The following is a 142,340-nucleotide window of genomic DNA, read 5'->3' on the forward strand; positions in this document are numbered from 1 at the left end:
TTCTCGAGGCCCCCCGCCCCCCCGGGGACTTTTTCTTAACCCTTACCTTGTCTTAGAATCGCCTCTTAGGAGAAGAGTTGGGGTTAAGAGACTTGCCCAGGGTCACACAGTGAGGAAGTATCTAAGGCCAGATTTGAACCCAGGACCTCCTGACTCCAGGTTCTATCCATTGTGCTCCTGAGCTGCTTCCCTGGCCCTCCTTAAGCTTTTAGGTCTTAGAGGAGACCAAAGCGAGCCCAGAATACAGCAGGGAGGGCTGACCAGAGGCCCCAGAGAGCTGAGGCTGCCAGGCAAAGCCAAAGGGGACTTTAGAGCAGTGGGTCAAAGGAGAGAGACTCAGGAATGAATCAACAAGACAGAACTGCACCCGACTTATTTTGCTCTGCTAAGGAAAATGCTCTTTGGACGATGAAGGACAAAGCAAATATGACTAATAGGAGTTAATGCCTAACACAAGGAAGGAGAGAGGAGGAGGTTGTGGGAGGGCACCCGGCTGGCGAACTACGACCTCCAGCACAAGGCTGTGGGGGTGAAATGCTGTGAGGACAGGACTAAAGAAGGGCAAATACCCCCATTTTCCAAAAAGGAAGAAAAGAACGTCTGCAAAAGAATAGACGAGGCCAGTGAGCGCTTGACCATTCTTGGGGAGATCTGAGAATGGATGACATGAAAGACACGGTCATCCTCTAGAGGAAGAACCAAGGATCGCAGCCACCCTAAGCAGGTTTCCTCTTTGGGTGGGTTCCCTAAGCTGGTAGATGAGAAGGCTGTAGATAGATAGCTTACTTAGATTTTCATAATCTTTATTTTAATACCATTAAGGTTTTCAAATCCCTTTACAAAGATCTCACCCGATCCTCACAACTCTGGGAAATAGGTGCAATGATCATCCCCATTTTACAGATGAGGAAACTGAGGCTCAGGGTGGCTAAATGATTGGCCAAGGCCAGATAGCTGGTAAGTCCCTGAGACAGGACTTGAACTCGCATCTTCTGAACTCCAAGACCAGAGCTCTCTGAGGTGCCACTGAGCTGCCTTTGGGATGGAGACATGTGGACTGGAAGATCACACAGCTCATTCCCCCTTTGTCCTATATTTATCCTGGATAACTTGTAATCGAGGCATTGACCCACCGTCGCTCTTATTTGAATAGAAGCTTCTTGAGGGCAGGGACTATGGCTTTGCCCTCGATGTCCAATGCACATAATAAATGCTTGGCTACCGCTGATAATTAGATGGATTCCCAGACCCAAAGAGCTATGATCCTTTCCATGCTAATCAGATTAAAACTGTGCATCCCTTTGAACCAGCAATATCTTCATTCAGTCTGTATCCCACAGAGATGAAAATTTTTTTAAAGGAAAAGGACCTACTTGTACAAAAACATTTAGAGCAGCTTTGTGTGTGTGTGTGTGTGTGTGTGTGTGTGTGTGTGTGGCAGCAAAGAATCTAAAAGTGAGGGGGATACCCATGGGTTGGGGAATGAATGAACAGGCTGCCGCTTACGACTGTCATGGAATCCGATTGTGCTGTAAGAAATGGCAGGATGATTTCGGAAAAACCTGGAAGGACCTACGTGAACTGATGCAAAGGGAAGTGAGCAGAAGCAGAACAGCAGGCAGTGGCAGCGAACAACTGTCAATGGCTCAGCTATTCTCAGCAATACAGTGATCTAAGACAGTCCCCAAGGACTCATTATGAAAAATGCCATCTGCCTCCGGAGAACGAATTGATGGAAGCTGAATACAGACGAAAATATACTATATTTCACTTTCTTTTTTGTTCAAGTTTTCTTCCACAAAATGACTAATATGGAAAACGGTTATACATGATTACACATGTAAAATCTCTATCAGATTGCTTACTGTCTCAGGGAGTGGGGACAGGAAGGAGAGAGGGAGGGCGTTTGAACCTTAAAATTAAAAAAAAAAGTTTAAAGTGGCCTTTACATGGAATTGAGGGGAAAATAAAATACTTTTGAAAAAGAAAGAAGTTAACTAGGAAAATCATTCTCCAGTAGAGGACTTCCATGGGCCTCTGCTTGCCCCGAGGCTGGATGGCCTTGTCTATGACTTTGATAAAGATATGTAGGGAGGTGGCTCCATGGATAGAGTGCTAGGCGTGGAGATGGGAGTCCTGGGTTCAAATTTGGCCTCAGACACTTCGTAGCTGTGACCCTGGGCAAGTCACTAAACCCCCGTTGCCTAGCCCTTACTGCTCTCCTGCCTTGGACCCAACACCTAAAATTATACTAGACTCCTGGAAAACTCTAACGGTGGTTTTCTGCATGAGCAATATGGAAATAGATATTGCATGAAAGTACTGGCATATATATATATACACACAAATATTATATATATACAAATCCTGGTATAACCCTTATCAGACTATTTACTGCCTTGGTGGGGGAGGGCTAAGGGAGGGAGAGAGAAAACCAGCATCCTAAAATGTCAGAAAACAGTTTTCAAAATTTTTTCTATATGGAACTGAAGAAAGAAAGCTCCAACAGCGGGTCTTGATGCAGACTGCGACGAGATGGATGTGTGCAGCTGTGAGGAAGGGACAGCTTTGGAGATGGCATGGAGGACAAATTCTGCCCTGGGCGGGGAAGTTCTTTCGTGGATGGCACCACTGGCTGGACTAGAGGAGAAGCTCCTCCCTGCCATGACAGCCATCTAGAAATCTGGCCTCTTTGTCTAGGGCATCCTGTGCAGACGGCAGGAGAGCCCCAGGAGCTGAGCCAGGAGGCTTCAGAGGAAAGAGCACAGAGACAGGGAGGCAGCCTAGGGGATCGCTCCTCTCCTGCCACTTACTCCGTGTTCTCGCAGGCGAGGCGCTGACCCTCTTGGGACAGGGTTCTTCAATCCTAAAATGAGGAAGTGAGACTGGATGGGGCGCGGGGCACTTTGTGCCTCTAGAGATAGAACCCTATGCTCCATCAGTGGGGCACTGGAAGGTGGTCAGAGAACCAGGCCAGATTGGAAAGGAGGCAGTGAGAGGGCAGGCTGGCCTTGAGGAAATGGTCCAGAGCTTTGCCTGACCCCTAGCTTCTTCTTCTGGGGTGGGGTGGGAGGCAGCTGGGTGGCTCAGTGGATAGAGAACCAGCCCTTGGAGATGGAAGGTCCTGGGTTCAAATGTGACCTCAGACAAATCCTAGCTGGGTGACCCTGGGCAAATCACTTGACCCCCCATTGCTTAGTCTAGTGTTTGCAAACCTTTTAGAAACTGTGTGCCCAAATTGCCCCTTCAAGCCCCCACATTATCCCAGAGAGCAGAGGAAGTGCTCACATTGGACAGCTGGGTGGAGGGGTGGGGTATGCAAAAAAATGTCCTCAGGTGTGGTGGATAGGGGGAACAGAGCAGACCCCTCCAGCATGCTGGGGCACACGTGCCATGTCTTTATCAACACAAGCCTTGTTCTTACTGTTTTTCTGCCTTGAATCAATACAAAGGCAGAAAGTAAGGGCTTAAAAATAATACATAATAAATACCTAAAACCTTCTGTCTAGTAATATATTATGTATTGGTTCCAATGAAAGAGTGGTAAAGGCTTGGTGATTGGAGTTAAAGGTCTTGCCCAGGGGTATAGTTGGAAAGTGTCTGAATCCAGATTTGAAACTGGGTTATCTTAACTCCAGGGCCTGGCTCTCCAACCAGAGCCACTTAACTGCCCCAAAGGTCCATGCTAGTATTCTTCCACTGATGCTATCTCCTCTATCACCTTGTCTCCCATGAAGAAGTGGCCCTTCTCCTTGCCAAAGCCAACCCCTCTGCAGGTCAAGTGACTTGTTCTACCCCATGTTCTCTAGCGGACTGTCCCATCATCCCCCATCAGGTTCCACCATGGAGCTCTACCAGTTACTGCCTCACCACTTCCAGGGTCCAATAGAAAGTCCTGATTGGCCTTCAAAGCCATTCCTAACTTGGGCCCCCCCTACCTTTCCACTCCACACACTCTGGGGTCCACTGACTGTTTGCAGAGCCTGGCCGTTTTCAGCATCCATCCCCCATGCCCAGAAGGTTCTCTTTCTTATCTCAGCCTCCCTGCTTCCTTCCAGGTTCAGATAAGATCCCCTCTTTGACAGGAAGCCTTTTCTATTCTCTCCTCCCAGCAAGCTGATCTTATCTCGATTATCTCCTATATCACCCTACAGAGAGCTTGTTTGCCCCTGGAAGACTTTTCCCTTTCTTTGCATCTTCAGCACTTAGCATGGGAGAAAGACTGTACCTTGGCACGTAATAGGATGCCCATTAAAGCCACGCAGAGGCCCACAGCAGGCATGAGCAGGCTCTGACATATGCCAGATACAGTCAAGAGGGCTTCCTCAATAATCAAGAAAGATAACAGGCTGGTCCCAGGGTTAAAGGAGGTATGTTTCCTCACTGAACCTGCACTGCCTGGAGCCTTGGAGACTACCAGAATAGGATATGGCCCAGTCACCCAGGCTAGACAGGCAGGATGAGACACGAGCAACCTTGGTGGATCATGGCTGGAGAACCAGCCTGGAGGGCTCCAGGGCCCAACACAGAGGGCAATTAGCTTGGAAGTATCACCAAAGTCAAGATTGATCCTCTGAGGCAACCTCTGATCTGGTTCAACCTCAATTTGTCAGTGAGAAAACAGGCCCAAGAGAAGCGACTTCTTCTTGGTCACAGTATTTTATTGGGAGTGTCCAGGCTGAACTTATCAAGGCAGAAAAGAAAGAGGAAGAGGACAGAGAGGACAGTGGGAAGGTTGAGAAGTGAGCTGGGAGTCTAGCAGGGACATGCTGCCTGGACTCCTGGGATAAGCTACCACACAGAGTAGAGGGTTGCGATTGCCTGTCCCCAAATCTCAGGACACTCATTTCTTCTGGGATCACAGCAGGGCACCTTTCCCTAAGGGGTGTCACATGCCTGCCCTGACTAGAAGGTTAGGCCTAGGTCAGTTCTGTGCCTCAGCCCTAGAGGCCACATGGGAGTCAGGAAATGTCACAAAAAAGTCAAAAGTTTGGCTGTGACCTCCCCCTCCCCCCAGTTCCCATTCCCCCCCACAGAAGCGGCTCTCCCCCTAGAGGCAGAGGCCTGGCCATCATCACTGATTCTCGCCTAGGCCTGCTCCCTTCTTCTACCCCATGGTTGGACATGGGGGCTCTCTATCCCTGCCACTGCTACTATTGGCAAGAACTTCAGGAAACCTCTTGAAGTCGGAAAGGAAGGGCCTGCAGGGAGAATGGACAGGCCAGGGCTGGAGACCTCATCTGGGGCAAGCTACAGGATCAGTGTGAACAGCTCAAAGGCTGCATGGGGAGGCAGAGAGGCCTTGGGCCCCATGAGGATAGCAGCAGGTACACCCTGTATTCCCAGGGCTCTGGGCAATCTTCTTTCTTCTCTTCTCCCTCCCATGGTGCCCAGTCGAGTTAGGGAGGGGCATCACATGGTGGCTGGTGGGCCCAGTCCCTCCCCCCTCCTGCCAGCATGGGCTGGTACAGGGGTCAGCAGGTCCAGCCCCTGCCTACAAGTGGAAGCCTGGGAGCGTCAGAGCACCACACCTTAGTTCTTAGCCCTGGCCCCTCCAGGGGTTGGCTCTCAGTGGTCACTAGGTGTAGGGGCCCTGAGTCAAGTAGGTCTGAGAGCCATAGGGAAGGACTCCCAGTGGTCAGCAGCAACAGGGCCCTCCAGAGAGAGGCCCAGGCTGGTCAGCTCCAGGAGAACTCCTAAAGGAGGACTCATGGTAGTCAGCAGGTCTGGGGAACAAAGCCCCCTGTTCAGAGGAGGCGAGTCCACAGGGTGAAGCAGGCTGTGTTGATCACAGACTCCAGGTGGTGGTAGGTAGAGACCAGCTGGGCAGGGGGGCTTTCACTGTTCTGGGGCTGGACAGGGAATGGCTCTCGGAAAACCACCGTGAGTGACTGGGGAAAATGAGAGAGGATGGAAATGAAACAGGGCAGATGCTGGAAGCCTCTACCCCAACCATGGGTATATCCTTGAGCCATTGCACCCACTCACCGTCTTTCCTGAGTGAGAATCCAGAAACACTAACACGAAGCAGTCTGTGAACTTCTGGTTTAGCACCACCTGGGAAGGGGGGGGGGGCAAAGGTCATGGCTGGCACCAGCGGGGCAGTTCTCTGGCGAGAGCGAGGCCCAGGGCCAGGTCATCCTCCCCCAAGCCCTCTGCTTGGGTCTTGGTCCACTTGCCGCCACCCTACCTGCCCTTTGTCTCTGGGTTCTAAAACCCTGCCCTCTTCCAGCTTCTCCCTCTCTTTCCTCTCCCCTTGGTCCTCAGGGCAGCTCAGAATGGGAAGGGGCAGCCAGAGGAAGCAGAAATCCATCCCACTCAGGTAGTGGCTAGCTAGGCATTGTGTACAGAGCCCAAGGCAGGTGTGGGCACAGCCCCAGATGGAGCCCAGGGCATGAGGTGCCTAGCTCCCTGCCAGGCCTGGCTAGCTGATGTCTTGGGAATGGCTACAAGCCCCCCTCTGGGGACCCCTTCAAATGTGAAGCACAGAGTGCAGGATCCTCCAGCTGCGGCCTGACTCGGGCATCTCCCTCGATTTGGCCACCAGGCTTCTCTCTCCCTCAGTACGGCCAAGCTCACACAGCTGTCTGGGCTGCCCAGTCACTCTAAAGCCTTGTCTACTGAGTCTGCACTCCACCAGGACCTCCAGATCTTTTTCAAACGTTTTTCCTAGTCACATCTCCCTCATCTCGAACTTGGCAAGCTGCTTTATGTTTGTCTCAATCGAGCATCATCTGACTGGATCCATCCTGCCTTCCAGCCAATGCTCAGAGAGCTCTAAGGGCAGCTTGGCAGTCCTGGACTTCTGGAGCAAGGAGGCAGCACTGCCTTCCTGTCTTCTCCATTACTGGAGCTTTGGCTCTTCCCTCCGTCCAGGGCCCTGAAAGCCACAGCAGCTGGGATAACCGCCTGACTCTGCTGTGTCAGACTCTCTGCAGCCTTCTCCCTCATCACTTGCCACATCCTGCCCTCTGCCACGTCCCCACATCTCTCGTGTCACTGGTCCTCTTCTCCCCCCTGGGCACCCCTCTGCTTACCTGAACGACAGCAATTCATTCTCCGCAGAGGTGCTCAATGGCCTTCCTACAGCACATCTCTGCCCTTCGAGGCCTTTCCAGTCTTGGCCACATCCCATCTATCCCACATTCTGAGGGGACTAGAGCAGGCTACTTGCTGCTCCTCCTCTCAGAAGCACAAGCTTTGCCCAGGGTTTGGCTCAGAGCCCCATCTGAATCACCTGAATTGTGGGTACTTTCTACATCCTCACAGAGGACATGTGGGGCCCAGAGGCAGTGTTCTGCCTTCAGTCCTGGGTCTGGCTTTCCCCATCTGTCCCCCATTAGTCTGATTCCCCTTCACACCCTGGGCCTGGCCCATGCCACCCTAGTCTAGGATCAGGAGATGCCAGGCATGCCACATCCACTGAATCCTTTAGAGCTGTCCTTACTGGGGGAGAGTACGGAAGAGGCTGCTTGAAGCCATCCCAAGCCCCCAGCCCATTTCCCCTCTGGCCACCCTTGCGCTCTTCGGACCCTCTGCTTCCTCCCATTAGGCTTCCTGGACCCAGCACAAGGTCTCACTGGCCCTAGGGCTGGAGTGTGGAAGGGGACCATGAGCCTCCATCAGGTGAGGGAAGCCTCTGAGGCTGGGGGCCCCTCACCAAGTACTGAGTCCCCGAATCTGGGCTCTGGAAGTGGCGGCAGCTCTGGGGGAAGCGGCTCAGGAGGACTTTGACGAGGCTCTGGTACCAGGACACCGTCATGGACAGGAAACAGTCCTAAGGGAGTCACCTGTCAGTCCAGGCCAGATGGGTTGGGGCAAACCTGGCCCCCTTGCCCCCTTGTGTCCCTCCTGTCTGGCCCTCACCAGCTGGGGGTCAATGTCTCCGATGGACTTGGCGTGCACGGCTCCCAGCAGCTCCTCCAGCTCCCCCAGGGCCAGACGCCCGCCCAGCCGCAGCCGGTCAGCCCCAGGTGGCTCCAGCAGGAAGAGGCGCTTCCAGAGCGTGTCTCGGCGACAGTGACTGCCTGCCTGCTGCACCAGCTGTGCCAACAGCGCCCGTGCTACGGCCACCTCAGCAGCGAGGGGTGGGAACAGGGGGGCTGCGGAGCCCAGCTCAGGGGTGGGGCCAGACCCTTGTGAGGCTCCTCCCACCTCACTGGGGCCCCCTCTGGACCCGCTGGCACCTTCTGGTTCAGAGGCCAGGCGAGGAGACTTCCGGAAACGGCGCATGTCAGCCGTGAGCCGTGGGAAAAGCTCCCGCTGGCTGGTAAGCACCACAAAGAACTGCAGGCTGGAGACACAGACACGGGCAGATGAGGAGGCCTGGCCCGAGGGCTTGATGCCTCCCTCCCTGGCTGGCCCCCAGCCCCACAGCCAGGCTCACCGGAGCATGTGTCTCTCCGCCTCCCCTTGCTCCTCAAAGGGGGCGGCACAATGGCACACCAGCAGGGACACGTCGAAGTCATCCTGGTGGCGCAGGCCCTCTGAATCCTGGTAGATGCCCGGACTGCAAGGACAGGGCCATTAGACTCCTGCCCTCCTGGCCAGGGGTCTGCTACCCCCCATGGGCTTGGAGCTGGTCACAAGCCCGGCATGGGCTGGGCAAGACTCAGGAAGTGGGATGTGCCAGGGCCCCAGGGTAGCAGGAGGAGGCAGGCTGGCCTCACCTGTTCCACACGGACACCAGGGCATACTCATTGTGCTCAGGGCCCCCGCCGGGACGGGCCATGCGCAATGGCTTTAGGTTGTAGGTGCTGGCGTGGTCAGCCACGTAGTTGTAGAGCTGGTGAGCAGCAATGAGCTGGGTGGGGAGCTCCATGGTTCCTGTGGGGCAGACGAGACTGAGGGGAAGGGGCAGCATGGGCCCTGATGGAGGGCAGCCCAGGCCCCTGCCCCTTTTCTTCTTTTCTACCTTCTGTCTTGGAATCTAAGTATCGGTTCTAAGGCAGAAGAACGGTAAGGACTTGGGAATGGGGGTTAAGGGACTTGCCCAGGGTCACCCAGTTAGGAAGTGTCTGAGGTCAGACTGGAACCCAGGACTTCCTGTCTCTAGGCCTGGTGGTCTATGTCGAGCCGCCTAGCTGCCCCTTGTGCCCTGCTCTTACCTTGGTAAATGTGGTTGCGGCCAAAGTTGGGGCCATCAGGGTGGTGAGAAAGGAAGCAGCGCAGGAAGCTGGTGAGGTGATAGCCCTGGCGCAAGGCCATGTGGGAGCCCAGCACGTGCTGGTGTGCCAGCCGCAGGTGGAAGTCGTAGCTGAAGGAGTGCACGTGCATGAGGTCCCGGACCTTGTCACACTCTTCAGTGAATAGCATGGAGAGCTGAGGGGAGACACAGCAGACGGGGCACAGGGCAGTGACTCTGCTGTCCATGCCAGGGGCCTGACCGGGGCTGAGGAGAGAGCTGGGCTCAGCTGCCCACTGGAGACTTGCAGCCCTGGTTAGGCCTCAGCTTCCCCATCTGTCAAGTGAGGGGAAGGGGCTAGATGATTGTTAAGGTCCCTTCCTGCTCCTAATTGGATTTTTGGCTTCTGCGGAAGGAAGAATAGCAGAAGAGAGGACCGTAGCTGAAGGCAATGAAGGGGGCAGGGAGTAGGGAAAAACACTGGGGACATCTTGAAGAAATGGGGAAGGCATGGAAGGCTCTATGTGAGTCAAGGAAGACGAGGCCTCAAGAAGAAAGTGGCTGGTGAGTTGCAGGGGTGTGTGAAAAAAGAACTCCAAGAGGAGGTGAGAAAGTCAGGCCTCTAAAAGGCTACAGAAGGCTCAGAGGGGAGGCCCCAAACCTTAAAGAACTCAGGCAGGTGATGCCTGAATTCTTAACCCAGCCAACTGCCTACATTCCCTCTCCAGCCTTCTTCAGGCACAGGGGTTTCAGGGGGGAGGGTGGGAAGAGGCTGGAACGAGGAGGACAAGCCTGACTTTTGTTAGGGATTTAGAAAGGAAAAGGCTATGAGGTGAAGGTGAGGGCATAGAAAAGAGGAAGGCTGAGTGTGGTGCTCTGAGGATCAAGCAGTTGCTCAGGCAACAGAACAGCCCAAGAACCAGAGGAGAGCTCATCTGGGAAAGGTCAAGGGAGAAGGGCAGGGTGACAGGCATCCCTGCTCAGGGGTACTTAGGCCATTTCTGCCAATCTAGAAACAACCACACAGAGGATTGTGGTCCTTTCAGAGCAGAACATAGCAGGGAACCTACTACTTGTCCCAACGAAGCCCCAGGACCTACTTCTGGTGAATCTTAAGGGCACAAATGATCCTGGGGAGAAAACTCAGAAAGTACTGCCTGGGATTGAAGCCTTGGGCACTGTCGAGGTACAAGGGGCTCCCCTCTGCTGCATATGTGAGGGAAGGGATTCAGGAGATAAAACAGTGACTCGAGCTGTGAACAGCTAAGAAACGTTTCCTAGTCTACCTCTGCTTGTATTAGAATGGAAGCTCTGGAGGGACATTTCTTTGTCTTGTTTCCCGAATGCCTAGCTTGTTGGCATTTTGTTGGTTCTGGGGCCCCACTCCATCTTTGGGGGGTCGGGGTTTAAGGGGAATGATAGTGAGTCAGGGAGGGAAGCTCTACTTGCTCTCTGTCTTCCAGGACCAGGCAGACATGAGAACCTCCTCCATCCCTCTAAGCCCACCCTTGGCATTCACCATACCTGGGAATTGACAGCCTGCCCCATGGGGATCCGGGAACACTCCAATGCGTACTGCTTCACACAGAAGTAACAGCCCTGGGAGGAGCCAAGCAGGCAGGACTGAGGACCAGAGGTCTGTGCCCTCCCCATCTCCCTGCCTCCCAGGCACATGACTCTCCTCTCACCCACACCTGATTGGTCTGAGCCTGGTGGACTCGTCATCTCCATCCACCCCTATGGCCTCATTTCAGGCCCTCTCCACCTCCCGTCTGACTTAGCCCAACTACATCCCTCTTTCTGGACATCTTGATCACAGCTGCTGAGATGATGTTCTAAGGCTCAGGTTGTTGGCCTAAATTACTCCATTGCCTATGAAGCTAAAGCCCTCCACAGTGACTTCAGTGAAGTAACCCTCTTGGTTTTATTTCAGACGACTCCACATCATTTGAGCTACCCCCAGCCAAAGTGCTCTACTTCTATCCCATCCCATCTGCCATCATGTAGTCACACAAGCTGCCCCCCATACCTGGGGCACAGCCCCTCCTCATTCACCTCAACTCTGCCCTGCCCAAGTCTCTCAGGGGAGCTCACCCCATGGAAGCCCTGCTCTGTCTTCAACAAACTTCCCTTAATTTCTTCCTCTCTTGATCTTTCCAAATGCTGGTACCCAGGAAGACTTGGCTCCTTGTAGAAGAGAAGGCAGTCCTGGGCACTGTCCCCAGCTCTGATTCTATCTAGACCATATCGTGCCTCTAACCCAGTGACTTAGGGCAGGGGCTTGGAATCCTCCTGGATCACCATGGCCACTTGCACTCCCCAGACTACATCCTGTCATCACTCATCACTGCTACCTCCTGTGGGAATGTGAGCCCAACCTATTGATCACCCAGCAGAGACCATGGAGACCATCCCCTGGGAGCCCAAGGAGTTCAGAGCCCAGGTCCCAGGTGCTCTCCAGCCCAACCTTTGCTTTATATGTCTCCTGCCCCATTGCTGACCTTGTCATCCACAGGAAATGATGGCTTCCTTTGGGCCAGTGCCAGTCTTTGATCCCTTCATCTCTCTGAGCACCTCATTCTTCCTAATCCTGTACTTTGTCTTGGCTGACCTTCAATTCCTCCACTCTGAGGCTCTTTCCTGACCCTCACTCTCCAACAATCAGAGTGCCTTGAGGCATTCTTTACACAAGCTATGTCTATGGATCCCCCAAAGGTTGGTGCTAAGATCACCCCCATTTTACAGAAAGAGAAACTGAGGCAAAGAGCAGTGAAATTAATTGTCCAGGATCTAGTGTATAAGTGGAAATTTTCTACCTTTCCCTGCATCCTCCTGTTTGCATTACTTTACTGATTATAACTTTCTGGGGCTCTGCCCTTATACTCTTACTTTTTCTCAAGATCACAGTTGAGTTAGGCAGGTTTTTACTCTAGCTTTTTATTTCAAGTTTTTATTAATAAATTATATAAATATAATACTTGAGTTATAGTATATTAATTTTAATTCTCATATCATCTAGTAAATGTCTATGGCTAGATTTGAACTCTCTGATTCTAGACCAGGTATTATATTTGTTTCATTGACCAGCTAGCTCTTGTCCCTCCCAGAGTCCTCTTGTTAAATCCCATGTCACCCCTCTCCATCCCTTTCAGCTCACACCTCCAAGCCCCCATGCTGACATCATCTCATCCTCACCCTGCTCTATGGTCAGGTGGTCCCCACCATCATCCCTGTTATCTCACTCATCTCCTTTCTTCCCCTCCCTACTGGCTGCTTCCATGTTGTCTCCAATCCCCCCACTCCCACTCCCACTTCCCATATCCTCAGAGCCCTAACATTCCTGCCAGCTTCCTCACCCCTCAGCAGCCCCAGACACTATGGCTCGCTCTCCCACCTCTCTGGCTCCTCCTTGGACCCCTTGGCTGCACCGTCATCCAGGTCATATCTACTAACTACAGGTGGCCCCTGGGGCTCTGTCTGGGTCTGCCTTCTCTTCTTCCTCCCTCTGGTGACCTCATCAGCCCTTGGATTCAATGATCATCTCTCCTGAGGATGTCCCACCACAACCTCTCCCAATCTGCAGTTTATAAGCTCTGCCTGTCTGTTGGACATCTCAAACCAAATGTTCCATAGACATCTTGAATGAAACACATCTAAAACTGAACTTGTCATCTTTCCCCCAACTTTTCTTCTTTCTAACTTCTCTATTCTCTCCAGGGTCACCCCCTTTTCTCAGGCACCCAGGTCTGCAACCTAGCAGTCACACTGGATTCCTCACCATCTCTCACCCCTCATGTCCAGTCTTACCAAGGCCTGTCGATTTTACCTTTGCAATGCCCCCTTCTCTCCTCTGATGCTGCTCCACCCTGAGGCAGGCCCTCATTGCCTCAAACCTGGACCAGTGCACTCACTAGCTGCTGGTGGGGGAGTGGGGCTACCAGCTTCGAGACTCTCCTCACTCTAATCCATTCTCCATTCAGCCACTAAGGTATACATCCAACCAGGTCACTTCGCTATTCAGTAAACTCTGGTGACTCCCACTTACTTCCAGGAACAAACAGAAAGTGCTATTTGGCTTTTAAAGCTCTCCCTAACCTTCCAGACTTCTTATACTTTATTGTCTTCCAAGTAACCTATAGTCCAGTGACACTGGCATCTTTGCAGTTCCTTGAATAAGATGTCCCACCTCCCATCTTGGTACTTTTGCACTGGCTGTGCCCTACTCCTAGAACTCTGTACTTCCCATCTGCAGCTCCTGGTTTTCTTCTTGTTCCAGCTAAAATTCCACCTCCTTTAAGAAGCCTCTCACAGGCCTTAGTTGCCAACGCTTCTTGGCTTTAACATCACTACTTCCCATTTACTCTTTCCTGATCTTGTTTGTAGTGTTTGTCTTTTGGTTGCCCTATTAGACTGAGAGCTCCTGGAGAGCAGGAAATGCTACTTCTGTCTTTCTTTGTAGTCCCAGGCTTAGTGCAGGACTTAACACACAGTAAGCACTTAAAAGCTTGCTGAGGGGCAGCTAGATAGCATCGTGGATAGGGCCTAGAGTTGAGAGGTCCTGGGTTTAAATCTGGCCTCAGCCACCCCTAGCTGTGTGACCCTGAGCAAGTCACTTAACCTTAACTAGCCTGTACTGCTCTTTTGTCTTGGAACCAATACTTAGTATTGATTCTAAGACAGAAGGGAAGGAGTTGAAAAAAATACAAATAAGAACTTATTGACTAATACTTTCTGTTTGCTTATAGGTGCACATACAGACTGTGAGGTCCTTATGAACAGGGAAAGGCTAATTTTTGTCTCATTATTTCCTCTGCTTAGCACAGTGCCTGGCACAGAGTGGGTGTTCAATAAATGGCTGTTGTCTGACTGATCCCTGCTTCTCAGATGCTTTATCTTCTGCAGCTTAGTTCAGATGCCACCTCTTCCAAGAAACCTCCCCAAATTGCTCTCTCCTCTAGGCTCTCACACATTTCACTGGGAGCTAATCTGTGCTCCTTCAATCAACAAACACTCAGGAAGCACTTTCTCTGTACCAGTCCTGAGCTAAGGGGGACAAAGACAAAAAGAAGCCAATCCTTGCCTTCAAGGAGTTTATGTTCTATGATGGGCTACAAATAAACCCTGGGTATTATCTACCATCTGTCCACCTTAGAGGGAAATGCCTCAGTATTTGGGGTTGGCTCAGGCTATGTGTTGAGTTCTCCCTTTAGTAAACTGCAGTCTACTTGAGGACAGGTACTAAGAGACCTCTTGTGTGGGCCAAAGCAGACTGGGGATTGGGACAAGAAGCCACACCCATCACTCACCTGAAAAGTCAGCTCCATGAGCACAATGCCTCCAGGCAGAGCCCGCTGCAAGTGGTAGGTGGTGATGGGTGAGCTGGCACTCTGAGAGAGAAGGAAGAAAGACCAAGGTTCTAGGCTGGGTGGCCCGAGGCCTGTAGAGGACGGAAGAGGGGATGGAAGGGGTGACACGCTTACCTTTGGGCTCCCATCTATTTTGGTCTTGGGACAGGAAAAAGAGCCTCGACCCTCAGTACCCAGGATGGCCATGGCCCGGGGCCGACTGGTGCTAGAACAGAGCAGAGGGAGGAGTGTCAGAGGTTGGAGAGAGGCTTGACATCTAGTGACCTCATCTTTGAATGGAAGGCTCTTAGAGTACACGATAGTGTGGAGAAGGTCAGTGTGCATGGTCCAGTGGGTGGACTTGAGTCATAAGGCCAGCTGAAAGTAATGTGGTCCAAAAGTTACATTTTAGAAGTCTTAGGTGTGCCTGGAAAGGGATCCTGGTCCCCCTGAAAAGGGGCAACAGCCTTCAGGTTTAAGAAGTGAGTATAACAGAAGAGTAAATGCCTTCAGGCATCTGTAGCAGGGGAGTTGATCAGGAGCCTCCCCTCTACTCACTTGAAGCAATAGTAAGAGACCAGAAGCTGCTGAGCTTTCAGACTCTGAGAGGCCACATTCCCAGCTTATAAAGGGTACCCCACATTGGGAGTGAGGCCCTCTGAGCACTGCTGTGCAAGTGGTAAAGGATGGGAAATTGGTAGTGGCTCATTCTTCTCACCTGAGGTGAAAGAGGGTTAAGAGAGGCATAGACACTCTCATTATTCCTTTGATGGGAAGAAGTTTCTCAATCAGCTTGATAGAATGGAAGTAGCATATCAGAGTGAAGGGAGCACTAGATTTGGGGTCAGCACACTCATGCTCAAACCCAGCTCTGTGCTGAATCACTCTGACCCAGGAAAAGGCAACTGATCTCTTGGGCTCTTGGGTTTTTTCTTCCCTAGTAAACCAGGGTTTGGATTAGATGGCCTCTAGATGTCCTCAGAGCCCCAATCCAGTCTAATTCAATGATCTCATGAATTACAGGATGGCTAGCAATTGGCTGGTGGCCTTAAAAAGCTTGAGCAAGTTCTGAGTCACCTCTGGCAGTAGAGAAGAGAGCCAAGACTCAGCTTTTGTGCCTTGTGCCTAATGCAATCTTTTCCACCTCTGGCAAAGCTGTCCTGCAGCAGAATTATTCTTCAGTAAGAGACCTTTTGCTAATGGTCTGACAATGGTGCCCAAAGGGAACGAAGCAGAGACATAGGGCTTTGCTTGCAGTGCTGGGAATCACTGAGTTGGCCATATGTCTCTTACATATCTGCCTCTCCATTTGTGAATTCTATTCTTCCACTGATGCTGTATGTATCTATGGGAGAGGGCACCCTAGGGTTATGGGAAAGATACTGTGTAGTCACTACTGTTTTTTTCACTAGGCCATTTCCAGAAATATCTTTCTTGAACTCTGTCCTCTGGATGACTACTGAAGGTAAAATATACCAGTGGGGGCCCATAAACTATAGTTTTAGGGACCCAGAGAACCTTGTTGTCTCCCTGGGAGACCCAGAGAAACTGAACAACTTGCTAAAGGTAGTCAGTAGCAGAGCTAAGATTCAAACTCATATCAACTAACTATAGAACTAGGTCTCTTCCCCCTTATTACCTTCATGAAGAAAAGCTTACTAGACTAACATTATGCCCTTTATTTTGACAGGGTAACCAAACTACATTTGAGGAATGCTACTAACAGTTTTCTTAAATTTGGGTAAAACATTTGATAAATTATCTCATACTGTTGTTGTGGAAGAGATGAAGAGAAAAGAACTAGAAGATAATATAATTAGATATATCTGGAGCTGCCTGAATAGCCAGAGGGTTCAATGTCAACTTGGCAGGAAGTCTCCAGTAGAGGGTCCCAGGGACCTGTGCTTGGCCCTAGGTTTATCTAATGAGTTGCACAAAGTTACAGACGGTAGAGTCATTAAATGTGCTGATGACACAGCAGTGGGTGGGACAGCGAACACTACAGATGACAAAGTTGGATATAAGAAGAATGCGACAGGCAGTACATTAGGCTGGACCTGAAATGATGCTATTTATACAACAGAAAGAAATATCTTTCACTTGGGGTAAAAAAAAATCAACTTCATAAGTGTAAGATGGTGGAGACATGGCTGGACAGATTGTAGTGTCTGAAAAGGATCCAAGGACGTGGGTGGGTTGCCAGCTCAATGAGTCACCAGGGTGGTGGTGTTTGAAAACCAGAAATAAGTCATTGGTTCACTTGTTCAAATAAATCATTGAAAAAAAATAGTGGAAAAAAAAGAGAAATGTATTTCTGTCTCAAAATAAACAAATGTTGTCTGACTGGTTCTCCCACCCTGCTCCAGGGGTTAAGGCATGAGTGGGACGCAAGATTTGAGAAGAGAAGCAACATGAGCTTTGCTAGGAGGTCTCTCCTGGAAGAGTTAGGGCCTCTGGGCTGAAGGAACTACCATGAAGAGAAGGAGCAAGCTCTGGGCTTGAATGTCAATTCAGCTCTGCTATAAACTCCCCGAGTGACTCTGGAGATATCACTTCCCTTTTTGAGCCTCAGTTTCCTTATTTGTTCATCAAGTGAGTTGGGCTAAGGGAGTCCAGGGTAATTAGATCTAAGACACAAATAGGTTTAAACCCTAAATGTGCCTTGCCCTATCAGCAGTAGGCCAAGCTGAGGGGGAGATAGTCCTGGTATGACCTGCAGAGAGGATTCGAGAGCCATGGGTATGAATGAGGAGGGTTGGTTCCCCACTTAGAAATGAACTGGGAAACCCAGACAGCACTCAGGGACTGGGGGAACCCACTGTCTTCTCCTTAGGTGAGAAAATTGAGAAAGCCCATCTTGACCTTTTGCACTGGTATTAGACATCTCAGAATGACCAGGATAGGAGACCAAGGAGAAAAAACATCAAGAATGGAAACAGTAACCTTCCATGGCTGGGAGCCAGAGAGAAAGTCCCTGAGGAAACAGGAGGTGAGTGACAAATCAAGACCTGAGTGGCCTGAGGCCCAGGAAGATGGGAAACATGCAGGTATGGAGTGAAGGGAACACTGACCGATGCTAGGGGAGCAAGTGCTGAACAAGCAGAGGCAGCATTTATAGGATCCTTCAAACTCAATTTGTGTTATGAGCATTAGCTCCTCTAAGGCTCAAGCCAGAGACTATTATTCCCATCTTACAGATGAAGAAATGGAAGCCCAGAGACATAAGAAGACTTACTCAGCATCACTCAGTTAAACAAAAGTCTCCCTGAGTCCTAGGCTCTGGGAGTCTGGGTAGACAATCCAGACAATGGGGGCAGGCTCACCTGCGGGTGGGTGAGGGGGGCCGCAGCTGCACCAGAATAAAGCCTGTGCTTTGGAGATATTGTACATACTGCAGCAGGAAGGTCGAACTCAGCTCCCGGAGCCATGGCTCCTCTCGGGCCCCAGGAGTGGGCAGTTCCCCAACCTCACAGCTTGGGGCAGGCTCCCGGCCTCCACCCCCTGACTCATTAGAGCGATGGCGGCGCTGTGGATGGAGGAAGGAGGTTATGTCTCCTGCTGTGCCTCAATGGGAGCCCCACCCCACCCTACTCCATACACTGCAGCCCATTTGAGGACTTGGCCCATCCCCTGCCAGAGGAATCACCTTCCCCTCAGGGAGCACTGTGGATTCAGGGGAGCCATGTTGCCAGGAAGCCGGATCAAAGAGCAGGGCAGTAGCACAGTAGTGGACCAGACGTGAGGATTGCTTCAGGGTCTCCAGTTCCCCAGCCTGGGGAGCAACACAAAGGTCACTTAGGGCCCCCCAACAGGTGCCAGCCCTGGGGTTAGGAGAAACTGTCAGGAAAGTCAGACAGATGTCCCCTCCTATCCCAGTGACAGAGGACTCAGACCAGGAGGTCTGGACACTCCCAGCAGCATCCACAACTGTCTATCTTTGGATTCCCCTCCTCTTCCCCCTGGAGGAGGGAGGTGGGAGAGTCATCCCTGGGGCTACAAGATGGGAGCAAGGGTACCTGTCCCCAGAAGTATATAGAAAATAGGGAAGGAGAAGGAGCTGTCCCTTGGGTCCATGAGAGGGAAGAGCCAGGTTGGGGCTTGGATGCACCTTGGGGATTTACAAGTGGTCAGAGCCTCAAGCTGCAGCAACCACAAGTCCCTCTCAGATAGGGCCTCACCCCCATTCCCTGAGGTGCTCACACTGATGGGCATGTTGGACTGGGCAGACCTCTGCTGCCAGGTCACAAAGAGATTTTCCATCTTCATCTGACGTTCCAGCTCTGGGGAAAGAAGGAGAATTATCAGCTCCTTCCTCTTTCAAAGAATCACTATATCCTGGAGGTGAAAGTTGCATCAGGGACATCTGGCTCAAACTTATTCCCTTCTACCATACTCCTACTAGTGGCCATCCAACCTCTGCTTGAAGGTTTCTAGGGCTGGAGAGCCCACAATACCTAATGCCAGCCCAAACCACTCAGGTTATCAGCCACTCTTCAGTTTATTGGTCCTGTGCTCTGAGGTCACACAGAACAAGTCTGATCCTTCCTCTACATAAAAGTCCATCAGATACCCCTCCAATCTAACCTCTATACAGCTGCCAAACTGGTAGTGCTAGACCACAAGTCTGACTGACCACATCACTCCCTGCTCAAGAAGCTTTAGTGAAACATAATACCTGTAAACCTCCAAAGGGACTCTGACCAGAGAAATAAAATAATGACAAAGCTCATCTGGGTGAACAAAAGGTCTAGGATCTCAAGAGAAATCAAGAAAAAGCAGGAATAAAGAGGAATGGCACATACAGACCTGAATTTGAATTTCTTTACAAAGCAATATTCATTTGACTTGTTTGGTATTGCCCTACATCCCCCATGGAAAAGAAGATCGATGAAACATACTAGGTAAGTTAAGAATCAGAGATAAATTTGAAAATATAAACTACTTAGAGAAGGAATCCTTTTTTAATATGAATGGCTTGGAAAACTGGAAAGCAATCTGGCAGAAATTGGGTTCAGACAAACATCTTATACCATATACTCTAATGAGCTCATAATGGATAGAAACCTCAACTAGACAAGGTCACATCATATTTAAAAAAAAAAACAAATAGAAAATAACAAGATGAGGCACCTTTCACAATGATAATTAAGGGGAGAATTCTTAACAAACGAGGGATTGTTGTTGTTTATCCTTCATTTTCTTTAAAAAAAAAAATCCTTCCCTTCCACTGTAGAATCAATACTGTGTATTAGTTCTAAGGTAGAAGGGAGGTAAGGGCTATGCGATGGGGGTTAAATGACTTGCCTATGGTCACACAGCTAGGAAGTGTCTGAGGCCAGATTTGGAACCAGGACCACTGGTCTCCAGACCTGGTCCTCTATCCATTGAATCATTTAGCTGCCCCTTGTCCTTCATTTTCAAAGAGAACCAATGACATCATGGGAGATGTCTTGACTTGCTTGTAGATTGGATTTAAGTGAGAGAGTTGGACAAAGTCATCAGCTTCATTCTCTGTTCCAGAGTCATTGAAATCCAGTGGCAGGACAAAATGATGTCAGAACTGGTGATGGTCCAGGATGTAGTGGATAAACTCGGTGTCTTTGATTACTGACCAAGCTCTAAGTGTTCAACAATATCTACTTCAGCCACACCTCCATGGCTGTTGGAACAAACTGTTCTTAATTGCCCATTCTGCCAGGGAAAGTTTTCAAGTGTTTGGAGTAGATATCCCCCTAACTTACCAACAGGTTTGAAGCCTATTGGTTACTCGTAACCAGGTTTAGCCTGTCTGCCAAGACAGTTTTATTGAGACGTGGCTGCTGCACATGCCACCACTTCTTGGAGCTACAGGTGAAAGTTGGGGAAAAGGTGGACACCAAACGTTGATAAGCAACTCTGGAAAGGGATAGGACAATCCTCACACCAAAGGTACTAGTTCTTTCTGAACATCTTACACACCCCAACAAACAAGGAATAGAGGAGATCATAAAAGATTAAATGGGTTATTCTGATGACATGAAGTTACTTAATATTTACCTTACGCATACTTATTTATCTGTATGCAGGATGTTTTCTTTCTTTTTTTAAAAACCCTTACCTTCCATCTTGGAGTCAATACTGTGTATTGGCTCCAAGGCAGAAGAGTGGTAAGGGCTAGGCAATGGGGGTTAAGTGACTTGCCCAGGGTCACACAGCTGGGAAGTGTCTGAGGCCATATTTGAACCTAGGACCTCCCGTCTCTAGGCCTGGCTCTCGATCCACTGAGCTACCCAGCTGCCCCCTTGCAGGATGTTTTCTAACTAATAGCATATAAGTTCTTTGAGGGCAGGGACTATATTGTATTGTCATTATATCCCCAGAACCTAGCAAAGAGTTTTGTTATAGTAGATTCTTAATAAGTGTTCGTTAAATTAAATGAACTCAGTCTCTTGAATTGAATTCATTATCCATGTCCTTTTCTGCTGACACAAGTTGAGCAGTGTACTCCTTAAAATGTAAGCACCTAGGACTGAATACAATACTCCAAATGGGGCCTCATGAGAGCAGAGGACAATGAAATTACCATTGTCCAGCCTGGGAAGACCAAAGGCCCTTCTTCAAGCAGCCTAGGAACTAAACAGTGACTAATCTCACAATCCACAAATATATCCACATCTCTTTCAGACAAAGTGTGAGCCATGTTTCTTCCATCTTGAGACTCATGAAGTTGCCTTTTTGAAACAAGCAAATAATTTTATATAGATTCCTATTAAATTTCATCTGCTAAGATTCAGTCTCCTATTTTAGTATATCACAACCCTTTGATCCTGACTGTCCTGTGGGGTTAGTTCCACCCAATGTGGCACTATCTGCCAACAGGCCTTTCTTTATTCAAGTCACTGAAAAATACATGCAAAAGCCTGAGGCCACCCCATTAGAGACCTACCAAGTAGCCAGCAAACCATTAATGACCACTTGATGCATCTGGCCCTTCAACTAGTTAGGAATCTATCACGCCCAGCCCACATGCCTCTTTCTCGTCCACAAAGGCAGCACAAAAGGCTGCAAATTGCTGAAATCTAAATTTACAGTATTTCCCACTCAATAACCTGTCAATAAAAGGAATTGATGTTAGAAGTGACCTGGTAACTCTCAGGCTTCTATAGAATCTAAGTTTGCAGAGCACTTTATATACATTGCCTGACTTGCTCTGGATGAAGTGGCATTATGACATAGTGGAGAAGTTACTAGACCCAGGAATCCAGGAAGGCACGGGTTCAAAGCCCACCTATGGTTGTATGACCTCGGGAAAGTTAATTTCCTCATCAGTAAAATCAAGGGATTGGATTCAATGATCTCTAAGTTCTGGATCTAGGATAATATGAATCTAAGCTTTTGACTTTTCCTTTCTAGATGCTCATCCCTTTAACAAAACCCTCTAGAATTTTACCAGAAATTAAGGTCAAGGTCAATAGCCTATAACTTCTAATTACTGCTCTCTCTCTCTCTTGTTTCTTGAATACTGGGGTAAATTAGACCTGCAGCATCTCACTAATTCTCAATGATATTGTAGAGACCACTGATGGAGGCTCAATAACCACATCTGCTACTTTTCAGAACTGAGGATGACATTCATCTGGCATAGGGGGCTTAAATGTGCCTGAGGACAACTAAGTGCTTTCTTTTGTTTTTGATTTATGCAGTCATATGTGATTCTTCATAACTCCATGGACACCAGGCCCTTCTCTCTGCCACTATCTTTCAAAGTCTGTCCAATCTCATATTCATTACTTCCATGACCCTATCTATACATCTCATCCTCTGCTGTTCCCTTCTCCTTTTGCTTCAATTTTCCCCTACATTAGGGCATTTTCCAATGAGTCCTGTCCTCTCATTAGGTGGCCAAAGTAGTTACACATCAGCTTCACAATTTGCCCTTCCAATGAAGAGTCTGAATTAATTCTTCAAATATTGACTCATTTTATTTACTTGACATCCAAAGGACTCTCAAGTCTTCTTCAGCACCACAACTGAAAGTGTTGATTCTGCCATGCTTGGCTTTCCTCAGAATCCAACTCTCAGAGACACACATTGCTACTAGAAAAACCAGTTTTGCTACAACAGACCTTTGTCAGCAAAGTGATGTTTACTTTTTTAGTATCCTGTTCAAATTGGTCATTTTTTTCCTTCCTAGGAGCAAGCATCTTTTAATTTCGTAGCTACAGTTGCCATCTGCAGTGATATTTAAGTTCAAGAATATAAAAACTGACACTGCTTCCATTTCTTCTCCCTCTATTTGCCAGCAAGTTTTGAAGTCAATTGCAATGATCATAGGTTTTTTTTTTAAATGTTAAGCTTCAAATTGGCTTTTACACTCTCCTCTTTCACCCTCATCAAAAGGATTCTGACTTCTTCACTTTCTACCACCAGGATGTGTCATCTGCATATTTGAGATTGCTGATATTTCTCCTAGCAACCTTAATTTCAGCTTTTGATTCATCCAGCCTGGATTTCACATGATGTACTCTACATAGAAGTTAAATAAAGTGACAATATACAGCTTGTTATACTCCTTTCTCAATTTTAAGCCAACCACTTGTTCCATGTTGGGTTTTAAATGTTGCCTCTTGATCTGTAAACAGGTTCCTAAGGAGACAAGATGATCTGGTACTTCTGTCTCTTTGAAAACTTGCCATGTTGTGTTGTGATCCACACAATCAAAGGTTTTAGTGTAGACAAGGAAGCAGAAGTAGATGTTTTTCTGGAACTCCCTGGCTTTCTCTAGAATGCAGAGAAATTGGCAATTTGGTCTTTAGTTCTTCTGCCTTTTCAAGAAACCAGTCACATATTTGGTGATTCTTGGTTCACATATAGCTGTAGTCTAGTTTGCAGAATCTTAAGCATCACTTTGATGGACTGTGAAACAAGCACAGTGGTCTGAACCTTCTTTGGTACTACCCTTGCCAATCCAGTAGCCACTAGTGAGTTTTCCAAATCTGCTGGCATATCAAGTGCAGCATTTTAACAGCATCCTCCTTTTAAATAGTTCAGTTGGAATTCCATCCCCTACACTAGCTTTCTTATTAGTAAGGTTTCCTAAAGCTCATTTGACATCATTAATCAGGATTTCTGACTTGAGATCATTAGTCACACTATGGTGGTTATTGGTGAAGTTAAGATCTTTCTTATATAGTTTTTGAGGTTCAGAGAAGTCATGATTTGACCAGGGGTCACATGGCCTAAGTATCTGTAGCAGGATTTGAACTCATCTTCTTTCTGTCTCCCAGTCTATATAGTTATCATCACTATTACAAATAATAAAGCAGAATTGCTCACATGCCTCCAGGGTTCCCATCATTCCCACCCTGAAGCTAATTCCTCCTGGTTGCTAAGAATCTGATCCAGAACAGAATTTCCATTATCTGTTCTTTATCATCATCAAGGCAAGAAAGCCTGGATGAATTTGGATGCTTTTGGAATGAAGGCAGTGAGTGTGGTGTAATGGGAGAAAGCATGATTAAAATTCTGCTTCTAATACTTAAGATAAACCACTGGGATGTCACTTTGCCTGTTAAGAGAGGTCTTCCTTCCTGGCAGTATCCCCTCTTGCCCTCTCATCTCTTCTGTTTCCATCGAAGATGACAGGTGTCAACACTTCCCAGAGCCATATACTGACTATCCCAGAGTCCCAGTCTCCAGGAGGCTCCCAAGGAGGTCACCTGGCCTAGTTTTCCCTGTTCATCTTGCAGTTCTATACAGATATCAGGGGTCATGGCTCCAGACCCCCAGCTCATTTTCTGGATTGCATGGCTGCTGTGGTCTCTCTTTCTAAAGCATCATTGATGTCTTTTGACATATGACATCACTACCTCATCAGAAGGAAAAAGGGCCAAGCATTTGTGGTAGACCTGAGGAGACCTGCCTGGGCCTTTTGGGCTCATCTCCCTTCATCCTTTAAAGTGGCTTCGGCCATTGGACTTTCCCCATCCCTTTCTGTTGCTGTTCCCTTGGGGAGTCCCATATTTGTTCTGTCAAACCCATTGCCACAGGGTTGCTTTGATATATACATCATAGCTTACTGGCTATGAATGCTACTTCTCCCAAAAATGTTCTTCCTCTTCAACTCTAATCCCCTCTCATCAGAGAGCAAATGCATTTGACTAGTCCTGATTGGGGGCATTCCATTCCTGGTACCTAAAATCATAGTCCAGAAACACTAATCCCATTCTCAGGCACTATCTACTCAGCCAATTGATTGCTCATCCCCTTGGCCCCTCCCTTCTGAAGGAAGGCCTGGCCACAGGGGCAAGTTAGCCTTGACATTCTACATGGAGAGGGCTTTCTCAGTGCCAGGCTCTGTGCCAGGCCACTGGTTTTGAGAAGAAAAACTTCAATACCTTAGGCACTGCTCTCCAGATTCCTATGGCAGCATTGTCTCTGCCCACATAAACTGGCAGAAGTAGCTGAGTGGTTTACGCTTAGACTTGGCCCTACCCCAGCCCAAACCCTAGTCCTTGGCGTTGATATTCTCAGGTTCTTTCAGCTCCTATTCTGAGTCCTGACCCTCCCAGCACCCTTGATTTCCAGCCCTGGCCTCTGTCTAGTTCTATCAACTCCTTGCCTCCCTCTACCCCAGCTCCTAGACACACAGCCTCTACCTCTTCGTTCTGCAGTCTTGATCTCCAGGAACTGTTGTCCATGGTAAGTTACAGGATCAGGGGGGCGGGGGGCTGGACCAGGGCGAGCAGCAGCAATATCCCTCAAGGCCTCATCAAAGGGCATCGTTTCAGGGGTCAGGCCTGCCCCTCCCCGGGAGGAGCCACTCAGTCGTCCCTGTTCCCGGCTTGGTGGAGGACCAGGGCTGCGGATGAGGGTTTCAGCCTCCAGAGATGGGGTCAGGAATGGATTTGGTTCCTGGAAGAAGCTGGACTCAGATACTAGACACATCCCTCCTAGTTCCCCACCCTCCAACTGTCCAGGGTTCAAGAATATATATGGAAGGAGTAGAGGGGATCACCTTGTCATCATGCCCGGGGCAGTCTAGGTGACCGTAGTGGTGGAAAAGGCCAAGTTTCTGGCTGAGCAGGCAATGGACAAGGTGGGCCCGAGCATTTTGCCACTGTAAGAGGCGGCCCAGGGCACGACTGAGGGCCCCTCCAAGGTCTGGGGCCCAGTTATAGGTCAGCAGTTGTAGCTGGAAGCACAGGACAAGGGGAAGATCCAGGTGAGTGGGAGCAAAGCTCATCTTGCCCCTCCACCCCCACTTAGGCCCTCTTTGCCGTCCTTTACCTTTGTGTCCATAACGTGGAGGAGGAGGAGCCGCTGCCGGGGGGCATCCCTCCCAGAACCTTCAACTCCTGGCTCAAATCGCTGCATAGCCTTGGGAGCTAAGAGAAGAAGAAGTATTGGAGAAGGCCTGAAGCACCCTGGCCCTAGGAGCAAAGCATCCTGCTCTGCTGACTCTGTCCTTCATCCCACATAGGCACCCCTGGCACCCCTTCCTCTGCTAGTTCTGTCTCTCCACCAAGTCAGCATCCATCCCCTCCTTTCCTTTCCACCCCTCACCTCTCCTAATTGGGCCTTCTCCCATTGCTTGTGACCAGAGTTTAGCCAGCCCCTTACCCTGTTGGGTTGGTCTCCGCCATTGTGAAAAGTTCCGTCCCAGGAGCAGCAGATGGCGCTCAGCTCCAGGGCGGGGTGGGGGATGCAGCTGTGCAGTGGAACAAGGGGTGAAGCTTACAGGGTCTGGACCTCTAGAGAGACACAAACAAGGCTAGAAGGCAGCTCAGTTTCACCTCTCAAGAAGAAGGCTGAGCAACATGATAAGAGGTCCCAGGGCAAGGCCCCAGGACATCCCTTTTGTTGGACAGAGGCATCATAGTGGCACATTAATAGAACCATGGACCTGGAGTCAGGAAGACCCGAGTTCAAGTCTAGTCTCACATACTTGGTGGCTCTGTCACTTAATTGCTGGATGCTTCAATTTGCTCACCTGCAAAATGGGGAAACGAATTGCATCTATCTCCCAGAGCTATTTTGAGGATCAGGTAAAGTAACATTTGTAAAAAGCCCTTAGCATAGTGGCTACCAGTTGTGGGTGCTTAATGAAATGCTCATTTGTCTCCTTCTTGCCCCTTCCCCCACCAATTCCCATGGATGGGATGGACCTCAGGGCCCCCACTCACGGCTGTTGCTCAAACATGCGGATGCTGGTGTCTCCTGCCAGTGAGGCCACAAGTGAAATGGTCTCAGTAAGAACAGAGGGAAGAAGGAACCGGGAAACCATGTGGGTAGAGCTTCCAGAAACAGAAGGACAACCTGGAAGAGGGAGATAGGGGAAGGAAGCAAAGCCAGAAGATGGATCAGGGGACAGTGGAGAATGAGCTGGGTTCTTTAGGGATAGGGACAGGGGAAAATGTGGGGAGGAGCCCTCAATTGGGGAGGAATCAGGGTCAGAGCCAACTTCAGCATCCTTACCAATCTGAGCCATAAACTCCATCCAGCGCTGAGCCACACGTGTTAACCCTGGATGGAGGAGACCAGCTTCTCCTTCTTCTAGCTGTGTAGCTCTGCGCCTGGAGAGAAGAAATAGATGTGAGCCCAGCAGCAGCAGGGACTGAGCCTCCCTGTTGAGGCAGAATGATGGTCTGAGGGTCCCCAAAAGGACATGGCCTCAGACCTGTGGACTGATCATCTGCCTCACTCACCATGTTTCCCAAGCCCCATACCTAGGGAAAGATCATTTACTGCACACAAAAAAGGACAATTGGAGCCATCCACACCTAATATACCCAGTGTACTGGGAGCTTTCCTCATACCTATCTATTCCCCTGGGGAGCCAAGAACTTTGGTCTTTGAAAATCACGGTTTCTCAGGTCTCATAGCCATAGAACATTTCTGGGGGATTATCTATAGTAAAACTGCATACATTCCCAAAGTTTGTCCAGCTGGCACCCAGTCTCACCATCTGTTCACTTATGGACCTACCCACAGTATCCATTCCAGATATACTTAGGGACTGATGGGTAACTTCTAGGGTTGTCTACCAAATTACATAGCAGGGCCTACACCAGAGAAACCAAATTTGTGCACTGCACACTACATGTGGCCCAAGCCAGATTAAAATGTAATTGGGAAATAGTTAACAAAATAAATGAGAATGCACGAAAATATAGGTACCATTTGATATTTAAAAACTAGGGCAACATGCAGACCTCAGGGATCCTTCTGTAGAGATCCATGGCTCCCATTTCTACCTGCTGGATTTTTTCCATGAGTTCATGGCTCATGAACTGTAGAGGGCCAGGCTATATAGGGGACTTGATACAAAGCTGTCTATGCTACATCCTCTTGGATGGTGGTAATCACCATTTGTTAGTCCCAGGCATCTGTCCTGGTCTTCGTGATGGCCACAATTTTATCCCTGACCCTTGAGGTCCTGAGGGGAAGCAGCTGCTTGAGAATGCCTAGCATTTTACTGAGTCCATGAGGTCTAAGTGCTAATCTAGTTGGGATAGGGGCTAGTGTTTTCAAACTGAACTCTCAAGGTATATGAATTAGCCCTAAGCCAAGGCTGATAAAGGCCAAGGGGGATCCAAGCACAACCACACCCTATGGCCAATCTTGAAGCACTGAACTCAGGAAGGTAAGTCATTGGAAACCTATTTGCAGAGAAGTTTTTGGAAGGAGAAGGGTTCTGTGTCCATGGCATACGTTAGGGAACGTGGAGGACTCCTGGCCTTAGAAGTTCTGCCCGTATGGTTGAAAACTGACATTGTCAGGGAGGAAACAGCAGGAGTGGGGGATCTGCAACATGGAAGACACCATGGAGACACGAACCCTGGTATCCCAGGTAGACTGCTATGGCCACTGACTGACAAAGAGAAAGGAAGTCCCTGGTAGAATGGTGCTGAAGGCCAACCAAAAAGCAGTCCAATGAGCTGACCTCTTCTCACTAGGGAAGGTGAGAGACAGTTCCACAAGGACAAGTATATCCCAGCACCTCACCAAAGGAGGTGGCCAACAGGAGAGACAGGAGTCTATGGGATAAAGAGTTCTCTTCTAGCACAAAGAAAGGAAGAGAGGTTCTGTAGAAACCTTGACAGGGCAGCATCTGCCTTCCTGAGACAGTGGGCTATTCTCCCATTGTGGAGGTAACAAGTGCCAAGCCTTCTCCAAGACAATGAAGGCTTCCCTGAAGAAAGGGGTAAAGGACCCCAGGGAAGGACATGAAAGAAAAGGTATTAAAGAGGCAGGCCCAAATGTAGACTTGTGTCAAGGGGCTGAAGTGGTGATTCCTAAGGGGCCACACCATAGTCATCTCTTTGTCCAGGACCTCCTTTGACCATTGATTGCCATGTGTCCTCTTACGATGAACCAGCTATCCCTAAATCTTCCTAACATCCTGGCCACTCCCCTATCCAAGAATCTTCTATAACTCCCTACTTCCTCTGGGATAAAATACTTCTCAGTTCAGTAGTTCAAGCCTTCTACAAACTGGACCCAGCTGGTCTTGTCTTGACTCTTCTTAGGTCACTCAAGGGGCTAGTCACCCCAGTCTCTGTTTCCTCCAATGCTCAGTATTCTATCTCCTGCTTTGTTCTTTTGCCCTGGCTGTCCTCTAGGTCTGGAATGCCCTCCCTCTTACCTCTGGTCTCCTCCCTAGAGATCCTTTGTGCTTCCCATAGCATGAATCCCACTACCTCCTCAGACTATATTATATTTACTTTTATGCTGGATGTGCATTGCTAGTCAAATGTTAGGTGCTGGAGTAGGAACACTTTTTGCTTGGCACAAAATCTGTGATTAAATGATGCTCATGGTACTGTGTCACTATAGCTCTAGGGACAAGGGGGGGCAATTTCCAGGAAAAGAGCACTAACTTTTTGGGACTCACTATCAGGGGCCAGACCCCTTTCTCACCTGGAAATGTGCCAACCCTATCTCCTTTACCACATACCTGTGTCCCTGGGCACTCATTTCTGGGGCTGGAGTCCGTTCTGGTCCTCCTGGTGGCCGGATGCTCTCAGTCTTGTGCCGCCTCCGTCCTCTGGTCTCTTCTGACCTTTCCAGTACAATGTCATCTGTTGTTTTTGGGGAACCAAGGTCTCCACATTCAGCTTTACTCTGAGGGGAATAAAAATTATAAGGGTAGTAGGATAGGAGGGGAAAGAGATGGCAGGGGAAAGAAGCAAGGAGATTCTTTCCCTCCTTGCCCATGATGCTGTGTGAGCCCTTTTACAGAGAGGAACCATAGCCTCAAGAGAGACTTATGTAAGGTGAGAGGGAGGATATTAAAGGGATGAAGTAGAGATGCCAATTTCTCCATCCCTCTTCCCCTGTCCTTACCAGCATATCCCAGAAGCTGCGCCGGCCCATTTTGCTTGGGGGAGTGACAGGTTCTCCTGAGCTTGGGACTGGCGGGAAGGGGAGAGGGGAAGTGCTGGATGGGTCCCCTCGACTCTTGGCCTCTAGTGAAGCACTCCCTGGGCTCCCTGGGAACAGCAGACACAACAGTCTTCAGTTACTGCCCCTTCCCAGAGCCAGGGCAGGTCCCAGGGCAACAACATACCTGGAAGGGCCTCCTCTACACACAGAGGAGCTGGCAGCAGCTGGAGCTCCATGACAGCATCAGCCAATGCATGTCGGGTGGCTCCACGCAATTTCTCTTCTAGCTGTAAGCGGCTGATATTCCCCTTCTCCCATATGTCCAGCCTTAGCTGCAAGACCTGGCCCTGACCTGGGTGGGGGAGAAAGTGGGGGTAGTCAGTTGAAGCCAAGCTTACCTCCTTCCCTCCAGCCATCTTTGGGCCTACCTGCAGCAGTACTGTGTGCTGGGGTGGGGCAGCAGGTGACCCTGGTGAGGCTCTCAAACTCAGTATCCTGTAGCAGGTCCAGGGATCCCAGGGAAACAGGGGGCCAGAGCCCCAATGAGATGGGGGTGCCCCCTTCATCCATGAAGGACAGTGCAATGCAGGCAACCCCTAAGGCAAAAGACTTAAGTAGGTAGAGTCTCCAGGGAATGCCCTGTCTGACTTTCCCTCTCAACTTGAGGGACCCTCCCCAGCCCCATTACACCCCTCCAGCTCCCAGGGACCTCCCCCTCTCCCCAAGGCTGCCAAGAGTGAGTACCTTTTCCTCCAGTGCCTTGACCTCCAGGCTTGTTGTAGAGGTAAATATCAGAGTCAGGGAGGCCACTAGGAGGGTGGAAAGGGTGCTGGGGAAGAACAAAGCTCATGATGAGGTCAACCTGACTCCTGGGAAGGCAGGTTCTAGGTTCCCTCCAAGGGTATTTACTCAAGGAAAAGGTAGCAGCTCTCAAGCTTAAGGGGAGATGGGGGACATGTTAGAGAGGAAGTTAAGCAAAGGTTAAGTTGGGTTGAGCCTTTGTCACCCCTTTCTCAGAGACCCTGGCCTCTCTGTCAAACCATCCTATCCCTCCAATTCCCTCGGAAGAGTGGCATCCCCATTAGAATGGCAACTCCCCGAGCGTGGAGAATGTTTGGTTCCCTTGTTTTTTATACTGGGTGCTCAGTATACTGCTTGGTTCATGGTAATTGCCTAATTTATAGCAAAGAAACTGTTGGAAGCATACTGGGAAGATGGGAAAAGGAAACATAAACCCCTGGCCAGAAAGAGGAAAGAGACGAGTAGTTGGGAAAAGAGATCCCCAGCCTGGCAAAGAGTGTGACAGAGTAGTAAAGCCGTAGAGAACTGTTGGAACACTTTCCCTGACAAACGCAGGGCAGCAGATAATTTCCTAACTTGCCTTAGTGATGACTTACCCTTCCAAAGGTGAAGCAAAAAACAAGGGGCAATTCTATCCTGATAGGATTCTCACAAACTGAGAAAGATTAGTAGAAGTAATGGGAGCCCTGAGGAGAAGCGACCACTTTATCCTAGAGTGTGACAGAGGAGAGGAAATCTGGCTATAGTCTGATGTGTACCCCAAATTTGGGGAAAGCAGGTTTCAAAGGGTCGACAGGAAAGATAAAATAAAATGTTTTAGGAGAGGTCAGCCCAAGGAAAGGAGATGCTTAAGAAAGTCAGAAGACATAAAGAAAAGCAGATCCCAAAAGGAGGAAAAATGGGAATTGTTTGAAAAGACTGGTGTAGATGGAGAGGGAACTCACCAGACAATTTAAAAGAATTGTAGGGGAGATGGAAGCAAGGCCAGATACAGAAAATGCATACAGGAGCCTACTACAGTACTCTAAAAACAATGGGAGGAGAAAGGCTAAATCTGGAATGAACTGAAAAAGGGATCTTTGTTTAAGCCCCTTTCAGGGGAAAGAGGAGAATCTGAGAAGGGATAAGATCTTTAATTGGGATGGATGGGACCGTGATGGCTGAAACCAAAGAAGTACCTGTATGCTACCAAAGAGAGTGAAAAAAGCTATGAGGGAGTTGATACCCAAGGTAAGTGAGGAGATGGTAGAAGAGTGCCTGGCTGTCCTGAGTGAATTCAGGTCAGCTAGCCAGCTGACTGCCATCCTGAGTCCTGAAAGAACTCACAGGTGTGATTGTGGCACCACTGCCAGGAATAAGACAGCCCATCGCCTAAGTAGGAGTGCAGCACTCCAAAGCACCAGTCAGGCTTCATCCAGGAGAAGATGAGGGAAGTCAGTGGCTATGGCTTTCACCTGTGGTTATTCACTTCAATGTCAGCCAAGCATCTGCTGAAGTGCCACAGATAGTTCTTTATGGAGAAGGGAGAGAGAGGGGGGTTTGACAAGCCCCATGGGGGCTTCAGATGGATCTGAAACGGCTGGTTGTTTCACACTTTTATCAGTGACCTGAATAAAGGCAGATGGTAGGTGCATTGAATTTGCAGGTGACACAAAGTAGGGAGGGCTAATATAGGAAAAGAATGCTGGACTGAATCTCAAAAGATAAAATCCTTTGGGGATATGCGTTGTCTTATACTTGGTTGGAGAACAGTAGTTTGGAAAATAATTTAAAGGTCTGAGTGGATGCAAGCTCAGTTTAAGTCTGTAGAGTGACAGGGTAGCCAAAAACCCCTCATGAGATCTCAGCTGAACTGAGAGGGGCTGCCCTTGGCCTGGTCAGACCCCAGCTGGAGCCTGGGGTCAGTTTGGGAACCAGAGACTCAGAAGGGCACTGATAAACTTGAGAAGGGAAGGGTCTGAAGTCCAATGCAGGGAGAATCAGGCATGCTAACCCTGGAGAAGAGAAGACCCTGGGGGAGGTGAGCGGTGCAGTCGAGGAGAAGGGAGGCCATGAAGGAGGGAGGAGGTGAAGGAGGCCAATGTAGGCAGGATGTCAGGAACAACACGGTAACCATGAGAGCTGTTCTGGGAGGGCAGCAGAGGCTGGACCCTCCATGGTTAGGGTCAGAGAGAGAGAGAGAGAGAGAGAGAGAGAGAGAGAGAGAGAGAGAGAGAGAGAGAGAGAGAGAGAGAGAGAGAGAGTGTGTGTGTGTGTGTGTGTGTGTGTCTTGTTTAATACTGTCTGGATTAGCAGCTGGCCAGGGCCAGCTGTTCCCTCACCTGGAAGTGGTGGCGACTGTTGCTGTCTGTATACTTTGGCGAGTGCAGGAAGATGAGCAGGTTCTGCCGCAGATACCAGGCCAACGCCGGGAGCCAGGGTCGACAGGCAGGTGGCAGCATCAGGTGCAGCACCTCTGAGGGGGGGCTTCCAGGTGGCTGAATGAACTGAAACAACAGAGTCCTGGGGTAAGAACAAGGCTCAACACAAAACAGCCCAGGACCAGGGCAGGGTGCCCCACTGGGGGCACCAGAGGGGCCACAGTCCATTACCTCAACGTCAGCAGGGGTGAGTTTGCAGTTCCGCACAAGCATGACAGTAATGATATCCAAGGTGGCCTCGTCCAGGCGCCGGTGCAGGGCTCGCACTAGCTCCTCTGTGATCTCAGGGCCTGTGGGTGAGGTGGAGGTGTAACCCCACAAACACCCGAGAGTCAGTACAAATGATGCACACCCACCCCAAGGGACCTAGATGAGCGGGGCAAATTAAAACATTTTTAAAGCCCAGCCTAGGGGGCAGGTTCAGTAGATAGAGAGCCAGATCCTGGGTTCAAATCTGACCTTCAACACTTCCTAGCTGTGTGACCCTGGGCAAGCCACTTAACCCCCAATGCCTAGACCTTACCACTCTTCTGCCTTGGAACTAATATTCAGTATTGATTCTAAGATAGAAGATAAGGGTTTTTGGGGGGGAGGCGCCTAGAAAGGTAGGTAAAGACTGGCTCTTCCAGGGCCTCCTCCTCAAATGGATTTAAACCTTTCATCCTACCATCTCCCCTTAAATCAGGACAGAGTGAAACCAGATAGATGGTGCTTCCTCTCTCCCACTTCTACCTCTGGAAATTGAGGTGGTTTCCTCTGGGTTTCTGTCTGGCCTCTACACCTCTACTGCCAAGCTCACTGCTTTCCACATAGGGGAGCTTCATAAATGCCCACTGGGCTGCCAGGATAAGGAAGTTATATTTTATCTTAGAGGCAAGAGGAAGCCAGTGCTGATTCTTGAAAAGGTGGGGCCACACAGTCAGGCCTGTGTCCTAGAGAGGATATTTTGGTAGATTTGTAAGACAGACTGGAGAGTGGCTGACAAGGAAGCCCCAGCCAAAGGCCAGGAGAGGGGCCTTGAAGGCCCAGGTTGTGAGAGGGCTTGGTGGAAAGAGGCTCCATGAGCACACTTCCACTCAAGGTCACAAAGCCTTGCTAACAATGAGAGCTGGCCCAAAGGACAAGGCCTGGTGGGTGGGAGCCCAAGTATGAGACCTGGTGATGGGAAGGAGTCTCCTGGGGCTCTTCCTGACTGGGTGATCTTGGGAAAATCATTTCCTCTTTTTGAGTTTCTGTTCCTTCACTGCAGTGTGGGAGGTAATAATGTTAGCACCTCCTCAGGGATGTGAGGCTCAAGTAAACTATAGCATGCTCTGCAAACTGGAAAGCTCTTGAGGCCTCGACAGAACCAGCTCGGTGCTGGTAGAGGCAGAGGGGAGGTAAGGGGGCTGCTGGCAGGCCCTCAGTGAGCATATGGGAGTGAACAAGGGAGAGGCCAGGAGGTAAGGTAGAGAGAAGACCTGGGAACTCCTTGAGGGAGGAGGGAGAACAGGCTTAGGGCCACCCCGGATCTCAAAATGGTAAGAAGAGGTGAGCAAGGGCTGAGGCTGGGGCCGAGCCTGGGATCGGCTCTCCATGCCCAGCTCTGCTCTCAGAACCACAAATTCAAGCCTGGACAAGGTTCAGCCTGACCAGGAATTCCTGACAAGGGGACATCAGCCTCTACTTCAACACTCCTGTGGAAAGGAACCTCCTAGCCTTCCTAAGGGCCCCAAAACAACGCAGACAGAGCCTGATGACAGTCTTCTTTGCACAGAGCCAGGGATGCCTTCCTGCCCCTTCACCGCCCCCTGCCCAGCTCTGACACCAGCCCTGAGTTGGCCCTCAGTCCCTAGGACAGTCCTAGAGCTGCTGTAGCCCCTGAGCTCTCTTTGCTTGAGGCCAAACACACAGCTGCTCTCCCCTGGCCAGCTGTCAGGAGCCTCTTTCCCAACAAGGTTCCCAGCCCTGACCAATAAGTAGGCTTTACCTGCCTGTCCCACACCATGTACCAGGAGCTGAATATGTCGGTCCACCTGGCCCACAGGGCGGGCTGTCTCAGAGCTCCGGCTGGAGGCTACATCAAGTGGGGATCGAGGGCCCTGTGCCAGGAGGGGACGGGATCAGAGGAAAGAGGGAAGAAAGGATGAAAGGATGAAGGGAGGGTGGCACACAGTGGGCACAGAGTCCAGATTCAATTATGGAGCTGACAGAGAGGGGATGCTGGGAGCAAGCAGCGATGGCACTTCTCCAGTGTTTAAACATCCTGCTAAGCAGCCTTAGTGCCACAGGCAAGGGTTGACAGGACTCTAGGACCCTGGAGTCCAAGTCTGAGTCAACCTCCTTAGGGGCCACAAAGTGTCTTGTCATTAGGTTACAGGATTTGAACACAGGTCCTCTTATTCCAAATTCAACCCTCTTTCCATAGCACCATTATAATCCCCACTTTATAGATGACTAAACTGAGACTCAAAGTGCTTGAGTGACTCATTCAGGGTCACAGAAATGGGGAGATTTAAGACCAGATTTCAAAGGCTTCTGGGCTCTGAGCCCAAGCTCTCTGTAAGGCCATCCTGACCCATAATGCTGGGAAGTAGGGGGAAGGTAGTGACTTGCCGAGGCTTCCTCAGGGCAGATGGGCTCCTGGCTTCTGGAGAGGGCCAGGGAGGGGGGCAGAGCATCCCCATCCAGGAGCTTCTCACTGCACGATGTCTCTACAAGTCTACAAGGGGTAGGGAACCAAGGGTTAGTGGGGCTGGGTGTGTAGACACCGGCCAAGGCCTTTCCCTGCCCACTCCCGCTACTGTTACCACATGGGTTCCCCTACTATTCCTCCTACCTCAGGTAGTAGACAGCTCGAGTTGCTCGCTCCTGGTATACAAACATGTTCTTCCTGTTCACCACTGAGAAGGCGTTGAGCACAGAACGAAGGGCCTGGATGGCTGTGGGATGGCCAGAGACCCCGCAAAGGGAGGTTGGGAAAGGCTGAAACACCAGAACCCCAACCTGCCTACTGATAGCCCCCCAAACATCCCTGGGTCAGGCCCATCCACTTGGTGACCCACCCCTCCTCCCAGCCCAGTCCATCTGCCCAGAGACGTCCCTGGCCCCAGGCTCTCCTACCCCGGGATACCCCCATGCTAGGCCCCATCTTGAGTCGGGAATGGACACGGATCACGGTTCCCCAAACAACATTGCAGGAAAAGTGTCCTGGCACGAACTGCATTGTGGCTGCCAGGTAGCCTCGAGGGGGACAGCTCTCATCAGCAGCATAATCTGTAACAGGGAGCACTTGGATCAGAGATCTCTCCTCCAACCCCAACACACACACAACCTGGCCCCATCCACTGATCAGGCTTAGAGAGTGGAAGCCTGACACTTCCTGGGATGGATGGGAAGGCACCATGCCCTATGCTCTAGGCTCAGATTCACAGCATTACTTTGGCAGCAGGATCCATTGGTAAGGGGAACAGGGAGCTCAGACTTCTAATGTCACTGGGCAGCCAGGAACCCCAGGCTCTTACCATCACTGGGCAGCAGGGCCCGCTGTCGGGGATGGAAAGGGGTCTCACTCCGCCATAGATCCTCCTCACTTTCAGCCACAAGCAGGGAGTTACAGACATGGCTGTCATGGAGATCCTGAAGAAGTAGTCGCTGGAGAAGAGAAGGGGAGCGGTCAGCAAGCTAGAAGAACCTGTGGTTCAATAAATCAGAAGGAGGTCCAAAGCTCACTCAGCCAAAGAGGGGTTCTGGGGTCACCAAGCAGTCAGGAATCTTCCCTAGAACTTGGCAGTGTCCCAGCCCAACCAGATCCCAACAGAAATTCTCTTTACAATACTCTGGATGAGCTGCTATCTAGGCCTTGCTTGAAGGCCTCCAAGGGCAGCCCTTTGCTCTGGGACAGTTCTCACTGACATCCAGGCACCAATGGTTCCTCTGCACCTCCCTTACTTACTCTTGCTCCTACCTTTTGGGCTAAGCAAACCAAGGTTGATCTCCCTTCCTGAGACTTCCTAGGCTAAGAATAGTGTCATTTTGAGCTGGAAGGTCTATCTTTTTTTCTCACAAGTGAGGAACTGAGGTCCAAACAGGGCTGTAATCCTTGCTCTAGATCACACAGCAAGTAGGTGGCAAAGTCAGGCCAGAAATCCAGCTCCGACATCTGCCTCGCATGCACCCCACCCCACCCCAAGCTCCTTCACACACAAGAGCCTTTCTGAGGCTCTTCCCCAAGAGCTGCAGACCCTTGAAAAGAGGCCTGACCAGAGGGGAGGGGAGACCAGCAGAGCTATCCCCCCTGCCTAGGCTGCCAGAAGATCCTCAGAGAAGGCAGGCTTCCCCAAGTCTGAACTTGAAGAACTTGACTTTTCTGACCCCAAGTTAATGGATAGTGTATTTCACCTTATTGCATTTGGTTCAACTAGCCTGTCCAGATTTCTGGGTCCTGCTACTAGTGGCTAGGTGCTGGCTATTCCCTCCTGCCAGGCTGATGTCATGGACAGGTCTGCCCCCAGCAGAGCCCTGGAACCCCTCACTGTAGGAGGCCTTCCAAGCAGACATGGAACCTTCAGTCAGTCTCAAATCTACTGACTGGGGTCTCTCTTCATCCCATCTCTGAATGGAGCCTCTTATCCAACACTCAGCTAAAGGCCTGGGAAACAGGACTTACATAGAGCATTCCCCGAGGAACCAGTTGAGTGATGCTCCAAAACCAGAGATCTGGTCAGTCTGGCACAGCCTGTTCTGGGGAAGCTAGCCAGGCTGGCTGGAATCATTGGCTTTTCTGATCTCAGTAATCCTTTCTAGAACCTGAATAGCCTCTTCTGTTTTAAAAAATTTAGGACACCTGCCCTTCTCCAACCCTCCCCAAACCCAGGGATCCTGCTGGACTAAGCCCTGACTTTCCTGACTTCTCAGTCATAAACTTGGCAGAGAAATGGAAGAATTTCTCTTCCTTTCATTTCCATCTCTATAACCAGTTCTTCCTGGGAGGAAGAAGCAGACATGGAACTGAATGTTCTAAGGAGTGGAAGTTCTTGCCATCTTTGAAGGATGAAAGGATCTTTCCAACAAACCAAGGCATTCTTGGCCTGCTTTTTGACATTGAGGGTATGCCTGCTCCCCAGATGTGCATGCAATCCTGACCCTCATCTTATTTCTTTTTCTGCCCAGGTGGTCTGTGGCCTACATCAGTGACAATAATCTCCTGTTCCTCTCCCTTTGTTCCCCACTTGGCCTCCTGACATGAGTACAATTTTCTAACCTTCAGGGCTACTCCTCTCCTCTGCCCATCCACTCAGGCTCTCATCCCCCCCAAGCCTCAGTTCTCTATGCCTCCTCGTGGTCAGTCTTTGCTCACTGCTCACACTCTCTGCCTCTTGGCCTAAGGATTATATCATTGGATTGTGGCCATTTTGTTTCTTTCTAGCTTAAAACCCTTTAGAGTGACCTCACAAGGTCCCCTAACAGCCACCAACCAAGAAAGTAAGAAAGCCCATTCACTGAGGGAATTGTGGCCAGATGGCCTCTGAGGTCTGTGACCACTGTCCCTGGGGGCTCGGAGCCTGCAGAAAGGAAAGCACACCCAACTTTTCAGCATGTGTTAAGTGCATGCTCTGACTGAGGGGCTTAGGGTTGAGCAGGCAGCACTAGCCCCGGTCACTCTAAAGGCTTGTGCCAGGTCTCTTCCTTCCCCAAAGCCACTGGTTGGATCACTCACCTGGTTGACCTCCCGGCAGATCTCTCCAACCTTCTTTGCCAAGAGCTGCTGTAGATGCCGGCACTCAGCGCCTGGTCCACCCTCATCCCGACCAAGGCTCCTGGAAGGGGCAGGCAGACACAAGGGCACTCAGGTTGCAGTAAGGCCAACATGGAGGAGGAGACATCAGTTCAGGGACGGGCTTTATGAGCAGGAGTTTAAGGGGAAAGCAGGAAGGGCTCAGAAAAACTGCTCTCAAAGAACAACCAGTTAGTTCTGAGATGGGTCAGAAGCAAGGCCCATAGGCCATATCTGGGTTGTAAAGAGCAGAAGGGACAAGAGGCCTCAACTACTGTCTCAAGCTGATCCCATCATTGAGACATGGCTGTCACTGAGACAATCTGTATTTAAATTGGGCTCTTCTTTCCATTGGAGCCTATTCTCTGAAACTACCAAGGATTGTTCCTTTTCCCAGAGAGCTCTTATTTCATTCATTCATTCCACAGAAGCAAGACTGTCTTCCCAACACAAGGGAGGGGAACAGTTCTGGCCTGAAAATTGAAGCAACAGCTGAAGCACCCATCCACAATGGAATGATAGAGGGACTCCCTGCAGTAATGGGCATTTGTTGAGGAGGGGAAGGATCCTCCTTAGGATCATATGAGGGCACATGGGGGGCAGTATGGGAGAACATCAAAGGGGAACAAACACTCTCTAGGGTGATATAAGGGGTACATTGAGGGTTAGGGACCCTTGTCAAGGGCTATGGGTGCTGGCCTGGGCTTAGGGGCCCCTACCAGGGGGTAAATGGCAATAGTCAGAGATCACTAAATTCTCACTTGGGGATAAAGGGCAACTGGAAATTGGGATCCCCCAGGTCTGCCCTCACCGTGCATGGGCATAAACTTCTACTCGATCCTGCATCACACGCACAAGGAGCCAGAAGTCAGGCAGACGAAGTTCTGGGAGGGTGGGGGTGTGCTGCTGACGCAGGGCCAGCCTTGAGGATGTCTCCTGGCCCAGAGGGTTTGTTGGCAGGAGGCCTGAAGGTTCCTTCAGTGTGGGGACAACCTTTTCCCCTGGGGTCACCGTTGGTCCCTCATTTTCTGAGCCACTACTGCTGCCCCCATCATAGCCTGGAAAAACAATAGCTTGGCTCACTGAGCACATGTCTCCCCCAGGACCCTCCCTCTCCATCCCTGTTTGCTGCCCAGCTCTGCCCCCCTCCCCTCCAGACTCTACCCCTAGTTCTCATCCCCAGCTCACCCAGCTGGTCAGAGTCCACACTGCCCTGGCTAGACACAACACTCTGCCCTCGACTGGGCCCAGGATGATTCCCTAGATGAGGGAGGGAGAGCAGTGAGGCCTTCATGGACCCCCCATTATCCTCTTCTACCCAATCCTTACTCTAACAAAGATGTCTCCCATAAAGTTAGGGTAGGTGACAAATCTAAGCTGTAAAGAAACAGGAGGCCAGTTCAATCTGGGAGGAGCCTGTGGGAGGCCGATGCCCCTCTTTCTTACCTTGGACTCCATGAGACCCCAGTGGCATCGCACTGGACAAGGCACTCAGAGTGGAGCCACCCAGAGTGGAGCCTTCAGTGTCATCAGGGGACCCAGGGACTTGGGGACTGGTTGGCAGAGCCTGTGGGAAGAGACTAAGCTCAGAGAGGAAGGCGTTTGGTGGCTCCAAGCCTTGAGCACTGACCCTAGCCACTCACCTCTGTGGGGCCAGAGTGTGCTACCTGGTCTTCACGACTGAGCCAGGCCCAGGGGGTTGGGGACTCCTCACAGGAGCTGGGGCTAACAGACACAAAGAAGCAGCCACTGGCAGAGTCCTGGCAGAGGGAGTGGCCTGGGAGATGAAGTCGGCAGAACTCCTGGGTGGAAGAGAGATGAGATAGGAGGGAAGAAGCCAGGAAAACCTAGGAAAGGTAGGATTAAGGGGTATGTCGCCCAGATGTCTTGGGGAAGGACTTGGTGTACAGACCCAGAGCGGCAGTCTCATGGAAAGCCAACCAAAGAAAGAGGAGGGAAGGCAGGATCTCTAAAGAGGAGAACAACTCTAGGCCAATGATGGGGACCAAGAAGATGAGAGGAGGTTGGTTCAGTCCATGGACTGGGGGCAGGGGGGGGGGGTGTCCCCCATGGAGCATGAAGATCATCAAGGTCAAGATCAAAGGCATCAGAAGGATGAGGGGTCTTGGGAAGACCTGGGCTTCTGGAGCTTGTATCACTAACCTTTTCATCCCTCTTCAAATTTCCCATGGCTCCCTCCCTCCTCCCCGCAATCTCTTAGTCAGTAAGTTTGTCTCATATTTTATAGAGCTCCTTCCTCCTTATCTTCCATTACTCGGATGCCTTCTGTCACCATCTCCTCCTTCACCTGTTTGTCTCACATTGAAGACATGGTCCTCCTCCTTATCAAAGTAAACCCCTCTGGGGTTGATATGATTTTTTAAATTTTATTTAATTAATTTAGAATATTTTTCCATGGTTACATGATTCATGTTCTTTCTCTCCCCTCCTCCTACCCCCTCCCGTAGTCAACGAGCAATTCCATTGGGTTTTGCATATGTCATTGATCAAGACTTATTTCCATATTATTAATATTTGCATTAGGGTGATTAGAGTCTGCATTCCCAATTATATCCCCATTGAATCATGTGATCAAGCACTTGTTTTTCTTCTGTGTTTCTACTCCCACAGTTCTTTCTCTGGATTCGGATAGCGTTTTTTTTTATAAATCCCTCAGGATTGTCCTGAATCATTGCATTGTTGCTAGTAGCATTCGATTGTGCCACAATTTATCAATTTCTGTGAATAAGGTTCTCCTGGTTCTGCTCCTTTCACTCTGCATCAATGGGTTTTGATTTTAAAGGATTACTCCTTTACAAAACTGAATAAGATGGAAATGGGTTCAAGTGAAAAAATATATATGTATAACCCAGTGGAATTGCTTGTCAACTCCGGGAGTGGGGGAGGGATGAGGAGAGGGAGAAAACATGAATCATGTTAGCATAAAAAAAATTAAAAAATTAAAAAAACAAAAGAACAAAGTGAACTTCTCTGCCTGCACAAGGGATCCCATGCCATCTCATCTCCTTCAGAAGATGGTTCCTCTGTCATTCCCACTCTCTTACTTGGAATCTCTCTCTGTTTCTCCCTCTTCCTGGCTCCTTCCTGACTCCCTATAAGTACATCCCAACCCTCAAAAAACTCTGATTCATCCCCATGGCTCTCCTCTCTTTTGAGGCTAAATAAACTCCTTGACTATCTAAAATTGATGCCTCCACTTTCTTCCCTCTCACTCTTCTTAACTCTCTGTTGTCTGGCTTCCAACCTCAGCATCCCACTGAAACAGCTCTCTCTAAGGCTACCAGTGTTCTCTTAACCCAACTGCCTGCCTTTTCTCGATCCTCATCCTTAGGATCAATTGATTCTGACCATGACTCTTTTCTTGATCCTCTCTTCTCTCTGGGTTTTCAGGACACCCCTCTCTCTCTTGGCTCTCCTGCCTCTGGAGGGCAAAACTGAACTTAGAGTCTTTTCTCCCAAACCCTTCCTTTTTCTAACTTCTCTATGACAGCCAGGGTCTCACCATTGTCCCAGTAGCCCTGGGTCATTCTTGACTCCTCACTCTCTCATCTTTCTGTAGCCAAGGACCATGAACTTCAGCTCTGTGGCATCTCTTGAATATGCCCCTTTCTCTCCTCTGACATGGCCACCTCATTGGCACACACCCTTATCTCTCAGCTGGACTATCAATGGCCTGGTGGTGGGCCTCACTGCTTCAAGTCTCTCTACCAATTAGCTGTTCTCTAGTGAGCTGTCAAAGTGATCGTCCCAAAGTTCATAACCAGGCCACCTCCATAGTCATGAAACTCCAGTGGCTCCCTCTGACCTTAGCTTCTATGTTGTGTTTTAAGCCTGGCCCCTTCCTACTTCCCTTACCTTTTTATACCTTCCTTACCCTACACCCTCTGTGATCTAGGTATACTAGGGACCCTTTACTTTTGGATGCTAAGTGTTTGCATTGGCTGTGCCTCCTGCTTGGAATTCTCTCCCTCCTCATCTCTGCTTCCTGGCTTCCCTCAGGTTCTAGCTAGTCACAATCCCAATTCCCCTTAATGCTGGCACCTTCTCTCTTCTGAGGATTGCTGGGTACAGGATTGTTTGTACGCCGTCTATCCCATCAGATTGGGAACTTCATGAGGAAAAGACCTGTTTTGCCTCTCTTTGCATCCCTAGCTTTTGTACATTGCTTGGCACATAGTATGTGCTTAAAAAGTGCTCATTAGGATTATCTGTGAAAACTTGGCTACTCTCAGCAATGCAATGATCTAGGACTATCCTGTAAAACTTATGACGGGGGATGCTATCCAACTCCATAGAAAGAACTTTTGGAGTCATCTTTCTTTTTTTTTTTTAAAACCCTTACCTTCTGTCTTGGAGTCAATATTGTGTATTAGCTCCAAGGCAGAAGAGTGATAAGGTCTAGGCAATGGGGGTTTTAAGTGACTTGCCCAGGGTCACACAGCTGGGAAGTGTCTGAGGCAGATTTGAACCCAGGACCACCCATCTCTAGGCCTGGCTCTCAATCCATTGAGCTACCCAGCTGCCCCCTTGGAGTCATCTTTCACATCAATATAATTTTGGTTTTATTTTGGGGTTTTGGTTATGTATGAGTGTGCTCTTACAACAATGACCAATATGGAAACGTGTTTTGCATGACAACAAAAAAAATGCGGGGGGAAAATGTTCATTAGCTGACTGACCTCTTTAAACCGAGCCAAGGAGCGTTCCGGTCCAAAGACAAAGCTGAGAGGCAGTGTCTGTCGAAGGCAGGTCGAGCGTCCAGGGGAAGCATGGATGTGGGCTGCTACTCGCTGGAGAGAGGAGCTGCTGGGAGCACCCCCCTGACGCAGGGCCCCCACCATCTCATCTTCAAGCAGCCAGCGAATCTGGGAGCAGAAGTGAGGCGTGAGAGCAGCAGTCAATAGGGCACGGCCCTGGAGAAGTCCCTAAATTTCAGGTCCTCCTCCAGTTTACCTTTATCAAACTACAATGGGTACCATATCTCACCAACCCCACAGGAGTCATGAGGTCTCAGACCCAGGGCCAGGACAAAGGGTCTTACCTCACTCATGGTGGTCTCGATTGCCTGCCTGTGGGGTAAGGGGAGGCTGGACAGACCTGGTTGCCTGGATAGGGAAGGAGGTCAGGGTCAGTGTGGATCAGATCAGACAAGGGTTGAGGGCCCTGGCCTCTTGGAATCTTACCTCTCTATCTCTGGTGGGGGCAGAGAGGGCCCCAGGCTGTCATCAGAGCGGAAGGAAGAGGGTCGCCCAGGAGACCGAGGGAAAGAGGTACTGCTCTCAGAGACAGATCTGAGGAAGAAGAAGAGAGCTAGTGAGCTCTGACGGAGACCCTGGGAGCTCCAGAAGCCACTTGTAGACTCAAGCATGCCTGACCTGTGATGCTGGGGGTCAGAGGGTGGAGGCAGCTCTACCTCCAGAGGCAGTGTGAGGATGAAGACGTCCAATGTCACACTGAGGTCCAGCAAAGCCAGGCGACCTCCCGAGGGTGGGCTCTCCAGAAATGACAAAACCTGACCTGGATAGGGAAGGAGCAGAAGGGTTGAAGCCTCAAGGTTTGGGTGGACAGGTACCCCTACAGGTCCCAGGGCTGGCAGAGAAGCTCACCCAGGCAGGTGGGCAGTGTATGCACAGGCACAGAGTTGTGCTGTCCTCGGAGGCGCACAGAGCACGTGAGGTGCAAGAAGAGGGGAGGCAGGTCATGGGCAGTGCCCTCAGGGTTAGCATCATCTCCCAGAACACTAAAGGAGTCCTCATCAGGGTTCATGGTGTCCTCATCAGACAGGGATGTGGAGTCTGGAGGCTCCCCCTCTGGGTCCCGGCTATCTCGATATTCCACCTCCAGCTCTGGGTCACTCTCTGTGGCAATGCAGCCCCCTGACACCTCTCCTGGAGACATAGAACAGTTGGCCTATGACTTGAGGGATAACGGGACAGGAGAACACAGGGTCTCTGCCCAGTCACCCTCCACTAAGTGCCCACCTTCATCGCCTATTGGCTCAGCCTCTGAGAGCTCCAAGTCACTGACTTTCCTGTCCAGGGTATCTCGAGAGCTCTCATCCTGCTGGAAGAAGGCACAGAAGGTGGTTGGTGGGCACAGGATGAAGGGAGAAGTGAGGACAAAATGTGAATGTTATTGAGGACATTGGGGGCAGGCCTCACCTCACGTTTACTGGAGGGTGGGCAGTAGAAAAAATAGTGGGGGTTGGAGGGCACTGTTCGGAAATGCAGGCGACTGATCTCCAAGAACTTTTCCTGTCAGGGAGGAGACACACAGTGAGGGCCACAGGCTAGGCCTCAGAGGTATCCCTTGCTCCCACTGCCAGCCCAGGTCCCACCTGAATGATGCTGTGCAGCCGGCTGTGGACCCCATCTGAGAGCTGGCAGACCTCTGAGAGAAGGAGCTCAGGCCCAGGAATGCCTGGGCCTTGCGTGCGCTGGGCTTCAGGCTCACTGTAATCCTCTGCCTCTGCACTGGGGTCAAGGAGGAGAGCTTAGAGCAGGCAGTTCCTGGAGGCTAGGGTCAGCCCTGTCTATCCTGGCCAAGGGCCTAGAGGCCTGTGTGCCAGCCACACCTGGCTCTCTGCTCCCACAGAAAGCCTTAGCCTTTGATGTGACTCTATTCTCCTATTCTCCTTAGGGTTTTAGGGACATCCCTCTCTTCTAGTTCTCCTCCTGCCTATGTGACCTTTCCATCTAGGTCATATTTTTCCTTCAGTCCTCCACCATAAGATCTTTAACCATGGCGGCTCTCTTCTCTTGTTTTCTCCCTTGATACAGTGCTCCTTGGTGATCTCTTCAGCTCCCATCATTCTGATGATCATATCTAAGCAATGATTCTCACATCTAATTATCTAACCCTAACCCCTCCCCCAGTCTCCAGGCTGGAATCTCCAACATAACATCCTATAAACACCTCCAGCTCAACATGTCCCAAATGGGCCTCATTCTCTTTCCTCTCTAAGCTCTCCCCTCTTCCCAACTCCTCTCCAACTATGGAAGACACTACCATTCTCCCAGGCTCCCAGCTCAGGGGTCCAAATTGTGGTCTCTTGTTTCTACCACTGTAAAATCACTTGTGTGGGCCCCTTCTTTCTTCTGACACATCGTGCCACCTGGGGTAGGCCCTGACACCCTACACTTGGACCGCTGCACTAGCTACTGGGAGTTGGGGTGGGGGTGGGAGTATCTGCCTGCCTCGAGTCTCTCCCCATCCTAGACCATTCTCCCCTAGCTACCAAAGTGATTTTCCCAAAGTGGAGGGATGACCATGCCACTTCCCTACATGGTGAACTTGGGGAGCTCCCAATTATGTCCAGGATCAAATCTAAAAGCTTCATGTGTTCAAAGCCCTGCTAAGATGGTCTTTGGGCTCCACTCACATCCTCTGCGATCCAGGGCCACTGGCTGTTCTTCACACAGGCCCTCTACCACCTCCCAGTTCCCTTGACTTCCTTATGGTCCAGCTAAAACCCCAACCTTTGCTAACTCTCCAGTTAATCCCCTGTCCATCATGTCTGTCCATAATTGTTTGCAGGCCATCTCCTCCACTGGATGGGGAGCTCCTTGGGAGCAGGGACTGTCTTTTGCCTTTCTTTATATTCCCAGGACTTGGCCCAGGGCCTGACACACAGTAGGGGCTTCACCATTGCTTGTGGACTGCCTCAGCCAGAAGGAGCTCCTTCCCACTCAGGTCTCCCCAAGCAGCTGGTGAGTTCTGTCAGATTCCAACCAGCATAACTGTCTGTGTCATTCAATGAGCAATTACTCATATTCCTCTCACAAGGAAGGGGGGCCCTCCTCTTAGCCTTTCTAAGGCCAGGAACTGGATCAAATCTAATGACAGCTAGCATTCTATGGCACTTTAAGATTTGTTAAGTACTGTATATATTCTCTCACATCAACCCTGGGAAGTAAATGTTATCATCATCTCCATTTTACAGATGATGAAACTGTAGCTCAGGGAGGTTATATGACTTGCCCAGGGTCATACAGTTATGTTTCTGAGGCAGGATTTGACCCTTCCTGATGACAGATTCAACACTATGCACCGTGCCACCAGGCTGCCTTTGGCTTTTTAATCTAAACTGATTTTCCGAGTTCCCAGCCCAGACTGGACTTGGCTCCTACTGACTCATTCTCCACCTAGGCCATGAGCTTCTACTCTTCCCTGGCTGATGGCCAAAGTGTCCTTTTGCCTCACTAGCCCCACATCCTGGAGCTACTCTGGTCCAGGGGGTCAGCGTATCCTACACCCCCTAATCCTCCCCCCTAACCCTGGTCCTAGCTTACCTCATCATCCTTGGCAGCCAAAATAAGTTCCAAGGGCAAGGACTCCATCTCAGTCCCCTCCCTGATGCCCAAAGTCCTGAATGCCAAAGAGGTTACTGGCTCATGAGGGTCAAGCACTTAGGGCTAGCTAGAATGGACTGGGAAATCACTGAGTCTAGTTCCTTCATTGTACGAGAGGAAATAGGTGGAGAGGAAGCAGCTGAGTTAGGATTCATTCTAAGCCTTTTTCTACTACAAGACATGCTTAGGGAAATAACCTGAGATGGGGCTAGGGGCTGACCTCACCTCAACTCTGAAGCCAGGGCTGCCTTGTCACGAGGCTCAGAGCTCTCTTCGAGGCTATAGCTCCCAGGCCCCTGGGGCAGGCCATGAGCATGACCACAAAGCGCCAACAGGAATGATGTGATGTCAATCTCCTGAAGCAGCTCCTCACAGGCATCCACAGCTACCAGGAGGTCCTGGGAGCTCACGGCATGGGCCTGCTGGAGGCTGCGAAACAGGCCTGGGTGGGGAGAATGGGATGTCAACTGGCCAAAGCCCCTCCTCCAGGGTGCACAATTATCAGGCTACCACAATCTACCCAAACCCTGCTGTTCACCTCGGACATAGCAACGTTGGGCATGTTCCTGAAGCAGGGCACAGTGATCTGCCACTTCCTTAAACTTGGGGTCCAGCCAGGCAGATGTAGGGGAAGGGTGCTCAAGGAACTGAGACCTGGATAGAGGAATGTGGGTCTCAAGATATCTATGCTACCTGGCCAGCTCCCCTAATCCCTAACCCCAGATTCCCATTTGAAAACACTTCCAGACCACTTGTCCATCCATCAATTCCATCTGTCTATCCATTCAACCCATCCATCTGTCCATTCCCCCTCACCCCCATATCACTTGTCCATCTAACAGCATGCAGACCCCCTAGCCTATGTGCTGCACAAATGTCATGGAAAAATGAAGGGCTGGGAGGCACTCACGTGAGGGTAAGCTCCTGAGGAGACCTGCAGGGTTGTGTGCTGACCACCTGCTCTCTCAATGCATCTAATGAGCAGCTGTAGACATAGACTGGACATCGAGTGCGTGGCCCTTCCCCACACTCAGTTTGGGAGGACTGACGCCCAGGCCAGGCCTGAGGGTCCTTTCCAGAAGGCGGAGTGAGCTCCCTCTGATCCTTGGCTTGGTCTACAGGGAATGAGAGGAAAGGCAGCATCACTATGGTTCCCCCTTACTACCTTGCCCTCTCTAATCCCCTTAGTTCATCTCTGGACCTGTTAAGATTGTTTGTAACAATCTTTGGAAATATATCCCCTAGCACAGAGCCCAGAACATTGTAGGTGCTCAATGAATGACGATGGCCCAAAGCTTGAGCCACACTGGGCCTACAGTACCCTTTCCCCTGACCCACAGGAGAGACTTTACCATTGGCAGGGGTCACACTGAGGGCAGGGATGATGGCTTTAGTATCCTTCTGGCCCACTCCTCCTAAATCCTCAGGGCTAGAGATGGCATTCCACTCCCCCAATGCAGGCCTCATCTCTTCCTGAAGGGGCCGGCCAAGACCACAAGCAACTAGTCGCTGGACGTCTGGGAGTGTGAGGAGAGAAAGAAGAACTGAATTGGACAAGAATGTAGGGGAACCAAAGAACTTTAAAATTGTGCATACCTTTTGAGACAGCAATACCACTATTAGGTCTGTATCTCAAAGAAATTTTAAAAGAGGGGAAAGACCCATTGGTGCAAAAATATCTCTAGCAGCTGTTTTTATGGTGGCAAAGAATTGGAAACTGAGGGAATGTCCATCAAGTGGGGAATGGCTGAACAAGTTGTGGTATCTGATTTCAGAAAAGCCTGGAAAGATCTACATGAACTGATGCAAAGTGAAGTGAGCAGAACCAGGAAAACACTATTCACAGGGTCAGCAATATGATGTGATGAACATTTAGGACTGGTTTAGCAGTTCCTAGCAATACAGGGATCCAAGAGAATCCTCAAGGACTCATAATGAAAAATGTCATCCACCTCCAGAGAAAGATCTGATGGAGTCTCAAGCCTGAATGCAGAATGAGGCATACTATATTTCATTTTATTTCTTCCCCTTTCCTTCGTTTGAGACACTCTCTAAAATGAATTAAGTTTTGATCCCTCCCTCAATTACAAATGATTTTAAGGATAAGGCCCTGAGGCTTCTGCCTTGAGGTGGAGTGGTGCTCACAACCCTAACCACACCCCTCTGGAAGAACCCTCAGAGGCTTCCAGCTTGCCCTGGAGTGAACCAGAGGCCTCTCTAGAGCCATTCTGCTCCATGACCCATGGCAGCCTGGTAAGCCTTCATGTCCACAAGTGAGGGCAGTGATCTCTGTCCCAGGTCCCTTGCCTGAAGGGAAGCCTATTCCAAAGTGCGTGCTAGTATAGAGAGCAGGGAATAGCATTTCCCCTCAGTGGATGACAGAAAGGCCATTACCTGTGAGGGTGCTTGGGAGGAAGGTGAGCAGCACATGCTGTGGCGTCACAAGCCGGCCATAGCACCGCCATTGAGGGGGTGAGGTCTCCAGAGGAAGCTGTGTAGAGGTCAACAGAGCAGATCCTTAAGAGAAGGCAGATGCCAGCCTGCTCACCTGCAATATCCTCCTCCCTCCTGCCATACAGAAATGCCCCCCACTCTGCCTTGGTCAGCCTCAGAAGGGGACCCAGGGAAGAGAATCCAGACTGACTGGAGCTGTGACCACAGAATTACTCACATCCTGAGAACTGCCTGTGCGACCTTGGGGCTCCAGGGAGGGACGTGCCTCTGGAAGCAAGAGAAGGACTGTTGGTGGGCAACTAGGCCAGGGCCTTAGACAGAAGGGCGGCAAGGGGGATGGGGACCTAAGGGTTAAGGCCTCTCACCTGGGCCTGGGGCTCCCCACTGCAACACCTGGCTCAGAAAGGTCTTTTGTTCAGCAGCAGAAAGAGGGAGTTCACGGTCACTCAGCTCCTGCCCCAAGCATCGGTGCAGTAGGCCCAGCAGGGTATCATTGGCAGGACAGTGGGCCTCAGAGCTAGGGCCTTCAGTCTCTGAACAGCACAAAATCAGCTCAAAATCTGAGCCTCTGCCCCTTTCTGCCACTGGCCTTGGGGGGGGTTCCAGTCAAGCTCCCCACATTCCATAGGTTCCCCTGAGGCCTTGACTCTCCCATGGATCCCCTGAGGCCCTATCCTCACCCATAGGACCCTCTGAGGCCTTGTCCCCACCCACAGGACCCTCTGAAATCCTGACCCTCCCATTAGATCCCCTGAGGCCCTGCTTTATATCCCATTCTCCCCTCCCTTTGTAAGCCTGGAGGGTCCCATCTGGACCACCTCTGGTGAGCAGGACAAAGGATGTTTGCATTCGCTGGCAGCGTAGCAACAGCTGCATCAAGTCAAAACGGAATGGGATCTCATGGACACAGGAACCTGCCACCATGTCACGTCCTTGGACAGGAAAGGGAGAGGTTTCAGGATCTGGCCTTGGGCAGGAGGCAGGTTCTTCCCTCCCAGCCTTGCTGGCCAGCACTGACCATCAGGAGCCCTGGGCTCGGAGGGTGGGGGGCTCCATTCCTTGCTCTGGCAGAGATGGCTTAGGTACTCAAAGCTGAGCATGGAGCCAACGCAGGCAACATCCCTGGGAAAGAGCTGTGAGGAGGAAAGGAGCAGAGGCCCCAGTGAGGACTTGAGGCCAGTCTGGGGGTCAAACAGGTGGTAGGACTCGGATGGGGCCGGGACTCACTGCTCGGGGAATCTCCGGGTAGGTCAGGCCACGAAGATGCCTGCAGCCCTCAGGGCCAGGGCCCACACGACCACACTGGGGCTCCACCCAGACCTCAGTGACCAAGTTCAGCTCAGAATCTCCCTCCAGGGCTTCTACTTCTGCGTCATTGTCATCATCTGTAGAAAAGCTGCCCAGGAAAGACCCTCAGAGAGGTGCCAGGTGCCATGGGGGCTAAGACATGCACTCCATGGCCACGTAGCAGGCATAAAGTTGGGGCATCCCATAAAGTTGGGGTTCCAGGCTCACCTGTCCTTGGTAGAGGTGGAATGAGGAGGGAAGAGGAGATACTGCACAATGCAAGTAGGGGTTTCATTTCCTCCTGCCACGCCAGTAGACTCACTCTGTCAGTAGGGACAAGGACATGAGAAACCCAAACAAAACCCCATGCCACCCTGTTCCTGCTGGGAAGTGTTGGGACAGGTCCATGGGGCATGGCAGGATCCTGCCAAGCTGGGAATGCTACAGTGCCATTGCACCTATGGAGCAGAGAAGCTCATGGTCAACACCAACCCAGGGGCTGGAGGAGAAAACCATGTGACAGGACTGGAGGACAGCAGAGAAAGGGTCAGAGTTGTGGTTGGACCACCAGGGGTCAGAAAGAAGGGGCTAGGTGCCTAGGCAAGTCCTCTGAATCCAGGACTTAGCAATGAAGGAGACTGGTGTAGGCCCAAATGAGGCTTGCCCGGCAGAAGAAGCTTCTGTGACAGAAGCCATATGCCCAGGGGATCTGGGGACAGGAGCCAAGCTGGTTGGTCTAGAAATGGTACTAGACTACAAGCATGTAAGGATGAGATGGCAAGACTTGGGCACTAGGCGCACCTTCATTCTTTGCTTATTAGTCATGCTCCTTTAAGAAACCCACCCTCTGCCTCAGCATCAAAGGCTAAGGAAGGGATACCCAAGATTAAATTTGGAAGAATTTGGCATTTAAGGCATGGGGGCAGTGGATGAGTAGGGAGGAGGCATCAGGGACTTCCCTGGGTACTAGGGGCTGCATGGGTCGCCTGAGGCTGGGATCCCTTGGAGCCCTATTTTGACCCCCCCATGGATGTCATTTAGAACTAAGAGGTTTATGTTTCTCGTGTGTTGGGGGATAGAGGAAAGGGTGCAGTGTCTTTGAGAGGTAGTGGGGGCTCATTGAGGATGGGAAAAAGAGAAAATACCTGGATTGGAAGCTCTAGGACCATTGTAATAATTCCTTCCCCACTGGAGGCAAAATGGAAACCCTCAGCCAGACGGACTCTGGAGCCCAGAAGAGATTAAGTCAGAAACAGAATCAACAGAACCAAGGATCACCCCTGCAGGCCCCACCACCTTGGAGGGGCTAAGGAGGAACATGTCAAGGTCAGATCACTTACTCAGTAAGTGTGGAGAGCAGCTGGGCAACAGCACTGAGAGGGAGGACAGGGGCCAGGGCAGGCTGGACAGTCCATACCCATCTCTGATGATAGAGGTATCGTGACAAGGAGGCCAGGCTAGAGGAGGCTGAGCGGCCAGATACCAGGGGCAATGGGCCTGGAGGCTCCAGGGTCAGCATGAAGGGTGCTCGGTAATCCAGGGGTAGCTTTTCATACCTGTGCATCAGGGGAACCAAAATATTACTCCCAGTCTAGCCAGGAACTATACCTCCTCATTCCTGAGGGGAACTTTCTCAATATCCTCTTAGTCCCATGGCTTCTGCCTCCAAGGTAAGGCCCCTGGTCTTCCCCCCATGCTACTCCTCTATGTCAAGGCTCCTGTCTCTAAATTCTGGACTCTGACCCTACTCTCCACCCCAGACTTCAGTCCAATTCAAAAAACATTTCCTTAGCACCTTTACTATGGTAGGCAGTGAACTTCCTAATTCTGAAGGGGGAGGGTTAAAAGGAAAAAAGAAAATAACTAGAATCCAAGAGGATGCCCATCTACTAGGGAACTGTAGAACAAATTACGGCATATTAATGTAATGGAATATTACTGTGCTGAAAGAAATGATGAAAGAGACAATTTCAGGCCAAGGTAGTTGGAGCTGCCAGAGTGAAGGGCATTCATACAAGGACAACATGAGAAAGATGGATATCTTTGAAAGATTTCAGAACCCTGATCAAGGTAACAAGCCAGCATGAAGCATATTCCTGGCCTCCTCCCAAAGAGGTGATGGGATGTGAGGTATGTGGTCTCTAGAGGGATTCCTATAGCTTACTAGCCAGCTTGTATTATGAGGGTTATTCCTCCTCTTTCTTTGTTTTTAGTAGGGGATGGGAGCAATAGTAATGGCAAAAGAAAGGGTCATTGTGATATTTAAAATATTTGTTACATCACACATTCTCCTTTCCCTTGGGGTTCCAGTATCTGGCTCTCACACTCCTTCCTCTCCACCCCAACCTCTGTTCCAATACCTGGAGATTTCAACATGTAGATGGATTGCTGTTGCCTCCAACACCCTGACCTCCAAGCTCATCTGCTCCTGGGACCTTCTTTTTTTCCACCTCAGTCACAAATGGGGACAAGCACACTTTTGACCTCACCACCACCAAAAACTGTTCTGCTTATGAGATCAAGAAATCTATGAGTCTTCTCTTTCATCTTAACCCCCTCCCCATCCAGCTCTCTGTGTGCCTAGCTAACCACATTATCCTTTCCTGGGCCTTATCACAGCTAGCCCCCTATCTCTATTCCTGCAATCCCTATCTCTGTCTCTTCCTCTCTCCCTCTCTTTCTCTCTGTCTCTGTCCCTCTCACCTATCTCTGCTTCCCTTATCTTCCTCACCTTAAAAAACTCTCTTCAACTTCCCAAGCCTCCCTTTCACAGGCAAACTCCCAGAAAAAAAGTCTACTGTGGCTACCTCTAGGCTTTCCTGTCCTCTGGCTCATTTCTGAAGTCCCATCACTTACTGACACAGCTCTCTCACGTCATCAGGGACCTCATCATTGCATGGTCCATGGCCTTTTCTCCAGCCTGACCTTTTCCCTGTCCTTTGTGCAGTCTTTGACACTGTCCATTGCCCTCTTTTCCTGGACACCCTCCTTTCTTGGTTCTCACGCTCTCACTGCCTGTTCTGTTTCTCCTCCTCCCTGTCTGAATGCTTTTTCTTAATGGATATTTTTGCTGAATATTATCCATGTCCAGCCGTTAACTATGGGTACAGCTCAAGGGTCCATCCTGGATTTGTCTTGGTGATTTCATTGCTTTAGGTGAGTCCGATTATTGACTCTAGAAAGATGACTCCCATATTTATTAATCCAGACTTGGCCCCTCTCCTATATTTCTAACTATCTATTGGCCATTTCCTCTTCATGGTATCCAAATCTGAACTCATGACATCTTCCCCAATTCCATATTTCTGCTGAGGGCAGCAGGCCCTCCTAATCACCCTGGCTTGGTATCAGTATCTATCACCCTTGCCTCCTTACTCCCACTCATTCCCCACATCCAATCATTACCAAATCTTTTTCAGTTTTCACATTTCTCATATACATCCACCATCATCACCCTAATTTTTGTCCTCTGCACTTCTTACCTAGACTACGTAATTGTCTTCTAACTGGTCTCTCTGTCTCAGATAGCTCCCCACTTCCAAGGATTCTTCACAATACTTCTAGAATATAAGTCTGACCATGTCACTCTAGGGGTGTGCAAAAAGCTCCAGGGGCTCCCTAATACCTCTGCAATGAAATTCAAGCCTCTGTTGAGCAATTAAAATCCTTCCTGACCTGTTCCCTTCTATCTTTCCAGGTTGATTACACATCCTATTCACAGACTCTACAGCACAGTTGTCTGGCCTCATTGATATTTCTATAAGAGGACTTTCCAATTCCCAACTCTGAGCTTTTGCCCAGGCTGTCTCCCCATATCTGGAATGCTCTCTTCCTTCCCTTTAGAATCCCTTCAAAGCTCAGCTCAAATGTCATAGTGTATGTGGGGCCTTCCACTCCCTTAGCTCCCAGTGCTCCACCCCCAAATCCCCTTGTATTTCTCTTGTATCTACTTGGTTTTTTAATTTATGTTTGCATACACTGGTCCTTAGTAGGCTGTATCTAGTTTTGTCTTTGTATACCTAGCACACACTATGAGTCTAGCATACAGTAAAAATGTAGTAAATGCCTGGTGATTGACTGAATCAACCCATGGGAGCTGAAGAAATTGCCTGAACAGTAGAGAGAGAGAGAGGGAAAGGGATTCAGGACAGAGTCCTGGGGGACACCCATACTTAGTAGGCAGGACAGAGTAAAGGAAGCTTAAACAAGTAGGGAGAACTAGGAAGAACTGAGGAGACAATATTGAAGGAAGGCCTACTCAGTAAGGTCGAAGGCTGCAAAGAGGTCAAGAGCTTCCTGGCCATTCATTTTTACTGACTTCAATGCCTGGACTACTCTCCCTCCTCATCTTTGCTTCTTTCAAGTTCCAGCTAAAATCCCACCTACTATAAGAAGTCTCTCCTGTCCCCCTTAATATTAGCACCTTGCCATTTCTGATTATCTCCAATTTATCTTGTCAGTAGCTTCTTTGTTCATAGTTGTATCCATAGAGTTGCTCTCCTCTGACTGAGTTCCTTGAGACTGTCTTTTGCCTTTCTCTGAAGCCCCAGTGCTTAGCATAATACCTGGCACATAGAAGGAGCTGAATAAATGTTTACTGACGGACTGATTGATCAAGGATCTGGCAATTAGGAGACATTTGGGAACTCTAAAGAGCGCAGTTGCTTTTGAGTAAGGAGGAGAAAAGACAAACTATGGAGCAGAAAAATGAGTAGGAAACCAGGAAGTGGAAGCCAAAAGTACAGACAGTTTTTGTTTGTTTTTTTTCCCCCATTAAGTTGCCTGAGGAGAGGGAGCTGTGAGATAATGATCTGAGTTGATGGCAGGGGCAAGGAAGGATTTTTCTAGGACAACTGAAAGCTGGACATATTTACAGGCAGCACAGAAGCCCATCAAGCAGGAGTGTCAGTGATCACCAGGGCAATGTCCATGGGGAGAAGGTGGGCCTAGTCAAAGGGAAAGGTCACCTCTTCTTCCAAAGCTGGCACTAAGGGAAGACAGATGATGAGTTGGAGGGGCTTAGAGAAACAGAAATGGGAGAGTTAGAAATGGCCTCTATTTGTCATTAAAGTAGCCAATGATCAGCAAGGACTGATTACACACAAAGGTCTGGAAGAGTGTAGGCTGGTCTTAGTATGGTCATTCCCTTAGATCTTCTAGTCTCCCCAGACCCTTCATTTCCTATTCTGTTCCATCAGTTTCCCCTAAAACCTTACTTTACATTTCTAAGTCCCAACACAAAATCCTGTCACTTCCCAGACTCCCCCTTGAACCCCACCTCATTAGACCCCTCCCTCAGTTGTCTGACCTGATCAGTAGCTTATCCAGGGGCTTCTGCAGGACTATCAGGCAGGGCCGATCAGACAAGGTGGGTTGAGGCACAAGAAGTGGGGGAGATTTTGAGGGGGAGTTGCCTGCCCCAAGTCCTTTCCGCTTCACCTTGGGGGTGGCCTCCTTGCTCTGTACACGGTGGGGGAAGCGCAGCTTCAAGATCTCCTCCCGCAGCTCATCCACAATCTGGAGGTCAAAACCAAAAGCAAAGAATCATTCTCTTTTATGTCAGTAATGGTCAGAGAATCATGTGATTCCAGATGTAGGGCTGGTTGGAAGTCACTGAGTTCAACTCCTTCAAGGAAACTAAGATCCAAAGAGAAGGACTTACTATCAAGGTAATAAGAAAGGTAAATGGTAGATTCAGGATTCTAACCCAATTCTGCTGCTTCCAAATCTCTGGGTGGCTCCCCTATGCCACAGAGAGGACATGGCCAGATTCCCATCCCCACTTACCTTGAATCCATGGAGCTGAAAAAAGGATATAAATTTACCCAGACCACTCAGAGGTAGAGGAGAAGCAATGATAGGGAGGGAGGAGCAAGAGTTCTAGGTTCTCTGCCTAACTCCCTGGGTCCCTGCCACCTTTAAGGAAGAGGAAATCACTACCTCCCCAGAAGGGATTCAGAGGGAAATGGTAAGATTAATTGTATTCCGACCCAATCCCAGGCCTCATGACCTCACCTTATTGCGTAACTGGGCTGGCGTGCCGATGGGGAAACCAAGTCTGAGCACCATGCACGGAGCTTTGGAGATGATTCGGACCATGTAGAAGGAGGAAGGGGGCAGGTCTGGGGCACTAAGGAGACATGAGAGGTTAGCAAGGGTAGGGGTAAATGTGGGGTCAGTTAGTAGGGAGGTAAGAGAAATCTAAAAGCCATGGGAGAAAATTTAGGGATCAATGGAAATAAAAGACTCGGGCTATGGATGAGGTAGACTTAGGGATCCTCAGTGGCAAAAGTGGCAGGGGTCAGTGAGGGATAAGATGTCATGTAGGAAGCCTCCCATACCTAAGAACACATGAAGACAACTCAAAGCTGAATCTGAACCTCAGTCATTTCTCTCACATACACATGCATACATGAGTATATAGTCCTCAACCTCTTTACTCCAACCCCACCCCACCCTCACCCCATGTACACATCTGCTTGTTCTAGTCTTCAAGCTTTTCTAAATCTTTGATCTCTTCCCCTCCTTCAGAAACTTGCTTATTTATCTCTAGATAACTCTCACAATTATACTTCTTTCCACAGAGATTTCTTCTATATACATGTGGCCTAATTTGACTGCTTTTCCTGCCTTTTCTTCTTTAGTACCATTTCTGCATCCTCCAAAAGGACTTCAGATGTTAGGATCCAAGTATGTGATCCTACTGTCCTCCATGGGGAAGAGTCTATTAAAATGATTTTTGCAGGGGGCAGCTGGGTAGCTCAGTGGATTGAGCTAGGCCTAGAGACGGGAGGTCCTAGGTTCAAATCTGGCCTCAGACACTTCCCAGCTGTGTGACCCTGGGCAAGTCACTTGACCCCCATTGCCTAGCCCTTACCACTCTTCTGCCTTGGAACCAATACACTGTATTGACTCCAAGACGGAAGGTAAGGGTTTAAAAAAAAATTTTTTTTTAATTATTTTTGCAGACTTTTCCCATTTTTCTTTCCTTTGTAGTCTTTCTTCCATGTTCATCTTTGAATGCCCTGGGGTTGACTGCTTAGTTGGATAGCTTGTCAGGCTTTCTTTGGACTGGTTTTACTCTCTGTTGCTTCTCTATGCTTTATGAGAAAATATTGCTCAAAATCATCCATCACTCTTTCTGGCAAGATTTTGGAAATGAATTCATGTCTGAAAGCAGAGTTGCCCTTGGCAACCATCTTTACTTTTGGCAAGTAAGTTGGATATTTGTAGGCTAAGGCATTTTGGAGGCCTTTCTGGCCTCCCTGTTGTGGTCATTTTAAATGGTTTACCTTCAAGAAGAAAGTATTGTAGTTAGTATCATTTGTAATGTTCATAACTCATTTTTGATGCTCAGTTATTTATTTAAATTAGGTGTGGTTGTTTCAACTTTGTGTGTGTGTGTGTGTTTTTAAAAAATCATAATTAAATACATTTTCGAGCATAATAGGGCTTCTCTAAATTAAGTTGCTCTCTCTATATGTATCAACCCATCTTCAATGGATTTCTTTAGCTGCCTAGCAAGCAACATTACTGATCCTTGGAAGTTTCTGTCCAAGTTCCCTACCCCCAGGCCACCAATCTTTAGAGTTTGGCTGAAGTTCTCCCCCCCCCCCCCCCCCCCAGGGCTTCTAAAAGTTCATCATTCCACAGTTTGCTCCTGGGGAAAGACTATGTCAAAGATCTCACTGTAGTACTCCACAAATATATAGTGTCTTACTCTTATTGTTATTCTTTCTTTTTATATTTTGATATTCACTTGGTTGATTCGTGGATAACTCATGCATCAATAAGTCTTTTACTCTTAACAAATCACCTATTTAATGTGTCATGATGTACATAATCTAACCCATACAAGAAAGGAATTGTCCTTTGGCTTGTTCTTGAAGAATCCTAAGGAAAGGGAGCCCATCCTTTCCTGGAGCCAACTTAGTTCCAATTTCAGTACTCATTTTGGCAGTTCGTCCTAACATGCAACTTTCTCCCATTGCTCCTGGTTCTACTCAAGAGACCAAACACAAGACATCTAAACTTTCCATTCATGACAGCTCTTCAAATGATTGGGCACAGTCATTCCATCTTCCCAAAATCTTATCTTCTCCATGTTAAACATGGATAGGTCCTTTAATCAATTATTCATAGCCCAATGCTATCCTGGTTTATCTTATTATCATGTCCTTCTTAAACTATGGTCCCCAGTCCTGAACACAATATTTCTGATAATATCTCATAAGGGGAGGGTGCTACCCTCCCTATTCCTTAAAGCACTCTCTCTCCTAAACTAGCACAAGGTCCCTTTGTGCTGGGTCACATTTCTCATTCTCATTGAGTTTGCAGTCCACTAAAACTCCCAGATTTTGTCATAACTGCTCTTTAACCAAGCCTTCTCTATCCTTCCTTGGGAAGCTGATTTTTATTGTACCTGAGGGTGACTTTACATTCGTCTCTACTGAAATTCATCTTATTAGATCCAGGCCATAGCTCTACTCTGTCAATATCCTGACACTGCTTCCAATGTACTGTCTCTCCCACCTTTGAGTCATCTGAAGACTTGATCATGCCACCAAGCTTGTGTCTAAGTCAATGATAACAATGTTAAACAATAAAGGGCCAAACACAGATCACTGGGATATTCCACTGCAGACCTCTTGCCAAGTTGACCCTGAACCATTAAAATTACTCTTTGAGGGGCACTAACTACCATTGCTCTTCTCTTCTGCCTCTTTTTTTCTTTTTAACACCTTTACCTCTTGGCTCAGAATCAAAACAAAGTATTGGCTTTAAGGCAGAAGAGCAGTAAGGGCTAGGTAATGGGAGTTAAGTGACCTGACCAGAATTGCACAGCTAAGATATGTTTGGGGCCAGATTTGAAACCAGGGTTTCCCACCTCTATTCCTAGAATTCTGTCCACTCCCACCTAGCCAACCCTCTGCCTTTTTCTTGCTGGATGATCCCTGGATCATCCTGGATGGGAGCTTCTTGGAATAAGCTGTGTGTTGGGGGGAGGGGGCAGGAAACGGGACAATGAGCAGCTAGCTCTTGACTCTTCAAGAAGAGGCTCCAATTGTTTAGATATCCTCTCTAACCTTTCCTCCTCTAGGTAATATTCCTCTGCCTCCAATGTCCTGACCACCATCATGTATCCCTTCCTTTGTCTCCCATCAAAGTCTGGTTTCAATTTCTTTTAGGAACATTTCATTCTCCTTACCAACCTGGAACATGGAAAGGCTTCTCTGAGAACCACAAGGCTCTCCTCCAGGAGAAAGATTCAGTCTACCTACAGCCCAAGTAGTCTCTCAACTTAAGGAAGAAATATAAACACTACACATCTGATGCAGTCATTGCACAACTTCACCTACTATCCATGATGGCTGAAATTCTGCAAGTATCTAGGAGGCAAGTGGATAAAGTGGTGGTGGATGGACTTGATGGCAGGAAGACTAGATTTCAGTCAGCATCAGACAATATTAGCTATGTGACCCTGGGCAAGCTACTTCACATTTGCCCCCTTCAGTTTCTTCCTCTTTAAAGTGGAGATACATATGGGTCGATGGAGATATAACTGGGGATGTAGACTCTAAAAGATCACCCTGGTGCTAATATTAATACTATGGAAATAGGTCTTGATCAATGACACATGTAAAGTGGGGATAACAACAGCACCCACTTTCCAGGGTTGTTGTGAAGATTAATGAGATAACATAGGGAAAGCTCTCTGCAAAACTTTATACACTCCATCAATGTTGGCTATTACTTAGAGTCTTGTTCTTCTGAATTACTTGTGCATGTTTACAACTCAATCCTAAGCACCTGGCTAAAATTTCAAGGCCTATTATGCATCTTAACAACTTGACAACCTCCCACTCAATTTCATTAGGACATTAGGCTTCTTCCAGGCCCCAATTTGTCTCACCCAACAAATTGCTCTGTCAATGTGCCTCACCCTCTAATGGTCCTACCTAACTTTCTTTTCTTACCATGCCTTGAGTTGCCAACTATCTTCTCCTTTTCACTCCTGAGCTTTCTTCAGGCTCTACATCCAATGTCATCCTTAGTAGTCCTTAATCTTAGCTCTCTTTCAAAAGGCTAATTTGGGAGCTGGAGGTTGGTTCACCTTAAAGTTTTACTCAGTTTCTCCACCCTAGATTCAAACCCTGCCCTTCTTCACTAGATTAAAATCCTTCAAGCCACCTATAAGACTTAGGTTCCAAAATATGGATTCAAAAGATTTGAAAGTTGTTTTATTCTTATATCAGCTTCCTTTCCCCAGACAGAGATTCAACTTTCTGTCCTTGACTCTGGTCTCCTTTGCCTTGGATGGACACACACACACACACACACGCACGTACGCACGCACTCACATATAGGCACAGACACAAAAAGGCATGTGTGCATGCATGCGCACCCATACCACACCCACACCCAAACCCAAACACACATACCTATGCACTGTCCTCAACAAACCTGTGCAGCAGTTTGACATACGAGTAACCCTCCACGAGCACAAAGCTGCTCCAGTCCCGGAGAAGAGAAGTCAATGCAGAATGTGAAATACGGCACTGGATGGTGCTGTAGCGTCCATTACTCCCTGGTGTGTGCAGGTGTTTGGGGATAGGCCTAGGAGGAGAACCAAGGCCTTGATGCCATGATGCATCAAGGAGAGGGGTCCCTGTTAACGACCTACCTCATCTCTCCCAAGGTCCAGTTGTATATCTCAAACTCCTCTTGGACAGTTTAAACTGGATGTTCTGTAGACATCTCAAACTCCCCATGCTCCAAGTAAAACTCGTTATTGGTCCTTCCCTTCCCCACTTCCCATTTCTGTCAGACTTCTTCCCTATTCGTCACTTAGGTTCACAAACTAGTTGCCAACCTCAATTCTCCCCCACATCCAATCAGCTGCCAAGTCTTGCTGATTCCACCTCCTCACCATCTCTCCCACCTCTTCCTTCTCTCCACTTACAGCATAGCTACGCTGCGGTCGTTCTTCATCTCTTCTAGTCCAGATTCTGATAATAGGCTCTGACAGCATTGGTTTTTCTGCCTTTTGTCTCTCTCTCTCCAATCTATTCTCTACCCAGCTGCCAACATGATTTCCTAAACCTCAAGTCTGAGTAAGCATTCCTCTGTTTCACAAAGCAGGGCTCATTATTGCTTTGAGATTAAAATACAAACTCTACCACTTAACATTGAAAGCCTGTCTAATATGGCTCTGGCCTAGTTTTCTGGGCTGCTTGCTAATTGATAGGGCAGTGATAGTGAACCTATGGCAGGGGTGCCAAAGATGGACACAGAATGCTCTCTGTGGTCTCTCGGCCACCCTCCCTCCCCACCCCTAGAGTTTATTACTAGAAAGGCAGAGGGACTGGGGCAGAGCTGCTCCCCTCCCCCTCGCCACCAGACTAATAACATTTTTTCACATCACCCATCCCTCTGTCCAGCAGTCTAATAGAAGCACTTCCTCCCTCCTCTGTGTGGGGTAAGGGTGGTAGGGCATACCCAGCATGTGGGGGTGGGGAGGGACATGGCACTCCATCTCTAAAAGGTTCGCCATCACTATAATAGGGGTAGGGAAAAACAAGTCTGTCTCCCAGATGCAGTAGTCAATGGTCTCATGCCCTCCCCCAGGTCTGAGCCCTTACGTGTCATGCTCAAGGACCAGCACCAGCCTGTGCATGTGTAGCCAGCGCTGCCAGGAGTTGGCATCCATGGAGAGAACGGGTTTCCAGTAAGCAGCAAACTGGGAGTGGGAGGAGTCAGAGCCACTGTGCTGAAGGGAGAGCACCTGGTGGGAGGACAGAGATGGGTATGACCTGGAGAGTGATCATCTTGGAGGATGACCAGGACAAGAAGAACTCTAAGATATGAAGAAGGTTATCCTAAAGAAAGGAAGTCCCAGAACAGCTGCGAGCCATATGAAGAAACTGAAGGGCAATTCCACAGGAAGATAGAATAACAGTGAGCATTTACATAGCATTTCAATGTTTGCCAAGGGCTTTATCATTATTATCTCACTGGATCCTACCACCCACCCTGGGAGAGATATCATTATTAACCTCATTTTAGAGATAAGGAAAAAACTGAGGCAAATGGGGTGAACTGATTTGCCCAAGACTGAGGTAGGACTTGAACTCAGGCCTTGCTGATGCTAGGCCTAGAACTCTATCCACTGCCCCACTAGCAGTCTCTAATATAAACCTGAGATAGTTCAATTGCTCATTTGAATTCAATCCCTTCCCATCTTGCAGGCCCCTAAGTCCCATGCTAGTTAGAGGATCCTTACCTGGAAAAAGCAACAGACTTCCCACTCCAAATCACCAGGAGAAAAAGAAATGAAACCAGTCCTGAGATTTCACTTCTCCCAACCCAACATGATAGCAATAAGACACTCCCCATTTTGCATTTACTTACTGATAAATACTTTTTATAGAGCCCTATGATCAATATACACTCATCGAGGAGCCTCATCTTGCCTGGTAGGATGGAAAACAAGTTGGCTCCAAAAGCCAATAAACTAAGCATAGCCTTTGACTCAGTGGTTCTACGCCTGAGCACAGAGAAGAGGTCCAAACCAGAAAGGCCAGAAGTCACTTACTAGAGTAACTGACATCTCCAAAGGCCACTGCCCCCACCCCCAGGCAGTGCTAGGCATATTCCCATAAAGTGGGGGAGCAACAGGAAGTGACATGGAAAAAATGCTTTAAAAAGGCCAGCGGAAGGATTCAGTCACTCTCTCTGTGTTGGTGAGTGCAGCTAGAGGAGGACTTTTTGCTTCCTTGGCTTTGGAGAGGCCCATTCCTTCCTGGATCCTGCGTTGGCTTGCTGGGTGAGTGGCGGAGATGTCTGCCTTGGCTTTGGAGGAGGCTGCGTTGGTAGAATTCTGGCTGAAAACTCCAAGCAGAGATGGAGACCTGAGGAATCCTCCTACCAGGGTGCTGAACTGGACTTCACTTTCCTGGAGAAGCTCTTAGGACTGGTAGGCTTGTTAAGAATCTGTCTATTTACATTTTCCACTTTCACTCTTTCCACCTCTTTGTAAATAAAAGCTGCTAAAAGTCATTTTGATTTAAGCTATAATATTTTTAAATCGGCAACCACAATATAACTGTATAAATCTCTTATTGAGTCAAAACCCCAATTATATTTCTTACACAGTACATACATTTTGTGAGTACAGACAAATGAAATACAAGGCAATCTCAGAGGGAAAACCCTAGAGAGCCCCAGCCTCTCCCCTCTTGAGTTTCAACTACATCACCGCACTGGATGAAATGGAAGTCCTGGAGACAGCTCAAACACAACATGTCTGAAGCAGAACTGGTTATCTTTCTCCCAAAACCTCTCCTCCTCCAAACTTTCCTATTTCTGTTCAAAGTGCCATCATTCTTTATTCTCTTACAAAAATGAACAATATGGAAATATTTTGCATGATGATACATGTTTAACCAGATCAAATTGCTTGCCAGTCCCAGGAAAGGGGAGGGAAGGAGAAAGGAGACACTTTGGATGTTATTATATGTTATTACAATTATGGTAAAACTGGTAAAAAATAAAATATCTTTATAACAGGGCAGCTGAGTAGCTCAGTGGATTGAGAGCCAGGTCTAGAGACAGGAGGTCCTGGGTTCAAATCTGGCCTCGGACACTTCCCAGCTGTGTGACCCTGGGCAAGTCACTTAACCCCCATTGCCTAGCCCTTACCACTCTTCTGCCTTGGAACCAATACCCAGAGTCAGAAAAACATGAGTTCAAATGAGGCCTCAGAAATTTACTAGCTGTGATTTAACTTTGTTTGCCTCACTTTCCTCATCTGTAAAATGAGCTGGACAAGGAAATTTTGTATCCTTTGCCAAGAAAACTCTAAGTGGAGTCACAAAGAGTCAGACATGAGTACAACAATTGAACAATTAATTTTTAACTCTGCTTTAACAAGTCAGTAATCTGTCTATACAAAAAAGCTATTTTAGCAAAGATTTCTGAGTCAGGAACACATACATGCTCGTCTGACAAAATGCAATCAATTTCATTTTTTGGAAATTATTTGATATTTTTTTCATAGGATGAAACAAAGAACAACAAATTTGTTGCTAATCACATTCACTGCTTTCCTATTCTTTTTTCTTTAATCTCTCACTTTCTGTATTAGCAATGACTCTAAGGTAGAAGGTCAAGGGTTAGACAACTAGGGTTAAATGGCTTGCCCAGGGTCTCACAGCTAGGAGTGTCTGAGGCCAGATTTGAATCCATGTCTACTTGATCCCAGGTTTGGTGGAACCTAGTTGCCTCTGTTCTTTTTCCAAAGAAAATTTTCATGACATTTGGATTCGAGGCTTTGGTATGTAGACAAGCCTTTGGTTCCTCTCACTCTCGTTCTTTGTCTTCTACAATTTTGTTGTTATTCTCACCTACACTGAAGTTATCAAAGAACATCTTGGTTTAGTTGAGTAGGTTGTAATAAGTTCTTCCCACACTTTCTCTGCTTCTTCATCCTCTGCAACAGATGCTGGCACATAAACTCAAATGATCTTCCTGGTGGTCTTTTCACAAACCCTATTATAAATAATGCAACAGAAGATAACTAAGCACCACATGAAGTGAAGCAATTTGTCTTTGGAGGCAGAATAAAGCCAATTCCACCCAGTTATATTTGCCTTTAAAACCTGTAACTTTCTTCTGTTTTCTGGTTTTGATTATGGTCAAGATTGAGAACATTCAGTTCTCCCAGCACTGACCACTGAACAAGGAGCTACCTCCTGCGTAGAATACTGATGGCTATGTCAAGGTTTAAAGATGGTCTGAATACACTGGAATTCTTTTGTTTCATGCTAGGTCCAAAGGATTCCCCTCTAGGTAGCTGGCTTGCTGGTGATGTCTCCTTGAATTAGTTTGGCTGAGCCGAGGAAAGTAGTCACAGACTGACAAAAATAAAAATGATACTTAAAAAGCAATGGTACTCTAATTAATTGCAAGGACCAACCTTAGTCCCAGAGAACCAATGATGAAACACAGCTTCTTCCACTATGGAGAGCCAGGATCTATACTGGATGTGCAATGAAATACAGACTCAGATGTAGATACTTCATATACTGGTTTTGTTTAATCATTTTGCTTCATAACAAGAAAGGGTAAGAAGGTGAGAGATGAAGGCCAAGAGGAAATGAGTATCATGCCAAAAATATGATGCATCCACTACTTCCTAAGGCTGTCCCTTCCACATTGGTGAGCTCTAATATTCATGTAGTTTTTCCTGAAATTCCGTCTAAATTTGTTTCTTTGAAAATCTCCCATCATTCTTATTGCTGCCTTCTGGAGCCAAGCTGACACAAGTCCATAAGATAGCCTCCTATATACAACAGCCTTAAGTACTTGAAAACACTTGAATATCCTCTGAGTCTTCCTTCAAATGATCCACACTCAGCAAAGTTGCAAGGTCCTTTTCCATCCTGGTTGGCTGGTCAATGTCTTTCTTCCAAATGTGGTCTGGCCTCCTTATTTCTGGAAGCCAGGCCACTCACTGCATTCGAAGATGCCATTCACTTTGGTAGCAGCTCCGTGCCACCACTGCTGACTCATGTTCTCCCAAATCTCTCACATCATTTCTCAGGTGTATGGATATCTGCCTATTCTTTCCCCATATTCTACTTAGGAAGTTGGTTTTTTGAATCTAAGGGTACATTTAGCAATCCTAATGATTTTTCAACATTAGATTCAACCCAAAGCTTCAGTTAGTTGAGATCAAATAGGTTTAGATCTCTGTATTAGCATTGCTTCCTAACTTTGTATCACATGTAAGTTTGACAACCATGCTTTTTGCAAGTCGTTGATAAACGTGTTAAAGAACAAAAAGTCAAACCCAGATCTCTGAGATATTCCATTGGGAGATCTCCTTCAAAGCTCATAAGACCTAAGTGAGGCCTTTCTTTCCTTTCCTGATTCACCCAACCTGCTAGTGTCTTCACAAAAAAGCACTGAGTATATATTTCATATTTCCTTATACATGTCTACACGGCCTCCCTTAATAGGGTATAAGCTGGGGGCATCTAGGTGGTTCAATGGATAGAGTGCCAAACCCAGAGGTGGAAGGTCCTGGGTTCAAATCTGACCTCTTACACTTCCCAGTTGTGTGACTCTGGGCAAGTCACTTAACCCCCATTGCCTATTCCTTACCCCTATGTCTTCGTTGTTTCTAAAACAGAAACAAAACAAAACAAAACCTTCATTGCCTTGCCCTTAATGCCCTTCTGCCTTGGAACTGATATTTCATATTAATTCTAAGACAGGAAGTAAAGGTTAAAAAAAAAAAGATAAGGTCCCCTGCTGCCCACTTTTTTTTAACCCTTATTTTCTGTTTTAGAAACAATTCAAAGACAGAAGGGCAAGGACTAGGCAATGGGGGTTAAGTGACTTGCCCAGGGTCACACAGCTAGCAAGTGTCTGAATACAGATTTGAATCTAGGACCTCCTATCTCTGAGCCTGGCTTTCTATCTACTGAGCCATCTAGCAGCCCTTTCTTTTTTGCTACAGGAGCTTGTGAATTTTAAAATCTCCATCTTGCTTGGTCTAGCACCCAAAATTGTGCACACCCACACTACACGGGCATGTGCTAGTCAATGACAAATCAGAAATAACTAACTGCCCAACTGGGCTGTCCTAAGCCAAGCTTGAGCCACCATTGGCACTGGTGAGGCATAGGAAGTGAGGTAGGGAACAGCCTCTGGAATTCATTCACTTCCTGTAGACAGAGCTAGGGGGCAGTTCGTGCTAGGAACTGGAGGAGAGAGGAGGCCTGCTAATCTCCCTCTAGCTTGGCCAGAAGGTTGAGTTAACCCTCTTCCCTTTCCTCCTCTCTCCTTTACTCCCTATCCTGTTTCCTTACTCCCATTGTGATTAAACCACCATAAACTCCATTCTGACTTGAGAGTTTCATTTTAGGAATTTCATAAGTTAATTCCTTGGCGACCATAACTTAATATTATAACAATCTTTGAAGGTGATATTTTCACCACAACAAGCTTAATCAATGCTCACATGCCTAGCACTGGATCATGAATGGTTCCCTGACTTCCCTTTGGTAACCTGGTCAAGGAAAGAAACAAGTTGACCCCCTGTGAGAATGATTTGTCCCAACATTGACACAAACCAGAGAATTCACAATCCAGTCTAGAATTTTGCCAGGATTCAAGGGCAGGATCACTGTCCCATAGTTTCCAAGATCTTTTCTCTTTCCTTTTTGAAACCTGGGCCATTTTTTCATCTACACTTCTGCAGTCCTCCCAGACTGTCTTTCCCTTGGGCCAGGGGCCCTGAATTCATCCAGGGCAGCTCTGAGGTCTCTGGATGCTCAGAGCTCACTTTGCTGCTGCTCTCCTCTTAGTGATGGTCTTATCAGCCCAATAGCTGTCCAAGCCCTTCCTTCCCCCTTCCTTAAGCCCCCTCTTTTCCCAAAGAGGGTGAATAAACCCTAGTGGTCAGACATCATTTACCTTGCCAGCCTCACTCAACTTATTCCAAACTAGCATTTCTCCTAATGCTACTTTTACTCTGATATTATTAAGGAATTTTGCAAATAGTGAACGTTCATTCACCCACTGTTATGATCATCCTCCATGGGTTAAGTGGGAGAGCTCCCATCAGAGTACCCTCGTTAGAACCTAGACAAATCCCATTTTTTCTCCCTGTTGGAATCATTTCCCTTTGTTGCCTTCAGACTTTGCTCCTTTAGCATCTCTCATTCTTCCTGAAGCACTTGATTCCATGGATCCTATTTGTTATTTCTCTGGTGCCTTTGAAAACTGCCTTCCCCAAGTCTAGGGTCCCTATGCCCAGATTTCCTCTCCTGCAACACAAACTCTAGGAGGCAATGGTCACTTACTGACAAGTCCTCATCATTTCAAGACAGCTGGTGAGTCACATCAGATGCAAGACGGTGCAACAGTCAGCAGGACTTGAGTATGAAGGCTGAATCAGGCTCACTAGCTATGGGACCCTGAGCAAGTCAATTCACCACCTTTATTCTCAGTTTCCTCATCTGTTATATTAGGATAATAACAGCACCCACCTCCCAGGGTAGTTTTGAGGACCTAACGAGCTAACATCTATGATGCATAAAAAGGTGCTATGTGAATGCTTACAGTTATCCATTAGCTAACAGATCGAAAACAAAATACCTTCCAGACATTCGTTGTCACCGTCCTTCCTATGTGGAGATGCCCATGGCTACACAGAGAGCCAGAGTCACACAACTACCATCTCCAGGAAGCTTTGCCTCCCTACTGCAGCCCCAGACATTCTTGGCTACTGAACTCACACTCAGACACCCAGATAAACAACTGCTCTCTGTTCATACCTAAACCTCGTTTTTATAGCTTCCATCCAATGCTCCAAACTGTCGGTCCTTTTGGACTCTGACTCCCCAACATTAGAGCTCCCCTTTCCTAAAAGAGCTCACTGCAGCCACTATGAGCTGTTGTACATCTCTACATTTCTCCTAGTCATTAACAAAAATGTGAAACTCACCACAAGGAACCATGCATTAAATGCCACCCTCTGTTCACAATGGGCCCTGCCTGCATCCATGTCCCTCGAGGATGCCTGACTTCACATCCTGGGCTACCTTCTAAGATGTATGCCACTGTCATGCCCCCACCCCACCCCCAAACATCAGGTGAAGGGTCAAAGCTCAGGGCTTGCAATTAAGTCACCTGACTCAGTACCAAGAGTCTTGCTACACACCACAGCTACCTTCAACAGTCATGTAGCCAGTTCAATAAATCCAAGGAAGCTTTGTGTCCAGGATGGCCTGCTCATGAGGCCAGGATGGCTTCTTTTCTCCATGCTCTCTCTAAGGATGCCATCTAGAGATTAACAAACTGAACCCACCTCATGTCTGCAGAAGACAAAATCTCTTCTTTTCCTTTATTGTAAAAACAGGAACATTACCCCCTTCCCCCCAGGCCTGAGAAGCTGCCACCTACAATCTTTCAGACGTCCCAACTGCTAGGCAGAGAGTTCTTGCAGAGGTAGAGGGTACTCTCCAACTGTCTTCTTAGCCCTGTCATCAGCCCAAACACTAGGAGGTGGGCTGGCCCTCTGTCCTGTCCTCCTGACCAGTATTTTGCCCCTTCTCAAGAACCCTATGAGCTTTCCTGAGTTTGGACACCATCATACTGGTGCTGGCTAGCTCATTTCCATCTTCTAGACAGGTTTTAAAAATCTAAGCTGTCCAGGAAGCACACTGGGCATCACTTTCTTGGGGACTCCAAAAACCTTCCCCAGCAAGGTTCCAATCCAGCTGGTTCCTGTTACCTCCTTTCTTGCTCCCTGCTGCCATATGGGTAGTAACTCTAGCTGTACCCTCCTTCCCACCAGATAGTCCTAAGCATTCCCTAAAGGTCCTCACAGGGGCTATCTCCTATAGGGACTCTGTCCTGATCCTTTCCTCCTGAAGCAATAATAGATTCACCTACTCATAAACTATAACCCCCAGCAGAATGTGAGCTCCTTGGCAGAAGGAATGGCTTGGTCTAGCCTTGGGGTCCTTAGGACTCAGCCCTGGACCTGCTATACTGCAGACTGTTAATAAGCATTTGCTGAATTGAACTGAATTGAAAACTGCTTTGGGAGTCCTTAAGATAAACCATCACCCATGCCTTCTCTGGTCATCTTGGAGTCAAGTGTAGATCTTAAGGTAAACTTCCCATGGGAGGCCTGTTTGTTAGTTTTTGATTTCTCAGCAAAATCACTTTCTTTCCCAGAAATACAATCTTATGTAGACTACATTAATACTCCCAGTAGGTTTCTGCAGTTTGGGGATAAGAACAACCTTGAAGTTGGCTTGCATTTGGAAGCCAGGGAGGGAGGGGTTGGCCATGGCTGTTAAAACCATAACCTGCACATTCCCTGGGATGAGCCAAGTATGCCCACCCTGCAAACAAAATTTTGGATTTTAAAAGGATCTTGCTGAGTTCTCAGACAACTCTGAGCTGGCCATGCTCTACAAATGGGCATCTTTAAAGCTCCCCCTTGGTCAGTTTCTTCTTCATTTTCAAAAGCACATAACTCAGAACAAGGAGTTTTCCTTAGGTCTAGATCCAGTGAGAAACATATGTCAGCCTTGGAGAAGGATTAAGACTTAGAGTGAGGGACCTGAGGACATTTCCTAAGGTCCTGAAGGTTTAGAGGAAGCATTAAGGGCTTGGGCCTAGGGAAGACCTCAAAGAGGCCTCCCAAGAAAGGGCAAAGAGTGGTGAGGGCAACTTACTGGGGTGGTAGAGCCAGGTGGGATATAGAAGAGGGGAACTCCACTTTTGGTGCTGTCAGGAAGTGTGAAATGCTCTGGGACAGAGGAGAAAGCTTGGAGGTGTGCCAGCATCTGGTCTGTCTGGTTAATGCTACAATAGAAAAGGCAACAGAATGAGCCCATATCTCTCCCCCAAACAATAGGTCATATCCAAGGCATCAACACAGCAGATATGGTAGCTGGCTAGATGTGGCCCCAGAGGGAGAAGAGGCTCAGGAAACAGCCTAAGTACTGCCCTGATCTCACCCTGACACTCCTAGTCTCTCTACCCTAGAAAACTAACCCTGACTTCTTTTGCAGAGCTGACCCCAGGCAGGCCCTAAAGTTACTTTGCTCCTTCCAAAGATATCACTGATGATTTAATTCACAATGGCAGCGGCCTTTTCTTCTCCATCTTCATTCTCCTTGACTTCTCCACAGCCTTTGACACTGCTGATTACTCTATCCTCCTTGGTCGGCCCTTCTCTCTGGGTTTTCTGAATATACTCTCTCCTGGGTCTCCTCCTATCTACCTCCACAGGCTCCTTTGCTACATCCTCCTTCAGATCTTGCTCTCTAACCATAGGGGCCTTACTGGCAATCTCTCATCTCCAACTGCCTTTCAGGCATCTCCAGGCATCTCCAAATGGCTGTCCAGGAGACATCTTAATCTCAATATGTCCAAAACAACTCATGATCTGTGATGTGGAGGACATTAACCACCTTGTTCTTCAAACAAGACCCTCCGTGTGCTAACTCCAGGCACTGTAGCTGGACTGTCTGGACTGCTCTCCCTCCTCATCTCCACCTCTTGACTACCCTGGCTTACTTCAAGTCTCAGCTGAAGTCCCACCTTCTACAGAAAGCCTCTCCTGATCCCCTTAATTCTAGTGCCTTCCTTCTGTTGACTATTTTCTACATATCCTGTCTAGGTCTTGTTTGGACAGTTATTTGCATGTTGTCTCCCCTGTTAAACTGTGAGCTCCTGGGGGCAGGATCTGACCTTTGCTGCAGTACCTGGCACACAGTTGGCACTTAACAAATGTTTCCTGACTGCATTCCAGATGAGGGGGATGGTCAGAGGAATTGTAAGATGGGAGATCAGATCAAGGGCTGGCCAGGGTTACTTTAGGGAGGGTCTCATGGAACCCCAAAAGAACTCACCTCTGCAAAGTGTTCCAGAAGCGGCGGATGACATGAGTTCGATAGAGGGAGCGGATAGGCTGCCGCAGGGCACAGGAAACATCATGCAGGATATCATAGCCTCCCTCCATGGTCACCTCCACCCATGTCCCCCGAGGCCCTGAGCTCTCCAGGGGCCAGGGGGCCAAGGCCACATACTCGATCCTCATGTTGTGTTTCCAGAGGAGCACCAGCTTTACCTCCAAGTGGGAGCCCCCTTTGTGGGAGGGGAGTCAGAGGAGCAGTCAGAAGGGAAGGGTTCAGAAACTCCCTCCCACCCACCCACTCAGGCCCTCTTTATGCTGAGCTCTATAGCATGGTCCAATTCAGATCCGGAGTCCTCCCCTAACCCACTCCTCTCCTGGATAGGATGACTAGCAGACACAGGAGAGCTAGCAGGACTCCCACCTTTGGCCAAGCTGACCTCACGGACACTGTAGCCTTCCCTCAGTCGTACAGACACAGTGCTGACCAGGTCAGCGGGCACCTCCTTCTCAGCGTGCTTTTTCCGCCGCAGTGCCAGGGCAGGGTTACTGCTGGCTGATACCAGATGTTCATTAAACAGCCGGTGCTGGGAACCTGGGGAAGAGGAAGGACAAGGAATCAGGGGTGATGGGGCTCCCTTGAGTCAGTCCTTCCCTCAGTCTTGTCCATCCCCTCCTTACCACAGTAATACTCGGGATTCAAGGCCTCCCCACTGCGCAGGAAAGAGTACAAGAGAAATGCCCGGTGGTAGACAGTCAATCCCAGGTTGCCAGGCTCAGGCTCAGGACACGTGGAGAGGTAGGAACCAAAAGTCGCCATGGCCATGAATTTCATTAGCTCCACATTAGGCACGTGACCAAAGCTGCAGTCATAAGAGTACACGCCCCCCACCTAGGGAGAGGCAGGGGTTAGGCTGGGGGAGGGGGGCAGGTTTCGGGATAAGGAGTCTGAGGGGAGAGGCCATAAGGAGGCTTTTTCCATGCTGCACATGGAAGAGCTCTCTCAGTCCCCACATATGGAATAGGAGGCTTTGTGAGGCAGTGATTCTGAGGCTGGAAGCCACTTACAAGAGACATTGGGGATTGAGCTGATGTCCTGGGTAGGGGACTAGATAAGAGAGGCCAGGAGCACTGAGGGGGGCCCTGAAAATGCACTTCAGGTCAAGTCACTCCCAGACCCACAAGCCTGGGGCACCTCCACCTACCTCACCAGCCTCCTAAATGATATACCTGCACAAAGGAACACGCAACCGTGCTACTGCGGAGCTGGTTCAGCAGTGTCTCACACACGGCAACATCTGGGACACTGGTCACCCCATCCGTGATCACAATGATGCCTGGGTGAGAGGCAGTAGTCAGGCAGGCCTCCTCAAGTGGCCAGGCCAACCTCTCACCTTCTTAAGATGTAGTAGGTCAGCCTTCAAGCCAAGCTCAGCTTCTGAGACTCCCCCTTCACCAGACCCCCAGAGCCTCAGAGCAGGTCCACCGATCCTGACCAACAAGCCTTTATTGCCCTTCAGGTACCCAGGCTGTGTCCCCTGGGTACACAGACACTTCCTCTGGTGCCCCTGTTCTGGGAGGACCTGTGCTCCCCTCCTCTGCCTTCCCATCTCATCCCATTCGTCCCCTGAATTCCACTAACCAGCACTGGAGTTAGAAGGCAGGAGCTGCAGAGCTAGGATGCCTTGACGGATCATACTGATGAGGCCAACATCGGCTGTCACCATGGAGACTGCTGCTGAGCTTGGGGGCCGGTCTTGGCCCAAAAGGGATGCCTCTACCTAAGCCCAAGCCACCAAGACACAATTTTACTGTTCCTTTCTTATATAAACAATAGCCCGACCTGATGGCTCAGTCCTAACCAATCAAGCCCCCTCTCCAGTCTTCTCACTACCACTAGCAGACTGACATCATGCCCCAAGGGTGCAGAGGTGCCCAGCCTGTACCCAGAGGGTACAGAAGTGTTTAGACTTACCCTGGGGGCCCAGACTGTGTTCACATGTTTGAGTTGGCCTCAGGAGCCCATGTCTCAATTATGCCCCTGGGGCACCAAGGTGGCCAGCCTCAGCCCACATACCTGGCTCCGGGGCTCATACTGTTGCTGAAGGGTAGCAGCCACCTTGTTCTCGAAGACACAGAGTTGGGCATACACCTGCTGTAAGAAGGCTTCTCGGCGAGATGGTTCCAAGAGATAGCCCTGAACCAATACCTGGGAGGGAGGGAAGGGGCTATAGAATCCCAGTATCTCAGGACCTCAAAACAAGGCTCATCCTTTCTCAACTGAATGAATCTTCCCCTTGAAAACAGCTCTGATGTCCCCTGGAAATCTTCACTAACCATGTCCAGTTCCACCCACCATCCTCCTAGGATCTAGATCCTTCCCCATACTGGCTGCCTTTCACTAGACTCTCTCCAGTTCATCCATGTCCTTATTGAAATGTATCCCAAATGAGGTCAGAATGCCCTCCAGGGCTGCAAAGAAGAAGCAACTGGACCTTAAGCAAAGAAGACATGGGTTCAAATCTGATCTTACATGATTCCTGGCTATGTCCCTTACCCTGTTTGCCTCAGGTTCCTCATAGGATCGTAACAGCCCTTATCTCCTACGGGTGTTGTGAGGATCAAACAAGTTAATATTTTTAAAACATGCAGCACAAGTAGTGCCTGGCACATCATTATATAAAAACTTGTATTCTCTCTCTAGGGATTAGAGGGAATGTTCAGAGGCTGTGCTAGAATTTCCTTCCAGACATTTACTAACATCAGATGGTTCTGAAGAGGCCATATGCAAATGTCTTCACCTCTCTAAGCCTCAGTTTCCCCATGGGCGAAAAAGGACCATAACACCTGGAGTTCCTCCTTCCCAACATGAGTCTCAAGAGAGCACTCCACTCCTAAATCACGAAATCACTTGATCTGTCTCAGAAATCACAGTCACTCTCGTAGTATACCATACTCTGGGTCCTTGGGCTTGAGGCCTGCCCTAAGACCTCCCTCTTGGTCCCTTGTATTTTGTATTTCCGGAAATAACAATAACAAAACAATAAAAGTCACGTTTGTCACACAGTTATGTATGTAGAAAATAAACCATCCTTTATTCTGAACTTGGCAACAAATACAACAAGCCTTTGGACATACAAAGGAGAAGATAACGAGGGCTGTCCATGAAACTTCAACTCTCTGAAGAGACTGGGATTGATTTTGCATCTACTTTGATACAGATATGTCTCACCATTACTCCCTGAGCACCAAAGAGAACAAGGACTATGGAACTAGGTCTTGGTGTCCTCAGTGCCTGGAATGCAATAGGTACTTAGTAAACGTGTGATAAGTGATTACTTTGAACATAGGCAAGGGATTCAGAAGGAAAAAGCAGGTTTGGGAAATGAGCAGCTGATTAACAAGATGGTGGCCCAGAAAAGGATTTCAATTCACAAGCTATAGCTCCTGGCAAGAGGCCAGTGTCTTTCCTTGAAAAGGAACGTGTAGAGAGAAAATGGGTCATCTCTGTCTTTCAAGCAAACAAAGCAGCTATCATTAAGAAGATGGTGAGTGAGCCAAAGAAAGTCCAAGGCAGAAACCATTGAGCCAGCCCCAACCCTGGCATGCATGGCCCTTGAGACAGCAACACAGAAATGCAAGAATAAGGGCAGAGAAAGCACAATGTCCTAGAATGTCTTTTGCTGGACAGCAGTTTGGGGGGAGGAGGGGGAGTGCAGGTGATGCCCATGACTACAGTGTAGCTTGGGGACAGAGGATATGGGTGGAGTCAAGAACTCAGATGATCATCATATATGTGAGGAAAGCTCAGAGGCAGAGAAGACACTGGTAGAGAGTATCTGGGTGAAGAACAGGGCCAGGTAGCAGCAATCTGGTCACAGGAGGGGACAACGGACTGCCAGGACAGAGAGAGGAAACAAATATAGGCCTAGCCCAGAAGTTCTCATCACCTAGAAGGCAAAGGAATCACTACCTGGGGAAACAGATCCTGAGTCTGACTCTCACCCAATCTATGTGTTTGGAGTCAGAGGACCTGAGGATGAGTAAAGGAATACAAATGCTACTTCCTCCCACTTATGTGACCTTAAATATGTCATTGTCCCAATCTGGGCCTTAGCTTTCTTCTAGTTAGATCTAGTGACAAGCAAATTGTAGTGAATGGCCACTTGGATCTGTGCCAGAAAAGGAAGAGAAGATCAGAAATTGTCTGATATGCTCCTAGATTTTAAGTGAATCCTGTTCAAAGAGAAAATTTAATAAAGGAAGTCAGCCTATAAGAATCAAAAGAACAAAATTCTGAAATACACAGGAAAAAAAACAAAGAGAATGAATAGAGAAAAGTGTCTGTTTGAAGAAGCAATATGGCTTCACAGGGAGCTTATCCAGCAAATAAGATTTTTAAACATACCATGTAAGACAGAAGCAGGGGCAGTGAACAAAGAATGTGGCAAAGTCACAAGAGAATGCAAGAATTGGAGATGGCAGGAACCTCAGCAGCCCACCACACTCCTGTCCAGTGGCCAGACAAACCTCTGCTTGCAGACCTCTAAGGAAGGGGAGCTCACCCCTGCTGAGGCAGCCTTTTGCACTGGGGAACAGTTCTTATGGTGAGTTTGTCCTGACATTGAGCCCCTAAATATGTCCTTAAGGGTCAAACAGTTCAAGTCCATCCTCCACAAGCTGGACAGCAGCCCTTCAACAACCAGGACACCCACACCCACATAGCATCAGCGGGGACAAAATCTTGCTCATCTTTTTTTAAAACTGCAGAAGGGAAGCACAGGAAAAAGCAGTTAAACAGTGTGAATGAAAAAGATCTGGGGGTCCTGGTGGGTTGTCAGTTCACAACGGAAGCACCTGAAGCTAAATCAAAGTTAGTCTGAGCTAAGAAGGGAGGTTCACAGCTAGCATTCAGGACTGGGCACCATATCTGAGGAAGGCTGTAACAAGGAGGAAAGAGATCAAGGCAGGACTTATTCCCCTTGGTTTAGAAAGAATCAGGGGTACATTTACCCTAAAGCAAGTCAGGAGAATTACTCTACTTGGCCCCCAAAAGGCAAAAACAGGAGCAAAATTTCCAGGAGTAGAATTTCACTTGATGTCCAGAAGACCTTACACTTGGTACCTGGCCAGACTCCTCAGCTGAAGTGGCTTGCCAAGGTCAACAATGACCTCCTAATGGCCAAATCCAACATCTTGGCTACTTTAAACCCTGAGTAGGTCCTCTTCCCCCATTTCTGTCTGATCCCTTCTGCTCAGTCTCCATGGCAGCATCTTCCTCCAGGTTTCACCCTGGACCAAGTCCTCTTCACTCCCTACATTCTGTCCCTGGTGACTTCATCAGCCCCCCTGGATTTCCCTCTCATTTCTACACCAATGAGCCTCAAAAGCTCCATCTCTTTTGGGCTCCAGTCCCCTATCTTTACCTGGACATTCTACAGGCCTCTCAAACATTATCTAGGCCACCACTACTAACAACCATTCTTCCCTACTTGCCTATCTCACCCAGGTCAACTCTCCTCTTCCAAAACAGTCATAACCTCAGTCTTCCTCAACTCCCCATTCTCCCTCTTCCCTATATATGACCAAGTCATGTTAATTCTCCCCTTGCACTCCTCACATGTGTTCCCTTATCTACCTTCACAAAACAAACCCTGTATTCTAACAGCCTCCTCTTTCCTTCCTGTCTTCAGTCTCTCCTTTTCTCATTCACCTTCCTCACAGTAGCCAAAGCAATACTCCTCAATTGCCTGTTACTCTCTTGTTTAACTTCAATTCCACCTTCATGCCTGTTCTCCTTACTGTATCCCAGAATCCCCACAATGGGAGACCTTTCCCCGTTGGATATCCCTGATGGCTCTTGACAAAATCAAACTCCTATTTGGCATTTAGAGTCCTTCACAAACTGGTTTCAGTTAATGTTTTCTCAAGATTAACTCCACATGATGCCCATACACAAGAATTCATTGTCTATCTCCCATCTCCATGCCTTTGCTCAGTCTTTGACTTACACTGAGAATGCTCTTCTTTCTGACCTCTGTCTTTTGGAACATCCCAACTCTCCTCACTGTGTTCATGAACTACTCCTGCTCTCCCTGCATGCACAAAGAACCTGGCCCCCAGTAGTGCTTAATAAATTAATAAATGCTTGATAGGGCAGGCTCTCCTCTCCTCACTGGACAGCAACTTGTCCAGAAGGCTGAAGGAAATCTTATTCATATCTGGGTTGGCTCTGATGCTTCTGAGGCCTCTTGAATTCTCAGATTCCCTAATTTGGGAAGCGGCAGGGGGGCACGAGATTCCATGGTACAGTAAGGAGATTGGCATAACAAAATGGGTGTGAAGTTGAGGCATGGGGTAGGGAGGCATGACCACGCAAGCTCAGGCAGAAAACAAAACATGATAACAAGCTTTTAAAACGCAGAATTTAGAATCTGGTGCTTTAATGTTAGAAAGGGGCTGGAACCATGTCAGTTCATGTGCTCTCACAACCACTCTTTGAAGTCTGCCTTGTTCTTAACCACATTTAAAGGCAAAGCCGTGGGGCTTGAGAGAATGAGGTAGCTGCCAAGGTCACCCAGCTAAGCTCATTCTGCACTTGGGCTTAGGGGACTACAAAAGTGCTAAAACCCCCATGCTTAAGTGCTCCATGGACTCAGTCAGGAAAATCTAGGTTCACATCCCACCTCAGACTCTCAGCAGCTAAACTATGGTGCCAAGGGGTGGGGTGGGGTGGAGGAGTGGATAGTCTTGAGGGGCCCTTCCATCCATACCTGGTGGGACTGTAGACCAATGATGGAGGAATATGCCTGGATGGTGACATAGATCTCTGGCTGGAAAGTGATGGAGGAACCGGGGACTTGGAAGGGCCGTAGCAGCCCCTCCAGGCATCGGGAAAGAGCCCTGAACACTTCATCAAAGAGAATTTCCCCAGTGGAGTCATCCTGGGGAGGAGGGGAAAGAGATCAGAGAAAATGAGAGAGAGGGTGACAGACTCCTCAAAGGGAAAGGGGGTCCCGACAGTCCCAGAGTGGAGGGAGGGGGATGACAGTCTCCTCATGGTCGAAGCATACCCGCCCCCTAAGGCTCCTCACCACAATGCCAGTGGAGGGGCTGAGGTCCAGCTCAATGACGAAGCGATAGCGCCACGCCAGGAAGGTGACACGCGTGGAGGGCACCAGCAGCAGCGGGCGCGGCGGCCCAAGCGGCTCATCTGGCTGCCAGCCGGGAGGGAGGACGCTGAGCACAGCCAGCTCGGGTTCAGAGTGCTGCTGAGAGAGGGGGGAAAGGAGAAGGATCAAGGGACACAGCCCCAAGGCCCCTCCTTTCTTCCTCCCGGATCCCTCCTCGCACCCCCCTGAGCTCACCAGCTCTTCCGCCGAGGCCGGCCTGACAGTCTGGCGGAGACGGCTCAGGAACCAGGCCAGGCGTACGTTGCGGGAGATGCGATGTCCCTTCCGCATAAGCAGGAAGACCTGCGCGGCCTCCTCCACCTATGGGGTAAGCTCAGACTTCAGAGCGCCGCTCCCGGGCTTGCATGGAAGAGGGAAGGGAGGCTGGGCGACTGACTAGACTGACTGCAGGACGGACAAACGGACGGAGACAGCGGCGCGGTGTCCCTAAGGCCTTGAGTGCCGAGCCCAGTCTCAGGTGGGGCCCTGGGCCCCATGCCCTGAACTCGGCATTTCAGGCACCGGCACCCCCACCCCCACCCAGACCACCACTATCCCCTTACCTCGGCCGGCTCCGCCGCCGCCATGGCTGTCAGATCCTAGAAATGACTTCTGACCTGCCGCGACCCGGAAGCGTTCGGCCAGTGGCGCCGGAAGTTCCTTCGAAGTCGTAAAGCTATAAGGTGTATCTTCCGGAAGCGGAAATTATGAGGCGGAGCACCAAAACGGAGGAAAGGCTTTTGCTGCTGTCGAGATGCAGGTAAGAATTGGTCCTGGGACCTGAGACCCTCGGCTTAGGAGAGGGGGTCCAAGGAGGAGGCCTTGAAGGCCAGGCCCGGGAGCTGGTGGAACAGGGGCAGGAGTTCCTCTTGGGCGTAGTAGTGAGGACAGAGGCGCCTCCCGTTATACGTGGGCCTGTGCCTGACTAAGCCCCGACCCCCAATTTATACGTAAAGAAATTGAGGCTCAGAATCAGTCACATGGCAAGCCTCAGTCTAGTCTGAAACTCGAACCCAGGATCAGCAAGCTGAACATGGCCCCATTGCCTCCTGGAAGCGGAGGAGGAGGGGGACCCCAACGGTGGATGGCGAGGCTAGAACTGAGGTTTTAGTGGAGGTTGGAGGTAGTGGAGGAGGAAGAAGAACCTTCGGGCAGCCAAGGCAAAGGAGGTAGGAGATGTTACTGAGGCTGGACTGGCAAGATCGCGTGACTGGGTGAAATAGCAACCCGAGGAGTGTCCGGCGACCCTGGTCCAGCCTCGGACGTGGTGGGGTGGAGGAAGGAGAGTGCCTAGGATGGGCTGAGCCGAGGTCTCCGTCTCAGATTTTGGAGCCTGAGGGGAAGCTCCCTGGGGACAGGCCAGCAAAACGGGTTGATTAAATGGGGGAAGGGGCTATTGAGAGGAGGCTTGTCTAGAAGGACGCTGTTGGAAGGGAAGCTGATGTTCCAGGAAATTGGAAATAAATCAATCCAGTTTCCTCCAAAACGGCAACTAATTGGAGAATGGCCTTGAGTAGGGAGAGATGGGCAGGATGATATGAATGACCGAGTGAAGCGTTGTTGGGCATACAGCTGTAGGTACAGAATGCCCAGTGGTTCTTGCCTTCCAGGAGCTCCCAGGCTACGGGGAGAGACAGCACCTAGGAAAGGGGTCAACTTATGTCTCTCTGGAAGGGTTAGTGACTTGCCTGCCCCATAGGATTGGTGGGGATAACTGGGATAGAAGTAGGTCCCAGGATGTGGGAAGTGTCATTCCCTCCCAGAGGGGAAGGCAGACACCGCCCCCCCCCCCAGGCTCTTACAGTGGCCCAAGCAGGAGGCAAAGGGGATGGGTAGGAAAAGTGTTATAAAGATAGAAACAATGAGAAATCCAAGGCCTAAGAGAGAGAGTTTACAGAGATCACCCATAAATAGAAACAGAGAAAGCAACCCAGGCATGTGGGAGGGGATGGACATTCATTCTTGGTGACAGAGATGGGGGGGGGGCGGGTTGACCCTGGGGTTGTGTCATGAGCAGTAATATCCAGGCTGTCCTGATTAGGAGAGACTTGGACTGAGGAAATGGGGACTGTCCAGGGAGGGTCCCCATGGTCAGGGCCTGGAGGCAATTGGTAGGTACAGACAAGATGCCTCATTAAGGGGAGATAAAGATGTGTGTCAGGTCATGGAAGGAATGAGGTACCTCTGATAAGCTAATGGAGTGGAAAGAATGCAAGCAGGTCAGCAGGTTGAAGTACATAGATTTTGAGTCACCAGGCTGGCCCTTAACCTCAGGGACCACCCACCATCCTGCCTTGTGTAGAATGGATCCTGTATCTGGGAAGGCTAGCCCCTTATTGGGAACCTCTGGGTTCCCCTTGGTCACTAGAGAACCTGTGTGTGGTTCCCACACAGCTTCTAACCATAATCTTGATCCTGCCTGGAGCACAGTCTCTGCCTAAAAGCCATCAGGAGATCTTGTGCCAAGATCCTGAAATATGGTCCCCATGCAATAAAGGCAGGCTCTCCAGGCTAGGGCAGCCGGGGTCACTTATACAAAACCCGTAGGACAGCAAGTGAGAGGAAAGGAATCCCTTTCCTCCTGGCTTTTCTGCAGCTGGTCCCCACTCGGTCAGGCTCTGCCTTGTGATTTGTCTATTATCTGGGAAAGCTAGCCCCTTATTGGGAACCTCTGGGTTCCCCTTGGTCACTAGAGAACCTGTGTGTGGTTCCCACACAGCTTCTAACCATAATCTTGGTTAAGGTTCCAAAGGAAAAAGCAGTCTGGCACAATGAGGGTGAGGATAGTGCCCTGCCCAATAGCTTTCTGAGATCCCACACACACACCCTGGGTTCTTTCTCAATCTACTTGTCAAACACAAATGTTTAACATCTGCTAAGTCTTGTGTTATGGCAGGCACACTGGCCTCTAACCACCTTGGACTGACCAGTTGGTCCCTCTCCCTACAGAGGGAAGAGAAGCAGCTGGAAGCATCAGTGGATGCACTGCTGAGTCAAGTAGCAGATCTGAAAAGCTCCTTGGGAAGTTTTATTTGCAAGCTGGAGAACGAGTATGACCGGCTCACCTGGTAAGGGCAGCTGGGGTGGAGCAAGTCTGGAGACCGACAGGAGGCAGCATGATATTACCAAGCTACCCTAGGTGGGCCCTGAAGCCCATAAGTGGATTGATTGAGGGAGTCTGGCTAACCTGGCCTGCTGGTGAGGGTCCTTGTTGGCTCTCAGATGTGGTCTGAAGTGTGGAGCACTTGTTTCTCTAAGGGAAGACTAGGAAGGTTTTAAGTTCCAAGAGGATGAAGTTCCTCAGGCAGAGAGATGGGGACTCCTTGAATATACCTTCCATTCTGTTCTCAGAGGCATGATTAAGGGTCAAGGGAGCCACCAAAAAAGCAAAAAGGATGCATCGTGCTTCTTTTCTGTCTGTATCCTTAGTTCTCTGGCTTTCCACATTTTGGGTGCTGTGGGAAATCACACTTCTCTCCTAAAGGGTACTGGCCTACTTTGACTGTGGTCCAAACTCTGCTAAGTTACTTTTCTCTTCCTCTAGCTATGTCAGGAAACCCCTTACTTAGTGTTAGATTTGGACATCTATTCTGGGCAATCCTGGATGTGAATGATCCTCACAGCTAGGAATCCTAAAACCATATCTGGAGTTCTTTTTGAAGGATTCTTGGGAAAATGCTGCTTCCCTGACAGGGTTCATAAGTTAGAGCCCACCTCTTCAGCCAGGCCCTTTTCCCTTAACTTTCCACCTTAACTAGGCCCTCAGTCTTGGACAGCTTTGCTCTACTCTCTGGACAGCTGAATACCCTCAACAAAGTCCTCAAGCATGAGAAGACCCCATTGCTCCGAAATCAGGTCATCATTCCATTGGTACTGTCCCCGGATCGTGATGAGGAGCTCACGGTGAGAGGAGGGACCCAGAAGGACACCTCAGGGGCTACATGTCCCTCTCAGCTTTTGTCCACCTCCACTCCCAACCACTGGGGCTCAATGGTCCCTTTCCTCACTCAACTGGTGACCTTTGTTCTGGGGCGCTTTTGGAGGGGCATCTTGGGGTGTAAGTGACAAGGGGGCAGGCCACTTTTTTCTGAAGTAAAGGATACGGTTAATACAATGAGCCCTTTGTGCTTATGACAGCGGCAGACAGAGGGACGAGTTCCCGTCTTCAGTCATGAGGTGGTTCCTGATCACCTGAGAACCAAACCAGACCCGGAAGTGGAAGAACAAGAGAAGCAGCTGACCGCAGATGCTGCTCGAATTGGCACTGACGCAGCCCAGGTAATGTTAGAGCTTGCCCCATGAGGGGGGCACCAGGTAGGCAAAAGAGCAGTCTGTTCTTGGGGTGGCCCTCAGTCCTGACCCTGCTCACCTCAATGCACTTGCATGTTTTATAGAAGCAAATTCAGACTTTGAATAAAATGTGCTCCAATCTACTGGAGAAAATCAGCAAAGAGGAGCGGGAATCAGAAAGTGGAGGTGAGTGTGGTGGGAACGGGTCATTGCAGGGGAGGAAAGATTAGGAAGAAGGAAGGGCGTATACATATGAAAAGTAGACATATAGAGGGTAAATTTGCATGATGGCAAAGCCTGGAGAGAAAGGCAGAAGGAAAGGAATGGAGAGTGGTATAGATATGGAAAGCTGATACAAAAAGAGACCATGAATCAATGAGGAAGCCACAGGGGAGGAGGCCTTGTTGAATCACCTGTCTGAGGCAGTCCTGGGAGCCTGAGCTGCAAGGGATCTCAAGGTATTGGAGCCATCAGAAGCCTTCTCAGGCTTTTAGACCTGGTGATCCAGGTTCTACTGAGGCCCACTGCTTAGTGCCCTGGCTTTCCTTTTAGGTCTCCGTCAGAACAAGCAGACCTTTAACCCCACAGACACCAACGCCCTGGTGGCTGCAGTTGCCTTTGGCAAGGGTCTATCCAACTGGAGGCCTCCAGGCAGCAGTGGACCTGGCCAACCAGGCCAACCTGGGGCAGGGGCCCTCCTGGCTGGAACGTCGGGCATGCAGCAAGTTCAGATGACAGGGACACCCAGTCAGCAACAGAGCACTCTGCTCAGCGGGGTTCAGATGGCGCAAACTGGCCAGCCAGGTAAGGAGAGGAAATGTATGGTGGCAGGAAAGTAGGGCACATGAAAGAACTTGGGCTAACCTGCACTGCTGTTAGCATCCCAGGTTCAAGCACTGTGCTCAGTCTGGAACCCATCTGAGGAGAAAGTGATCAGGAAGGGCAGAGAGGCCAGTTTGACTTCATTTCATTTTTTGTTGATGCTTTGGCTTTTCTGTTCCTCATTTATCTCCTAGTATGCTGCCCCACCCTTGAGTCTTCCCTTCTAACTAAGAAGTCTCTTGAGACCCAGCAAATAGAGCTAAAGTGAACACATGACAGCATGTGTTGTTCTGTACCCAGAAGGTCCCACCTCACAAGGAAGAAAGAGGACTGGTGCTTCATCGTCTGCCCTCTAAGGCTAGGATTGGTCATTACAATCAGACTATGTGTCTATATTGATGGCATTGCCACCTTGTTGCAGCCCATCCTGGTTCAGCATCAGTTCCATGGGTCTTTTGACATTCCTCTGATTTTCCTATGTTCTCTTTCGTATGGAACAAAAATTCAATCCAGTGGTATAGCAGGGCTTACTCAGGGTCCCTGAGCTGATTAACACCCATGTCATTTCCAGTTTTTATTGTCACTGAGAGTATAGAGTGAATGTGGAGTTTTATGGGGAAACTTTTCTTTCATTGCCCTCCTTGGAGATGTTCTCGCTGGCTGTGTCTTTGGGGCCTTTTCTCAAATGGTGGAGTGGAGTGAGCCCTGGTCTCAAGAGTCAGGAAGTTTTCCATGTGTTCAAGAGCCAATAGCAGCACCTACCTTCCAGGGCTGCTAGAAAGATCTGATAAGATATCACGTGTATGAAGCACACCTCAAGCTCTGAGTAATAGCTACCTAGGTGGGAGCTGCCTTATGTTGGCTTTTTCTTGAGTAATTCCAATTTATTTTCAAAATGGCTGGGCCAGTTCACAGCTTCATCAAATGTGTATGGGCACCCAGTTTTAAGAAGAATGTATCAGTAGGCCTGAGAACATCCAGAGGAAGGCAACTGGGGTGGTGAAAGGTCCAAGCTTCAGGGACAGGGGAAGAGCTAAGAAGTTGGGTGGAGGTGGGGCTGAGCACAAATGGGGAAGTCTCCAAAGAGCTGATATATGGAGGACAGAATCGATCTATTCTCTTTGGCCAGTGGGCAGGACCAGGAGCAATAGTAGACAATAGTAGAGCTTGAGGTCTGACATCAGGGAAGCTTTCTAATTCCTACAGCAAGCTGGGTAGAGGGAAGAACTCTCCTGTTTTGGAGATCCACACAGCCCTTTTGGGGGAGACATTCCAAGGACAAATTCAGACAAGATGGCCCTCCCAGCTCTGAATTCTGTCTGTCTGAGAAGTGTAGTATCCCCTCTAGTTTGCTGCCTCATCCTGCCTCTTATTTTCCCACCCTGTGGAAGAACCAGTGGTACATGGTCAAGCTGTCCAGGGCACCCAAAACATGATTCTTCTTAATGCCACAGTCCTGCTCAGAACCAAGGAGACTTGAGGATCAGGGTTCAGGAGTTCCTCCCATAGGAGTCCCCAGAATTGGTGGGATGTTTCAAAGACTGGGGAAAGTCTGGACAGTAAACAGAATTTTGTATGTGTTTTGTTTTATAACTGTAGTTTGTGTATTTGGTATTTGAGATAGGACTTGAACTCAGGTACCTCCCTCATCACCACATTTTTCTGCCTTCACATGTACCCTCAATAAAAAGAGTGACCAGCCCAAGGCAAAGCACAGATCCCTGCGACTTTCTACCACATACCTGCCAGACTGGCATGCAGCCTTTACTAACTCTTCTTTGGAGTCTGGCCTTTGAGCTCCTTCTGAATCAGTATTGGATTAGTGGGAGGCACTTTGAAGTGTGAGTCAGGAAACCTGGAGTTCTAATCCTTCAGACCCTGGTCAGGGTGCTTTAAAATAGGAAAGGGATAGATGAATGGATGGAGTTTACTTTGTGCAGTGGAAAGCTCTCGAGGAAAAGGGTTCAGCTACAAGTCATATGGAGAGGTGCTATAATCCTTAGGGTACAAAACAGTTGGACTTGTTGTCTTCTATGATCCTTTCCAGCTCCAGATTCATGATTCTGCTATCATCTAGGCCTTAACTTTTCCATGGTAATAAGAGACAATCAGATACTTGACTAAAATCTAGGGAACTCACAGCCTTTCCTGATCTACTAATTAAATAGCCCTCCATGAAAAAAGGTTAGTCTGGCACAACTTATCTTAAAAAAGCCCAGCTGGCTCTTTCTCTTCCCCACTTCCTTTTCTGGGTGCTCTCACTGTCTTCTTAATGAACTCTTAGAATTTTTCTGAAAATCAGAGTCAAACTTATTGACCTTACTGATCTGTTTTCTTCCCCTTGTTGATTTTATTGATTTATTTTAAAACCCTTACCTTTCATCTTAGAATCTGTAGTGTATATTGGTTCCAAGGCAGAAGAGTGGTAAGGGCCAGGCAATGGGGTTAATTGACTTGCTGTGAAATTTAGATTACTTCACCCTACTTAGATCTTACTTTAAGGTGAAAATAAAATTGTAATCTTCTGATTGAACAATGAAGGTACTTAGTTCTTTATAGTAAAGCTAGAACTTTAAGTCTATTTTTAAATCTTACTACAAAAAGGTGTTAAGTAACTATAAAGGGTAAATTAATCACAAAAAGGTTAAGTAACTAACAAAAGGTGAACTTAAAGAAGTGTTAAGTAACTCAAAAAAGATATAATCTAATCAAAGAAGATGAGAACTAAAGAATGGGCAGTCCTGGAGAAAAACCTCTGATGTGATTAATAGATGTGAAATTTTAGAGGAGGGGACACAAGAGGAAAAGGTCTATATATATTTCACATCACTTCCTCTCTCCACTACCTTTGGCGGCGGAAAGGTGACTGGTGGCAGCATGCTGGGCCTTTCAGCATCTTAGCATGGCTACAGCTATTGTCTGGTTCGGTGGTGAGTTTCTGACTGAGTTTTTTCTCCTTTACTTCCAAATTTTATCCTTTTAGAAGCCTCTAATCTCCTTCAGAGACCTAGTGGCGGAGATCTTGAACTCCCCCTGGCACAGGCCAGGCGGGAGAAATCCTATACCCTCTTCCCTCTTTCTCCTTAAATCCTTCCCTCTATATTAATTAAAATTACCATAAATTTCCAGACTGACTTGGGTATTGTATTTGGGATTTTTCCCTGGCGACCAATTAATTTAGATTTTAGGTCACAACCCTAAAATTATCTTTATGTTGCCCAGGGTCACACAGCTGGGAAGTGTCTGAGGCCAGATTTGAACCTAGGACCTCCTGTCATTAGGCCTGGCTTTCAATCCACTAAGCCACCCACCTGCCCCCTTCTTCCTTTTTTTTTTTTGAAAATAAAAACATTTACCTTTTTACATTCCTTCAGTATCACTCTCTAAAGTCTTTCACTGACAGTCACTCAGCAATCACATCTGCCCATTTTTCTTATGACCCAGCAAATTGGTTCAGGAGGACTTGGTGACTTGAATTTACCCAAGGCAGCTCAGGACCCTCTTTGTGTCTCCTTACTTCTCCTGGGTATCAATTTGCTATTAGTCATTTTTGGTGCAAAAGTCATTCACTCTCCATGGCAGAAAAAACAAGATGAGTAGAACAGCTTTGCTTTCTCCCTAGTGTCATTTATCATTGTCCCTGAAGCAGCTGTCTTGTCCCTTTTTGGACCTAATGTTTTCCCTCCATTTTTATTCAGGGTAGTAATTTTGATTTTGTAATAATATGAATTTGACAGTCTCCAGTGTTGACAATCTCTGCCTTCTCCATTTCCATATTTCCACATTTCCATATGTGAAGAACAGGAAAGAATTGTCTGTGAGACTAAGGCTCTATTATGCAGAACTTTTGTTGTTGAAGAGTGTACAAATTTGCCGTGTTAGTTCCAAAGCTGCCCTTCTTAGCTTTTCTCCTCATTTCATTGGCCCTTTTTTTCCCCCTCTTTTTGGGGGGCATCATTATCACTACTCCCAAGCACCCCCCAAAAAAGTCCCCTCCCCTTGTGACAAACTAAGCCAAGCAGAGCAGAGTCTCCATTATCTTCTCTTCCTCAGAGGAGTAGAGTAGCAGGCTTCACCAGCAGCCCTCTGGAACCAAAGCTGGTCTTTGCATTGTCAGAGCTGTTAAGCCTTTCAAAATACTTTCTTTGAAATGTTAACACTGTATAAATTATTCTCTTTACTCTGCCTCAGATCTCATAATCAATCGGCACACATTTATGGAACTCTTACTATGTGCCAGGTTCTGAGCTAAGCTCTGGGGATACAAAGAAAGGCCAAAACAGTCCCTACCCTCAAGGAGCCCTCATACTAATGGGGGAAACAACATATGAATGATTTGGTATAGACAAGCTACTACAGGTTAAATGAAGTGAAGGTCATCTAAGAGAGAAGGTCCTAGCAGCTGGGGGAATAGAAATGGCCTTTTATAGAAGGTGAGATTTGATCTGAGTCTTGAAGGAAGCCAGCAGGTAGATATGAGAAAGGAAAGCAGTCCCAGCACATATGGGTCATAGTGAGGGCAAAGGCATGGAGATGAGAGATGGAATATCATGTCTAGGAAACATCAAGGAGGCATTCTAGCTGGACCATAGACAATAAAGTTTAAGAAAACTGGAAGTACTCTGAGGTTTCTCTGGATCCATCCCTTTGTCCTTTCTTTTGGCATGATCGTATTCCATTCTAGTACCATCCTCAGTTAGTGGGCACCCCTTTGTTGGTGCACAAAAAGTGTTTGTGGATGCTGGGTCAAGTTCTTCTCCACAGTCTTTTATCTCTATAGGGTCTGTGCCTAGAAGGGAGATCAAGTCCAGTGCAGCAGAATCATTTACACGCACACACACACACACACACACACACACTCTACCATGTACTCATGTAACTTGGAAAACATTTTTTGGCTTCAGTCCTTCACTCTTAACTTTTTGGGTTTGGGCATCCCTGACCCCATTCTTAAAGACAGGGTTCTTCTTTTGTCAGACTTCCATCTCCAAGTATCACTGCCAGCCTTTTCTCTGAGCTTTCTGAAATCTGGTCCTCCCAGAATGAGGATGTACCAGGTGACTCTCCTCCCTCCCTTCCCTAATCCCCGACCACCATGGTTGGAGTAGAGGGGTTCCTACCTTTTTAGGTCACCTCCATAGTCTACCACTGACTTCTCTGTTGCAGAGGATTTTGTATATGGCACACCCCTGGGCAAGGTCATCCAGCCCAGGAGACAAGGCAGGTTCTCCAGGCTTTGGCATTTTTTTGCTGGCAGCAGAGAAGAATGTGTCTCACCCAGTGTCTTCCCTCTCTTCAATGTCTTTTTCCTTTTCATTCATTTAATTTCTGCTCAGGACTTTATGAATGCAGCTTATAATGCTTGGCTGGGTGGAGTCAGGAGCAGGATCAGAGCCTTAATGGGGTTGAAGCTTATTTAAGGCCAGAGCCAGTGCCCAGGGTCTGCCCATGCATGGTTTACATGTGACCCCACCCACCCACCCCACCCCCCAGTGGCAGGGACATGGATCTCTGTGACTAGCTGGGGCTCAGACTGGATCCTTTCTGATGGCCAAAAGGTATAGTTATCAGCCAGGACCAGCTCTACCTTAAACCTGGTCTGAATAAATTTCTATTAGGAAAGATGGTCTAGCAGGCCTGCCTGGACCATGCCTGGTATCACTGGAGATCTGCTTCCCTATGTGTGAATGTGTATTCTTTACCCTCCTGACTCTAGGCTAAGTTTTTCCCAAGCCCTGGCACCTGGATTCCTGGTGGTTCAGAACTGGGGGATACATAAGGAGAGAGAAATAACTGGCTTCCAGTCCAGAGAGAGGAGCCAGAAGAGCTTGGAGGTGGCATGAGGGTAAAGGGTGTCTTTTCTGGGCTGAACTGGAGCAGGGCCTGCTACTTCCTTCTGCTTTTCCCTTTAGGTAAGATGCCAAGCGGCATAAAAACCAACATCAAGTCAGCTTCGATGCACCCCTACCAACGGTAAGCTGCCCACCGACCCATAGACACTGCCCCTCTGCCTCCCTAGCAACTTGGACTACTTTCTCTTCTGAATGTCTATACCTGCTTCAGTGACCTGGGCCTGCTTCTGAAAGGATGGGCAGAGCCCCTCACAGGCACACCCCATCTCAGAGCCCAGACCTCTTTCCAGGGCCTTCCCTCTCCTTCAGTTCAGCCAAGACCCCTGGCTTCTCAGGCCTCACTGACTCCAGGAGCATCTTCATAGCCTGTCCAGCCCAGAAGATACCCTTGACCCCGCAAATCAGTCTTGGCAAGCCTCAAAGCCTGTCCAGTCTCTGCCCTTTGGGGCCCTACTTTGAACAGAGACGGCTATAGCTGCTACTGGAACATCTCAATCTGGGAGCTATCCCATCTTAGAATGGAGAAAAGCTCCCTTTCCCATTCTCTGTCTGGAAAAGGGGACTTCCTGAGCAAGCCCTCAGGAAAGGGACAGCAGTGAGGCCTTTGGCAACAGCTCCACCTGCAACCTGGAGTCCATTGTTGGACCTGTGGCTTGTAGCCCAGAGTGGGCAAAGGCTGAGGGATCTTATCTTACCTCTACCTACCTGCTCTTGGACAATAACTCAGGAGGGCATAGGAGTATTACTATTCCAGTGCTGGACCCAATCCAAGGGAGACCATGGCTCTAGCTATCCATTCTCTAGGTCTTCCCTTAGCCTTCTCCAAACCCCTTTTGGGTAGGCAGCTGGCCCCAGGTACCACAGGAATCCCTCATGGGTCCCTCATGCACCCTCAGAATAAAAAAGGCTTTAAAGCAATTCATGAATCAGTGTTTTACTGTGGGCAGGCTGGTCTCCAAAGATCTCAACAGGTGTTAAGTTAATAATCATAATAATAGCTAGCATTTCTATAACACTGTACAGTATACAAAGTTCTTTTACAGGGGCAGCTAGGTGATACAGTGGATAGAGTATCAGGTCTGGAGTCAGGAGGACCTGGATTCAAATCTAATCTCAGATGGTTCCTAGCTGTGTGACCCTGGGCAAATCACTTAACCCCAATTACCTAGCCTTTGCTCTTCTTTCTTAGTTATTGCTAAGACAGAGGGTGAGGGCTTAAAAAACTAAAAGCAAAGTTCTTTACAAATATTATTTCACTTGATCCTCACAGATCTGGGAGGTAGGTGTGATCCCCATTTTTTCAGATGAGGAAAATAACAGACATTGGTGAAGTGATCTGCCCAGGGACTGAGGTCAGTTTAGAATGCAGGTCCAGAGCTCTGCCCTCTCTAGTACCTAGCTGCTTGGAGTCAGGCCACAGGATCATTTATACCTGTCCCCCTTTCTGACATGGTGCTCATTCTGCTTTCTTCTGGGAGGCTGGTGGCTTTCCCTTTCTTCTGTCTACTTTCCTCTTCCTACCCTCTACCTGGGCACAAGCTCCAGTGATGGAATTTGTGAAACTCCAGCCCCTAAGACACTTTAGCCCCCTGTCCCAAACAACTTAGCCATTGTTTGCCCTCTCTCCCATTTGTCTAGAAAAGCATTTCTCAACTGTTAACAGCCTTGAGGCAGGCCTACCCAATCCACCTCCCATTGTTGAGAAGAGGCCTCAGGCCACAAGCTCTTCTGGCCACTCCAGGCACTCCCAGGAATCCTTCAAAATGACAGAGCCCTTCAGGAGCCATGCTTCCCTGCATCAGCCACCTCTTCAGCTCTCCTACCAGGACTGGGGCACCTCCTTGCCTTGGGAGCACCTCGCCCCCCCACTCCCCAGCTCATTTGAGTTCAGTGTCTGCAATGCTGTCTTTAGGGCCTTGGACAAATCCCTTCAGCTCTCCTAGGCCCCATCTGCTCTTCTGTGAAGTAAGAACCTTGGGACCCAGAAGCCAGCCTCAGGGGAGCAGAGGCCCTAGAACAATGATGGTGAACTGTGGCTCATGTGCCAAAGATGGTATCCAGAGCACTCTCTGTGGGCATGTGGCTGCCCCTTCCCCTCCACCCCAGTTCATTGCTAGAATGGCAGAGGGACTTGAGTAGAGCTCCTCTCCCCTCCTCTCTACACTTGCTGAGGATATTCCCCTCTTCACCCACCCCTCTGCCCAGCAGCCCAATGGGAATGCCCCTGTGTGGAGTAAGGGGTGGGCAGGGCCCACCGGGCACGGGGGTGGGGGTGAAGGGGGTGTCATGCAGTACTCCCATCTCTTAAGATGTTTGCCATCACTGCCTTAGAAGATAGGTTAGGTTATATGGACTCAGACTTGTGCTCCTTCTGGACATACAACCTTTCATCTTCAAGAGAAAAAAGCACCCACTGAAGAATAGCCAGTGCCTTGGGTGTTCTCCTGTCCCCTCGGGGCGGTTTGCAGCAAGTTGGTAGCCCTTTTCCTTTCCTGGAAGGGGCAGGGAATGAGAAGAGGAGCCCCAGGGCAGATGATGGGTTTACCCAGTCTAGTAGCTTTAGATCCCTCCCATGAGAATTTTAGGATTTCAGGTTAGACTTTCTCAGGCCATCCTCCTACCTCTAGCTGTCACTGACTTTGTCATGAGCACAGTTCTCATTGCCCAACCTCTGACTTTCCCAAAATTGCCCTTTGTCCCAGCTTTCTCTTCCTGTCTCAAGCCACAGATACTGCCCTTACCTAGCTGGCTCACCCCCATCATCCCTCTGCCTGATAGAGAGGCTGCCAGATCACCACCCTGCCTCTGAAATATTCCACACCAGCTCTGAGCAGGCCTTTTACCACCCCCACTTCCCACTGACAGCTGGGAACAAATCCCCTTTTGTGAAGCAGCCTGGTGAAGAACAATCCTCCATGGACAGTGACCTCTCTGTGCCTTGGAGGCAGTCAGGACCTGTGGGAGGCAAGGCTTCCAAACACCCACCCTGGACACCAGCTCAGGATTTATTTCTCTCTTCAGCACCCTTTTTTGTTGTTTTGTCATTTTTAGTTGCGTCTAATGCTTCGTGATGCTATTTGAGGTTTTCTTTGCCAAGATACTGGAATGGTTTGTCATTGCTTTCTCCAGATTGACAGATGAAAAATCTGAGGCAAACAGGGTTCAGTGACTTGCCCAAGATCACACAGCTAATATCTGAGGCCAAGTTTGAACTCAGGAAGATAAGTCTTCCTGAATCCAAGGCTAGTGCTCTATCCATGCCACCTTCCCCAAAGCTCATTTGGACTCAGTGTCTGCTACCCCTCACTCAGCTTAGTTTGCAGCTGGAGCTCCAGCCGGTCTCCTGGTCAGTAGCATTGAGGGTCAAGCACCAGCTTGGACCTAACAATGGAGGGAAGGAGCCCCAGCTGCTTTAGATAAGCCAAGTGTTAGAGGCCAAGGCCAGCCCTGCTTATGAGCTACTCAAAGCCAATCATGCCATAGTGGAAAGATCACTGGCCTCAGTTTCTTCTGTGGATCTAGATCTAGAGATCTCCTCAGGTGAAAATGACCAGTAGCTCCAACACAGGCTGGTAGTAGTTGGTACAAGCGCATTCCTACTATAGGGGGTCAGTCCTCTCTGGAATCTGCCCCTTGCAGTTATAAGAGCATGTCCATAGGCTGTTTGCTAAGGTGGCATCTTAGCTGAGTTTTGAAGATACTCAGGTGTACGGTGAGGCAGAGGTGAGGAGGGCAACTTTCTGGGCCTGGGGCACAGCCAGGCCAAAGACTGCAGTCAGAGGATGGAGTACAGTGGGTGAGGAGTAGTAGACCAGCTCATGGAGGAAAGTAAGGTACTAGGAAAGGAAGGAGGAAACCAGGCCAGATTCTCCAGAGCTGAAAGGGACAAATGGAGTTGGTATTTAGTCAAGGCCATGCTTGCTTGAGAAGGAAGGTACTATGGCCAGAGATACATCTAAAGCCAAGCAGAGGCTGGACCAGAGTAGGGAAGAGAGTTGAGGCCAGTCATCCGGCCATGGAGATTAGCCCCATGAAAGGCAATGAGGGCCCAAACTAAAGTAGCCATGATATGAACAGAGAAAGAAACACACATGAGAAATACTGTGGAAAAAGAAATGATTTGGTAATAGTGCTTGGTGAAGTGCTTAATAACTGCTTTGTATATTTGATTGGATCTGTGCGGTGAGTTCAAGAAGAGGTGATACCTTGGACACCATCCTGGGCAGCTGGGAAGATGGTGGTGCCTTCCATGTAACAGGAAAGAGAAGAAAAGAGGAGGAAAGAGAATGAGTTCAAGATGCCTTGAGGGACATCCAGTTGGGACATCAATGGGCAGCTGGAGAAGCACATTGGTGGCAGGCCTAACCCTATGGCTATGGGGCAGAAGTGATCCCAACTCTGTATGGCTGTGGATGCAAGACCACCTCTGGGAGAGCTTTGTCCAGCTTCAGGGAAGCTCCTTGACCTTTATGCCCATGCCAGAATATAATGTTAACATGGATGTCTGAGGCACTCACCCCTCTGTAGGAATCCAAGTCACTATCTGCTTACCCTCCCCCCAGTTGTAGTCAGACCCCTCAGGGCTTATAAGGTCTTTCACAACCTGGGTGGTCTGCCTACCCTAAGGCTTCATTTTTAAAAAAATGAAACCCCTATATTCTGTCTTTGAATCAATACAATGTATTGTTTCCAAAGCAGGAGAGCATTATGGGCTAGACAATTGAAGGTAAGTGACTTGCCCAGGGTCACACAGCAAGGAAGTATCTGAGGCCAGATATTTAATAACTAATTTCCACCTAAGTCTTCTGAAGTTATGTGATCCAAATTGTCTCCCTTCCTCCTGGAGTTGGCAAGCTATTCAGTTTGGGTTATGTGTGTATTATGCAAAACATTTCCATATTGTTCATTTTTGTAAGTGAATAATCTTTTACAATTAAAACCCCAAAACATATACTTAAATAAACAAGTGAAAAATTTGTGTGCTTTCATCTGCCTTTCTACTCCACCAATTCTTTCTCTGGCTGTGAATAGTGTTCTTTGTTCTAAAGTCCTTTGGAATTGTCCTGGATCATCGTATTGCTGAGAGTAGCCAAGTCTATCACATTTGGTCATTTGAGGCCAAATTTGAATCCAGGTTCTCACTTCTAGGCCTGGCTCTCAATTCACTGAGCCAGGCAGAGCCAAGATAGCAACCTAGTAGCAAGGAAATCCTGACACTACTCTGAATATCCTTCCAAACTGATCTTTAAAAAATGCCTCAAAAGGACAAAGCAGAACTAGCAAGAGGGCTTTCCCACTAAGCACAATGTGGAAGTTAGGCAGAGAGAGTGAATCCACAAAAGGGAGGACCAACTGGAGACATAACTGCACAAGTTAAAACAGGCCAACCACCACCATCTGGCACACCAACCGTAGAACCAGGACCTGGGCAACCTCAGGATTCTGGGATGCAGGTTACGGTAACAAAAATGTACTGCCAGCCTATCCCTGGAGGTTCTAGGTCCTGGTGTTGAGATTCAGAGCCATTGCACTGGGCACACTCAAGTCTCCATGACAGTGGCATTGAAGGCAAAACCCTGCAAGACAGAAATGACCAGCAACTTGCAGGACTCCCAGTCCTCTAGCAGGAAAATGAACAAACAGCAGCAAAGAAGGCTCCTGACCCTGGAAAATCTACAGAAAAAAGGAACAAAAAAACAAGTAATAGGAGATGGTGAGAAACAAGCAAACGTACAAACTCCAAAAAAAATGTGGAAACTGGTTGCAAGCTCTGGAAGAACTCAAAAAGGAGTTAAAAAAACAAACCACCAAGTAAGAAGAAAAGTGGGGGGGGGGGGGGGAATGAAAGAAATGCAAAAAAAAATAGCTTAAAAAGAAAAGTTGATATAATGGAAAGAGATACAGAAATAAAATAAGTTGATTTAAAACCAGAATTGACCTACTGGAAGAACAAGCAAAAAAGTCCAATGAGGAAAAGAGTGTAATGAAAAATAGAATAGACCAAATGGAAAAGGAGAACCAAAAGATCATGGATGAAAATCAGTCTTTAAAAATTAGATTTGGGCAAGTAAAAGGTAATGATTTCATAAGACATCAAGAAATAATAAAATCAAAAGAATGAAAAAAATAGAAGAAAATATAGAATTTTTCATTGAAAAAACAACTGACCTGGAAAAAAAATCCAAGAGAGACAATATGAGAATTATTGGACTATCTGAAAGTCATGACCAAAAAAAAAAAAAAGCCACTGACTTCATCTTGGGACTCATTTCTGGAGCTAGCTCAGTTCCCTTTCTATTCAATTATGGGCCTAGTCCAACTTCTGTCTTATGAGAAAACTTTATTGCATTGTTTGAAACCTACCTGGAGTGGCTGGATAACTGGATCACCTATATCCACTGTTTTGAGACCCTTAATCAAAGACCTAGGAGATGTTGACCAAAACTCAAATCCCAAGACTGATGTGAAGAGTTTTCTCATAATATTACATTATATTCTCATAATAGTACATTTCAGGCAACCCCTGTGTCTTATCTGAAAACTGGTCCTGTTCTGATCCTTTAATCAGCTATTGTTTTCATGTTCCTTTGATTGTTTATTGATACTTGGGAAGAAGGGAGGTATTTCAGTCTTCCCCCTGCCAACTTGGAAAGTCCCTATTCTTTCATCTAATTGGAAAACCAATGACCTAATGTTATTTTATTTTATTTTATTGGTCTTGTTTGATTGTTTTTCATGTATAAAAGTCTGTCTCCTGTATTCAGAGTCCAGCCCGAATGAGGAAAGGGCCTGGTCCTGAATTTGTTGAGCAACTGGCATATGTTGCTTAATAAATCTATAAGCTGGGAAGATTGAATTTCTGTTTCCTCAGTCATTTTATTTACTTATTTACTGCTTGTTACATCTCTGAATAAAGAGCATATTCTAGCAGTGAAAGTCCCTGATGCCTCTTTGTGAGGCATATGAACCCCTAGAAGTCCTTGCAATTTATGGAAACCCCTGTCTGGAACTGAAAAATAAGACAGTCTCTTCCTCTCTCCAGCTCAGATGGAAAGAGGAGCAGAAATCTTTCCAGAGATAAGATCTATGCAGGAGAACATGTACACAATAACAGCAATATTGTACAATGATCAACTGTGAAACCTTGACTGCTCTCAGCAATGCAATGATCTGGGATAATCCTGAAAGACTTATGATGGGGGATGCTATCCACCTCCAGAGAGAGAACTGTTGGAGTCAGATGGATGAAGAACAAAGCATACTGTCTTTCACATCAGTGTATTTATGCTTTTATTTGGGGGGGTTGGTTCTGTATGAGTTTTCTCTTACAACAGTGATATGATGGAAGTGCATTTTGTATGATAATAAAAATAAAATTAAAAAAAAAGATAAGGTACATGCAAATTCAGTATTCTAGGAGCTTGAAAGTCCCTAATGCTTATCTGTGCAAACCCTGGGAGTCCTTGAAGTCTATGTAAGCTCTTGTTGCCTCTCTCTTCCCATCACCTTGAAGTATTTTCTACGTGCCTATAGACATACCTGTTCACTCTGGCTAGACTGTGAACTCCTTCGGGGCAGAGTTTGCTTCAGATTTTGTTTTGGTGTCCCCACCATCAAGCACAGTTACTAGAAAATAGTCACTTAATGTTTGTTGATCAGTTCATCGAGGTGGATCCCCAGGTACCAAGAAGACCTTAGGCACCTGTTATATGCCCAAGGGTAATTTTTCCTCTTCCCAAGAATGTCATGGTAATGTGTAGCATGAGTTAAGTTTTACCAGTCAACTGGGGGGTGGGGCATATGTCCTGGGTGGGCACTTTTATTAGCCAGTGTCTCATTTGGACTGCTGGAACCCTCTCGACCTGTTTAAGGCACAACCTGTTGAACAGGATCCAAGAGATGGAATGCATTGTTATATTTTTATTGGTGCTACCTATTATAAACTGAAACAAGTGTTGCCCCCCACTTTAAGAATTTCTTGTCCAGGGCAGCTGGGCGCCTCAGTGGATTGAGAGCCAGGCCTGGAGATATAAGATCCTGGGTTCAAATGTGGCCTTCAACACTTCCTAGCTGTATGACTGAGCAAATCACTTAATGTCCATTGCCTAGCCCTTACCTCTCTTCTGCTCTGGAACCAATATATAGTATCAATTTGAAGACAAAAGGTAACGGTTTAAAAAATCATTTCTTTTCCTAATGTAAACCTTAAAATTTCTTAGACTTATAAATGTTGGAAATTTCACCATTGGGAAATTTCATACTTGAAAAATTTCCTATTGATAGTGGGAAGTCTATTGGAATGTGAACCCCATTGACATAGGAGGTTCCTCCTCCTCCCTTCTTAAGATTACTTTAGGACAGAAACCTTTTGCTGAACAATGGAAAGGGCTTTGACCTATGCTTAAGCATAGAACAGGAATTTCTTTGAGTCATGATTGATTTTAGAATTGATACAATAGAGATACTTGGAATGACAGAACCAGGTCTTAGAAAATACAATTTCCACCCCACTCAGTCCTAACAGGATTTAGGAAGGGCTGCAGCAAAGGATCAAGATTTAATTATTTGAGAATATGACCTTCAACAGACATGTGCAAAGCCACAGACCTCTGGGCAGTCCTGGGTTAAGCTAGAGCCACCATTGGCACAGGGAAGACATGGACAGTGATTGGTAGATGTGAGAACTGAGGGGAGGGAACTTGGATGGTTTCCTAAAAGATAGAGGGGTCTGAGGACTGAGGGTGGTTGGTTGGAGAGGTTTTTGCTCTGAGAGGTGGTGCTTTGAGGGTTGGCTCTGAAGGAAGCTGGAGGTGGAGGTCCCTGAGACTGTTTCTCCATTTTGGTCACATGAGTAATAGGGACTGATCTCCTTTCTTTGCCTCAGCTATCTAAGGGCTTGGGCCTTTTGGCCCAGCCTAACAGAAGGGGTATTTAAGCCCTATTCCCTTCTCTCCCCTTTCTCTCTCCCTCTCTCTCTCTATCTCTAATTCCTTTCTTCCTCCTGTTTGTAATTAAACTCTATAAAAGGTTGACTGCTGACTTGAGTTTTCATTTAGGAATTACATAGCTGAATTCCTTGGCGACCTTAAATTAATATATATCAGTCTTTTAAAGTGATTTCCTTGTCACACTAAGTAGAAGAAACTATGATATTTTCTGGCTTATTATCAATCTTTTTTATTTCTCATTAAGTTCTTTCTTTGAAGCCAAGTCACTCAAAGCCTCATAAATTTGCATGTCAGAAATGCAACAGATGCTTTTTATACCTGGAACTTCACTCTTAAGATAACAGAGGCTTCTGTCAAGGTCATTCTTAGGATATTCATGAGTTTCCAAGCTGAGCAAACTGGCCATCCTAAGACAACTATCACCCTCTCCCTGCCAGATTACTAGCCATATGTCATCCTGAGCTTAAGGTTTTCCCCCATCCTGATTGCCTTCATCTGGACATTATTCGGTTTATCAAAGCCCTCCCCAAACTATAAGTAGGGCAAAGAACACTCCTCTTTTCCTAAAAGCCATGCTTCTCTTAATGCAACACAGTTTTTGTGGCTACTATATTTCTTTTAAACCATTCAGTAATCTCCTATTGTACTTCCATGCTCTCATGAGATTCCAAAGGCTCTCCTCCCTCCTCAGGTATTGATTAATTTTCCTTTGTCTTACAATGCTTGGTTGAGGATGCCCGACCTCTACAAGATCTAGTGGCCATATTCCCTTCTCCAAATCCCTTTCCTGTTGTTTTATCTATTTGTGCTCAAGGGTTTTATATGAGTTTAGTTTCTGCTGAGGGCTGTGGTAATTTCTATCTTTTTCTCCTTATTTTCCTACTGGTGGCTTTTTAGCACGCACACACACACATACACACACTTTTTCTAAACCCTTACTTTCCAGTGCCCTGGTTCTAAGGCTAGGCAATGGGGATTAAATGACTTGCCTAAGGTTACACAGCTAGGAAGTGTCTAAACCAGACTTGAACCTAGGATGTTCCATCTCTGAGCCAGGCTGTTAATCCACTGAACCACCCAGCTGTCCCTCTCCCTCTCTTTTGATGTCAGGTTCCCTGGAGGGCTGGACCTCAAACTTGCCTCCCACTTTGAGTAATTCTGCTTCATCAGTTTCAGTCTGCCTCATGTGACTTTGGGGGGAACAAAACTGGTCACGGCTAGATTCTGGTCTCTTTGCTTCTACCTTGAGAGTGCCACACAGCAGAGGTGCACACATGTCCTTCCCCATCCCTCTGCTCCTCTGCCTTTGGACAGAATCTTGCCATGATGTTGGGAATCTTTGAGCAGCAATGGTAGAGAGGGAATGTTGGAGTGGCAGAATTGAACTCTGAGCTGGACTTGGAATCATGAAGTCTTATCTTCCTGAGTTCACATCTAGTCTCAGATACTTTCTAGTTATGTGACCCTGGGCAAGTCATTTTGCCTTGTTTGCCTCAGTTTCTTCCTTTGTAAAATAAGCCAGAGAAGGCAATGGCTGTAAGAGTTAAAAATTTGGGGGAAACTGAGGCAGGTAGAAATTTGTTTCTCTCTGCAAGGAGTATTATATTTTTAGAGGTTTATTAAAGGTTAAGGATTAAAGAAAATACAGAATAAGAAAGCACGTGTCTAGGCCCAGAGAGGCCTAGACAACCTCACCTACATTATGAAACGAGATGCGTCTGCTTGGAAGTGGCAACAGGAAAGAGAAGAGACCCCACTGTGGGCAGAGACTCTTTAAATAATAATTTGCTCTCAGCCCAGGTGAGAATTCAGTGAGATTACAAAGCATTCTGGGGAAATGGAGCAAGGACTTCTAGGGATTGAAGTCCTGGATTCAAGTCTCCATTTTTATATGGCCAACCACTCAAGTATCTCTGCCAAGAAAACATCAGAAGGAGTCAGGAAGAGTCGGACACAATTGAACAAGAACCATGATGTCTTCCCCATCCTGAACTTTTTTGAGCCAAAATATTGGCTTGACATATTCCTATTGAATTTCATTTTACTAGATTCAGTCCAGTGCTCTCTCTAGCTTATCGTGATTCTTTTGGATCCTGACCTTATTGCTCATCTCTCATAACATGGTATCATCTGCAGTTTTGATGATCCTGCAAACCTAAGATAAAAATGTTCCCAAGTAACAGAGAACCAAGCAGAGATCCCTGGGGCACACCACTGGAGACCTCCACCCACCAATGAACAATTAACAGTTAATTAACAGGGTCAGCTTAGTGGATAGAGTTCCAAGCCTGGAGATGGGAGGTCCCAGCCTCAAACACTTCCTAACTGTATGAACTTGGACAAGTCACATAACCCCTATTGCCTAGCCCTCATCATTCTTCTGCCTTGTAAATGATACTCAGTATTGATTCTAAGACAGAAGGTAAGGATTTAACAACAAAAAAAACCTAGTTAATTAACAATCCAGCTAGTTTGAAATTTATCTGATTATACTATTGTTTCCTCTCATTTTTCAAATGCTTTGCTAAAATCAACGTAAACTCTACTCACAACATTCTCCTCATGAGGTATTGGCATAATCCCAAAGGAAAGGAATTGAGTCTGGCAGGACCTGTTCTGGATGAAGCCAGGTTGGCCCTTTAGGATCCTGACCTCCCTTTCTAGAAGTTTGCCAATAGCTACATCACATAATGATCTGTTCCACAATTTTCCCAGAAATTCAACTCAAACTCGCTGACCTCCAGTTTGCAGACTCTTCTCTTCCCTTTTTTAAAAATTGAGACCACTTTTCCCCCTCTGTGACTTGGTGGCACCACTTCTCCCAATGTCCACAATCCCTCAGATAGCACTGGCAGTGGCTCAGCAGTCAAAGCTGTCATTTCTCTGCCAGGTGGCAGAACTCTGTGCTCCCTATCTCCTTAGTTATCATGGGTATCACTCATGATTGTTCTGTCATTTCCTTTTTTATGATAAAAGGGAAATTTTTTTTAATTTAATAAGAGAACAAGTTATATTTCTATCCTTTCCCTTTTTGACAAGATTACTAAATGGAATACCAGTGTTGCAAAGCATTTGATAGATCTTTTAGGCTGTTATTGTAGAAAAGGTATAGAGATATGAGTTGGGCAATTGTACAGTTAGATGTACACCTGGCCAAATGGCTGGACCCAAAGAGTGATATGACGTGATATGAACTTGGAAAAAGGTCGCCAGTAGAGTATTTCAGGGGATTGTGGTTGGCCCTGTCCTACTGAACATTTCTATCAACTTCTTGGATAAAGGCAAAGGTGACTTGGATGTCAAATTTACAGATGACACAAGGCCAAGAAGTTTAGCCAAGATACTGAATGAGAGAATTAAGATTCCAAAAAATCTTGACAGGCTCAAACATTGGGCTGAATTGAATGAGATAAAATTTGATCAGAATAAATATGGATTCCATTTGATATATTGGTTCAAAAATCAGTGGCACAGCTATAAACTAATAACTAGGCAGTGGGTATAGGTGTTTTAGTAGACTGCAAATTCAATATCAGTCAATTATGTGATGACAGCCAAGAAAACTAGTTTGATTTCAGACTGCATTTAAAAGGAGTGGCTCAGGGGATTGAGAACCAAGCCTAGACAGGAGGTCTTCTACAGCCTAGAGCCAGAGGAGAGATTCTGAGCTCAAATTCAGGCCTTTAAAAAAATATTTGTTTATTCTTAGTAACCACAGACAAAAAAAAAGTAAACGCATAAAAAATTGTGTGTACAACCACAAATCCAAATTGCTTATAATTTGTTTTAAAATATCTAAATCATATGACTATGATAATATTAACATCTGCTTTTGGATTTGTTTTACTTGGATACTTTTTTCTCTTGATTTTTGTGGCTACATTAAAAAATATAAGCATATGTATTATTCTTATTCTCTTTTCTTTTTATGTATTTTCCTTATTTTCTTTATATTTCCAATATTTGTCATTTCTAATAATATAATACCACACAATATGAATATCTCATTAAAAAACAACTGATACAGAAAATAGATCTAGGGGAGACAATCTAAGAATTATTGAACTGACTGAAAGTTTAAGAAAAAAAAGCCTAGCCATCATGTTACAAGAAATTATCAAAGAAAACTGCCCTGATACTCTTGAATAAGATAGTAAATAGAACATAAAAGATTACCTCGTACAATAAATCCCCAAATGACATTTCCCAGGATTATTACAGCCAAACTCAAGAGATCTCAGGTCAAGGAGAAAATATTGCAAGCAGAAAGAAACAATTCAAATATCATAGAGCCCGAGTCAGGATTACACACGATCTGGAAGCTTCTACATTGAAGGATCAGAAATCTTAGAATATGATATTCCTGAAAGCAATGGAACTGGGTTTGCAACCAAGAATGACCTACCCATCAAAACTGACTGTATTCTTTAAGGGGGGGAAGGGGGTTGGTGGGGAATGGTCATTTAATAAAATAGATGATATCCAAGCATTCCTGATTTTAAAAAAAGACCAGACATAAAAAGACAATTTGATGTCCAAATACAAAATTCAAGAAGCATAAAAAGGTAAATAAGACAGAGAAAATTTAAGGGACTCAATAAGGTAAAATTGTTTATATTCACACACAGAAAGATATTTGTAACTCTTAAAATTATCATTATTATAGTAGTTAGAAGTATATGTAGTCAGAAAGGGTGGTAGTAAGCTATTTAGGATGATCAAAAAAATCAAGAGGTAAAAAGAAGATTGCACTGAGAAAAATTGGAAGAGAAAGGTAAAATGGGATAAATTATATCAAATAAAGAGGCACAAGGAAAAAAAACCTATTACAGTGGAGGTGTGCTAAAACTGGAGATATTTCATTACATCTACCAGAGGAGTCTCTGAGAGCCTTTCCATTGCTTTCCTTAGATTCAGTAAGTACAGAGGGTGACTTAAGTTCAGTTTATCCAATACCTGAGGATATCCCTAAGGATCTTTGGTCAAAAGTTTCTACAGATGTGGGTTTATTGAAATCAGCTACTCCAGTCAGAGTGAGGACTAAGGAAGGACCAGTTCCTTGTGTACCTCAATATCCCTTGACTAAAGAAGCAATTGAGGGAATAAGACCAATTATAGAATCTCTAATCCAACAATGGATCTGTGAATTTTAGATTTACTCTACCCTGCTTAGTATTATAAAGAATGTTGTATATAAAGCAGGAAATCAAAGAGCTTCTGTGCATGCATAATAATTGAACACTTCTATTGAATAATTGAATACTTCTATCAGAAGAATCTAGATTTCTTGGTGATGTTCTAGATCCAAATAAGTTTTACTTTGTTTAAAAATATCTTTGCCAAAGTTGAAAGATTTGCTACATCTGTAAAAATTGTGACAAATATCCATCAGTTCATAGATTTTTTTTGTCATACAGCAACTTATATGAAATATGATAGTGGGTTTGTTTGTTAGTATAATTAACTGAGCTATTGTGAATTTTGGGGACTTTGGTACTTCTTTGAATGTGCATTATCTACTGTATTACTGTTTTAGTCTAAAAATCATTTGTACTTACACAGTGGTTAAGTTAAAAAAGAAATTAATCTCATGGGGGGGTGAAAAACCTTTGTATTCTACCTTTCCTTAGCTTACACAGAGTGTCAATGATTATAAGCTATATATTTTTTAATTTTAAAACTCTTTTATTATTGTTTTTGCTTGCATGTGCAATATACTATTGTAGTTTTATTTTTCCTCTCCTTTTTGTATTTGAAGCATATGGCAACAGTATTGAGAAGATTTTTCTTTAACTTTTTTTGAATTTGCAGTAATATGTTTGAAATATATTTGCTATAATATGAATGCATACCCAAAAGCTTTAGACTATGAAAACCTGCCATTTATTCAAAATAATTATGGGACTTTGCTTAATGATTCTGTCTGATTCCAGGACAAGAGAATATAAAAGGAGCCATTGAATAGTGCCAAAGAAGCACAAAGCCAAACTACATAGTGCCAATTGAGCACAAAATCAAAGAGACTAACCAATCCCAATGGGATTGATGAAATTTTGAGCCAAGACAAGAGGACTTGAACTTGTTTGGGGTTTGAGGTTGCGGCTGTTTTGACATATGTCAAATATGTCAAAAAATTGTCCCACATTCTACCAAGTATCTTAAATTTGGTTCCTACCTGGCTCCTATAATCTAGTCCCTATTCTGTCTTTCATAGTGTGGCAAATTCCTGTAGTCTTGGCTGCAAATGGGTAAGTAAAATAGTACTGCATTTTGTCCTACAGACTTGTGAGATAGAAATTACTTTAATTGGACCATAATATAAGGGCCTGTAATGAATTTATTCTTGTTTACTCAAACTTTTATGTATATAATTTTGATATTTTGACTCTGATTTTGAATTTTTTTTCTTTCTCCCATTTCTTTCTTTCATTTTTCTTTATGTTTTGGGGGGTTTTTTCTCTTCTTTTGATAATTGACTCATATACCCCCATAACTCAACCATGAATCCTGAGCTAAACTAGATGTTTCTCAACACTCTCTTTGGGGGGTTGGTGGGAGTTAAATCCAAGATTTAAAATTTTTTGTTTGAGAAAGATCTTCAAGGAAAGAAGTTTGCTAACTCCTAAAATCCAGAGAATGAACTGTTTGCAGAAAGATGCCTGAAAAACCTACACTACATCAAGAAGATCCAGAATGAACTTTGGGGTGTGGTTGATTGAACTGAAGGTTGATTGAACATTTATTTTGAATGTACACTCATGCCAAAAGGGGACTGCCCCCTAATTGGTTTTTGTCAATGCACCCAGCAAGACATTGGTTTTGTTGTCTCTCAATTCTATTCCCCTCTTATCTCTAACTATTGTAGTTTCCTCTTAGAAGGTGAAATTTTGTATGCACATGTAGTTAGAAAATTTAGAGGTACAAGATGATTATGTTAAGTGATCAATTGGGGAGACTAGCCTCCCAATCATCATCAGGGGGGATTATGAACTTTTAGATTTACTCCACCCTGCTTAGTATTTAGAATTCTAGCAGCCAGGAATGTATATACCCCCCACTTAGGATTAAGTGTGGGGGAGGAAGGTCTGTGACCCACATGTGCTAGCAAATGACAAATCGTAACACAATTGACTGACCCCGTGGGCTGTCCAAAGCCAAGTTTAAGCCACCATTGGTACATGTGAGACACAGGAAGTGATGTAAAGAAGTGCCTTTATATATTTTGCATCACTTCTTGGGAGAGGGACTTTTGTGGTCTTTGGCACTGGTACTTGACTTGAAGGAACTCTGTAGTGTGGGACCTCAGACAGCTTCCCTGAGATGACCACATAGTGAGTGATAAGGCTGACTCTCCTTTCCCTTGATGCTTCTGGATGCACCAGCCTCCAAGGAGGCTCATCCTCATCTTGGAGGAGGTTTTGTGGTTGGAAGCCAAGCTAGATTTAATCTTCTGGGAAGGCCTCTTAACTGAGGCCTCTAAACTCCCCCTGGCTCAGACTGGAGCAGATCTTCCCTTTCTCTCTCTCAACCTCATTCTTAATTTCTTCCTTCTGTTGTAAGTTAAACCACTATAAAATTCCATTTTGACTTGAGTATTTCATTGGGATTTAGAATTTAAATCCCTGGTGACCATGAAAAAATATATTCAGTCTCAATCCTAAAAATTACCCTTAACAAATCATAATACCTTGCTTCTCAGAATTTAATGCTCCTATTCTTCCTATTAAAAAGCCAAAATTGGATGATGATGGAAAATCTGTATATTGTTTTATCCAGGATTTAAGAGCTGTCAATGATTATGCAATCAAAACTTATCCTGTTGTACCAAGCCCAGCTGCTATAATTTCTTCCATTCCAAGTCAAGGTAAGATATTTCATTGTGGTAGACTTATGCTCAGCTTTTTTCTCAATTCAAATTCATGAAAATTCTCAAAAGATCTTTGCTTTTACATAGAAAAAGACACAGTAGACCTGGTCTTGTTTATCTCAAGGGTTCACAGTTTCATCTAGCCAATTTTTACAAATTCTAAATAGAGCTCTTAAAAGTATACAATTCAAAGAGAGTAAATTAGTGCATTTTGTGTATGATATTCTTCTTGCTTCCTCAAATGCAAAAGTGTGTCTTAGAGATATCAAGATTCTTTTGATAGAATTATATAAGTGTGGACATAAGATCTCCAAGGCAACATTACAATGGGTTTTGCCTAGAGTGCAATATCTAGGTTTTCTGTTATCATAGGGTTCACAAAGTATAACACAGAAAAGAAAAGCTGATATACAGAAACTTGAGTGCTCCAAAGACCAAAAAGCAGCTCAGAGCTGTTCTTGGAACAACTGGGTTCTGTAGACAATGGATTCCTGGTTACAGTGAATTAACAAAATGTCTTACAGATCTGACCAGGAATACAGAACCCGAAACTCTGAAACTTAAGCCTGAACATCTGCAAGCCTTAACTAAACTTAAGGAAGCCATTTTATCAGCACCTGCTTTGGGTATCCCAGGCTTGCTTCTGGGGTACTGACACAGATTTTGGGACAAAGTTATCGTCCAGTTGGATATTATAGTTGTCAGCTTGATTCAATAGCTTCAGGTACTGTCCCTCGTCTAAGGAGTGTAGTTGCTGCTGCTCTGTTAGTCCAGAAGTCAGAAGATTTAGTTTTGGGATGTCCACTGTATATTATTCATATCAAATAGAAGCACTAATGAGGAAATTTCATACTCAAGTTTATTAACATCAAATAATGTCAAAGTATGAAATTATTCTCCTGGGTAGTGAGAACATCTAGTTGAGGAGGTGTAGTATATTAAATCCATCTACACTTCTTCCTGATTTACCAAAGAATGGTGAACCATTACATGAGTGTGTGGAAGTAGTAGATCTAGTGGATATGCCTAGGATGGATTTGAAAGATCCTCCTATTGAAAATCCAGACTTGGTATTATTCACTGATGGTTCTTCATATTTGTGTAATGGAATTTATTGTACTGGTGCTGCAGTAGTTACAGAATTTGAGACACTGTGGTATGGCTTATTACCTGGAAATCTTAGTGCTCAAGGTGCAGAATTAATAGATTTGAAGCAAGCCAGTTTTCTAGCTGATGGTAAAAGTGCAAATATCGATAAAAATTCTTGGTATGCTTTTTTAATATGTCATGCAATAGTAAAGATCTGGAAACGGCAAGGTTTTATTACTGCATCAGGAAAACCAATTGCACATGCAGAAATAATAACTGACTTGTTGGATGCTATCCAGAAACCAAAACAGCTAGTGGTAATTCATTGCAAAAGTCATACTTGTGGTAAAGACTCTGTCTCTAAAGGAAATTATAGAGCTGATGTCACTTCAAAGTATGCAGCTCAAAATGCTCCAGTGTATGTTATTAATTTGTCAACTATGGAGTCTAATGATTTAGAAAAAGCTTATGTAGACTCAGAAACACAAAAACAGAAGGAGAAGTTTGGAGCAAGGAAAGAACATGGTATATGGGTTGCAGACGACAGAAAACTGCGATTACCAAGATTTTTATAACTTTTTGTGTCAAGCCATTCACACAAAAGGTCATTTTGATACTCAAGTTGTAGCAGATTCTGTTGAAAGTCAATGGGTAGCACCAGAAATTAGTACTATTGTAAATAAGATCTGTAGTAGTTGTTTTGTTTGCCAAAAATTCAATCAAGGTGCATTCAGAAAGTGTAAACCTTAAAATTTCTCAGACTTATGAATGTTGGAAATTTCCCCATTGGGGAATCTTCTACTTAAAAAAATTCCCTAGCAGATAGTGAGAATTCTACTTGAATGTGAGGGCTCCTTGCCTTGGGAATATCCCTACTCCACACTACTTAGGACTGCTTTAGAACAGAGAGCTCCTTGAGAACAATGAAAGTGCTTTGATCCATGCTTATGGAAGGGACAGGAAGTTCTTTGAGTCATGACTATTTTAGAATTGATACAATGAGATACTAAGTACCTATAAAGGTGGGGCAACTTGTAAACTACTTAAACCTAAAAGGATGATAACTAATTCAGAGGTTTTTTCTTAATGAAATTTGTCAACACAGCAGCATTTTTTTCTGACTTACTAAAGAGATTAAAATTACTCAGCTGTGAATTCAAAATGGGCAGTCCTTTAGAAACATCTACAGTGATTGGTAGATGTAAGGACTTAGGGGAGGTGACACAGGAGATTTTGCCCTTAAAAATAAGAGCTCAGAGAAGAGCTGGAGCTGATTCTGAGGGAGCAAATTTTGAGAAGACTCATTCAGGGATCTCGATTTCTGACTCTCATCCTGAAGGAGAGTTCTTTGAGGAGCTCCTCTGAGTGGCTCTGTCCCTCTGGGGTAAGAGCTCTGGAGGCTCTTGAGAGAGGCCCTTTGAAACAACCTCTGGCTGGAAGACTCTTTGAGGAAGGACACTGGCCTGGTGTCACTAAAATCCTTGTTTAGTCAGACCTTGTGGTGAGTGTTAAAAAACTGACTGATTCCTCTCTTAAGGCTCAGGTCTAGGCCATATTGGCTTGAGGCCCTTCATACTTATTCCTTTCTTACTCTCTCTCTCTCTTTCTTTGATTACTCATTGTATTGTTAATTAAAATCTCTATAAAACCCAATTGACTTGGGTATTTGAATAATTGGGAATATTTCCCTGGCGACCACCTTATATTTGATTTTAAACCCAAGACACTGTAGTGAAACATATTTCTGCTGTCAAATTTACTCACCCTCTCTTATAGCTATCACAATTTATATCTTCCACTATTTTAATCACTACAGTTTAAGACCTCAACCATTTTAAATATCACAAAAGAAAGGTTTAGATGGCAGACTTTTGACATATTGTCCATTTGAGAGTTTGCAAATTGATTATAAAAGTATGCCAAAAACTGGCAGATACAAGTTTTGTCTTGTAATTGTTGATAGATTAACAAAGTGGACTGAAACTTTTCCATTGAATACAAATACAGCTAGCTTTGTGGTGAAAGTGTTGCTTAGAGAAATTGTTCCTAGATTTGGCGTTCCAATTACCATAGATTCTGATCAAGAATCTCATTTTACACAAGATATTCTGAAAAGAGTCTATGAGAATCTAGGAATAACACTTAAGTATCATGTTCCTTATCATCCACAAAGTTTGGGTCAAGTAGAGTTTGAATAGGGAACTCAAAACTATGGTCGGGAAAATTTGTGCTGAAACTCATCTAAAATGGCCAGATATTCTTCCCATAGCTTTGTTTTACCTGTGTACAAGATCAAAAGCAGATTTGCATGTGTCATCTTATGAGGTGCTCTTTGTGCATGCTCTATTGCAAGCAAAAACTTGTAAAGCTGTTTAAAAATCTCTCTTAGGAGGAAACAGTCAAATTGTTTCATACTTAAGTGCTTTACAGCAATGGCTTCAAGAACTGCATGATATGGGAGTATTGATCCAATCTGGTCCATTGGATTATTCTCTTCATAGTTTTCAATCAGGTGATATGGTATATGTGAAAAATTTTGCCAAAACATTGGCAACACAAGAGAGTTGGGTTGGTTCTTATACTATGTAAACCTTAAAATTTCTTAGACTTATAAATGTTGGAAATTTCACCATTGGGAAATTTCATACTTGAAAATTTTCTTACTGATAGTCTATTGGAATGTGAACCCCATTGGCATGGGAGGTTCCTCCTCCTCCCTTCTTAAGATTACTTTAGGACAGAAACCTTTTGCTGAACAATGGAAAGGGCTTTGACCTATGCTTAAGCATAGAACAGGAATTTCTTTGAGTCATGATTGATTTTAGAATTGATACAATAGAGATACTTGGAATGACAGAACCAGGTCTTGAAAAATACAATCTCCACCCTACTCAATCCTAACAGGATTTAGGAAAGGCTGCAGCATAGATCAAAATTTAATTATTCAAATCTCTACCCTACTCAGGGAAACAGGATTTAGGAAGGGCTGTAGCAAAGGATCAAGATTTAATTGTTTGAGAATATGACCTTCAACAGACCTGTGCAAAGCCACAGACCTCTGGGCGGTCCTGGGTTAAGCTAGAGCTACCATTGGCACAAGGAAGACATGGACAGTGATTGGTAGATGTGAGAACTGAGGGGAGGGAACTTGGATGGTTTGCTTAAAGAGAGAGGGGTCAGAGGACTGGGGGGGGGTGGTTGGTTGGAGAGGTTTTGGCTCTGAGAGGTTGTGCTGGCTCTGAAGGAAGCTGGAGGTGGAGGCCCCTGAGACTGTTTCTCCATTTTGGTCACATGAGTAATAGGGACTGATCTCCTTTCTTTGCCTCAGCTATCTAAGGGCTTGGGCCTTTTGGCCCAGCCTAACAGAAGGGGTATTTAAGCCCTATTCCCTTCTCTCCCCTTTCTCTCTCCCTCTCTCTCTCTATCTCTAATACCTTTCTTCATCCTGTTTGTAATTAAACTCCATAAAAGGTTGACTGCTGACTTGAGTTTTCATTTAGGAATTACATAGCTGAATTCCTTGGCGACCTTAAATTAATATATATCAGTCTTTTAAAATGATTTCCTTGTCACAACTATAGTATTAGTTTCACCAATATCAGTGAAAGTATTAGGAAGAGATTCTTGGTTACATTGTTCTCATGTAAAATTTGCTCATGGAATTGATCATGATAATGTAGAAATTGAAGGAGAAGAAGAAGAAGAGTTGGTGGAAAGCTGAGATTTCATCAGTCAAATAGAGTATTCAGTCAAACAGATCAGAAAGGAGAGGACCATTTCAGTGGAAGAGGACATTTCAGTGGAAGAGGACATTTGGATGGAAAAGGATTGCTGTTGAAGAGCAGAATTCAGGAAATGGATGGACATTGTGCAAAGACTGTAAGACTTCTAGCTAATAAGCAAATAAAGACTTTAAAGAAATTTTTCAATGAAGAGGATCAAGTGATTGATGGACTAATTGTTTAAGGATTTGGGTGATGCATAATGTAACAACATATTTTCATAGAGGATTCAACAGTACATATTACTGCAATGAACTTTGGAGAGGAAAAGATTTCTTCAAAGAAGATAAAAAAAATAGAAAATCTGGTTTTGGTAGGTATATTGCATGCAACAGTAACATAACATAACATAACATAACATAACATAACATAGCATAAACAATACAACATGAAAACATAAACATGATTAGGATATATTAGTTCAAGTAGTGAATTAGTAAATAGGTAATTACTAACATTGTTATAATGAGTTGTAAAATAGTTAATAACAATGAACAATTATTTAGTATAGGATTTACTTTAGATTTTAGATAGTTTAGAATAGTAATAGTATAATTAGATAGGGTTAGTTTTAGGAGATTTTATTGAGATAGGGGTATTGTTAGATAGAGTTTAGGGTTGATAAGATTAGGTAAAATACAAAATACATTGCAACATACATAATAACATTAATTACATATGACATATGACATACCACACAAATATGTAAATAGATATGTAAATATATGTAAATGATGTGTATTATAGTTAGGACTAAAATTGTATAACTGTGTGTATGTGTGTACATTTAACATGTGTGTCAATATGGTGTGTATACATGTATAACATGCATGCGTACATTATATGTATGTGTTGTGTGTATACATGTATGTAAAATTTTGTGTGTACTTCATATTTACATAGGATAGTAAAATACACAGTTCTGTGTAAAAGTTTGGTTTTATGTCATAGGAATAAGAGTTAATTTAGAATAATATTGTGTTAAATTCATCTAATTTTGAATGTATTTTGCATAAGTGAGTTTGATGAATTAGTTTAACTTATTTGTACAAACTTATGAAATGTTGTGTTAATTGTATGTTTTCAAAATTTTCTGAATTTTATATTTATGTTTTATAATAGTAATAGGATTTTTCTGTATTCGTTTATAAGAATAGTATTTTATTATTTTAATATTTTGCATGAAATTTGTGTTAGTAGGGGGCAGCTGGGTGGCTCAGTGGATTGAGAACCAGGCCTAGAGACGGGAGGCCCTAGGTTCAAATCTGGTCTTAGACACTTCTTAACTATGTGACCCTGGGCAAGTCACTTGACCCACATTGCCTAGCCCTTACCACTCTTCTGCCTTGGAACTAATACACAGTATTGATTACAAGTCGGAAGGTAAGAGTTTAAAAAAAAAAGTGTGTTTGTATTTCTATTTTGATGGATTTGCTTACTTTGCTTTTGCATTTGTTTGTTTTATATTTTGAACTTTGTAACTGTTTAATATATAATTTTCCCCCTTTTCCTTTCCTCGATTTAAATCCCTAGAGTAAGGTAGTATTAGATAGGATAAGATAGGTGAGTGTAGGTTATTTATTATTTTGGGTAAGAATTTTAGTTTAGGTGGGATATAAGTTAGTGCACAAATACCAAAATATTGTTTTTAACACTATTCTCTCCATTTTGCTTAGTCTTAGAATTCTAGCATCCAGGAATGTTTACAACCCTACTTAAGGATTAAGTGTTGAAGAGGATGGCCTGTGACTGACATGTGCTAGCAAGTGACAAATAATAAACAACTGACAGACACCCTGGGCTGTCCTAAGTCAAGGTTAAGCTACCATTGGTACATGTGAGACATAGGAAGTGATATAAAAAACTGTATATATTTCACGTCATTTCCTCTCATTCTCTCTCTCATGGAGACGTTGGGCTCTTTCAGCGTTGGGAGTTCGTGGTGGCGTTCTTAGTGTGCTTGGTGAATGGTTTAGGCTGATTCCTTTTTTCCTTTACCTCCTAAAGTGTTATCCTCCTAAGAGGCCCCTCATCTCGGAGGAGGACACATGGCTAGAAGCCAAGCTAGATTGAGAAGGCCCCTTGGCCTAGGACTCTGAACTCCTATCTGGCTTTCCAGAGCAGTCCAATTTGTTTCCCCTCTATCTCTTCTTCTTAATTTCTTCCTACTATTGTAATTAAAACTCCATAAAAATCCCAAACTGACTTGAATATTTTATTGGGATTGAATTTTAATCCCTGACGACCACTAATATAATATATTCAGTCAACAACCCTAATTTTTACCCTTAACAGTGCAAAGGAGGGAACTGTTATAAGGAAATATATAAGGAGCAGAAGCTGCTGAAAAGGCAGGAAGCAGGAAGGTTCCAGAATTCTATGAGAGTGACAGAGTTGCTTTTCCTGGGGGACAGTTGAAGGTGGAGATTAGTTGGTCTAAGCTCCTTAGGTGGACCCTGTGAGTTTGACTAGTCTCCCTCTCCTGTGGCTGTCTTTCTGATCCAACTGCCTGTTCCTGTGTTTCTGTATATATCCGGTTGTTGCTGATAGTGATACTCCAACAGAGTTGCTTAAGACATCCAAGAGCCAACTGTCAGTGAGAACTCTTTCCCTTTTGTCTGTACCTGCTTACCTTCAAACATTACCACTTTTATTCACCATCTAGGGGGGATTAATTTGGTTAATGAAAGGTATTTATTGTAGGAACTGGGACTTTGGGTAGAGAAGTGATAGTGAAGATACCAACTGTCATAAGATAACAACTAGATTATTTTGGGGGGGTTATTTATATTATTAAAATAGATCATCATAATTCCCTTCCCTTCCTTCCCTTAACTTTAATAAACCCTGTTACATAGTATATTGGTATCCTGTTAACTTTATACTGTGGGCCTTCCCAAACCCTGTAATCCTTCTGATTACTGGTCCCAATAATATTCCTTGATCTACAAATATCCCTATACCACCAAGTATCATCTAGTTAGTTATTTCAGAGGGAAGGATAAAGGTGGTGACAGGCAATTTTTAAACCTAACTCTCATTAGAATTGGCTCAGTGAGGGAATAATAGTCAGACTTATTGTAGTATAGAATCCTATCTTATCATAGAGAGAAGTAGAAGGGGGATAAGAAGGAGGCAGTGGGGAGGAGAGTAATATACAGAACGGGGATGTTGGGGGAGTGATTAAAAGACCCTATAGAGAAGTTGGAGGAGAATAAGAAGAGTGATGGTGGGAAGGGGGATTATATATGAGAGGGAGAATGGGGGGTGTGAATAAAAGTAAAACACTTGTATGAAAGGAAAAAGTAAAAGGAGAAAGTGCAGGATTAAAAAGGGAAAACAAGAAGGAGGGGAATACACATATGGTAATCATAACTGTGAATATAAACTCATCCATAAATGAAAATGAATAACAGAGTGGATTAAAAAACAGAATCCTACAATATGTTGTTTACAACAAATACATTTGAAGTAAAGATAAGGAGATGGAGCAGAATCTATTGAGCTTCAACTGAGATAAAAAAAAAGGAATAGCAATCATGATCTCAGACAAAGCTAAAGCAAAAATAGGTCTGATTAAAAGAGATGAGGAAGGTAATTACATCTTGATAAAAGGTAGTATAGATAATGAAGTAAGATCAATACTTAACGTTTATGCACCAAATGGTATAGCCTCCAATTTTTAAAAGGAGAGAAACCAAAGGAGCTTAGGGAATAAATAGACAGTAAAACTATATCAGTGGGGGAACCTCAACCTTCCCTTATCAGAACTAGATAAGCCTAACAAAAAAATAACAAGAAAGAAGTAAAGGAAGTAATGAAATTTTAGAAAAGTTAGATTTAATAGATCTCTGGAGAAATTTGAATGGGAATAAAAAGGAAAATACCTTCTTTTCATCAGCACATGGTACGTTTACAAAATTGACTATGTACTTGGGCATAAAAATTTCACAAGCAAATGAAGTAAAACAGAAATAATAAATGTAAGCATTTCAGATTATAATGCAACAAAAATTATGATTAATAAGGGTTCATGGAAAGATAAATTAAAATTTAATTGAAAACTAAACAATCTAATTCTTTAGAATGAATGAATCAAAGAACAAATTCTAGAAACAATCAATGATTTCATTAAAGAATGATAATGGGAAGACAACATATCAAAATTTATGGGATACAAATAAGCAGTACTTGGGGGAAATGTATATCCCTGAATTTTTATATAAATCAAACAGAGAAAAAGCAGATCAATGAACTGGGCATACAACTAAAAAAAAAAAACACTAGAAAAACCACAATGTAATCTATTACATTCAAATTTCATCATCCATTTAGCCTTTTCTCCCATTCATTGCATTTGTATTATTTCTAGTTATTTTATCATAACAAAGCTTATATGAATATTTTCATACATACACAGTTTTTTAGTCTCACAATAGTGTCCCTCAGGCCTAATTTAGTAATGGGATCTCTAGGTCCATAAGCATGAAAGCAATATCAATACTGGGTCTTTATCTCAGAAAGATCAGATAAGGAGATAAGGAAAAAGAACCTACCTTTACCAAAATATTTTTAGCAATTATCTTGGAGATTTGCTTTGCTGATACTGGTTTGGTCCTTCACAATTGATCATTGTATAATATTGCTGTTACTGTATACCGTGTTCTCCTGGCTCTAATCCCTTCACTTTACATCAGTTCATATAAGTCTTTCCAGCTTTCTGAAATCATCCTGTTCATCAATCCTTATAGCACAATAATATTCCATCACTATATACCATATACCATAATTTGTTCAATCATTCCTCAATGGATAGACATCTCTTCAGTTTCTAATTCTTTGCCACCACAAAAAGAGCAGCTATAAATAGTTTTGTATAAGTGGGTCCTCCCCCCCCTTTTTTAATCTCTTTGAGATACAGACCTAGTAGTGGTATTATTGGATGAAAGGGTATGCATTGTTGTGTGGCCCTTTTGGCATAGTTCATAATCCCCCTCCAGAATGGTTGGATCAGTCCACAATTCCACCAGCAATGCATTTGTATTCCCAATTTTGCCATATCCCCTCCAACATTTATCATTTTCCTTTACTGTTTTATTGACCATTCTGACAGGTGTGAGGTGGTACCTCAGAATTGTTTTAATTTGCATTTCTCTAATCAAAAGGGATTTAGAACATATTTTCATATGATTATTGATAGCTTTGATTTGTTAATCTGGAAACTGCTTATTTATATATCCTTTGACCACATGTGAATTGGGGAATGACTTTGATTCTTATAAATTTAACTTAGTTCTCTATATATTTGAGAGATGAGACTTTTATCAGAGAGATTTGTCATGTTATGAAAATTTTCCCCCAGTTTGTTGTTTTCCTTCTAATCTTGATTACATTGATTTTGTTTGTATAAAACCTTTTAAATATAATATAGTCAAAATTATTCATTTTATATCTTATAATTTTCTCTATCTCTTATTTGGTCATAAATTCTTCCCTTCTCCAGAGATTTAACAGGTAAATTATTCTATGGTCCCCTAATTTACTTAAAATATTCTTTATGACTGAATCATATACCCATTTTGAAAAAAAGAATTTAAAAAAGTTTCTGTGCTTAAAAAAATTTAGGCAATAGATCGTCTTCATCCACTTGGTCTTTCCTGTGTGGATGATAAAACCAAACTTCTTTAGTGGCTACAAAGGTTTTCCAGGAGGCCTTGCAAGGTTTGAGGGCTTGGTGCACTCAGTAAAGTGTCTTTCACAGATCAGAACATCTAGAGAACCTTGCCATCCACTTGAAGAGAACCCCTCTCTGCCTTAAACTCTGAGCTAGATCTCCTAGCTTCTAGTCAGAGAGGCACATACCTCTGGCGAATATGGATCTCCCTATTTGAAACTCTGCCTGATGTTTATCATTAGAAGGTCACTGAACAGGTTATGTCTGATGTTACATACTACACATTGCAGAATATCTATCAGTCAATAAATATTCATTAAGTACCTACTATTAACTACCTACACACACTATCTTAAAAATGGAGGATATACAGAAAGATAAAAGAATGTCCCTGCCCTTGGGGGGAGTTCACAATCTAATAGGAGACTCACTTGTTCTCCTTTATCTCTTCACCAAGGATACCTTGAATCATGTGGAACCAGTTCTCCTAATGATTTCATATAGAGAAGGAAAGTAAGCCAGTAGGTCATATAGGTCAGTAATTGCTGAGGTTCTCTGAGTCATCTTATTTCACTATGAATTACATGGTTTGAAATTTTCTCCCACACTTTTGGCATTGCCCCCTTTATATACCTTGTATATAAATAAATCTCTCAAGACTCTCAGCATTGCGCCCCCTCCAACAAGGATCTCTCTTGTATAGACTTGGCCCCATCCAGCTGCTTTCCTCATCTTTTGCTCTTTTGAATGGTGTTTCTACTTCCTCAAAAAGTATATGTGGGGTCAGGTCCAAGGTTAGTGGTTCTTTTGCCTTTTTAAACAGCTTTTTGCAGATCTTTTCCATGTTTCTTCTCTTTTCATCTTTGAATGCCCTTAGGATGACTTTGCTAAAGCTTAGATCTTTTGCCAAGTCTTCTTGAAACTGATATTACCCTCCACTGCTTCTCTCCCCATTACAAAACAATTTTCTTATGATAGGCCATGATCCTTCTTTTAAGATTTTATAGGCAAGTTTGCTGTCTAACCTGATATTAGCTTTGGCAGCTTTCTCTCTGGCGAGTCAGATGTTTGTTGTTTAATGCTTTGGGGCACTTTTTTGGTCTCTTTGTTGTCATGTTTAATTGATGCTCGTTTCATCTAGAAAATGTATAAAAACAATATTAATGTCTTTTCTGCTGTCCATTTCCCATGTTTGTTTGTCAATTATTTGTAAATATAGTTCAGGATTGGATTATTTCAAATGTATGTCATCTCTCTCTTATTCTTATTCTTTCTTTGTTGCCAATAAGCATCTCTTCTTTTCCCCCCCTAAACCCTTGCTAGTAACAACTCTAAGACAGAAGGTCAAGGGCTAGACAAATGGGTTTAAGTGACTTGCCCAGGGGATCACAACTAGGAAAGTGTATGAATCCAGATTTGAACCCAGGTCCTCCCAACTCCAGGCCTGATACTCTTTTCTGTGCTACCTCACTGACCCAAGTATCCCTTCTTAATACACAATACCTTGTTCTCTTTTGCCCTTTACTATACTATTTCTTTTCCTTTTCTTGTTTGTTTTTTTTAAACCCTCACCCTGTGTTTTAGAATCAATAGTGAATACTGGCTCCAAGGCAGAAGAGTGGTAAGGGCTAGGCAATGGGGGTCAAGTGACTTGCCCAGGGTCACACTGCTACGAAGTGTCTGAGGCCAAATTTGAACCCAGGACCTCCCATCTCTAGGCTTGGCTCTCCATCCAGAGAGCCACCCAGCTGTCCATTTTTCTTTTTTTTTTTTAAGCCTACAACTCTCAGTATTCCCAGGAGATCTCCCATCCAAGCAGTAATCAAGATTGACCCTGTTTAGCTTCTGAGATCAGACAAGATTGGGCTTGTTCAGGATGGTATGGCCTTTTCTTTTTTTTAATGAGGTCTACTTGTCAAGAGCTGTGGTCCAGCCCTGAACTTCAATCCATTGAGGAGAATTAGCTTTCCCTCTGGCACCGGGGCCTTTATTTCCTCATGTTGCCTGAACTTGGGCCCTTTATCTTAAGACTTTTGCAGCCAGAGGGGGTACCACCTACTCTTTTCTTTCATTTTGTTTTCTCTTGAGCCTTTCTCAGTGCCTCAAACACAAGTCAAGGCTAAGGTAGAGCAGGAGATGGTAGAAGAGTCATAGAAAGTTTTCTCCATCCCTCCATCGCTTTTAGCAAAAGGAGATATTAAAGGCATTTTCTCACAACCTGTCGGGGAAGTATGAAGAAACTCCTCCATCAGACTGGTGGGATTATAGGACATCAGCCCTTGGTATCACCCAGGGAACTTGTGGTGGGTGGCTGAGAGGATCAGCCCTTCTCTGGGTGGCCCCTCCTGACATCATCTTCATCTTTCCCTTTGGGCCTCTTACTAAAGGCAACATGACGATAGCAAGGGTCATGGCTTTGCTGGCCCCACTGGCCATTGCGTTCAAAATGCAAGCACCATTCATGGGTTTGCTTCCTGGACTCCAGGGTTTTGAAGAGAGATCTGCGTCCTCTAACTGAGGAGAGGCTGGAGGATTCCGGATGCAAGAAATCATGGCAGAGGCCAGTGGAGGCGTTGAGATGAGGGAGCTAGTGAGAGGAGATGAGCTCTGCTGCTGAGACTTGGGACATAGTTGGAGGATGACAGGCCCCAGAGCTAAGACTTTGCTCTTCCTAGGGTGGAAACTCTTGCTTTTCCCCCCAAGGCTTATCGTAACACCTAGGCCAGGGCAAATCTGGGTTCAAATCTGGCCTCAGACACTTCCCAGTTGTGTAACCCTGGGCAAGTCACTTAATCCCCATTGCCTAGCCCTTACGGCTCTTCCGCCTTGTAACTAATACAGAGTATTGATTCCAAGACAGAGGTGAGGGTTTAAACCGCTGAGTCCAAGGCCCTGTGATTGGCCACACGTGTTCGACATGGCTTCCTTTTTAACAAATACTTTACATGTGTGTTCCACACTTGTTCTTAACACTCATCTCACTTATGTGTAGGACAGCACATCTCCAGATTTATGGGAAGGAGGTGTTATATTACTACTGTTCTTAAAATGCCTTCAGGAAATAAATACATGAGCAAACTGTAACCTTTAATTAACTAGACTGAAGGTAAACATTTGCAGACACATTCCCTTTTAGTCAGGACATATGGTGGGAGAGAATGTCATAGATTTTCCAGAAGATGTTTTGTACCAATTTTTCTTTCTGCAATACCTTAGTAATTACCCTTTTCTAAAGGCTGGGGGGGGGGGGGCAACTAGGGGGCTCAGTAGATTGAGAGTCAAACCCAAAGATGGAAGGTCCTGTGTTCACATCTGACCTCAGATACTTCCTAGCTGTGTGACCCTGGGCTAGTCACTTGACCCCCATTGCTTAGCCCTTACCACTCTTCTGCCTTGTAACTAATACATAGTATTGATTCTAAGACAGAAGGTAAGGGGTTTAAAAAAAAAAAACACACTAAAAACTACAGACTTTTAGACTGGCACAGTAGATGGGAGTGCCAGGCCTCAAGTCAAAAAGACCATCTTCCTCAGTTCAAATCTGACCTCAGATGCTTACTAGCTATGTCACCCTAGGCAAGTCACTTGACTTCTGTTTGCCATCATCTACTAAAATAGGAAATGGCAGACCACTCCAGTATCTTTGCTAAGAAAATCCCAAATGGAATCACTGAAGAGTTCCATAAGACTGAAACTACTGAACAACAAAAAGGCTCATATAATCTGGATGACTAAATTAAATCAACTGCCAATCACCGATCCTTCATCCCTAAAGAAATGCACCTAGATTTGCTTTGGAGGACTGAACTCTCAGGGCTAGTGAGAGCTGAGATAAGAGTTCTAAAGGGCCACACTTCAATCCATGGCCCAGGAAGAACAAAGACCTCCCTTGTGTGTTAACAGGTCAATAAAGAGTTGTCTATAGAGGCCCCCACTACACTCATTCTTCTGATATTCTCAGAATTCTGCTGGTATCGGATATCCTTCAGGTGAGCTCTGACATTTGCTCTTCAAGAACAGGCTGCCACTTTGTCCTCAGAGCTTCTCACTCCCTCCTCTTTGAGGGGCTGAAGCAAATAAACTGAGTTCCTTAAGCAATGCATTTAGGATTCAGATATATTTGAAATGTTTTTGTTAATTTATCCAATAATGACTTGGAGGATTTATTTTTTTAATTTAATTTAATTGATTAATTAAGAAAAATTTTCCATGGTTCCATGATTCATGTTCTTTCCCTCCCCTCCTCCCCCCCAGCCAATGAACAATTCCCCTGGGTTTTACATTGTCATTGATCAAGACCTATTTCCATATTATTATTTGCACAAGAGTGATGGTTTAGAGTCTACATCCCCAATCATATCCCCATTGACCCATGTGATATCAAGCAGTCGTTTTTCTTCTGTGTTTCTGCTCCCACAGTTCTTTCTCTGGATGTGGATAGTGTTTCTTCTCTTGAGTCCCTCAGAATTGTCCTGGCTCATTGCATTGCTGCTAGTAGAGAAGTCTATTACATTCAATTATGCCACAGTGTATCAGTCTCTGTGTATAATGTTCTCCTGGTTCTGCTCCTTTCACTCTGCATCAATTCCTGGAGGTCTCTCCAGTTCACATGGAATGACTTGGAGGATTTTTTGACCATCATAGATTCTCCTTTACCAGACAAGAAATCAAAGAGTAACATAAGAGGTCCTGAGGATGGGAATCCCATAAAATTCTAGAAATTACCTCAAAGGGTATAAAGCTTGCATTAAAGTAGTAAACTAAGAACAATGTATCTATAACTGAAAGGGAAATCATATCCAAAATACATTTATCAGCAGTGATCATCAAAACAATCTGGTATTGCCTAAGATATACAATGGTAAACCAGTAGAACAGATTAGGTGTACAAAACATAGTAGTAAATGATCATAGTAATCTAATGTTTGATAAACCCAAAGATCCAAGCTTTTGGGTGAAGGATTAACTATTTGCCAAAACAGTTTGGAAAGCAATTTGGCAGAAACTAGGCATAGACCAGTATCTCATACCATATACAAAGATAAGGTCAAAATGGGTCCATGATTTAGACACTAAGGGTGATATCAATATCCAAATCAAGGGACACAGAAAATTTTATCTGTTAGATCTATGGATAAGGGAAGAGTTAATGACAAAACAAGAGGCAGAGAGGATCACAAGAAATATAATGGATAATTTTGATACATAGAGTCAAAAGGGTTTTGCATCAACAAAACTAATGTAGCAAAAACCAGAAGAAAAAACAGGCAGCTGCAGGGGGTTGGGGGTCAGGGATTCTATAGCAAGTTTCTCTGATAAAAGCCTCACTATCAAATATATAGGGAATTGAGTCAAATTTATAAAAACAAGAACCATTCCCATCTGAGAAATTGTCAAAGGAATGAATAGGCAATTTTCAGAAGAAGAAATTAAAGTTATCTATAATCATATAAAAATGTTCTAAATAATTATTAATTAGAGAAATGCAAATTAAAATAACTCTGAGGTACCACCTCACATCTATCAGATTGGCCAACATGACAGAAAAGGAAAATGACAAATACCAGAGGGAATGTGGAAAAGCAAGGACATTAAGGTGCTGTTGGTGGAGTTGTAAACTGGTCCAACCATTCTAAAGAACAATTTGGAACTATGTCCAAAAGACTTTGAAACTGTTCATACATTCTGAGCCAGCAATACTAGTCTGTATCCCAAGGAGATTAAAGAAAAAGGACATGTACATAGAAAAATATTTGTAGCAACTCTTGTTATGGTGGCAAAGAACTGGAATTAAGAGGATTCCTGTCAGTTGGGGAATGGCGGAACAAGTGGTATTATATGATTGTAGTGGAATGTTATTGTGCTATAAGAAATGACAAGGCAGGTGGTTTCAGAAAAATCTGGGAAGACTTACACGAAATGATGCAAAGTGAAGTGAGCAGAATAAGGAGAATGTTGTTCACAGTAACAGCTATATCGTAATAATGATCAACTGTAAAAGACTTACCTCCTCTGATCAATATAATGATCCAAGGCAATTCCAAAGGACTGATGATGAAAAATACTCCCAGTCTCCAGAGATCTAATGAACTCTGAGTGCAGACTGAAGCAGACATTTTTTCACTTTATTTTTCTTACTGTTTTTTGAAACTTGGATAACGTGAAAATATGTTTTGTATGACTTCACATGTATAAGCAATATTATTGCTTGCCTTCTCAATGGGTGGGTGGGGGACTAAGAGGGAGCAGAATTTGGAACTCAGTAATTTTTAAGTTACAGTTTAAAGTTAAAATAAATAAAATAAAAAAGAACTCTTGATCTAAAACCTATGATTGAGTCAAAAGAGAAGTATACTTACCTAGTCATGGATTGGGACATAGAGCCTTGTCACTCACTTTAAGTGGGGTGGGGTGGGGTGATTTGATTGATTGATTCAGTTGACCCACTCTTTTTTACATTAGTATCTTTTGATACATTTTTAAAATTCATGTGCATGTACATGAATGGTCTAAATATGGCAGGAGTTGGGGTTGAGGGGGGTAGGATAGATAGCTCTGAAATCTAGCCCACTCCTCTCCACTCCTCACCAAGGGATACTACCTTAAGGGGAGGAGAAGGGTTGTGGCTGGGTACTTGCTCCTTGGATCCTCATATTTTTCTAAGAGGAATATCAGAATAGAAGCATATCTCTCTGCCTCCTCAAATATTTCTGACCAGGAGATACAAGTCTGGTTCAAAACCAAATCTGTTAATGTGGTCACTATCACTTACTATACTAACTGCCACTCTTTGTATACAGAATGCTTATCATAATGTGTGGCACATAGTAGGCACTTAATAAACATTTACTGACTGTTTGGGCATTTTTTGATTGTGTCTGACCCCCATTTGGGGTTTTCTCAGTATAGGTCCTGGAGTGGTTTACCAATTCCTTCTCTAACTCATTTGACAGATGAGAAAACTAATGTAAACAGGATTAAGTGACTTGCCCAGAACACACAGCTAGTAAGTGTGTGAGGTCAGGTTTGAACTCAAGAAGATGAATCTTCCTAATTCCAAGTCCAGTGTTCTATCCACTGTGCTACCTAGCTGCCCATATTGACTAACTAATCTACCTGTTTGACTCTTTTCTTCCAAACACTACTTAGCCAAATGATCATCACAAATGAGTAAAACCATTATTCTAAGCAAAGTGCAAAGAGAACTTAGAGAAGTTTCATAGATGAAAAAATACTATAAAATCCAAGGGGCAGCTAGGTGGTTCAGTAGATTGAGAGCCAGGCCTAGAGATGAAAGGTCCTAGGTTCCAATACAGTCTCAGACACTTCCTAGCTGTGTGACCCTGGGTAAGTCACTTAATCCCTATTACCTAGCTCTTACCACTCTTCTGCTTTAGAACAAATGCATAGTATTGATTCTAAAACAGAAAATAGGAGAGAAAGAAAGAAAGAAAGAAAGAAAGAAAGAAAGAAAGAAAGAAAGAAAGAAAGAAAGAAAGAAAGAAAGAAAGAAAGAAAGAAAGAAAGAGAGAAAGAAAGAAAGAAAGAAAGAAAGAAAGAAAGAAAGAAAGAAAGAAAGAAAGAAAGAAAGAAAGAAAGAAAGAAAGAAAGAAGGAAGGAAGGAAGGAAGGAAGGAAGGAAGGAAGGAAGGAAGGAAGGAAGGAAGGAAGGAAGGAAGGAAGGAAGGAAGGAAGGAAGAAGTGTAAACCTTAAAATTTCTTAGACTTATAAATGTTGGAAATTTCACCATTGGGAAATTTCATACTTGAAAAATTTCCTACTCATAGTCTATTGGAATGTGAACCCCCTTGGCATTGGAGGGTCCTTCTCCTCCCTACTTAAGATTACTTTAGGACAGAAACCTTTTGCTGAACAATGGAAAGGGCTTTGACCTATGCTTAAGCATAGAACAGGAAGTTCTTTGAGTCATGATTGATTTTAGAATTGATACAATAGAGATACTTGGAATGACAGAACCAGGTCTTGGAACTTACAATCTCCACCCTACTCAGTCCTAACAGGATTTAGGAAGGGCTGCAGCATAGATCAAAATTTAATTATTTGAGAATATGACCTTCAACAGACATGTGCAATGGGGCAGACCTCTGGGCAGTCCTGGGTTAAGCTAGAGTCACCATTGGCACAGGGAAGACATGGACAGTGATTGGTAGATGTTAGAACTGAGGGGAGGGAACTGAGATGGTTTCCTTAAAGATAGCGGGGTCTGAGGACTGAGGGGGAGGTTCAAGAGGTTTTGCTTTGAGAGGTTGTGCTCTGAGAAGTTTTGCTCTGAAGGAGGATGGAGGTGGAGGCCGCTGAGACTGTTTCTCCATTTTGGTCACGTGAGTGATAGGGACTGATCTCTTTTCTTTGCCTCAGCTATCTAAGGGCTTGGGCCTTTTGGCCCAGCCTAAACAGAGGGGGTTTCTCTCTCCTTTCTCTCTCTCTCTCTCTCTCTCTCTCTCTCTCTCTCTCTCTCTCTCTCTCTCTCTCTCTCTCTCTAATACCTTTCTTCCTCCTGTTTGTAATTAAACTCCATAAAAGGTTGACTGCTGACTTGAGTTTTCATTAAGGAATTACATAGCTGAATTCCTTGGCGACCTTAAATTAATATATATCAGTCTTTTAAAGTGATTTCCTTGTCATGGAAGGAAGGAAGGAAGGAAGGAAGGAAGGAAGGAAGGAAGGAAGGAAGGAAGAAAAAGAAAGAATCCAGCCAGGTGGCTTAGTGGATTGAGAGGCAGACATGGGAATGGGAGGTTCTCTAAACAGACAACTCTTTGTTGATCTCTTAAGGAAAAGAGAGGTCTGTGTGGTCTTCTTGTGTCATGGATGTGTAGCCCTTATGAACTCCAGGAGTCCTTATCTCAGCTCTCCCTAGCACTGAGAGTTGAGTCCTCCAAAGCAAAACTAGGTACATTTCTTTAGGGATGAAGGGCATAAAGCTCAGTCTAAAACAGAAAGTAGGGACTGTTTTGATCCAGGGTTTGTAGCCCAAAGAGATAAGAAGGAAAAAGACTTGTACAAGAATATTCATAGCTGTGATTTTTGTAGCAAAAAATTGGAAAATGAGGGGATGCCTTTCAATTGGGGAATGGCTAAACAAATTGTGGTATCTGTTAGTGATGGAATACTATTGTGTTGAAAGGAATAATGAACTGGAGGGATTCCATGTGAACTGGAAGGACCTCCAGGAAGTGATGCAGAGTGAGAGGAGCAGAACCAGGAAAACATTGTACACAGAGACTGATACATTGGAGCACAATCGAATGTAATAGACTTTTCTAGTTGTAGCAGTGTAATGACTCAGGACAATCCAGAGGGACTTACAAGAAAGAATGCTATCCACATCCAGAGAAAGAACTGTGGGAACAGAAATGAGAAGAAATACATATGATAGAGCATGTGGTTTGATGAAGAAATGATTGGGGATTTTGGCTTTAAATGATCACTCTATTGCAAATATGAATAATATGGAAATCGGTTTTGAACAATGATCTATGTATAACCCAGTGGAACTGCTTGTTAGCTCTGGGAGGGGGGAGGAAAGAGGGGAGGGAAAGAATATGAATCATATAACTATGGAAAAATATTGTTAATTAATTTAAAAAAAAGAAAGTAAGGATTGAAAAAGTACATTGACTCTCAGCTAAGATCGAGGAATCTCATTTGGAAGCATGAATTAAGCCCCAGTGTCAACCAAAGGAAAAGCCTCCAAAAACATCTGGAAGAGAAGCTGGGAATCAGGGACATGTGGATGAGTTAGCTTCCCCTCCATGTCTTTGGCTTCCCAAGCCTTTCCCCCCACATCTCTCCTAGGTCTGAAATCTCTCCCTGAAGTAGCTCTGGCCCTAACTCCACCCATAGCGCTGGCCCACACCATTCCTTCAGCATTCTTTCCACCACCTTCTGCATCTCTAATGGCAAACAAAAGAGTCAGGGCTGGGAAGACTGGATTCCATGTAGCCTCTGCTAGCATTAGTACAAAGGCTAGTAGCCTAAAATAACAACTACTTGTAGTTTTTAAGTCAGAACCCTAGAGAAGTCAGTTAGTCATCAAGATCTTTCAGAATTTTAATTTCCTATAAGCTTGAGGTTTGAGTTTTCTACCTTAACACAGAAGAGTTCAAATTTACCTGGAGTCTAGCTCTCTGCCTGTCCTTTCTTCTCCTTTCACTTTATAGCCTTTTCCAACTTCTTTTTTTAAAACTTTATTAATTTAATTAATTACTTTAGAATATTTTTCCATAGTTACATGAATCATGTTCTTTCCCTCCCCTCCTCCCACAGCCAACGAGCAATTCCACTGGGTTTTACATGTGTCATTGATCAAGGCCTATTTCCATATTATTGATATTTGCACTAGGGTGATCGTTTAGCGTCTGCATCCCCAATCATATCCCCATTGATCCATGTGATCAAGCAGTTGTTTTTCTTCTGTTTCTGCTCCCGCAGTTCTTCCTCTGGATGTGTGGATAGTGTTCTTTCTCCCAAGTCTCTCAGAATTGTCCTGGATCATTGCATTACTGCTAGTCCATTACATTCCATTGTACCACAGTGTATCAGTCTCTGTGTACAATGTTCTCCTGGTTCTGCTCCTCTCGCTTTGCATCAGTTCCTGGAGGTTGTTCCAGTTCACATGGAATTCCTCCAGTTCATTATTCCTTTTAGCACAATAGTATTCCATCACCAACAGATACCACAATTTGTTCAGCCATTCCCCAATTGATGGGCATCTCCTCATTTTCCAAGTTTTTGCCACCACAAAGAGCCAGCTATGAATATTCTTGTACAAGTCTTTTTCCTTGTTATCTCTTTGGGGTACAAACCCAGCAGTGCTATGGCTGGATCAAAGGGCAGACAGTCTTTTATCACCCTTTGGGCATAATTCCAAATTGCCCTCCAGAATGGTTGCATCAATTCACAACTCCACCAGCAATGAATTAATGTCCCAACTTTGCCACATCCCCGCCAGCATTTATTACTTTCATTTGCTGTCATGTTAGCCAATGTGCTAAGTGTGAGGTTATACCTTAGCATTGTTTTGATTTATAGTTCTGTATAAGAGATTTAAAACACTTTTTCATGTGCTTACTGATAGTTTCAGTAAAGATAATTTCTTTATCTGAAAATTGCCTATTCATGCCCATTTATCAATTGGGAAATGGCTTGATTTTTTTGTACAATTGATTTAGCTCCTTTTAAATTTGAATAATTAGACCTTTGTTGGAGGTTTTTGTTATTTTTTCCTCAATTTGTTGCTTCCCTTCTAATTTTGTTTGTATTGGTTTTATTTGTAAAAAAAAAAAAACTTTTTAATTTAAGGTAATCAAAATTATTTATTTTACATTTTGTAATATTCTCTATCTCTTGCTTGATCTTAAAATCTTTCCTTTCTCAAAGATCCGAGAAGTTTACTACTCTGTGTTTACCTAATTTACTTATAGTTTCCTTCTTTATATTTAAGTCATTCACCCATTCTGAGTTTATCTTGCTGTAGGGTGTGAGGTGTTGGTCCAAACCTAATCTCTCCCATGTTGTTTTCCAATTTTCCCAGCAGTTTTTATCAAATACTGGATTTTTGTCCCAAAAGTTGGGGTCTTTGGGTTTGTCATAGACTGTCTTGCTGAGGTCACTTACCCCAAGTCTATTCCACTGATCCTCCTTTCTGTCTCTTAGCCAGTACCAAATTGTTTTGATGATCACTGCTTTATAGTAGTTTGAGACCTGGGACTGCAACACCACCTTCCTTTGCATTTTTTTTCATTATTTCCCTGGATTTCCTTGATCTTTTGTTCTCCAAATGAACTTTGTTATGCTCCTTTTCCACCTTCTGACCAGAGTCAAGTTCACCTTTGTCTACTTTGAACTCCTCCTCCACCACCCCTGAAGCCCCATTCTCTTGTATTTTTCTTAAGAACATTTCTTCATTCTCTATCACCTGGATGGAGAGGTCTTGCTCAAGTCCCTTTAGCTTCTCTTTCCAGAAATTCAGCCTGCACTTGAAAAAAGCCACTTGGCTGTGGCAGAGGGACAGACTCTTTGATGCAGACTGTTGGGAAATGTGCCTTGCTCTCTCCCTTATTTGGACCTGTCTTTATCCCAATAAGGCAATTAACAAACATTTAGTAAGTATCTATTGTGCATTTAACCTCTTTCCTAGGTATTGGGGGTACAAAGACAAAAGTGATAGAGGCTCTGGCTTTTTTTTTTAACTCTTTCCTTCTTCTGTCTTAGAATCAATACTAAGTATTAGTTAGGAGGTAGAAGAGCCAGAAGGGCTAGGTAATTGAGGTTCAGTGATTTGCCCAGGGTCACATAGCTAGGAAGTGTCTGGGGTCCTATTTGAACCCAGGACCACCCAACTATAGACCTGGCTGTCAGTTCACTGAGCCACCTAGGTGATCTGAGAGAGGTTCTTTCTTCAAAGAATTTTCATTCTGCTAGAAGGATACACAATATGTTCACAGATAGTTCATATGGGATGGGCAGGTAGGTGACATAGTGAATAAAATTTCCAGCCTGGAGTCAGGAAGACTCACTTTCCTGTGTTATTTCCTAGCTGTGTGACCCTGGGCAAGTCATGTAACCCTGTTTGCCTCAGTTTCCCCATATGTAATATGACCTGGAGAAGGCAATAGCAAACCACACCAGTATCTCCGCCAAGAAAAACCTATATAGGATCACAAAGGATTGGGCATGACTGAAAAAAAAAAGAACAGTACATAGGGGATACATATAGATTAATAGGGGTGGCTGGGTTGCTCAGTACCTAGAGAGCCAGGCCTGGAATCTAGAGGTCCTGGAATTAAATCTGGCCTCAGACACTTCCTAGTTGTGTGATCTTGGGCAAGTCACTTAAAATTCCCATTGCCTAGCCCTTACTGTCTTCTGCCTTAGAACTTATATTTAGTATCTATTCTAAGATAGAAGGAAAGCAATATGTAAGTGTGGTTTGCAGGGTAATAAAAATAAAATTAAATAAATAAAAATAAAGATTGAAATGTAAAAAACAGATTACATAGAAAAATAAGATACAGGTTATTAAAAATAATAGCTAGCATTTATATAGCACTTTAAGGTTTGCAAAGCCCAACAACTCTAGGAGGTAGTTATTATTGTTTTCTTCATTTTACAAGTGATGTTATGGTGGAAATTTTAGCTTTTAAGATTGATGTAATATTGAACAATGGCCGCCAAGGAATTTACTTATGAAATTCCTAAAATGAAACACTCAAGTCAGAATGGAGTTTATGGAGGTTTAATCACAATGGGAGTAGGGAAAGGAGAGGGAGAGAAGGAGAGAAGAGAAAAGGGAAAGGGGCTACTCAACCTCTGACCAAGGCAGAGGGAGTTTTAGGCCCAAAGGGCCAAGGTGGAAAGAATCAGTCCTTAACTCACGTGAGTAATCTGAAGGAAAGCTGTCTGCGGGCGTCCTCCCTGTCCAAGCTCCTAACACCAACTGGAGTCTAGCTCTCTCCACAGGAAGTGAGCGAAATCCAGAGGCTGTTCCTTACCTCACTTCCTGTGTCTCACAAGTGCCAATGGTTGGCTCTAGCTTAGCTTAGGACAACCCAGGTGGGCAGTTAGTTATTTCTGATTTGTCATTGACTAGCATATGCCCGTGTAGTGTGGGTGTGCACAATTTTTGGGTGCTATACCAAGATGGAGACTTTTAAAATTCACAGTGAGGAAACTGAGGCAGGGAGATTAGGTGATTTTTTTTCCAGGACACATAGCTAAGTAAATGTCTGAGGTAGCATTTGAACTCAGGTCTTCCTAACTCCAGATTGAATACTCTAATCATTGAGCCATCTACATGCCTATGATTTGTGAGTTGGGGAGGTCACTAACAACTGAAAGAATCAAGAAAGGCCTTTTGAAGGTAGAGGTACCTGAGCTAAGCCTTGAAAAGAGTTACAAGTTTTAAGAGGAGTTTTAGGAGGGGAGAAAGAAAAGCATTCCAGGCATGGGGGTTCCCCATGAACAGAGATAGCAGACAATGGAAGAGCAAATAGGCCACTTTGGCCAGACTAAAGAGTACATGAAGGAGTTTTTGCACAAACAAAGCCATTGCAACCAAGATTAAAAGGAAAACAACAAATTGGGTGGGTGGGTGGGGGTTTCTAGCAAGTGTCTCTGACAAAGGCCTCATTTCTTGAATATATAGAGAACAGAGTCAATTTTATAAATTCCCCAATTGTTAGATGGTGAAATGATATGAACAGTTAATTCTCAGATGAAGAAATTAAAACTATCATTAGTCATATGAAAAAATGCCCCAAATCACTATTTATTAGAGAAATGTAAATTAAAACAACTGAGGTACCCCCCACACACACACACCTATCTGACTGGATAATATGGCAAAAAAAGGAAAATTGTAAATATTGGAGGTGATGTGGGAAAATTGGAACACTGATACACTGTTGGTGGATCTGCAAACTGATACAACCATTCTGGAGAGCAATTTGGAACCATGCCTAAAGGGCCATCAAACTGTGCACACCTTTTGACCCAATAATACCACTACTAGATCTGTATCCCAAAGAAATCAAAGATAGAGGAAAAAGACCTACAAAAAAAGCAAGTCTTCTTGTGGTGGCAAAGAACTGGAAACTGAAGGAATATCCATCCATTAAGGAATGGCTGAACAAGTTGTGTTTGATTGTAATGGAATATTGATGTGCCATAAAAAAATGAAAGGCAAGATGATCAATAACCCTGGGAAGACTTATGTGACTGATGCAAAGCGAAATGAGCAAAACCAGGAGAATGCTGTTCTCAGTCACAGCAATAATGTATGACGATCAGCTGTGAATGACTTAACTATTATCAGCAGTAAAAGGATCCAAGACAGCTCAAGGAAGACATGACAGAAAGGCTATCTACCATCATAGAAGCAATTGATGGAGTCTGAATGCAAAGAAGCACACCATTCTTCGTTTCATTTCCATCATTAATTTTTCTCAGGTCTAAGTGTCTTTTTCATGATGAACATGGAATTACGTATTTCATACCACAAAAACCTATTTCATATTACTTGCTCTCTCAGGGAGGAGGGAGAGAATTTGAGTGGCAAAATGTCAGAAAATTATTACTAATAATGTATCTACATGTACTCTGGAAAAATCCATCAAAAATAAAACATGCATTATCTTAAAAAGAGTGCATGAAGAAGAATGACATGTAATGATATGCAGTAATCCTTGAAAGGTCATCTAGAGCCAGGTTTTGAAGGGCTTTTACATGCCAAGGAAGGGCATTTGTATTTTATCTTGGAGGCAATGGGGAGCCACTGAACCTTCTTGAGCAGAGTGACATGATCATATGTAAGCTTTATAGGAAAATCACTTTGACAACTATTTGGAGGATGAATTGGAGAGGGGAGAGCCTGGAGACAAGGACAGTATTTAAGAAGCTCTTACAATAGTCTAGGGGAGAGATGATTGTGGGCCGGAACTAGGTTGGAAGCAGTGTGGATGGAGAGAAGGGATCCAGTGCCAGAGGTGTATGAGAGGCAGAGTTGACAAAATCTGGCAACTAAGTGGTGAGGAAAATGAAGGGTTGGGACGGCTCCCAAGTAATGGGTCTGAGTGACAAAGAGAATGAATGGTGGTGTCTCTGATAATAAGAGGGAAGTTAGCAAGGCTTGGTGTGTCAATGGAAGATAATGATTTCTATTCTGGATGAATTGAGTGTAAGACATCTATGTCATGTTGTGTCCAACTCTTTGTGCCATCGTTTTGGGTTTTATTGGCAGAGATACTGGGGAAGTTTGCCATTTCCTTCTCCAGCTTATTTGACATATGAGAAAACTCAGGTAAGCAGATTAAAAGTGATTTGCCCAAAGGAAAACATATGATTGGTTGTGTGGTTCAATGGGGATATGATTGAGGTTTTGGTATTAAAAGATCACTCTATTGCAAATATGAATAATATGCAAATAGGTTTTGAACAAGGATACATGTCTAACCCAGTGGAATTGCTTGCCAGCTCTGAGAGTGGGGAGGGAAGTGGGAAGGGAAAGAACATGAATCATGTAAGCACAGAAAAATATTCTTAATTAATTTTTGAAGAGTGATTTGCCCAGGGTCACACAACTAGGAAGTGTCTGAGGCCAGATTTGAACCCAGGCAGAAAGAGAGAGACAGAGACAGAGACAGAGACAGAGACAGAGACAGAGACAGAGAAGGAGAGAGGGAGAGAGGGAGAGGGAGGAAGAGAGGGTGAGGGAGGGAGACAGAGATAGACAGACAGAAAGACAGACAGACAGACAGACAGACAGAGAGGAGAAAAGTAACCATGACACAACCTTAGGGAATACTCACCCCAAAGTGGGTCTGATAAGAGGGAGGAGGATCCTGCAAAGGAGACTAAGAAGGCACTTCTTGCTAAAAAAGAAACAGGTTTCTATGGGAAATTAAGTGGTACATTGAATAGTAGGAAGACCTGAGTTCAAATGTAGCCCCAATATTTCCTAGCTGTGTGACCTTGGGCAAGTCACTTAACCCTTCTCATCTCAGTTTCCCCAACTGTAAAATGGGGATCACAAAAACACCTACTTGTCAGGGTTGCTGGGAAGATCAATTGAGGTATCTGTAAGGAGCTCAGCTCTGTGGAAAGGGAAAGGGAACAGGCATTTATTAAGCACCTTTAATATGTACCAAACATTTAACAAATATGATTTTATTTGATCCTCACAACAGCCCTGGCATGCAATTGGGTTCATCATTTTACAGTTAAGGAAACTCTAAAAGAGCACCCATTCCTTTATCTGTGACCTTCATCCGTATCACTCCCTCCTGAGTTCTAAAGTCACAAAGAGTGTGTTTGGTCCTGCCCTTATCAACCACTAAAATTGCTACATCTTTCTCATCAATTAAGCACCCTCTATGTCCCCAACCCAGGTTAATATTATTTATTTTTTAAATAAAATTTATTTACTTAATAAGCTGGAGAAATCTCTTTTCCCATAAGTAGTTCCTTATCTCACATAACTCTCACATTTCTCAAATCTCCTCATCTTTCAGGGGTAAATATCAAAGTTACTGATTCTATAACTCATTAACAGTGTAACGACAAATAATAAAACAAAGATGTAATTATTTATAACGTTTCAAGTGAGAAAGATGGCAGCCAGAGTCACCTCTAAGGTCTCCTTTAACTGCTGACTTCTCAGTTCTGAAAACAAAGTACCAAATTCAGTTCTTTCAAAAGAGCAGCCAAGACCTTTCAAGAATTCCCTTTATAATATTTCTGCACAGTGTAACAGAGGGCTATCCAATGAAAAATCAGGTTTTTCTGACCACACAAAGCAGGGTTGCCCCATGCAATCCCCCTTGTGAAGTTTGGTATGTATACAGACATTTGGTAACTATTTCCTGCCTATGTTCTTTGTGGTGAAGAAAAGGGCTCTTAAATGGCTGCTAGGTTGACCTGGGTGAGCATTTCCAAAGGCACTAAGCAGCTCAAGTGAGGTGTCTCTCTTTCCTGTTTGGCTACATTCATGCGAGGATGTCAAGGGCTCCCAGAAGCCTTCAGGTAGGGAAAGAGAAAGAGACTGAGACAAAAAGAGGGGCAGAAAGAGCCAGAGCTTGCTGAGCTCTTTACCCAATTTGACATGAAGCCATGAGTATATGGCTCTGCTCTTGTTTCTCTCCTTATTTCTAGTCTCTCTTGCCTTAGATGAAGAAATGTTGGAGATAGAACAGATTAGGCTGTGACCATATGAGTTTTGAAACACCAAAAGAGGAGGCCATCAGATGTCCAATGACAGGACTCCAGGCCAGAGTGTTGGAGCAGCCAAACCCAATGAGTTGGAAGCCTAGATGATCCATCTGATGCCACTTAGCTGTTCCTCAATACCATTTCCTACAAAGGAAGGAACTACTCTGTCCGTTGGCATGTGGAAATGAATTTGATTGCTCTAAATACTTTATAGCAACTTGCTTTAACGTTGACCCCATTCTTCCTAGGGCCAAAGATGGCATAGAAGAGCATACGTACCCAGTTCAGTTCAGGGGACACATTTTGTACTTCTCTTCTTGCTATATCTTCTCAGTAAGTATTCCTTAATTTTTGGGAGAGGGCACCTAACTGGCTCAGTGGATTGAGAGCCAGACCTGGAGATGGGAGGTCCTGGGTTCAAATTTAGTCTCAGACACATCTAGTGTGACTCTGGGCAAGTCACTTAATCCCTATTGCCTAACCCCTTACCTCTTTTCTTTCTTGAAACCAATACACAGTAGGGACTCTAAGATGGAAGATAAGGCTTGGGTTTTTTTTAAGTCAATTGATGCTCATTGGTTGAAGACACTGGAGTGCTAATAATTGGTGATTGATATCGAGAAGAAGCATGCTAGAATGGAAGTTTGAGGCAAAACATTAGAAAGTGCTAGCACTTCATGGCTACCTCTAGACACCAAAGGGGACAAGAAGTAGGCATGCACAGGGGATTGGACTCATTAATTCTCTTTGATTCCCTGGAGGCTTACTGGGAGTCCTTGCCTGGTCATGTGAATGCAGTCAGGCAGGAAAGAGAGACCTCACTTGGGCTGGTTAGTGCCTTTGGAAATGCTCACCCAGGTCCTACTCAGAAGCCAATTAAAATTCCTTTTCTTCACCACAAAGTATGCAGTTGTGAGTGGGAGTTGAGAAAGTAGCCCACATTGTGTGCTGCTAGGAAATTGAGAGTGAAAACCAGTCCTCTCAAGACAGTTCTCTTCTTGTCCCTTGTCTCTGTCTTCTCAGTGTCTCCCAATAGTTTACAACTCAGCTTCTTTACAAATTACTTTCCTAACTTCCCATCACCTCCCAGACTCCCACTAGGTAAATGCTGAAAGGTACCATTTCCTCCCTCCCTCCTACTCAGGGAATAGCAGTGTCACTGCCCAAATACTGAAGCCTTCTAAAAATTCAGCAAAAGAGCCTACCGTGTGTGAAAGGACTATGGAATCTGGTCTGAAATAGGAAGATAAGCAGTCTGGGAGGGACCAGGGAAGTGGGACTGGGATGGCACTTCATGTGGAGGGGAGGTCAAGGATGCTGCTGCTGCAAAGGAGACCAAGAAGGCACTTCTTTGGCAAGGAATAATCGGGTTTGCCATTCCATCATCTGGTGCCAGGCTCTTACAGTGCCCAAATCAATCATGACTTTAGTTGGCCACTGACCTCATCATGTTTTCAAGGAGAACAAATAGAGGAAGGCTTGATCCAGGAACTCTGAAGGAGAGAAGATTCAGGAGGAACACTGTAGCTGTCTTCAAGCATTTGAAGGAGTGCCTAGACTTGTTCTGGTTATACCCAGAGTGCTGAATCAGGAGGAAGTACAGAATCAGGTTGGATTTCAGGAAAATTTTCCTGATCCCTTGAGCTTCCTATCACAGAGTAGAACAAACTCCCTCAGGAGGTGGTGAGTTCCCTGTCCTTAGAGATCTGCAAGCAGAGGCAGGGATGCTGTGAATATCTATTGCAGATATAGGAAGGTCCCTGCTGCCTCTGATAATTCAGGATTCAGAGATGTTGGGAGAGCTAATAAGTAGTTGCTACTGTCCTGATGGCTTCACTTTCTGGGATTTCAACTCTTAGGACCCAGTCTCCAAAGTCCTGCTGCTTTGGCTGCCATTAGCCTCAGACCTCACAGAACATCTTCCTACCAAGGAGTGCTAGGAACCTTCCCTTCAGCCAGTGCTTCCACATGGCACTAAGGACCCAGTTTGAGGCCAAAACCCCTACCTTTCTCCTGGGCTCTTTGATTCTAAGATCAGCCCCACGCAGGCCTAATTTCCTTCCCTCTTTCTGCTGCTGGGCTGCTAGTGCCAAGTGTCTGCCCTTTAACTCTCTTCTCCTGGCCTGGTTCAAAATGGTCCCCCCCTCCCTCCCTTCCTCTTTCTTTTTCTTCCTTCCTTCCTTTCTCTTTCTTTCCTTTCTTCCTTCCTGTCTTCTTTCTTTCCTCTCTCTCTCCTGCCTCCATCCTTCCATACCTTTCCTCCCTTCCCTTCCTCCCTTCCTCCCTCTCTCTCTCCCTTCCTCCCTGTCTCCCTCCCTCCCTCCCTTCCTTCTTTCCTTCCTTCCTTCTTTGCCTTCTGTCTTAGAATCAATACTGGTTTTTCCCCAATAGACAAATGATCAAGGGATATGACTAAGCAGTTTGCACATGATGAAATAAAAACTATCAATAAGCACATGAAAAAGTGTTCTAAATCCCTCCTGTTTAGAGAAAGGCAAATAAAAACAACTCTGAGGTATCACCTTATACCTAGCAGACTGCCCAATATGGCAGCAAAGTAATAAATGTTGGAAGGAATGTGGCAAAATTGGGACACCAATACATTGCTGGTGGAGTTGTGAATTAATCTAGTCATTCTGGAAGGAAATTTGGTACTATATCAAAGGGCTTTAAAAGACTGTCTGCCCTTTAACCCAACCATAGCACTGCTGGGTTTGTACCCCAAAGAGATCATAAGGAAAAAGACTTGTACAAAAATATTTCTAGCCATGTTCTTCATGGTGGCAAAAAAATTAGAAAATGAAGGGATGCCCTTTGAATGGGGAATGGCTGAACAAATGGAAGTATCTGATAGTGATGGAATATTATTGTGCTGAAAGGAATAATGAACTGAAATGGGAACTGGAAAGACCTCCAGGAATTGATGCAGAGTGAAAGGAGCAGGACCAGGAGAACATTGTACCCAGAGACGGATACACTGTAGTAAAATGGAATGTAACTGTCTTTACCACTAGAAGCAATCAAATGATCCAGGACAATTCTGAGGGACTTATGAGAAAGAGCACTATCCACATCCAGAGAAAGAACTGTGGGAGTAGACATGCAGAAGGAAATACATATGACTGATCACATGGTTTGATGGGGATGTGATTGGGGGTTTTGATGTTAAAAGATCTCTCTACTGCAAATATGAATAATATGGAAATAGGTTTTGAACAATGATCCATGTATAACCCAGTGGAATTGCTTGTCAGCTCTGGGAGGAAGGAGGAAAGAGGGGAGGAAAAGAATATGAATCACCTAACCATGGAAAAATAGTCTAAAAAGAAAAGAAGAAAAAAATCAATACTGGTTTCAATAAAAGAATGGTAAGGGCTAGGCAATGGGGGTTAAGTGACTTGCCCAAGGTCACACAGCTAGGAAGTATCTGAGGCCAGATTTGAACTCAGGACCTCCCATTTCTAGGTCTGGCTCTCAATTCACTGAATCACTTAGCTGGCCCCTGGGCTATTTCTTTCTCCTCTTCTTGGGGCTTCTTTTCCCCAGATGAGCACTCTGGGTTATGATGACTTACCAGAGTACCCTAAACATCCCTCTAGCCCTCTGTGTCATACCATCATACCCTTTGTCTCTACCATCCTGCTCTTGCTCTTACCACCTCCCATTCTACTCTGATCTCCCTATTCCCCTGTTATGTCCCTCCCCCATCATCTGTCCCAGATGCTAACCAATGACAAGAGCAGTGTAAGAGGCTAGGACTGCCCATCCAAGAGTGAGCCCAGAAGACTAGCAGAGCTGTGGACGTGGAGGGGGGAAGACCCCAGTTCAAATCCAGCTTCAGATACTTACTAGCTGTGACCATGGGCAAGGTGCTTCAGTCTCAGAAGGGGGAACGATGGGCCTGTCCTCCCAGTGCGCCCCTGACATCGTCCTCATCTTAATGATGATAATAATAGCTAGCATTTAGATAGCTCCTACTACGGGCCAGGCACCGGGCTCAGCATTTTATAAATATCTCATTTGATCCTCACAACAGTCATAGGAAGTTATTCCCCTTTTACAATTAAGGAAATTGAGGCAGACGGAGGTTAAATGACTTGTCCAGGGTCACACAGTGATTAAATGTTTGAAGCTGGAGAGGGCAGCTAGGTAACAGTGGATTGAGAGCCGGGCCTAGAGAAAGTCCTTGTAGCCCACTGGATTACCGAGCTGTTCCCATCCATTCATGTGACTAGATCCCTTCTCCTCCCTATTCAGTTAGCCCTCCTTTGTGACAAATATTTTATTTTTTATTTATTTAAAAACAACAACAACCCTTCCCTTCCCTCTTAGAATCAATACTGCTATTGGATCCAAGCCAGAAGAGCCTTAAGGGCTTTGTCCCCGGAGCGTCTGAGGTCACCACTGAACCCAGGACCTGCTCTCTAGGCCCCCAGCTGCCCCGTGACAAAGAGGTCCATTTCTCGTTTATTTTACCCATTCCGTTGAATGGCAACTTTCCACCTAAGTGACAGGCTCCAGCATGTGTGAGAACGATCCAAAAGAGAAAAAGAAGAGCGCTAAGAAAACCCAATCAGCCAGGCGCAGGGTCGGCCGGGAAGGGCCACCGTCTCAGCTCTTCTAATCCCTAAACATCCGCCTTCCCGGACTGCTCCTCCCGCGGATGCCGGAGGACTCTGCAGGAGCTTCTCCAAGGCAGAGGATGTTACGGTCCGCTCGGCGGCACGGCGGGAGCCAGGAGACCCCCCCCCCCCCGGGCCACTCCCTGCTGTACTGAAGCCCCCGTGGCTGCCTCCCGCGGGTCCGAGGAAGGACGTGGGAGCGAGGAAATGGCAGACAGAGCCCGACCCGCCCTCTCCATATCCCAAGGGGCCATCCGAGCGAGCGGCGAGCCGAGGGCGAGAAGACACTTGTCCGAGCATGTTTTGACACCTGGAACCCCTGCGGGGCTCATGAGCCCGGAGGAATCTGGCCTATCTTGATGGAGGAAGAACAGAAGGTTCTTCCAGTCAGAAATAGGATGTCCACCTGTCCGGGCCACGGCCCAAGGGCCGCTGAGGCTCCGAGATTGGGGGATGCTGCCCTTCCGACTGGGCGCTCCCTGCCCTTCTCCGCCCCGCCCCCAGCCCCCAGCCCCGCGCCTTTTCCCGGGACACATCCCCAAAGGGACAGGAAGCGCTCTCGAGCTCACATGACTTGGCCAGCTATGATTGAAGAGTGAGTCAGACGGGGTGGGACTGTGGGGAAAACCTTCAGTTCCTTCCTATTAGTCAAGGAGGCTCCCGAAAACAGGTGGAATTTGTGGAATTGTTTGGAGGAGAAGAGAACGAAGGCCAAGGCGGGGGGGCGGGGCTGCCGGAGGCCGGAACTCGTCAGCTAGACGGCTCTGGCGCGGGCCGCGCTCTCCAGCTCTAGGAGAGCAGGGCTGGCCGCTTTCCCTGGCTCAGCAGCCTGGCCCACTCCCGCCCCAAGGCGAGGGCTCCCGGACAGCCGTGGCCTCCTTGGAATGGACAGTAGAATGGCCCAGACTCTCCTGCTAGCCGGTGGTCGGCCCCCGGCGCCGCCATTTCTCTCGGTTCTGCTTCTTTTGGGTCCTCGTGCCACTGCCCGGACTGTCGCCGGAGCTTCCACCCTCCCTCCCCCCCTTCCTATCTGCTCTCCCTGCTGGTGCTCTCCCCACTTTACACGGGGTCATTTTCTCAGACCCCGCCCTGCCCGTGTCGTCGGCCTTCGCCAGGCACCGCCAGGGACTCCTCAGCCCTTCCTCGAGCAAATCCTAGCTCCTCCGGGGGCTTTCCCGGATCCCTCCCTATTACCTGCCTCCACAACTCTAGATTCTAACATCTACTACCAGACATAACACTTGCCACCTCAACACCTTTGCCCAGGCTTTCCCCATGCCTGGAATGCCATCCCACTTCACTCTCGATACAGGAAGCCTTTTCTGACCCCCTCCCAAATCGCCTTGGATTTACTCTGAATATCCAGGGTGTCCCCAAAGTCTACTTGCAGTTTCAAATAGGAAGAGCTTCCATTTTAGGGGAGAGAAAAGCAAGGAGTAAAATCCAAGAGATTTATTTCTGTTTGGGGCCATTCACCTTAGAGAGGTCAAGTCTCCGTTTACCTACCAACATTCCAGGGGGGGAAGGGGAGGAGAGGAAGAGGGGAGAGAGACAGAGGAAGAGGGGAGAGAGACAGGAAGAGGAGAGAGAGACAGAGGAAGAAGGAAGAGGGAGAGAGGAAGAAGGGAGAGGGAGACAGGAAGAGGGGAGAGGGAAACAGGAAGAGGGGAGAGAGAGAAGAGGGGAGAGGGAGAGACAGGAAGAGGGGGAAAGGGAGAGGGTGAGAGAGAGGAAGAGGAGGGAGGGGGAGAGAGGAAGAAGGGAGAGGGGAGAGACAGACGAGAGAGAGGAAGAGGGGAGAGGGAGACAGAGGAAGAGGGGAGAGGGAGACAGGAAGAGGGGAGAGGGAGACAGAGGAAGAGGGGAGAGGGAGACAGAGGGAGAGGAAGAAGGGAGAGGGTGAGAGAGAGGAAGAGGGGAGAGGGAGAGAGGAAGAGGGGAGAGGGAGAGAGGAAGAGGGGAGAGAGAGACAGGAAGAGGGGAGAGAGACAGGAAGAGGGGAGAGGGAAAGAGAGAGAGGAAGAGGGGAGAGGGAGAGAGGAAGAAGGGAGAGGGTGAGAGAAGAAGAAGGGAGAGGGTGAGAGAGAGGAAGAAGGGAGAGGGAGAGACAGAGGAAGAGGGGA

The 142,340-nt window shown here is 45.9% G+C and overlaps 2 protein-coding genes and 1 long non-coding RNA gene across 11 annotated transcripts; 2 read left to right on the plus strand and 1 right to left on the minus strand.

Moving 5' to 3' along the window:
* Positions 1 to 4,640: 4,640 nt before the first annotated feature.
* SZT2 (SZT2 subunit of KICSTOR complex) lies at positions 4,641 to 80,188 on the minus strand. Of its 7 annotated transcripts, none has more exons than XM_056815303.1 (72): positions 80,105 to 80,188; positions 79,737 to 79,862; positions 79,464 to 79,637; positions 79,143 to 79,313; positions 74,447 to 74,578; positions 74,012 to 74,150; positions 73,600 to 73,706; positions 73,051 to 73,261; positions 72,794 to 72,964; positions 72,368 to 72,602; positions 71,186 to 71,315; positions 62,567 to 62,709; positions 61,389 to 61,541; positions 56,940 to 57,054; positions 56,233 to 56,441; positions 52,265 to 52,480; positions 52,070 to 52,148; positions 51,153 to 51,247; positions 50,865 to 51,033; positions 50,656 to 50,770; positions 50,456 to 50,569; positions 50,003 to 50,170; positions 49,855 to 49,904; positions 49,578 to 49,674; positions 48,536 to 48,700; positions 48,094 to 48,298; positions 47,722 to 47,837; positions 47,409 to 47,625; positions 45,170 to 45,305; positions 44,994 to 45,086; positions 44,814 to 44,895; positions 44,439 to 44,720; positions 44,208 to 44,349; positions 44,016 to 44,123; positions 43,874 to 43,937; positions 43,512 to 43,697; positions 40,455 to 40,613; positions 40,258 to 40,378; positions 40,000 to 40,071; positions 39,623 to 39,869; positions 38,755 to 38,854; positions 36,560 to 36,689; positions 36,159 to 36,311; positions 35,875 to 35,977; positions 35,652 to 35,757; positions 35,026 to 35,137; positions 33,228 to 33,346; positions 32,958 to 33,122; positions 30,580 to 30,664; positions 30,264 to 30,431; positions 30,020 to 30,187; positions 29,797 to 29,942; positions 29,408 to 29,574; positions 26,926 to 27,023; positions 26,634 to 26,766; positions 26,071 to 26,201; positions 25,738 to 25,835; positions 25,466 to 25,642; positions 25,107 to 25,362; positions 18,670 to 18,749; positions 18,116 to 18,241; positions 17,793 to 17,995; positions 14,605 to 14,695; positions 14,431 to 14,511; positions 10,649 to 10,723; positions 9,108 to 9,321; positions 8,670 to 8,826; positions 8,387 to 8,509; positions 7,867 to 8,293; positions 7,661 to 7,777; positions 5,989 to 6,057; positions 4,641 to 5,891 (listed from the first exon to the last, which is right to left on the minus strand). In XM_056815303.1, the coding sequence occupies exons 1-72, from the start codon at positions 80,126 to 80,128 to the stop codon at positions 5,748 to 5,750; spliced, it is 10,260 nt and encodes a 3,419-aa protein (XP_056671281.1). In that variant the 5' UTR covers positions 80,129 to 80,188; the 3' UTR covers positions 4,641 to 5,747. The 7 variants fall into 7 exon arrangements, 6 of the variants coding, with proteins under 6 accessions (XP_056671281.1, XP_056671279.1, XP_056671282.1 ...); XM_056815301.1 differs by having other exon boundaries at positions 49,855 to 49,922; XM_056815304.1 differs by having other exon boundaries at positions 44,814 to 44,892; positions 79,464 to 79,640.
* MED8 (mediator complex subunit 8) lies at positions 79,465 to 105,844 on the plus strand. Of its 3 annotated transcripts, none has more exons than XM_056815306.1 (8): positions 79,766 to 80,301; positions 82,491 to 82,609; positions 83,300 to 83,444; positions 83,679 to 83,819; positions 83,936 to 84,017; positions 84,384 to 84,635; positions 90,566 to 90,626; positions 92,144 to 95,481. In XM_056815306.1, exons 1-8 carry the CDS (start codon positions 80,296 to 80,298, stop codon positions 92,163 to 92,165), a joined length of 828 nt encoding a protein of 275 aa, XP_056671284.1. In that variant the 5' UTR covers positions 79,766 to 80,295; the 3' UTR covers positions 92,166 to 95,481. The 3 variants fall into 3 exon arrangements, with proteins under 3 accessions (XP_056671285.1, XP_056671284.1, XP_056671283.1); XM_056815305.1 differs by lacking the exon at positions 92,144 to 95,481 and adding an exon at positions 97,548 to 105,844 and having other exon boundaries at positions 80,152 to 80,301; XM_056815307.1 differs by having other exon boundaries at positions 79,465 to 80,301; positions 90,566 to 95,481.
* Positions 105,845 to 113,230: 7,386 nt separating this feature from the next.
* On the plus strand, positions 113,231 to 142,257 carry LOC103099334 (uncharacterized). Its single transcript, XR_460990.3, has 3 exons — positions 113,231 to 114,783; positions 135,844 to 135,928; positions 139,928 to 142,257. It is a non-coding gene; the product is annotated as an uncharacterized LOC103099334 (long non-coding RNA).
* The last annotated feature ends 83 nt before the right edge of the window (positions 142,258 to 142,340 follow it).

The sequence above is a fragment of the Monodelphis domestica genome, chromosome 2 (assembly GCF_027887165.1).
Source record: "Monodelphis domestica isolate mMonDom1 chromosome 2, mMonDom1.pri, whole genome shotgun sequence".
In the NCBI taxonomy this organism is placed as follows: Eukaryota; Metazoa; Chordata; class Mammalia; order Didelphimorphia; family Didelphidae; genus Monodelphis; species Monodelphis domestica.

What these genes read in the sequence shown, in the direction of transcription:
- MED8 (XM_056815305.1), top strand. An exon ending in GAGTATGACCGGCTCACCTG is followed by an intron (nt 82,610 to 83,299) that starts GTAAGGGCAGCT and finishes CACCTTAACTAG; the next exon opens with GCCCTCAGTCTTGGACAGCT. An exon ending in TCGATGCACCCCTACCAACG is followed by an intron (nt 90,627 to 97,547) that starts GTAAGCTGCCCA and finishes TCCTCTCTCCAG; the next exon opens with CTCAGATGGAAAGAGGAGCA.
- SZT2 (XM_056815299.1), bottom strand. Translation starts at nt 80,128, where the DNA reads ATGGCGGCGGCGGAGCCGGCCGAG. An exon ending in GTGGGGAGCCCCAGGCCCAG is followed by an intron (nt 49,923 to 50,002) that starts GTGAGAGGCCTT and finishes GCCCACCAACAG; the next exon opens with TCCTTCTCTTGCTTCCAGAG. An exon ending in CAAGACTGCAGAACGAAGAG is followed by an intron (nt 18,750 to 25,106) that starts GTAGAGGCTGTG and finishes TTCTTTCCCCAG; the next exon opens with AGCTGGAACGTCAGATGAAG.